At 34.7% G+C, this 137,828-nt stretch overlaps 5 protein-coding genes and 1 long non-coding RNA gene across 13 annotated transcripts; 2 read left to right on the plus strand and 4 right to left on the minus strand.

Annotated features, from left to right (window-relative positions):
• Positions 1-15,607: 15,607 nt before the first annotated feature.
• On the minus strand, positions 15,608-73,222 carry LOC105225382 (uncharacterized). 4 transcript variants are annotated; one of them, XM_049453797.1, is made up of 15 exons: positions 71,680-73,222; positions 55,191-57,419; positions 33,293-33,464; positions 32,848-33,086; positions 32,620-32,783; positions 28,190-28,326; positions 27,990-28,127; positions 25,217-25,312; positions 21,452-21,601; positions 21,270-21,346; positions 20,909-21,220; positions 19,127-19,221; positions 18,924-19,012; positions 17,182-17,498; positions 15,608-17,030 (listed from the first exon to the last, which is right to left on the minus strand). In XM_049453797.1, exons 1-15 carry the CDS (start codon positions 71,745-71,747, stop codon positions 16,895-16,897), a joined length of 4,419 nt encoding a protein of 1,472 aa, XP_049309754.1. In that variant the 5' UTR covers positions 71,748-73,222; the 3' UTR covers positions 15,608-16,894. The 4 variants fall into 4 exon arrangements, with proteins under 4 accessions (XP_049309754.1, XP_049309755.1, XP_049309756.1 ...); XM_049453798.1 differs by having other exon boundaries at positions 33,305-33,464; positions 71,680-73,220; XM_049453799.1 differs by lacking the exon at positions 25,217-25,312 and having other exon boundaries at positions 71,680-73,220.
• A 9,676-nt stretch (positions 73,223-82,898) lies between these two features.
• On the minus strand, positions 82,899-89,459 carry LOC105225383 (toll-like receptor 3). Its single transcript, XM_011203811.4, has 13 exons — positions 89,051-89,459; positions 88,828-88,988; positions 88,581-88,750; positions 88,371-88,523; positions 88,025-88,227; positions 87,860-87,961; positions 86,065-86,209; positions 85,747-86,001; positions 85,070-85,681; positions 84,823-84,917; positions 84,306-84,495; positions 83,536-84,233; positions 82,899-83,469 (listed from the first exon to the last, which is right to left on the minus strand). Exons 1-13 carry the CDS (start codon positions 89,149-89,151, stop codon positions 83,082-83,084), a joined length of 3,273 nt encoding a protein of 1,090 aa, XP_011202113.2. The 5' UTR covers positions 89,152-89,459; the 3' UTR covers positions 82,899-83,081.
• Positions 89,460-90,403: 944 nt separating this feature from the next.
• Positions 90,404-92,113, plus strand: LOC105225384 (inactive selenide, water dikinase-like protein). Its single transcript, XM_011203813.4, has one exon. The coding sequence runs from the start codon at positions 90,660-90,662 to the stop codon at positions 91,860-91,862; it is 1,203 nt and encodes a 400-aa protein (XP_011202115.1). The 5' UTR covers positions 90,404-90,659; the 3' UTR covers positions 91,863-92,113.
• A 9,457-nt stretch (positions 92,114-101,570) lies between these two features.
• LOC105225385 (uncharacterized) lies at positions 101,571-112,240 on the plus strand. Of its 2 annotated transcripts, none has more exons than XM_011203814.4 (8): positions 101,571-101,891; positions 107,562-107,638; positions 107,723-107,882; positions 107,944-107,977; positions 108,090-108,292; positions 108,351-109,372; positions 109,463-109,645; positions 111,148-112,240. In XM_011203814.4, exons 2-8 carry the CDS (start codon positions 107,564-107,566, stop codon positions 111,280-111,282), a joined length of 1,812 nt encoding a protein of 603 aa, XP_011202116.2. In that variant the 5' UTR covers positions 101,571-101,891; positions 107,562-107,563; the 3' UTR covers positions 111,283-112,240. The 2 variants fall into 2 exon arrangements, with proteins under 2 accessions (XP_011202116.2, XP_049306955.1); XM_049450998.1 differs by having other exon boundaries at positions 101,586-101,728; positions 107,560-107,638.
• Positions 112,241-112,248: 8 nt separating this feature from the next.
• Positions 112,249-117,202, minus strand: LOC125777092 (uncharacterized). The gene is made up of 4 exons (XR_007422098.1): positions 116,594-117,202; positions 116,042-116,527; positions 115,413-115,895; positions 112,249-115,349 (listed from the first exon to the last, which is right to left on the minus strand). It is a non-coding gene; the product is annotated as an uncharacterized LOC125777092 (long non-coding RNA).
• A 1,965-nt stretch (positions 117,203-119,167) lies between these two features.
• LOC105225386 (beta-1,4-N-acetylgalactosaminyltransferase bre-4) lies at positions 119,168-126,452 on the minus strand. 4 transcript variants are annotated; one of them, XM_049451001.1, is made up of 7 exons: positions 126,111-126,451; positions 125,757-126,037; positions 124,867-125,293; positions 124,682-124,804; positions 124,497-124,592; positions 123,852-123,913; positions 123,701-123,787 (listed from the first exon to the last, which is right to left on the minus strand). In XM_049451001.1, the coding sequence occupies exons 1-6, from the start codon at positions 126,239-126,241 to the stop codon at positions 123,892-123,894; spliced, it is 1,080 nt and encodes a 359-aa protein (XP_049306958.1). In that variant the 5' UTR covers positions 126,242-126,451; the 3' UTR covers positions 123,701-123,787; positions 123,852-123,891. The 4 variants fall into 4 exon arrangements, with proteins under 4 accessions (XP_011202118.2, XP_049306956.1, XP_049306958.1 ...); XM_011203816.3 differs by lacking the exons at positions 123,701-123,787; positions 123,852-123,913 and adding an exon at positions 119,168-119,478 and having other exon boundaries at positions 126,111-126,450; XM_049450999.1 differs by lacking the exons at positions 123,701-123,787; positions 123,852-123,913 and adding an exon at positions 121,879-122,139 and having other exon boundaries at positions 126,111-126,452.
• Between the last annotated feature and the right edge of the window lie 11,376 nt (positions 126,453-137,828).

A 137,828-nucleotide genomic window follows, 5' to 3' on the forward strand; every position in this document is an offset into this window, starting at 1 on the left:
TCGATATCATTGGACATAACAACTGCGACGTTAGTTTTGATTTCTCCAGGTTGAACAAAGAAGCGATGCAATTGACCCTATGAGGGATCGAGGGAAATATCTCCTGTTATTAAACGAACATTCTCAACTTGGCTTCCATGTCACCAGCATTAACACGAACAACAACGTCGGTCTCGGAAACCAACCCAGAATAACTCTTGCCAACAGGTGCTACTTCGGACTGAAAAAGACCAAATTCCACAAGTTACTCACCATTTCCGTCCTTCTATATGGTGCAGAGGCGTGGACGATAACAAAATCTGATGATCCGGCGTTACGAGTTTTCGGGAGAAAGGTTTCGCCGAAGATTTATGTCCTTTCCGCATTTGCAACGGCGAATACCGCAGTCGATGAAACGATGAGCGACGCCATTGACATAGTTCCGGGAATTAAAACACAGCGGCTACGCTGGCTAGATTATGTCGTCCGAACGGATGAAATCTAAAATTGGCACCAAACAGTGAAAAGGAAGACAACCGCGTAAGCTGCGTCTACGTCAATAAAGAAGAAGAAAAACAAGTTTTCACCTTATATTCAATTTGAGAGAAAGACGCACCGTCATTACAAAAACTGGCTCACGTAAACTTTGTAAGTGTGTTCAGTAAGGTTTGTCATTTGATCACGTTACTTTTTACTTTCGTGCAATGCTTAAAAAATGAGCAAGATTGTGAAGAGCTCTTCGCTCAAAATACGGTCTTCTACGATGAGGCCCTTTTCTGGCTTAATGTGTCTTCAACAAATAAAATGGTTTCTATTGGGGTGAGTCAAATCATAGTATTGCATCCCCAAAACTTTACCGTTTGGTGCGGTATGGGACAAAAATGGAGTACATATGTTAAATCAACCGGCAACGTTCGAGGAGCTTGAGAGTGGCATATGGAAACGGAGCCGTTGGTGCCATTTGGCTGGCTCTTTGTTCAAATCATAAATAGAATAAAATAATTTGCATAATAATTTAATACCACGTTGTTCCACATTTCATTTACGCTTTTAAACATTTAAAAAAAGGTTTACTTTTCTAAATATTCTGAATTTACTCTTCAATTAACTTTCCAATTATTTATGAAGAAGACGTCTCACTTCATTTAATTATGTAAAAATCATCCTATAATTAGCCTTCAGATATGTTACCCTCATGCTTCCTCAAAAATTGTGCCAAATATATCTACTTGCCTTTAATAATGATATTTAATTCCTTTCTTAAGCAATCTACATATTTTCTTTCAATATGGATACATTCATTTATAATCCCATTTACATAAAAGTGGATTTAGGCCATACATTAAAAAATATAGGGGTTTGCAAGGCTATCAGTTATATCAAACTTGTTAATGCTATCATCACTGATCAAATAACTTTTTCGATTTATCCGATAATTTCGATTGAATTGAAGTTAGAGCAATTCAACTTCAGGTTAACCCAACTGTTTTTTGGTATTACGATTTACAACTATTTTCAGTCAAAGTTTGATTGGTATTGCCAACCTAAAAAATTAAAATTTTCCAGATCATTAAACAGTTGAAAATTTTTAAACGAAAAACCAAAACAATTTAATTTAGTTAAAGTAGATAATTACTATACTAATATCCAATTGGAGCCACGTAGCGAATGTGATGCGCAAATTAATTCCCGCGACGAGGGAATTTTAAAAAATATATATATTTTACATCCGCGAAAGCGCGGATGAAATAAGAACACGGTTCTCGTGGATTGCCAGATACAAATCAAATCTTTATTTCCGAAATACTAATACTTATACATTTTGGTCTTATTTACTTAAAGTTAAAGCTAAAGCTGAAGTGTAAGCATCAGCTTCATTGATTCCACAACAAAGAAAGTGTTAATTACAATGTAGCTTATTCCTGCAGAACGTTAAGCGTTTTGTTTGCCTACTTGTGAGGGCGAGCGATATTGTTTTGATAAGAATGGATTATTGGATTCAGAAGGGAAAAAACATATCGAATTCTTAAATAATCAAAAACGTTAATTAAGATTTTTAATTTATGAGACAGTGTAATTGCAAAATGCAAAGATTCAATTTTATTTACAGCTATGGTAAAGTTGCTATGCGGAGGCTGTCTTTAACTCCCCCCTTCCTAAAATGAATCGTCCCCCATTCACTATTATTTTGAGTTAAGGAGTCCCGGTGGTCTAGAATAAAAAAAAAAATCGATTTTTTTTGATAGTTCGAAAGTATAGTCCTAACAATAAACTGTAAAATTTTTGGAAGGATATTCACATTATTTCAGCTTCTACAGCCGTTTTAGCAGGTAGCAGAATGGATATTTTAAACCCATTTATCTCAAAACTACTTTTTTCGGCGTGCCGTTGATGAAAAAAAACTATCCATCCGAATCACTTGAAATTTTAATATGGTGGGACTACGATCAAATTTTAATTTTAAGAACTTCGATTTTTTTCGATCTAAAACTGGTCCAAAAATAGCTGTTTTCAGAATCTGAACTTCAAAAGAGCGATTTTTTTAATTAAAAATTTTTTTTTTTTTGTTGTAGTCCCAGCGATAGCTGCACTCCTACTGATTAATAATTTATTTGGTTTTTATGATTTAGATGTTCAGAAGAGTCAAAATCAACAACGGCACCGGGAGTAATTTTTTAAGATAGCTTGTTTTGGACGCCATTTTTAATATTGTTAAACATTTTTATTTAAGAAAAAAATATTTTTGTACTTTTCATAAGTGTATAAATAAACTGTAAAAATTTTAAATTGATTGCTCTTTTTTTAAAACTTAAAAAAAAAATTCAGAAAACATTTATAATTTTAATTTATAATATATACATATTTGATCCAAAAGAGCATTATAAGTGATTTCTTGAAATTGCGAATTTTCGATTGGTTTGGGAATTTCTCGAGATTTTTTTAGTTTTAGTATTAAGTAAGTTATGAAAAGTATTCCCAAGATTAAAATTATACAAAAAAAAACAAGTAAGGAAGGGCTAAGTTCGGGTGTCACCGAACATTTTACACTCTCGCATGATAAAATGATAATCGAGATTTCATTATCCGTCATTTACATATTTTTTTATTTTGTCGTAAAATTAATTAGAATTAAATTCTGAGAGATTTACCGATATTTTCGGTGAAAAATTAGGTTAGGTTAGGTTAGGCACTGACTTCTTCGTGTTCGATATCAGGTTCCTTGAAAAGTTATAGTCCGCTCACGACAATTTTTCCACAAGGTATATATTATACAGAGAAGGCATCAGATGGAATTCAAAATAGAGTTATATTGGAAGAAGGCGTGGTTGTGAACCGATTTCACCCATATTCCGTACATGTCATCAGGGTGTTAAAAAAATATTATATACCGAATTTCATTGAAATCGGTCGAGTAGTTCCTGAGATATGGTTTTTGGTCCATAAGTGGGCGACGCCACGCCCATTTTCAATTCTTCAAAAAAGCCTGAGTGCAGCTTCCTTCTGCTATTTCTTCCGTAAAATTTAGTGTTTCTGACGTTTTTTGTTAGTCGGTTAATGCACTTTTAGTGATTTTCAACATAACCTTTGTATGGGAGGTGGGCGTGGTTTTTATCCGATTTCTTCCATTTTTGAACTGTATATGGAAATGCCTGAAGGAAACGACTCTATAGAGTTTGGTTGACATGGCTATAGTAGTTTCCGAGATATGTACAAAAAACTTAGTAGGGGGCGGGGCCACACTTTATAGGTTTTCGGTTTCCGCCATTTTGTGGGCGTGGCAGTGGGCCGATTTTGCCCATCTTCGAACTTAACCTTCTTATGGAGCCAAGAAATACGTGTACCAAGTGTCATCATGATATCTCAATTTTTACTCAAGTTACAGCTTGCACGGACGGACGGATAGACGGACGGACGGACAGATAGACATCCGGATTTCAACTCTACTCGTCACCCTGATCACTTTGGTATATATAACCCTATATCTGATTCTTTTAGTTTTAGGACTTACAAACAACCGTTATGTGAACAAAACTATAATACTCTCCTTAGCAACTTTGTTGCGAGAGTATAAAAATGAATGGACCGTGATGTTCTTGTTCCGTTCTGCTAAAATATTTATATTATCTAATTTTAACAGTTTATTAGTTGTTTCGATATTTTCTAAAATTTCAAAATTATTTATATGGTTTTTTTAAGATAATTCCAAATTTTTATTTCATTGTTTTCATAAGTTTGATTATTTATGACAGTATAATTTTCAAATGATACTAAATATGTACCATTCAATGTTTGATTGTCTACAATTTTTTTCCCCTGAAACTAATATCACTCCTGGTTTAATTTCTTCAATTTGCAAGTTTTTTTCTTTGAATTTTTGAAAAGTTTTTGAAATGTCTGTTTTACAATTTTGAATATTAAAAAATGTATTGTTACAATATGTTATGTTCTGGTCATAATAATAAGCTTACCATCTAATTGTCATATGTTTCTTATAGCATAGTATTACGTTGTTTTAAGATATTTTATATAAATTATAATTATGTCTTCTTTTTGGGGCATTCTAAATTTAGAAATATCCATTAAATCTGTTATGATTATTATACCGTGTTGGTAATATGTTATGTTTTTTAGTTTATCAAAATGAAAAATTGTTGGATTTAAAATTCCAATTTTACCAAAAGTTATTGCATTTATTAAATTTTGCAGTTCATATATAACATATTGATTTCGTTTTCTTTTAATTTTCCTGTTTGTGGTATCACCTTTATTGTTGTTTACTGTGTCAGGTAATTCAATTATTATTTTCAAAATTTCTGAATTTGTTGTGAATTGTTTAGTTCGTCCAATTTTTCATTAATTTTTACAAAGTTGTCATGGTCTGGTGTACCAACTATCCATTTGCTGCTGAGCTGATTAGTGTAGTCAAGATTAAAATGATCATATTGGAAACCTATAATAATTATGATTTTATATTATCTTTATGAGTAATTCTATTTCTATTATTAATTATTATTTTATGCTCTAAATTTTCCTTAACTTGTTTTTTTTTTTATATCTAGGTTGTAATTTATTTCTCTCTCCTATTATTTTCTCGTAAATGATTTGGCCGGGATGATATTGCTTATCTGATCTATGTTTATTATGATACGTTAGAATTTTCTCCTGTACTTGCTTTAAAGTTGTTGGCAAATTTTCGTGGTTTATTTTATTATAAAGTACTTCATTGTTGTATTGTATTTTTGCGCTGCTCTAAGTATTGTTTCTAAATTACTGACAATATTGTATTCTTCTCTTATACATCTGGCTATTTCAATTATTGTTGAATGGACTCTTTCAACTTGCTGTGAAATAAATTTCAATATTTAACCTATGCATTAAGGCCTTAAATGTTGGTGTTGTAAAGCGTGGTTCATTGTCTAAAGTAATTTGTTTTACATCTGTGAAACTTTGAAGCAATTCTAAAACCTTTTCTTCGATATTTGATTTATCTTCTATATGTTTTAATATTAAAAATTTTGAATAAGCGTCTACACATGTGATAAATTTTAGTTTCTGTGCGTAGAAAATGTCTAAATGAAGTTGTTCCCCTTCTTTTTCTGGAATTGGGGCTTTGCCTATTGGTATTTTCTTGGGATGGCGATCATATTTATTTTTATTGCATATCATACAATTTCGAACGTAGTCTTTCATTCTTTCCCTCATTTCTGGCCAGTAATATAATTTTTCTATTTGTTTAATATTTTCATTATAGCTTCGATGAGCTCTATTATGAGTTTGTTCGATTAATCCGGACTGATCTTCTTTATTAATAATATCCATTGAAAAAAGTTTTGTAAATACAAATTTGTTCTGAAAAGTTTTTTTGAGAGTTTCTTGGAGATTTGCATAAACTTCAACAGTGCAGTGAATCCCCGTCACTAGCTTTGGCTGAATATATTTTTTCAAAATTATTAATAAATTTTCTGCTGTATCAAATTCTATTAAATGCCTTTTATTCCCAAAGGTTTAACTCATGAACCGTGAATCTGTTCTTACACAATATTATTTGTCCTTTAAATTCATTTTTGGGTTTTTATGTTTCTTGTATTTGAACACTTTCACTACTCTGTGCTGAATGTTGGGATTCCTCATCGGAAATATTATACAATTAAAGACGCGACAATGCGTTAGCTACAATATTGGATTTACCGTGTTGGTATACAAATTTTGGAGAAAATTCTTCTATAATTGCGTGCCATCTTTTCATTTTTGGATTAGGTTTGCGGGGTGATAAAGCAAATGTTAATGGTTAGTGATCAATATGTATTTCCAAATTGGTTACACCATAGAGGTAATTTCGTAGATTTTTTAATGCCCAAACAATGGCATAAAGCTCTTTTTCATTAGTTGCATAATTTCTTCCTGTTTTGCTAAGAGTTTTTGAAAGAAAGGTAATTGGTTTACCCCCTTGCAATAGTACCGCACCCATTGCAAAGTTAGATGCATCGTTAGTATAAATCGTTAATACAAATGTTTTTCAGTAGTCAGGCTGTATCAATTCCATTTCCGAAGTAAATAGTTTTTTTTTTTTTTAATTTATTTAATGCAGATATTCCTTCCTTAACTAGAGTTATATCAAATTTTTTTGATTTATTTTTAGAAATCTTACCGTTTTCTCCTGATAGGTATTTTGTCAAAGGTTTGGCTATCGCAGCATAGTCTTTAACAAAGTTACGATAATATTCTGCAAGTCCCAAGAATCCTCTTGATGCTCGCAAACTTTTTGGTATTGGATAGTTTAAGATTAATTTTATTTTATTTGGGTTTGTTTTGATGACATTTTGAGCTACTTTATAACCCAAAAACTCTTTTTCTTCCGCGAAAAATTTTGATTTTTCTAATGAAATTTTCATATTAGCATTTTTCAATATTTTTGTAATTGTTTCCAAATCCTTTAAGTGTGGAGTTACATTTTTTCAAAAAAATAATTATATCATCCATTTAAACGTGACAAATTTTTCCTATATGTTATCGCAATATATCGTCCATTGCTCTCTGAAAAGTTCTAGGGGCTTTTTTTAACCCAAAAGGCATCCTCAAAAATTCATATTTCCCATTATTAACCGAAAAAAGCTGTTTTCTTAATATCATTTTCTGTCATTAAAATTTGATGAAATCCTGAAATCCTTTGTATCCGTAATCGGATAACGATCAGAAATTGTACGCTCATTTATTTTTTTGTAGTCAATTACCATGCTAAGTTTTTGTGGATAAGGATTTTGTCTGCTCCATATCGGATCCTCATTTTTCATTCTTATTTCCGCTTTTACATTTGTCATGAAGGGAAAGCTTGTATTGATATTTGAATGCATTTGAGCAATTTTTTCTTTTATTCATCGGCTGGCGGTGTAGAACTTTTTCGTTCCACAATATTTTTTTTATTATTTTTTTTTTTTCTTTATGCTGGTATAAATCTTCAGCTGGCATTTTAGAGCCTTTTTGTCCCAAAATAAATTTGTTTAATATAATATTACCGGTAAAATCTTCGGCTGGCGGTGTAGAACTTGTTTGTTCCACAATTTTAATATTTCTTTAATTTTTAATATTGCCGGTACTTTTCTCGGCTAGGTTTTTGGAAGCTTCTTGTTCCTTAGTTTTGTTTTCAAAATAAATGTTCATACTTCTGTTTTCGTTTTCCATGTTATTCTTTACCCTATAATTAATTTTCCAATTGGACACATCGTTAAGTGCCTCAATCTCTTTAAGGAAATTGTATCCCAACAGGAGATCCGATTCTAATCCCTCTATTTCATAGAAAATTTCTTCGACTCCAAATATGGTTATTATGTGGTAAAATTTGATAATGGAATAGCCATCGCGTAAAAACCGCGCTTATAAATGGCTAATTCGTTTTTATTATTGTAAGCCCAGGGTTAATGTAGCACGAGGTTGCTCCCGTAACGACTAGAGCTTTTAAGTTTTTATTTAATTTGACGTCAGGTAGTTTGAGATAGGGGAGTTCGTCCCCTCTTCGCCTAAAAAATGGCTCTCATACATATTCTTGCGGGCGAAAGCTTTGATTATAGCGTTGACAGACGAGTAAAATTAATGCGCCTTAAGCAACGTTAATGCGCATTGAAATTTTATGGTGACACACGGCAGGCTTGTGTATTTAGACAGCTGATAGTGAAATTTGTTTATTTACTAAAAAAAGTGAAATAAAAATGAATAAGAAAAATTATTAATAGAAATTTTGTTAATTTTGGAAAATATATATAAATTTAACGAAAAATTTCGTTTATTTTTATCTACGTTAAAAGATAATAGAGTGAAATTAATAGCAATAATTGATTGTAATGCGGAAAAAGTGTGCAAAAAAGTTAAGAATATTGGAAAAATGTATCGCAACAGTGCGACATCTGTCAAAAAATAGCAAAAATCGGTCATTTTTGAGCAGTGTTGCCTACTCAAATTTGGTAAATTCAACCAAATGCACGAAACTCTTGTGCATTACAAACTTGCTTTAACATTGGTCAAATGCGCAAATAAATGTAAATTAAGCCCGCTAATGCATATAAGCCCTGTCGTCTGTCAGGGCTACTACTTTCTTTGTGCTGCTTTACACCATGTAACATTTGTATTCGTTTAATTAAAATTGATATTGCCTTGTTGTCCCCTCACATTAAAATCTCTATTATAAAGTTTGGATACAGATGGATCTATATCCATAGGAGTTGGTTTGGGAAAATTATAACGTATATTATTATTTAAAGGGTGGTTTCTTTGAGGAAATCTTAAATTATTGTTTGTATAGATTGGCTTTGACTTGTTTCTATCATAAATGAAATTTTGTGCAAACCGGGCCCTTGGTTATTTGTTATTATAGTTTCTGAGCTTTTGCTAAAGCATCAGGTAAATCTTGTGGGTTTAGAGAAAGTATTCAGACTGAACTTGTTAATCTGGTAGTTCGTTAGTAGATATTTCGTTAAAACACTTAACTGTGAACAAACTTTTTGCTGTACATCAGTAGTGGCTGTAAATTTTGTTTCAAAACAGCTGATTCAGTTATATTAAATACTTACTTTTGAAAAATTTATCAGAAACTAATTTTTAGTAGACAGCAAATGTATTTTTTTGCAATGAATTAAGTTAACTATTGAGGCAAAAACGCAAACAAAACAGCTGAGTAATGTTACCAAGTAACGAAAAAACTATCATGCTTGCCAGTCTGGTGCTTCGTTACTCGGTAAAACGATAATCTGTTAATTTTACAAAAACAAAACCCACGTAAAAATTACCGAGTAATACTATGTTCAGACCGACACTTAATCACACGATTTCGGCTGTTGAATGGATTATCCCACTAATCTTAAAAATTTATCAAGATTTCGCCATACAAAAATGACAGTTCCAAATCACTTCATTAAAATGATTTGAAACTGATCCACGCTAAATCTGTCCGTGCGACTCTGATTTTGCGCAATCTACTTGTCAGCACTGGAAAAATACTAGTCAGCACTGGAAAACTGTTACATTATCACAGCTGATTTAGACACTACAAAGGGAAAAAATGTAAACAAACAAATTTTTTTTAAAGCAATGAATCTAATTTCACCTGAAAATCGACCAAGCAAATGAAAAAATGCATCCATTATTTCTATTATATGGAAAATATTAAAAAAAGACGGCTTTTATTTCAAAATACTATATGAAAATCTTTTCTTTTGGTAAATATTAAGCGATGTGAATTCATGAATGACAATAACAGCTGTTTTTTGATCTTTCTAACGGCAGTGAGAACACTGTTGGATTATGAAATGCTTAAATGTAATCTAATCTCTGAATTTTTCGGTCTGAACATAGTATAACGAATAACGTATTAACAAAGCTGGTCTGAATACCCCTTATGTCTCTTAGTGGGGTATTTAGTCTTATTATAAAAATTAGTAAGGCATGTTCCCTATTCTTTTTGTTTAATTCTTTTGTTAGGTCTGCGTTATTTTCGTGTGTAATAATTGTTTTATTTATGAATAGGGTAAATTTTTTGTTCACGAGGTTGTAATATTCAACAACCGACATTGCACCCTGCCTTAAGATTATTATTTTTCGTGATTCCTTCCTTAAGAAAGGAGGCTCTCTATTCTGGAGGGTCTGGAGTTCAGAATCGCAGAATTGAGCTTATATTATAGAATTTTTACTTTAATTTATTGGCTGTACAAGCCTTAATTTATGTATTACCGTCTTTTTGGTAAATTATTTTTATTTTATCCCTTTAAGAAGAGGTGCTTTTTTATTTTGGAGGGTCTGGAGTTTAGAATCGCAGAATTAAGCTTTTATTATAAACCGGAGGGTACTCCTTGCGGTGGTGAATCGCGGTTTCAATATATTTTTGTTATATGGCTGGTCGAGTCTTTAATTATTGTTTTATTCAAAAATTTTTTGGTTGGATTAATTTTTTATAATTCTCTGGAGGGTCCCTTGGGTGGTGAATCGCAGAGAATTTTATATTGTTGTAAGCTGGGGGGTCTCCCCGAGGGTGGTGAATCAGCTTTTGATTATATAATTTATTGGTTGTACAAACCATTAGTTATGTATATTCTTTATTTTTTTTTGTTTTTTAAGTTTAGGACATTCCCTGGTGTCATGAGCGCCCTTACAAAAGTCGCAATATGACAAATTCTTATATTTAATAGTTGGGCTATTTCCCATTTCTAATACAATAATAGTTAATTTTAAATTCAAATTACAAATATATTCTGTCGCTGTCTCTGTTATAATTTCCGCTGCCGCTGTTGCCACCTCCGCCGATGATGCAATTGTAGCCGATGCTGTTGTTACCGTTGTTGATGATGTGGTTTTATAAAATATTTGTAGTTTTGTGATTTAAGTGTGATCAAGTCAACTCCCTGTTTTTTTTTTAATTTTGTATTTTGTAGATTAATTATGTTTTACTTAATTATTTGAATTATTGATTTTTAAATCAATTATTTAAACACCATTTTTTTAATTTCTTGTTTTTATTATCCTGCGATTGTCACTTCGTTGCTTGTTCTCACTCACTTTATTTCAGTTTTTGTTTGGTTATTAACACACTTGCAGTTATTTTTTTATTTTCTTAGTGAAAAGTTACAACTCACTTACGCTTTTTTACATTAGTTAAAAAAGGCTTTTTTTCTTCTTATTATTATTATTTATTTATTTTTTACTTTAGTAATCACTTTCTACTATTTTTTTACTTTTCTTCACTTTAGTAGGCACTTTTTACTTCGTGCCCCACGTTGGGCGCCAATTAATTCACGCGACGAGGGAATTTAAAAAAAATATATATATTTTACATCCGCGAAAGCACGAATGAAATAAGAACACATGTGGTTCTCATGGATTGCCAGATACAAATCAAATCTTTATTTCCGAAATACTAATATTTATACTTTTTGGCCTTATTTATTTAAAGTTAAAGCTAAAGCTGAAATTTAAGCATCAGCTTGATTGAATCCGGAACAAAGAAAGAGTTAATTACAATATTAGCTGTTTCAGCATATTTTGGCAGAACGTTAAGCGTTCTGTTTACTTTACAATTGTTATTTTTATGCCTTCTTTTCAATTTCCAGCTGTTTAATTATCTATCAAATCTCCATTTAAGAGTGACAACATCAATGAAACTGACGAAATGTAGTCGAACATCTTAATGCCAAAAACGAGTTGGGTAGATCTAAAACTGAATAGCTTTAACTTCAGTTCAACTGAAAGGACATAGTTATTATGTTTAAGTGTAATTAATGACCTTAATAATTTTCAAAAGTTATACATTTTGTTAAGGCAAAGTAGGTTTAGAGGTTAGGTTTGCTTAGGACGGTAAATGTTTAACTACAATTGCTTGTTAATAATTAATAATTTTTCATACTCTAGTCAACTCCACTGACACAGACTTGAAAACCATAATACCAAAAAAAGTTGAAGTTTGACAACTCTTCAACCGATTTTTTTTGCGGGTTGGGTTGAAAACCACATTACAGAATTCCAAAATCCAACCAAAATGCAGTTGGATTGAAAACCGCGATAGGGGCCTTAATTTTAGTCTTTATAATGATACCTAGGTTTTGAAAGCAGAAGATGATTTACGTTCTGTAAAACGTTGGTCTAAAGTATTTTTACAACTTTGGTTAGGACTAAAATAGAATATGGTTCTTTATTTATAATATGGGGTCCTACTAACCAAATCCATTCTGACAAGTTTTTAATTTATCTGTCTAGCTTTTCAAATTTAAAAACACTATATTGCTTTCTCTTAATAAATAAAATCGTATCATTTTACAAAAATGTAATTTTAAATCTTAGCTGTTTAAATTTTTGTTTCTGTAGCTGTTATTATCATTATTTCTGCCAGAAAGATTTTTTTTGAATTTGATATTATGGATATAATCCATAAGTATTTCGTAAGAATTCCTTCTATAATTGAATAATGTTTTTTTCTTTCCTTCTTCGTTATTTAATTTTTTTTTTAGAGAAACTTCCGCATATTTCTTTTTCCTGATATTTTGCATATAGAGACTCTTGTCATACTTTGACAAAAAATAATGGAAAATACTTATGTCGATCAATATAATGTGATTCGTGAAATGAATTAAGTGGAATCAGTACTGACTCAAGCGTTTTTCGGCAGTTTGAATTTGGGGACTTGGTTTCAGTAACGTTTGGACTTGGCTGGTTGGTCAGGTTTCATATATGATTTTTTGTGTTATCGTTAATTTACTCACCACTCAAAATGTGATGCGAAAACCACATTTTTTTGTTCGAAAAACATATTTGAAGTGACAAAAAAATGTTGTTTACGCTTCAATTCAATGACATACGAGTATACTGAAAAACGCTTTCTAACGTATGTATGTTCGGAATATTAGAACAATGGAATAGTAATCAAGTTATGTCATCTCCAGTATGACATTCAACAGTCCCTATCGAGCATATTACTCAATAGTAATCTTCCGCCTTCGGTTTTTTTTGGCTATTCCCAGGTTACTGCCAATTATACTATTTTCACAAACTTGGTCTGTGTAATACAAAACACATACATAATACAGTGCTTCAGATAAGTCTTTGCAGAAGAGCATAATTAAAAAGATCTTGTTGTTCTTACTTACGGCATAATTCCTGGTAGAAAATTTATTTTTTCGAATAAATTTTGTGTTCTCGGAAGTTATCTTCCATCCGCATTTTAACGCCATGAGCTGTATGACACTGACATGTTCAAAGAAAAACACTTTTTTCGACATCCGTTTTCGCGCTGGAACTCAAATTGGATGGACAAATAAAGAAGTTTGTCCATTGGCCATCTGTTAGCAAAAGGTTTCTGGCCCACTGAGCTAACATAAAATCTCACACCATGACAGAACCCTCTTGTATCTAAATTTGGTTTGATGTTTTTAATTTGTAGTTTTTCAATTGGATCCTGCTGAACCATATACCGACTATATGATTTAAAAATTTTCACTTACCTTCATAACTGAATATTATAGTCTTACAAAATGGAAAAAAAACCTCTCGTTTTCTATGTATTGGCGAACCAAAATATGTTTATTTTTTACCAATTACAGTTGAAATAAGTTGTTTCTTGCGAACACCGTGACCATGTATAAATATACTATACATATTTGTGACCTTGCGCACTGTCTCATCAGACACTTGGGAGTAAATTTCTGTCATGATGTTAGCGTTAAATGTGCAGATGAAAGTGAAATTTCGACATTTTTGCTGGTGAATTCGATCGTAATAATTTTACCCACCTGTAAAATTTTTGCAACGTAAAAATACATATGAATAAAGATATGCGTTTGCGAATAAACTAATTTATGTTAATTGAACGGTCGCAAAGGCAGCAAAGAAGTATTGGAAATAAAAAAAAAATAAATAAATACGAAAAAATTATAATTAATGTGTAAAGTAATTTTATACATATGGAGTTGGTTAGGTAGATCTTGATGTTGTATATATGATTTTCTTTGAAGAAAGATATACACATTTTCATTGATGGATTGGATATGCAACAAATCTCAATAATAGAACTCGATCCACTAAACTTATATATTTTATTGACGTGTTGACAAGCAGTTGATGGTGATGGCCGTCTTGCACGTGGTTGGTGTGGTCAACGCGTTCTCGTCCCTCTTTGAATAATTTGTACCAATCAATAACACGCTACAAACAATTATCACCGAAAACCTTTTCCAACATTCTGAGCGTTTCGGCACCAGAAATTTGATACCGCATATAAAATTTAATGGAACCTCTTTGTTGAATAATTTCATTTATCGTAAAAACCGTCGAATGCACTTTATGTAATTCAGAAAAAAGGCGTATATTAATGATTATTTTGATGTGACACGGGCATACTAAAAAGTTATATAAGATTTTGCCCACAGTACAAACATGCGGTTACAATTGGAATATTTGAAAACATACTTACATCTGTCACCAGGCTAAAAGGCTTGTGAAGAGCGTTACCCGAAGAAGCAAGAGACTGGAATTATTTCTTTTACAAATATCGGGAATAAGTTATTCCCTATTCAAATTTACATAATTTGTATAAAGTGTTGCTGGAAGAACTCCTTCTGAATTTAATTTCCTCAGATGTTATTATCGAGTGATATGTATGAACAAGTACTTATATATGCATACATACATAGACTAGGTTATCAGTTAATAATAAATCTGTAAATGAATGCATATTTTTGAGTTGAATCTCTATTATTAAAATTTTATGTAAAATTGTTTACAGCATAATTCCATACCTTTTCAAAATCGAGAACAAAGTTACCGTTTGTCGAATACCCTGATAACTCTGCAAAGTCACCTATCATTGGTATATTACCTAATTCTATTCAGGTTTCTTAAGGTCTTACTGACAATTCTAGCCTAAACTTTTATGTACAATGACTGTGTTCACTCGGGGTCTCTTTCGTTGCTCAAACCGGATTTTTTGTAGATTGTAGATGTAGATGTAGGTTGTAGATAAGGGGATGACGAGGGGGCAACGAAGCAAGTCGATTGGAACATGCTGCTCGTCTCAGGTGGCACGCTTTGTTTCCTTGTTCGTAACAGATCGATGCTATGCATATCGTTTTCCTTTTTATGTTATTTCCATAGACGTAATTTCGCTCGGTTTCATACGCATATCTACAACATGTTCGAAAACAAAATATTTTTGGATATACTTGTACCTAACAGGCAAATATGTCTACAAATATCTATAATAAACTTAAATATTTTAGAAAATGATGCATAAGCGCAAAAATTCATAATGGAAAAATTACGTAAATGAAGTGTACAAGAATTTGAAAATATGCAGTGAAAGGGAATTCAAAAAATCGCCTGGCTTTAGTCGCCCATAAAGTATTCCGTAAAAGTGCGATTAAATCGTAAGTGCCAGGTGTTATGCAATACTTAAGTGAAGTACATACGTACATACATTTATATGTTTTATATGAAAATCCATCCAAGTCGCGATCAAATTTAAAGGTTTAAATTAATTCAAGTCTAATGCAGAAATCATACCTCATCCGATATGTTCTCAAGAAATTAAATATAATTTTCGTCCAATCTTTTCCTTACGAAGGGATGAAGTTTTTGGATATAAATAAATAAAATGTCATTCGTTTCAAGGCAAACGTTGTCCTTCTGGTTTTATTAGTTTACGTGTAATAAAATACTAAGATACTCATTAATTTGTCTCTTTGTGCTTTCATATGCCCAACATGTGTCCTTAACTTTTTGAGTTCAGTTGTTATGAGTACTTCGCTCTGATCTTAGTTAAAACAAATACAACTTGCAATATTACGATTTAACTAAAAAAATATAACAGCTTGCTATAAAAAGAAAACATTTCTCTACATTCAATGTACTGCTTCAATTTAAATGAATGCAATTTTTTTACATTTTATTTATCTCTTCTATTTGCTTCAGGTAAGTGTATATCTGTATACATACGAGTATGTATCAATGCTTATTAGTTGTTTTTTTTTTGTTTTTGGGGGTGGTTGGTTTGTATTGCTTGAATGCATGTTGGTAGGATGTATTGTTTTTGGTATGCAAGTATGTATGTCACTAGTTAATCACACTATTTCTAATTGTATTTATATACTTTCCTTGCTTGTTTTGGTCTTTTTGTTTCATTGCTCAGGCTGCGTTTTATCTACTATATATTTCAATGTCAATGTGTAAATTAATTTAACTTATAAGTTTTAATACGGCTTTAACAGTAATAATAATTGCAATGCAGCTTCTCTAGACATGCAACTTGCATTGTTTGCATGTTTTGGTAGGTAGGGTTGTTTAATGCCTTTTTGGTTTATGATTCTAATTTTTTTTGATTTTTTATTTTTTTTTCAAATTCATTTATAATTCTATAGTGTAGTTTGAAGTCTCTTCGAGTCGCCATCGTCGTCGTTTTTTTCTTAAATAACCTGTACACTAGCGAGTTATTTGTATTCTATAGATATACATAATTATATACTTATATATTTGGTTTTCATTAATTTACTACATTTTATTTAATTATAATTATCATGGGTTTTGTCGATTCTTTATATGTATTAAGTTATTTTCATGCATGCATGTATGTATGAATTTTGTATGTAGTAGAGTTAGTTCACCAGTTTTCAAATTTCGATTCTTATTATTAAAGTCATCACAGTTAGCGGAGCTGAAATTATGATTAATTGCTGAGGACATTAGTTGCATCATAACGACACATTAACAATATGTTCAAGTATTTCTCTTTGTGTGATCATCACGTAATAAGGTTGTGTGTATGTATGTACATCCTTCCGATGCTTTATCATATTGTTTCTCGTCGTAGTCGCCCTCGGTATTGCAAATGCAATAGTTGTTATTGCATTTCTTGTTCTTGCTATGTACCAATTCGCTCCAAGCTTCAGTGTCATGGGGTATTTCCCTCAAAGAGAGCACGAAACTCGCCGCTCCTGGGTCTCGGCAACCCTTCTCGTATCGTTTGTACTGGCCCCGTGAAACTTGATTCCGAGCCATGAAGCAAATTCTCCTTGATATCGATATCGCTGAAATTCCAATAGAAACATATTACACCATAATTGTAAACAAAATATTTTGTGATCGAAGCTCATTAGGGATATGTGGTCATAAATTTAAATTTTGTTTTTGGCACATTTCATTCCTCAAAAGTTATATTGGAATGTATAAAAAACTTACTCGTCCTTGCAGTCGTCCGCCTCGGCTGCTAACGCATTCACTACTGCGGTTATAGTGTTTGATTCCGGATTACTAATTTGCTCATCTTTTTGTTGCATAATATTTGGATTTTTTCCGATTTTGTTCAAGCGCTCTGCAGCAACGGTTTCCATAGTTTTGCGCATCAATGGATATTGATCCAAAACACAATTAAAGTGATCCACGCTTAAAGAAAATAAATTGCAATACGTTTCCGCGCGGACACTGGCTACTCTCCTTGCGTTCGTCAATAGACAGATTTCACCGAAATATGAGCCATCAGAAAGTGAAGTCGCAACCTAGGAAACCAAAAGCACTTATCATTTTGATATAATATACAGTAATACATATTTAAAATATGTATCTATATTCATATAAATTGGTTAGTTAAGAAAGAGAAATGTAGTATGTCAACTGCCATTATTTGATGCACTTGGAGCTGATCAACAACAACAAGTCACGGCTACCGAAACTCCACCCCCGTTAAAGTATTTTTATGAAAACATACACACGTGTGCAACCGTATATTGATTCTACCCAATCGGCATTTTGTGATTTGTAATCAAGTTCGTTCCCAAATAGAGTACTTTTGTTGAAATGTGAGTATTATTTACTAATAAATAGCCAAAATTCCATCTTTTCATTAATTTTTAGTTAATCTTTTTTCAGACCAAATCTGATGCAGTTCATAGAGGTAACGCTGCTTATTGTTAACATAATTTATTCTTCTCAGATATGCTGAAGTTTTCAAAGAATGATGGATATCCCTAACATAATATCTTCCAACATTGCTGGTATGGTGTATGGCAGTACGACTTGTTGACTGAAATATATTCAAAAGTTGCTTAGCCCCGACTCCTAAAGGATTTAATAATGCATATATGTTTCTTTCAAACCTCTAAAGCTAAATTAACCAAACTTTTTTAGCATCTCTTTATATGTTATGAAAATGGGTAAAATCAAATTATATTCACGCCTCCTCCGTATACAATATAACGGTTATGTTGAAAATTACTAAAAATGCGGTAAGTCACTTGATAAATGCGATACACCAATAGGACTTTATAGCAGCCTGTGTTAAAATTGGACAATGGGCGTGGCACTGCCCACCTTCAGGTGAAATCGCATATCTCAGGAACTACGGAACCAATTTCAACCATATTTGGTGTGTGAGGTTACCCAATAATTTTTATCATAGATTGTAAGAAAGTGTGAATTTCAATGACAACCACGCCTACTTTCTATATAACAAACTTTTAAAATCCGACAGATTCTTTCACTTTACAGTATGCAAATCAAACATGAATTAAGTTGTCACAGTGAAACTATATTTGTGTTGTGTGCGTCCTAAAGGTGTTTAAACTCATGCCCACAAAATGTCGAAATTGGACTATAAAATTTCAAGAGCCCAGACACCAAATATGGGGGAACCAGTACATATAGTTGATTGTTTACCGAACATATTGGTCAATCTGTGAGTTTTTGTATAGAATTTCGGGTAAAATATTTCTGTGATAACAGCATGCCTTTGCGCCAAAAAACAACAAATTGGTCAGATTGGACTACTATTGCATATAGCTGCCAATCAAACTGATCGAACAAAATCAAGATAAAGAGCTTTTTATACTCTTCACGTTACAAAAAATACATTTCTAAACCGAGGTTAACATTTTTTATTGTTTAAAAATTAAAATATAGAAGTTTCAAGTAGATTGTGGAAATACCTCTCCGTTCGCCATAACAATATCAACCACACCTTCCTGAATAAAATACATTTTGGTTCCAATTGTTCCTTCCTTTATAATAATATCACCTATAACAAAATATTAAAAGTTAAATCGCTTTACATTGCTTTTTTGAATGAACATTTTTGAGCATTTTGTTCATATATAATTAATGCATATGTACTTAAATTATCTCATCTTACCGGGTTGAAAAACTTCATATTTTAGTTTCGTTACGACATCAGAAACAAAGTTTGAATCAGCATTTGCAAAAAAAGGCACAGACGCAACGAGAGATCTGTAAATGAAAGGAATTCATAAATACACATATGTACATATATAGTATATTATATTTGGATGAATCACAACACCAAAATAAGTTTAATATAAATAAAAAGTGTTAGAATAAAAATATATTGTACACTAGTCTATGTACAGGGTGGCTGATGAAAGCCGCTACCAAAAAAAATTAAATAACTTTTTTTCTATTTAATGAATCTGGTTAATTTTTTTTTTATTTTGCAGATTGACTTTTACATTTAAGGGGTTACATGGGTTTCACAGTTTCAAAAAAAAATTTTTATCTTATTAAATTCTATAACATTTCTAGAATATTGTCCTAAATTTTCAAGTTGATCTGATCAATACTTTCGGAGATACAACCCTGAGAACTTGTGCGCTTGAGGCAATCCAGGCTAAGTGCGCCGTCTTTAAGCGCGTTTTTCTCGAAACTGTGTTTTCAAAGTCGCTTGTCAAGATTTCTCGCGAACTACTCAACCGATCTTGGTGAAATTTTACACAGGTCTTCGAGATATCACTTACAAGATCTTGAACGAAGGATTTTCTTTTTTTTAATTACAACTATTAAAAAAAAAATGTCGAGAAATTTTCATCGAAATTTGCATTTTTTTATAAAATGTCTGCTAAAAATCCAATTTTCATTTTTTTCTTTTATTTCTGATGATCCTGAAAGAAGTTCTGCTGACAACGCAGATGCACCTTTTTTCCGAGGGACTGCCGGAAATGGCGTCGTAATAACTGCCATTTTGCTATTTTTTTTTTGAAAATTTTATAAAATGTTTACTAAATATGAGTCTTTTAAATAAAAAAGAAATTCATTAAAATATTTTATTTTTTATATGTAAAAAAAAATTATTGAAAAAAGGCCGTTTTTTGCCCGAGGAAACCCATGTAACCCCTTAACAAAAATGGATAACTGGGACACTGAAACAAGAATTTGGATTGTCCGCCGCTATCACGCACTGGAGTCCGTAGTTTCGGTTCAAAGAGAGTATAGGCGCACGTTTGGCGGCAATCCTCCGAGCAGATGGACCATAATGAGACTTGTAAGCAATTTTGCCGAGCATGGGACAGTCAACAGAAGACCTTACCACGACGACTGCTTCTAACTTTGGTTGCTATTGATTAATGTACGCGGTTCAATTTCATTTAAGGCATTGCGTACTGTGAATGGTACGGTGTGTGCAACTTTTTGAGAAGCATGCCAGCAATTACAATTGCTGGAACATGATAATCACTAGAATCAAACAATGAACGATTCGATAGCTACTTCGCATGCCACTGAAGATCGCACACTTTTCGCGATGATGTAATGGAACCCGACTGATTGTGAAGCAGCTATCGAATACAAGGTGACAGAATGCTTGATTCTACGAATTCCTTTGAGTTCTAACGATTTGCCATTTTAGTTCAAACGTATTCAGTTTCCAGAGAAAATGCATTTGAGATGACAATCAACAGGACAAAAGGATAGTCGCTGGAAGTGTGTGGCATAAATCTGGATATGCCACGTTTTTCATACTGCGGGTTCTGCTAGTGTCTATATAAAAGATATTGGTTGGTGTACAATTGAACAAAGTACATACTACTGTCTTTAAAGAATTAGTAATTTCCTTCAGTATTGTATATAACTAAACTTGTTGTAAGGAATTTAACTTCATTCGTTTCAATTCCTGATCACTTACCTACAGTTGTAATTTATTACATCCTCTCGCAGTTTTTCACTCAGTTCCCCAAGTATACATTCTTCGTCGAAAAACTTTCCTTGATATCGATGCTCGAAATACTCAGTAATTCTTTGACGCATGTCACGTGGTAGCTTCCGATAGGCCATGTATTCCTCCACCTGTTTCACCTTTTCACGATATTGCCGCCTGCTAGAATCCAAGCTCTGTATTAAATTGGTCGCATGACCTAAGAAGAGTGCATAACATGTGGCTCCTGATATCATCGAAAGCATTGTCAGCCACATATCCGTCAATGATTGCGGTGGGAATCTACAAAAAAAGGTATATTCACAGTTTTTATGGATATATAGGGACAAACCTGCCATAGCCAATACACAGCATATGAGACATCGCCTTAAATAAAGCCCATGAATACTGCTCTAGCCAATACGACTCCTTAAAACAAATCACGACATCAAATTATATTTTCGTAACAACAAAAAAAAAGAGCAAAAAAGTGGGGGACAAATTAAACAAGCAAAATGTTCTTTGGGAAGTTACCTGCAACTCGTTAATCGATACCCATGAGTTCGATGGAAAACCTTGTAGCATTGGCACTAAAAACTGCAAACAGCCGCTCCAATGGCCGATAAGTAGCATCATACAAATCAGATTGAAGATCCTCATAAAAACAGATGCCATATTAAGGAACTGAAAAGATGTACATCAATCCAAAACCCTTCGTAAGCAAAAGAACTTATTCATAATTCTTTGTTGCACAACATTAAATACAAGTGAAAAATGTGAAAATACAAGAGTTAAACACAGTAATTACAACTGAACAAGAAAAACTAAATAAATAACATTCTAGAAATGCTATGCTCAAGTACTAATATTCTGCCTTCGCACATTTATTCCACAACAAAAAACACACATTTGCAACAATTAAGAAGTTTCTTTTAGCGAAAATATTTTTACCAATAACCAAAAATGTTTTAAATGCATAAATTTAGCATTTGAGCAAAACATCAGTAGTATCATCACAAACAATTTTGCCGTATACATACATATCTACTTATTAAATAGGTTGCTGTAATGGAACAACGAGCCTTATAAACAGTTGATTAATTCACATTGACCTTATCAATAATTTAAATATAAGTGACCCTTTTGGGAGCTAGAAAGCGCTATTGTCGAAACTCGTAACTATTGTCAAAATATATGTAAATACATATCTAACCCCAAAAATAAGTATTTGTTCAGTTAAAATAAGCCTCGAACAGTTCTTAACCATTAACATTATTCTTAAACGGTACGGGTACAAATTTACAAGTGTGCGGAGAACTATTTAGTTGTAAAGACATACTTATAAATAAATTATATGAGCACTTATTGTATCTACATATGTCACTGATGTCCTCTAAAACCAAATTTTTACACAGAGTTGACAGCTAATTGTTTGCATTGAAAGATTTAATAAACGCTTCAAATATGATAAATTTTAAATTAGTCCTTTCTGAATTCCTTAATTTCCTTATAACAGCAATCGTTCGTAAATGGTTAACTAAATTCCGTACAGGTCATATGAGCACCGAAGATGATGAACGGACGCTCAGAAGAAGTGGTTACGGAAGAAAGTGAAAAAGTCCTCAAACGATTTTTGAAGGAAAAAGTTTTCGAACACTTTGAAGACCACTATATTCGGTGTCACGGTTTCGATAGCAACCTTTTTGGTGTTGAATATAAATTTGACTAAAAATGCGTTTTTCCTTAAAATTAAATAATCTTCTCAGTCAATGAAACAAGACTGGAGTCAGGCGTCCTTTTTGTTGAAATACGTGGCAGGGTAAGACCTAGACCGATTTCATCCCTTATGCCTCCGAACCTCATTAAGCTTGAGACATAATTTTATTTAGATATCTCAGATATTAACCAATATACAAGGTGCGTTCCAATATAAAGAGAGTTTTTGAATCTAGCGATAGTGTGTTAGAATCTATCTTTTTCGATTGTCCAGTGAGAATTTCATGACATTTCATTGATTGGAAGTGAAGTTATTGCGTTTAAGTGCCAGTATGTTTGTGTTATCGGTGCGAAAATGAGCTTCGAACGAAGATAAAACATTAAATTTTGATTTAAAATTGGTAAAACTTTTACCGAAATGTTTCAATTGATGAAGCAAGTTTATAACGATGATTGCCTACCCCGTAGCAGAGTGCACGAGTGGTTTCAACGTTTTCAGACTGACGATCAACAATCAAAAATTAGCCGAAGTCATCATTGAAATTTATGGAAATTGAATTAAAAATCTCCAAACCATCGATTTATCGCATTTTGATCGCAAATTTGGGCTTACGAAAGGTGTGTGGACGGTTTGTTCCGCAAAAATTGAGTGACGACCAAAAATTGTTCAGAATCCAACATTCGAAGGACGATTATTTGACCAAAAATATGGCATTGTGCGACTTCTTTCTTTTTGGAAAAATGCATTTGCCCATGAAGGAAAGCGTTATGCAGACATAGAGGCCATTCAAAAGACTTTCACCGGCATACCAGCGGCCATACCGGCCAACGAGCTAAAACACTCGTTCGATATTCTTTTGGACCGTGCAAAAAGCTGTATTGAAGCAGAAGAAGACTATTTTGAATAAAATAAATTAAGTACACATTAGTTTATCTTAATTTTTCTTTTGAGATTTGAATACAGACATTACTCATTACGAATATATGGAAGATCAGTGACATACCTATAAGCTATTGTACGCGTATTTTGATTACAAAGAGAGCATAAGAAAAAAGTATGAAAACAAGGTTTGCAAATAAAGTACCTACCTATTTATTTTAACTAAAAACCTTAAAACGATCCCAAAATATTTACATATTACTGATAAGCATTTGTAGTACGATATTTGAAAAAAGGTAAAAAAATGTAAGCATTGTAAAAGCTACGTTAGGTGCGCTTTCGTAAGCTTAAAATAAATCTAATTTTTGAAATTTAACAGTTATATGTACATATGTATGTATGTATGTACAATGTCACTTAAATTAAGCTGCACAATAAAAGCTGGTGGATCACTGCGCTTCGCAATTACATGTAATAATTACAATACAATAAAATACATAAAAACGAGACTTATGCAATATTAATATGTACGTTCATTACATACGCTAATGCGTATGTAAGTACACATGGGAGCGAATTGTTTGATTATTAGCAAAAATCAACAAGAGCATTTTTGTAATGCGCGAAAGCGTAAATTTGGTAAACAGAAATATGAATGATTTAATAATATGTATGTATGTATGCACGTACACACGCATACAGCATATGTATGTATGTGGTGAAAGAAAATAAAAAGCGAACACGGATTCGCGGACTGATTCCCTTATTATGGGTAATTCAATAAAAGCATGTAAAGAACTCTAATGAATCGAAGGCGAACTGGATCGAACAGAAATGAACCGAACCCAATGAAAGCATAACGTAAAGCATTAAAAATCCTTTGCACATAAACGTAAATATGCATACGGCTGCGTAAAAGGTATTTTTGTATGTAAGTATGTGTGGAAATGTATGCTTTTGTACACATGTTTTATACAATAAATTAATTGTTTGGCGTTAAGTTACACAACTTACTTTCTTATTTTTTTGTTCAAACGCTAATTGTATATGTATGTGTAAGTACATGTATGTATGTACATATGTATGCACATACTTTGTGTGTATTTAAACGAAGCAAAAGCATTTATAAAGGCTGGTCATGGTCTTCAACGAACCAACAAATCCCCAAAAGTCGATGCCGCATTCCGATTCTACAATCACGGATTTTGGCAGTACATACATACATATGCGTTTGTTTGTATGTACTACTCAGCATATTAAATTATTAAGAATATATGTACATACATACATATGTATGTATCCATGTGTGTACGCTGTTCGAACTTTGAACACCGCCTTGGGGAATAGATGTTGTGTTTCATCGCCACGCCACTAATAATATACATTCTTAGAATAAGTACTGTGTGAGTAAGTAAGTGCGTTACAAGTAAAGAAGCAGTTGTAATTTTTATGCATCAAAATAGGTTTTCATCAATCTAAAAGGCAGACTTAGTAAATATTATGAAATCAAAAGGAAGCAATCATGTTAACTAACAAAATCAAATTCGATACTATTTAAAACAGAAATAGGGTAAACCATTCCTCGTTAGTGATTTAATAATATTTAACTATGTATAATAGCAATCAATTAATCAATCAATCATAATGAATTAATCAATCATGGGTTGCATTTAAAAGTTGTTGAATATTGTTGGTTGGGTTACCTTCAAAATGAGGTTGCTTTTAGTCAAGCCATCTTTGTCTTTTCTATGCATTCTCCCTCTTCGATCAGCACTTTTTTTTTGCAGATTCTGCAGAATCTAGAACCATACATACACATAATCCCCGATAAGCTAATTTTCTTGTTGCATATTTCTCGTTTATTAATTTAAATAGAATAATTAAATATTTATCATATTGGCATATATGTATGTATGTATGTATTATTTTCATTTGTTTCTGACAAAAGTGGTGTTGGTATCGCAATTCTCAATTGAACATAAGGCAATGCTACTTTAAGTGTTATCTTTCTTTAAGTGTTCAAACATACAAAGTGTGGTTTCGAATTGTTGTTGGCTGAGCATCTGACTGCTCTGCTCCGCTTTAAATACAAATTAATAACCGGTGACTTGTCTGTACTATAATACGTACATATATGTACATATGTGCAAATATTTTGAAATAATACATAAAATTGTGTTTTGTGTTGTATTGATATTCTTGTACACCCATTTCAAAAAATATCTGCGTAAATTTCTTGTATGTACATATGTAAACAAATACTTCTACTAAGTTTATTTGCTGTTTAAGTTCCCTTTTGAATATCTGTTGAGGACATAATTTCGCCTCAGGTTGAACCAACTATTCAACTACGGTAATAAGTATCTGCTAGTTCTTGGCATTTTGCATTATTTTTCTTGCGAAAATTACAAAGATGGGTTTATAAAGGCAGCATAAGATTTAGAACCCTTTTAAAATGTTTCGTACAAATGTCTCTAAACGATCACCCGGAGTGATGTTTGGCAATACTCATGAAGCACTTGTAGGAAACATTTTTTTCTTATAAGAGTATTTGAATAAGCAGATAAATCAGTTTTCACGTTCGAAATGAAAATAAGAAGGAAGAATATGGTATCAAAAATTAACATTTTGTTTTTTACATGTAAGTGTATTTATATATTTGCTTTTAGTTAATATTTGTGTAGTGATTAGTCACAGGAATCGGTACTGCCACGCCTCGATTAACTAGTTTCTTTATTATGTTTCGTTCCTGATAGGAAACTCAGGTATAACTCCTTTCATGACTTTTCGATATACTCTAAAAATTACATAAGGAATATATATTTAAAGCAACCTATTTTAAGAAAATATGTATGTATGTATGTATATGCTTGATAAAATAATATGAAACATTTGAAATACAATATTCTGATATATGTAAATGTAAGCTAAGACATGGTGAATATTAAAAATACTGATAATAAATAATTATCACTAACGATTATTTAGAAACACTCTTTTAAAAGTAATTCTTTAATCGCAGGCTACACATTACTATAACTATTACATTTTATGCGGTACAAGGGAGCCAATAATTTGATTATGTTAAATAGATTACACTACCCAACAAATCTCCAGGAAACATTTGCGAATGATATCCTAAGAGGTATGTACGGTATTTGAGGTGTCCTGATTACAGATTTGAGTTAAAAAATTTTCCATCACGTACAGCTGTTTTGGTCATTTTAGCAATTGGTGGTTGTTGGATCCTCACACCACTTGACTACAGCACAAGAAACCTTACGTGTTAGGAAATTTTTACTATAAATTTCGGTTTTAGCAACCCAAAATTAGCAAGAAATAACCTCTAACATCACAATCGCAAAATGAATGCAAAGTAGTGTAATTGTTCTCCGATCTGTTGGAAACAAAATTCAATTGTGCGAATATACTTAATTAAGAATATTAAGTTATTAAAAAAAAATAGAATACACATTTTTGTTCGAATTTAGGATGCTTGAAGAATAAAATGCTTAATATTTCAACAAGTTTTGACGCAGTTTTGCTAGTCGGAAAATGTCCCTTTATCACTAGAAAAATTATTTTCAACATATTTTCTACAACACCGAACGATAAAATAATGTCTAGGGATTACTTTTGTAACAATATGACAATTTTACTGTTACTGAGCGCAAACGCCAGTCAAAGCCTAGTAGGCAACTATGTTACTTAGCTTTATCTACGAGCACAGCATTTACAAGGAAACAACAATTAAATTTATATATATGTATGTACATATGTATATTACCCAATAATATATATGTATATGTATATATTACGATTTTAGAGAGACCTAATTTAGTAACCGAAACTTTCAACCGTCAGTTCAAGCTTTAAATGGTGTTATGAGATTTGAAGATGGAATTTTGGTAGTAATGTTATTTGGTTATCGTATAACTCACTCTAAAATACTTCTTTGAATTTTATATAAATACTAAAGTATTGAAAATGAAAACAAATATTAAATGGGGTATCAATTGTCGACGAACAAAAAACCATAATACAAAAGCAAACATCATTTATGGATGTAATTCAAATTTTTGTCGCTATGGAAAGTATATTGAGCACAATTACTATACTCTTCCACATTTTTACTGAACTCTACAACAAAATATAATTATTTAAAATTTCCTTTCTTCCTAATATATGTATTTCATTATGCGTTTTATACTGTAGTGCCTCCATGTTTAGTTTGAGGCGTGGCACTATGAGATGATAGCAAGTTGACTGGCATTCTCAATAATCCTAACACATAGGGTATGACTGTTTTGATATGCGCTTAAAAGTTGTGTATTAGTCCTATCCCAATCAATACATAAATATCTAATACGAAATGTATAATACATACATATTCAATATAGAACCATATGTGATTAGAACATTAGGAATGCTAACAAATTACAGTTTATAAATCGAAATCAAATTGTGAATACTTACATATACCTCCTCCCATTGTGAGACATATCGCACAAGCCTGGACAGACGTAGCAACCTAACCAAAGAAAGTAACTTAGCTAGACGAAGAATACGTAGAGCACGTCCGGCATGAAGTATTTGAAAAGAATCGGAGAAATCCTATAAAATTTAATATGTCGTTAAAACTTCCTTTCCATTAAAGAGAAAATATTTTCCTTTACTTGATTGAAAATCAAAAAAATGTAGTCAAGTGGAATTGACGATATTAGATCCAGAAAAAACCATGTTTTTAAATAATGCTTGGCTATAAGCTTAGGGTCCAGAATAACCTGTTCTGCATTGTCTTGCTGCATTATACCTGTGATGAAGATATATAATAAGTATTATATATACTGTACGTGCATTTGTGTACTTTACTTTTTAAGAAATATGTATTACTTCGTTTAAACTTACAGAATATTAAAATATTAATTTACGTCGCCTTAAACAATTAAGGTAAGAAACTTTACCAAATCGTCTTGATATAAGTAAAAATAAATTATTTTCATCAAATACTGTTGCAAATTAAACAGGTATATTTAGTCTGAAATTTAATTTGTTACTTTGGTAATGCTGAACCTGCAATATTTAACTATAAATACATACTATATAGGTCGGTTACTAATCATAAGGCGTTGTTTTCAGTTAAAACGAATATGTCAGTTTCAAAAATAAGTATAATTTTAAGTAAATTTTAGTTGTTTGAGGTTATAGGTTAGAGACTTTGTAAGTATTGGGGAACTTGAAATATTGAAGAACTTGTTATTGTTGTTGCTATTGGCACAAGGTCTTAGTTTCATAAAGATATCTTATTATCTTATTCCCAAAAACTGTACAATTCGGACTAAAACTATTAAAGCTTCATATTGAGAGAGCGTATTTTTCTAAAACAGTCGACGCTCACAAGTTAGAACCTTCCATTATTTGAATTTCCAGAAATTAGAATCAGAGTTTGTAATATATTAAATAAGAATCGAAAATTCGAAGCTGAAGGCATTTCCCTGGCTTTGATCTTGAGAAGTTGCAAGAGTATGAAATGTTCTGTTACATCCGAACTTATCTCTTCCTTACTTGTTCTGTTTACAACTGTATCAAGAGGAAGAACTGATTATTTTATTCAAATATGGTGGTCTTAGTCGTTTAATTTGTGGCAGAGCCGTTAGAGAGGTGAGCGTGTTGAGTTTTCCCGGTTTCATTTCTATTAAAATTATATATACATATATGTACGTACGCAGCATATAACGAATTATAACACATCACACGACCGTGATAAAATATATGTATTTAATTATGTAGCGATTGACGCTATGGGAGTGTGTTACCAAAGAACATTCGGCATCCTGGTATAACTTAATTACCATTTTTTATTGTCATTGGTAAATGAAAAAGTATAAGGTATATTTAACATAATCTTCGATGTACATTGTGACAAAAAAGCACACCCAATTATAACTTCAAATATTGCTTATGTTTCTAACCAAAATTTCGTGTGGGGAATCGTTACAAATGATGGAAAAGACTTGCGGTGATTCAGTTTTATCATTAACATAAGCTTACGAGTGGTATAAAGCCTTAAAAGACGGTCGATAGACCGTTGAAGACATGCCTTTTTCTGAACGGCCTTCGACTTCTTCAACTGGGAAGGTGCCGAAGCCCAGCTGGTTATTTTCCTCGTGAGAGTGAAGGCTGACATCACTGCCGTTCAAGAAATGCGATGGACGGGTTAAGGACTTGAGCGAGACTTGTGGCATTTACTACAGTGGCCATATAAAGGATCCCAAATTCGGTGTGTTATTAGTGGTGGGAGCGACTTCGTAGCCGAGTATCGTCTTTCACCCCGGTGCATCAACGTCTAGCTGATTTGCCCACGACTTGACGGAAGAGAAGGACGATGTGACCAAAGATGCTTTCTATGAGCGCTTGAAGAGAGAGTTGCCCCGCTACGATGTCAAAATCGCGCTTGGTGACATTAACGCCAGGATGGGCAAGGAAGGTATCTTTGGCGCAGTCGGTAAATTTAGCCCTTATGAGGAAACAGCCGCAAATGGGTTGAGACTGATCGACTTCGCCGGCGCCCAAATACATATGGTTAACTATAGTACTAGATTCAAGCATAGGAAAATTCATCAAGCTACCCGGCTGTTTTCGGATTGAAGAGCCACGAACCAGATCGATTATGTTGTGATAGACGGAAGACTCGTCTCCAGTGTTTTAGACGTTCGTACGCTCCGCGGTCCTAGCGTTGACTTGGACCACTATCTTATTGCAGCCAAGATACGCACCCGCCTCTGTACAGCCAAAAACGCACGTCAACAAACACAAGACGTCGACGTCGAGAAGCTGTAATCACAACAGACTGCCGAGCGATTTTCTAGTCGGCTTGCACTCCTGCGTTGTGAGAGCACTCATCAGCAACTTCGTATAAGGAAGCTGTGGGAAAGCATTTCACGCTCCTTATGTACAGCTGCAAATGAAACCATTGGTTTTCGGAAAAGGCAAAAAAAACAGGTGGTACGATGAGCAGTGCCGTGTCTCAGCGGAGAGAAAACAGATTGCCTACCTCGCAACGTTACGATTGACCACAACACGTGCCAACACGTGCGGGATGGAACAGATAACGAGTGTTGAAGAGGAAAGCGAGACGCATTTGCAGACAGAAAAAGAGAGAAGCCGAATTGCATGAGTATGAAGACTTTGACAAGCTGGCCGACAGGGGCGGCGAAGAGCTGATAAGGAACATGCATCAGCTTTTTTGTAAAATATGGTCGGACGAAGCATGCCCAACGATTGGGGGACCCTACAATCTGCGCCAACTAGCGTGGGATAAGTCTCCTCAACATCGCATATAAAGTGCTATCGAACGTATTCTGTGAAAGATTAAAGCTCACCATCAAAAAATTGATTGGACCTTATGAGTGTGGCTTTAGACTTGCGCTAAGTCTTGGAAAAGACCCCTGAGAAGAGAACCGACATACACCACTTTTTCGTCGATTTCAAAGCTGCTTTGGACAAAGGTAATTTTTTCCAATTTTATTATGGATGAATAAAAACAGATCACATCCGATTTGTTTGCATATATAATATATTAAGAGGTATTATTGAACTACAAAATAAATATTATTTTATGTCAAAAAAAATGGCGGAAATATCAACGATCCCGTTGATTGAAATTTTTTTCGGCCGTCAACTTCCTGGCTAGGCTTCTTATCCGAAACGAAAAAAGTAAATTTTTCGGGACTATATTTTTGAATAGTTTTTTAATTGATTAGAGCGAAATTTTTTTTTTATTTTTTGAAAATTCTAAAAGTAGGGAGATACCTTACCCTTAATCGAACAGGTACAATTTTTTATAAGAGTGTACAGCTGCTGACGTATGCAAATGATATTGATATCATTGGCCTCAATACCCGCTCCGTTAGCTCTGCTTTCTCCAGATTGGATAAGGAAGCAAAGCAAATTGGTCTGGTAGTGAACGAAGGCACTTCACTGTTGACAGTCTTCACTTCGAAGTTTTATATACTTATAATTTCGTTTATCTTGGAACCAACGTTAACAGCAACAACAATGGCAGCATCGACATACAACGCAGAACAACTCTTGCCAACAGGTACTACTTCGAACCGAGTAGGCAATTGAGAAGTAATGTCCTCTCTCGACGAACAACGACCGAACTCTATAAGTCACTTATTATTCCCGTATGCTGTATGAAATATATGTACATATGTGTGAGATTGACATTGTTCAGCGAATCAAGAGACAGCGGCAACGCTCCAGAAAACACTCCAGAACTGTAAGTTTTCTATGGAATACCCGCCGGGGGAAGCAGAGGAAGAAAAAGAACTCCAATCCGTTGGAAAGACCAGGTGGAGAAGGACCTGGCTTTGCTTGGAATTTTCGATTGGCGCCACCTCGGCTATAATCGCGTAAGCAGCGTCTACGCCCGTAAAGAAGAAGAAGAAGTGTTACAGAGATGACAAGAGAGCTCGACATCTCTCACGAGTCCGTTCGAACGATTTTGGTGGATATTTTGGGTATGAAACACGTTCTTCCCTGACTCGACAACTCGATAATGTTAAAATTGTTTTCAAAAAGAGTACCGTAAACAAGACTTTCTGTACATGCTTGATCGTGCGAATTCCGGATTTAATGGATTTTTCACGATGATAATGCACCATAGCATTGAGCCATGATTGTTACCGATTTTAAAGCCAAAAACACAATGATTACCATCGATCAACCACCGTCACCTCCGTATGACTTTTTCTTGTACCTCAAATTGAAATTGCCACTCCGTGGAACCTGTTTTCAGTCGACAGAAGAGATAAAACAAAATTCACTGAAGGAGCTAAAGGCCTTCCCAAAAAGTAATTACGAAAAGTTTTTCGACGACTGGAAAAATCGTTGGTATAAATGTATTACATCTGGTGGGTATATTGATGAATAATTATTTTTTTTATTTACATTTTCTGGTTACTTTTTTGTCACAATACTTGTATGTTTATTGAAATAAATTTTGAACGTAATGTACATACATATGTGATTATACTATACATATTGTATATAGATATAAGAACGCTTACTTTTGTATTTTAATGAGAGGGTCTTAACTCACCTGTTCTAAAATTGACTACAATATCTATTAAAAAAATTGTATCACTTAGGCAGTTGAAGGCAATCCATCTTGTGCTCAGATCATCGTTAAAGAATGATATTGCGACTGGCAGGATTATAAGATTTGCTACTAATAATAAAAGCATACAAAGGTCCCAATAAAATCTGAAATACAATATGGAGATATTAATAATGAATGATTTAAAGACATTTCTGTGTGAATACAAACCTGAATGAACTACAAGGATGAATTACCCAGTGTCCGGAAGTTTTTTGGCGAATTCTTTCTTTGACTAGCGCTTTCCGGCTGCCGAATAATTTCATAGCCAACCGATTGTCTGTCGGTTGAAACCATGATTGCAATTGACTTTTTAGGAAATTCGCAGAAACTTTTTCGGAAACGACGGGGATGGTAGGCATTGGCTCCTCTTTCGGAGTCCCGTATAACGACACGTCATCAAAGTGAACCTATTCATAATATGCAAATGCAATAACAATTATTAATTGATTCATGAAGAAATAGAGATTTACTTAATTATAACTTAAAATTATGTAGAATTTCGACAAAATAAAAGCAAATTTGTGATGTATGAGATTTTTAAAGACTTTTTAGATACGGCAATTGATTGTGGATGTGAAATGGATGGACCCTGCAAAATTAACGTAAAATAAACCTTTGTTCTTGCCATTTCGTTTCCTTGGTCGCATATTAATAAAGCCTCATCATCGAATGCAGTTACTAGAGAATCGGTGCAGGTATTTTCGAAAGATATACGTAAGTCGTTCTCATTCAAAACGGAGCAATATGAACAGCGTACAGATTCTTCACTGTCTCCATGAATTAATCTGAAATAAGCACATTGAGCCAATGAAATACAACAAATATAGAATTGAGAATGTGTTATGTGGTGTAATTATGCCAATTAAGACAATTTGTAGACCTTGCAGACGTGTGATGTACTTTTATGACTATTGTGCGACTTATGTGCAATATTCTGTTTATAATACTTTCAGATATGAACGTACAAAGAAATGTTTGTAGTGTGTAAAATATAATTTGTAGATATCTATTATATAGGGTGATTTTTTAAGAGCTTGATAACTTTTTTTTAAAAAAAAACGCATAAAATTTGCAAAATCTCATCGGTTCTTTATTTGAAACGTTAGATTGGTTCATGACCTTTACTTTTTGAAGATAATTTCATTTAAATGTTGACCGCGGCTGCGTCTTAGGTGGTCCATTCGGAAAGTCCAATTTTGGGCAACTTTTTCGAGCATTTCGGCCGGAATAGCCCGAATTTCTTCGGAAATGTTGTCTTCCAAAGCTGGAATAGTTGCTGGCTTATTTCTGTAGACTTCAGACTTGACGTAGCCCCACAAAAAATAGTCTAAAGGCGTTAAATCGCATGATCTTGGTGGCCAACTTACGGGTCCATTTCTTGAGATGAATTGTTGTCCGAAGTTTTCCCTCAAAATGGCCATAGAATCGCGAGCTGTGTGGCATGTAGCGCCATCTTGTTGAAACCACATGTCAACCAAGTTCAGTTCTTCCATTTTTGGCAACAAAAAGTTTGTTAGCATCGAACGATAGCGATCGCCATTCACCGTAACGTTGCGTCCAACAGCATCTTTGAAAAAATACGGTCCAATGATTCCACCAGCGTACAAACCACACCAAACAGTGCATTTTTCGGGATGCATGGGCAGTTCTTGAACGGCTTCTGGTTGCTCTTCACCCCAAATGCGGCAATTTTGCTTATTTACGTAGCCATTCAACCAGAAATGAGCCTCATCGCTGAACAAAATTTGTCGATAAAAAATTTTCGAACCGAACACTGATTTTGGTAATAAAATTCAATGATTTGCAAGCGTTGCTCGTTAGTAAGTCTATTCATGATGAAATGTCAAAGCATACTGAGCATCTTTCTCTTTGACACCATGTCTGAAATCCCACGTGATCTGTCAAATACTAATGCATGAAAATCCTAACCTCAAAAAAATCACCCTTTATATATTGGATTGCACATAATAATACACATGCGAAAAAAACTTCAATACATAAGAATTTTATTCAAACTATTCGCCCAAAAATATTGCCTCTAAGGGTTTGTTAAGCTCGTTGAAGAAGAAGGAACAAAAAGTATGGTTTTGAAATATCCTTTTATAAGTTCTGTTAAATAGAACAAATTAACACCATTTATACTCTCTTGAAATGAACAAAATCGCGGCAATAGGTACTTTCAGGTGTTGACAACACTTTATGTTATAAAAGAATTCGATATTCGTTATTCCACGAAATAATGAATAGGTAACAGTCATATGAGGTATCTGATAACCATGTACGGCATTTAATCACTTAATTTCATATCTGGTTTATTTATATAAAAATCAATTGAACTTACGGTTGAATCCACCTACATCACCCTACCGGTTGTTTGTATCTCTTAAAACCAATAGAGATAGATATAGAGTTATATATATGTATAAATGATCAGGATGACTGTCTCTTCGTGCGTTCAGGTTGGTATAGTAAATTGGCGGAATTGGAACCTTGTCACACTCACAATACGCAATTAATCGAAAAAATATAAAGTGCCATATCAGATCCACAATAAGATTAAAGACTTTTATTTGGTACGACAAATTTCATTAGGGGAGGTGGCTTAAACATTTTTGAAACAAAAGGCGTGGTCCTGTTCTCTAATTGGTTTAGTGTACATATCTCCTAAGCTACTATAGCCAATTCAACAAACAAAGCAATGCTCAGAAAAAAATGTTGTTATCCTCTCCTTTTGAAGTTATAGTCGGATATTAAAAACTATTAAAAGTGCGATAAGTCAATTAATAAAGAAAGCAGAGACATGAAGCCGGTGTCAAAATCGGATAATGGGCGTAGCACCGTCCACCCTTATGCGAAATCGCTTATCTTCAGATAAACTCGACCAATTTTAACCAAATTTGGTATACAGGATTATTTTTACCCATGTTACAGTGCAAAAATGGTCTCAATCGGATAAGAACCACGTATACCTCCAATATATCACAATTTTTAATTCCAGCAGATTCATTTACTTTCTAGTATAAAAAAGAACCGACAACGTTTTGCACGAATACTGGCTCTTGACTAAAAATTGTCCAAATTGAACTATAACTTTTTAAGAACCTAGATACCGGAATTGGATTATAATATTTCACGATTTCATCGAATAATGTATGTTTAAAAGCAACATATTTTTATTTCAATATAAAGTTTTGCTGCGAATATGAAATGTTCGGTTACACCCGAACTTAGCCCTTCCTTACTTGTTTTAATATTTTTTGAAATGTTCGGCTAGACTTAACTTAGAACTTAATCTTTCCTTCTTGTTTTAATATAAAGTTATACCATCATCTGTAGCTATTATGAAATGTAACCGAACTATCTTACTTGTTTATTTCTCGTTTAGGACCAAAAAAACCTTTGTTGTACGCGAAAAGATTTGGCATTTTTTATAGTATAAATGGTATAAAAAGATCTTTCTCTAGATTTTAAACAGTCAGTTAAAAGGCAGCAGAATACTATAGTACCCGCTGCTTTGAATAATAATTTATGTAAAAAATTGCGAAGATACCTTCAAACGTCAAATTAAACAAGTTTTCCATAAAAAAAGAGCAACTTCTTGGGTGGACACGGAGTGTACGAAATTTTAGACTGATATGACCAAGTTGTTCAGGAGTGCTCTCAGAGAGCAGGTGTGCAAGTCGAGTAGAAAATCGTTGGGCAGTCTGTTGTGATTGCAGCCTCTCGACGTCGAACCTTCATTGTGTTTGTTGACGTACGTTTTTTGCTGCACAGGGGCGGGTGCGAATTTTGGCTGCAACAAGATAGTGGTCCGAGTCGATGTTAGGACCTCAGAGTGCACGCACGTCTACACATGATCGATCTGGTTGGTGGTTTTTCGATCCGAGGGCAGCCAGGTGGCTTGATGCATTTTCTTATGCTGAAATCTAGTACCACAGATGACCATATTTCGGGCCCCGGCGAAGTCGATCAGCATCAACCCATTTGGGGATGTTTCAACGTGAAAACTGAATTTACCGACCGTTGTGCCAAAGATACCTTCTTTGCCCACACTGGCGTTAAGTACTCATTGAAGGCATCTTTAGACGTTCCTCCACCGGGGTGACTGACAGTACTCGGCGACAGAGTCTTTCTCCCACCACGAATCCCACATCAAATTTGCGCTCCTTTGTATGGCCACTGTAATAAATGTCCCAGTCCTTGTCTCGTCTATCGCATTTCTTGGATAGCGGTGATGTAAGCCTTCACTCTAACGAAGACATCAACTAGCTGGGCAGCGGTACTTTCCCAATTAAGGGACCGGACATTTCAGGTGCATGCCCTCAAATCGTAGTCCTTAATTCGTTTGTTTACGTGGCGGATCCCAAACCCAGCGCACAACCATATGTAAGGGATGTTTCGCCTTCTCACTTTAGCTCGACTTCAAACGGATGTTCTTAGGCTACCCAGAGGATACTTGATCAAAGACCGGAAGTCGTGAGCTGCTTGAGCCATATGTAAAAGAATCGTTTCTGGCCACTCCCAAGTGAATGGGAACTTTCCTCACTTGCGTGCACTTCTACAAATGAGTCCATCCTCCCATAATGTGACATAGAAAATAATTCTTCATACTAAATTTTGTGGAAATCGGTCAGTCAGGACTCGGAATATGGAATTTCACCCATAAAGCTCTCTAATACCATCCTGGAGGTAAAATTTAATGTAAAATGTTATATGGGGAGTGAGCAGAATTTTCAACCGATTTTGTCCATTTTCACACCATAGGTAGGAGTTTTTGTAATATTTGCGTTGATCGATCGAATGAAGGAGTGATCGCCATAACTGAGGCCTATTTTGAAGCAAAGGACAAATCGTACTACAAAATTGGTATCGAATAATTGGAAGGTCGCCATAATCAGTGTATCACGATGAAGGGATCTCTGTTGAATAAAAAACGAATATTGCCAAAAAAAATGTGCTTTCGTCGACTTTTAAATTTACCTGTTATAATAATTTTTGTGATTAAATATACTATTACATTTTGACATTGTATTAATTTCATTACTTGTTTCTTAATGTTTCATGTTTCATAAAATCTTTCCCCTATACTTTTAATTGATATAAAGGTATTTTTAGGAAATGCTGTTTCAAAAAGAAATAATATGAAAATAATTTAATGTTGTGTTCAACAATTTAGCTCTATTATACAAATAAGATGTCGTTATTATGTTATAAGAATGATTTCGGACAAGTCGCCGTCGCAGCTGGCTCGAATAAATTGCAGCCGTGAGGGTCATTTTTCGACCACTTTTTGTAGCAATTGAGGCTGTATGCCAGTAATAACGTGCCGAATACTCTGTCAAGACTTCAATTGATTCAGGTTTATATCCATAGACCAGCAACTTCACATAATTTCACAAAAAGGCGCTCTCAATAAGTTTTCTTCAAAAATTGATTTCTTTGGTTGTATTTCGTACCAAAGATTGGCTTTTTGTAACAGCGTTTCAACAATAGCTTGTGGATTATCATCGCTTCAAATGCGACAATTTTATTTTTTAACGTACCCATCCAACCAGAGCTGCATCGCTGAAGAAAATTTTCTTGTGAAAATCATGATTGGTGGCCATCTGGTTTTAGTAATACATTTGTCCGATTTGCAATGTTGTTTCGGAGTAAGTCTGTTCATTATAAAATGGCAAACCAAACTGAATATAAATATTGTCAAAAAGACCTCCTTCGAAAATAGTGTTGTCTCATTGAAACCCACACGTCTAAAAAAAGAACCGTTATTTTACTTATATCATTTGTAATGATCAAAAGGCTGTGTATACTGTCTACCGAAAACTTTCTCCGTTAAAATGCGCTGTTCAAAACTCACCAAATACTTTTAAACATTAAATGATTGTAAGCTTATAGTTGAATTGAAGATATATTTTTTTATTTAAGAAAGAATATAACGCCTTTCCCTCACGATCCTGTCTGTTTAAGTATTAATTTGAATAAAAAAATTAGATATCTGAAGGAAACGGTATTATTAGAAAATAAAATCATGTTCACAAACGACCCAAAGAAACTCGATTTCAATATTTTTTCTTTCTGACTGGTCTTACGAATAATTTTTTTTTAATTTTAACATGTACATATGTATACATATGTATGTACATGTTCCTTCATTATGATTTATTTGAATACTTTGAAAACTACTTTTGAATTTCTGTAAAAAAATGAATTTATCCATGATATCCTAAACCCAAGTTTCATAATAATTCTTACTCGTTATGAGTTTATTCCAATATATCCATATTTAGTATAACTGTTAAAAATCGTCGAAGTCTCATATACTAAAAGATATTCAAAATACTCTTATACATATGTATGTACATATTGTATGTATGTATACAGATATACTTTTGTGGGCCACTGTTGCATATACACAAATATTTTGGCTCTCTGTCGTTCCCCATCTTATGTAAACATAAGGAGTGTTTAATAGAAAAATATACAGAAACATACATCTATATAATATAATATTTACAGGCAAATACATATGTACATACAATAATTATCTATATCTTATACATACATTAATACAATATATGGATACGTGTGTGAATGTGAACTTGAAAGTTTAATTGTATGTACATATGTATGTATGTATGTATGTAAGTACCCAGAGATAGATTTTAAATAGACATAAACCGAAGAAATCTGAAAACTTTAATTGTTAATACATATTATATGTATATCTATACATAAGTATATATATATATCTTGTATGCATATGAACTCATACATATATTGTGTTTACATACACACATATACATACATACATATGTATATATGTATGCCAGTTTGGAAAAAAAGAAGAAATGTGCACACATGCAAATGAGGAATTTGTCTATGTGCACTCTATTTTCCTTCCTCATATTAAACATATGTATGCACATGTATTCTTATAGTCAGTTGTATAACATGTGTGTATGTACATACTTTTTCAAATAAGTATAGAATCAACAAGTTATCAAATAATTTAATAAGATCTCTTTAATGTGTGTCCAAAAAATATTTGCTTGGCTTCGTAAATATGTTCCGAGTACTGCAGTGCAAATTTGTCCAGATCTGTGTATGATCTAATATTTTCTTTTAATACTTTGCTTTACATATGTACATATGTACATGTATCTAAGCCGAAGCACTGCACTTGCATTAATGGAAGCCCGTACAGTTAGGCACACACACCCATACATACTATATGTATTAAGGTAAGGAAAATAATATGTGAGTAACTTATCAGTGATCTGAAATGTTTTTAAACATTTCAAATTTGTTTGAATAATTCATAAAGCAATCATCTGACATTAAAAACACAACAGGGAAATTTTTAAATGTAAATGAATTTATAAATAATTATCACTTCATAGAATTCGAACATGTTTACAATATATTTGTAGATAATACTGAAATGCATCACAGTTCATTTTAATTAGGGCTTTCGGTATTAATTTAAAATTATAAACAATTGTTTATTATGATTGTGCTGCCTGAGCAGTCCTCGTATTTTCGTGGCTCTGCTATGTATGTACATGCTACATGCATGCATATGTATGGTATGTACGAGAGTATTAATTTGAATAGCTTATCATTTGCTTGATCACTTAAAGACGCGCTGAGATAGTAAATTTCTAAATATATAAGTATGTATGTGCATATGTCAGAAAGTTTATTTTGTTAATTATTGCCAATAAGTATTTTTAATTACACCAATTTAACTAATTAATATATTGCGACAACGATTAATCAGATCATTTGTGAAATGCCTGAACACTTGCATTCTGCAAAATGCATTGATATTTTATTTATTTATTTTTTTGATTGCATCAGTTTCGCAACAAAAATGCCAGTGCGGGCGGTAAATATCCAGAATTTAAGGAACTTGCTTAAATTTTCTCTTAATAGTTTTTCTAGGGCACATTTAGCCCAATAAAGAAGATGAGAGAAGACCCTCATCATAGCATAGAAATCTGTATTTGTGACAGCCCAGGAAAGGAAATTGTACGCAAAGCTTTGAGTATTTCCAACAACTGTGGTTGTGTCGATTGTTTACTAGATTATTTCATTTTATTTTTCACTTTTTGGAGTTTTTGGCATTTTTTGAACGTTTTCTTGTTAAAATCCATAATCTAAGTAATAAACGTGTCGAATGCATACACATCGACTAATTTCTTTAAATTTGTTTGTATTTTTTTTAAATATTTATATGTATGGAAATTGCGAAAATGAGCTTTAGGCACGCCTAGAAAGCGTAAAACTGTACTTGGGAATATTTGCATGTCATTATTTATATTTAAAACACCCGTAAAAACAACTCGGTAATACGTTAACACCTTCATATGTATGAATGTGTATATTTTTATTTGCCACTTTGAAAAATTGTTTGGTAACTAAAGTCGCACTGTATTTTTAAGTTAACTTATAGTTGACTAATTGAATTTATTTTATATAGGAAGATACTTTGGTGTTTGGCTTTTTTACATACCGACCGGAGATCAGAATTTTTAAGGGCACCTCTTCCATATTACGTTTAATTAAATACTGGTACGAACCAGTTATACAATAAGTTTTAGCGGTCTTCGAAATCAGACTTTATCAGAATCGTAAGCCACTTTGTCACATAATTCAATATGTAGAAATATACTTACTACGATTATGTGTTTGTACGTTTATTGAAAATATAATGTAGGTATGTTTGTTTGTGTGGCCTCTTTCAAAAGCACTGTCCACGCTTAATTTTTCTATTTGAATGCACACGATCAAGTGGAATTATGTATTTTGGACACACTGTGAACACACCATGAGCACATATTCAAAATACAATAAACACAAACGCACAATTACTATACACGTGTATGTAACTATGCGCCTGTGTTGTCGCTGAATTCAAATTTAAGTTAATAATGTTCTGTTAGATGAAAGATTGCGCTCATGCCGATTCTACTTTTTTGATTTTTGATAATAATTTAACACAATTTTCAGTTTCAATAAAAAGTAACTGTAATTGACTTACTAGTAAATGTTATTCTTTAGTAGTTTGGAAAAGTTCGCATTTGCACAGGTGCCTTTTAGAGGTTTTCATTTTACACACAGGAATGTGAACGAGTATTTCCTGAACTTGAACGCGATTCAAGATTCGCAGTGCGAGTTTCGGTTTTCGCAACGAGCGATTTGCGGAACAAGTTGTTGTACATAGACTCAGCGCGACACGTCTATGACGAGCATAGCATGGTGATTACTGCTTAGGTCTTTCAACCGGCAACGAACCGGCGTTCCCTCTCACTTCCCAAGCTTGCTTAACCATTGCTTCTGTCTGCCTTTCGTTTATACGGTATTTTGTGGTGTTTTCCCCTCCTCACAGTACTTGTTATCAACAAGACCCACGCAAAACAACAGAAAAAAAACTTTCTCAAATTTCAAGTCGAAATATATCAGCAATTAACTTACTCAACTCGGTCTTAAAAGCGAGCGACAGAATTAAACAGAATAAGAGAACCTGTTTGAGCGTAGTTGCCTCACGTCATTTATTCCTGGGTATATATGTTTATGCATATTATATATACACATGAATACATGTTTATTTATGGTAAATACCCTGCCGGAATAAGCCCCTACGAATTTACGATAGAATCTTTAATCACCAATTTATATACAGTATAAACTCGATAGTTGGTATTAACGGTTGGAGATGTACATTTGTTCTTACAAGACTTGATGTTATGGCAATGAAATGAAAATAACGCTTATCAAAATTCATATAATTGTCACCGGCTCTTTTGCTTTGTTTTTAATAAAAATCTTGATCTTGTTCTAGAACCCTACCTTTAAGATGTGTCGGAATGTCTAATTAATTTAATTTTACCATCTGATTCTCTGATGATGATTAGTATAGTATTTAGCACCTGATTAGATAACCAGTAAATTAACAGGCTTTCCTATATCTTTTTTAGGCTTATTCAGCAAAAGGTGCATTTCGTTGACTTATGGACAATATTAAAATATTTTCCTTCATATATTCAACATTTACATTCGGAACTTAGAGTGTGCTTCGAAATTAATTCACATCAATTTTTTCATTGTAGAATTTACCAAACAGATCTCAGTTGTTACCCTCCGGTCCTAAAAATAATTATTCCGAAATCGTTAACCTTTGTGTAAAATAAGTATTCGTAATAATTCAGTACATAATTGGGAAACATACAAGTAATATAATAAGTGTATTTCATAATTGATACTTTTACTGATAAATTTTTTACTCTGTATTTCTGTCGACTCTTGGGGCATTAAAACTCTTTTCCAATCTTGTTTTTATAGAATTGTTTGTTTTCTGATGTAATGTACCTTATGCATTCATGGTATATTAATGTTGAAGCTGGCAGTCAAAGTTTCTTGTTTTCAGTTGCCAGTTAAATCGAGCCGCAAAGGGGATTCCGATATAATTTTATACATATTATTAATTCGAGGAAGTTTTGTGAGTTCTGTGCGAATCCATTTTGTCAGTGAAGAACTTATCTAGCATATTGTCTAATGAAACACAAACGAAACCACTGTATATGTATACATATGTATATCTAGTTCTTGGAAGAGATAACTTTTTGGTTTTTATAAATATCGTATATCAACTATATAGTGAAAGGGAATAGTTATGTAAAAATGTATTTTTCATATCATGAAGACATCTAAATATTCACAAAATTAGTGAATTACCGTTTATAGTTATTAGTAACAGTAAAACTAATAAATATCCCAGACGAATCAGCAAACTCGTTTTGTGATTATAATTGCATGCAAAAAATTGTATGTACGTATTTTTATGCTAATCCATTTATTCACGGCCACCGGCACCGGCTTCAACTTGTTACCGCTAATTTTACACGTCACCTTCATTTGCAATGTAACTTGTCGCTTGCGAATACAATTGTACTAGAACTTCGGAGCTCTGATGAAGGGGGGGAGGGGGTTTCTCGAAATTGTTAATAACAAAACTAATGACCATAAATTAGATAAATAGTATTTACTCTTTTCTTTTTACTAATTGTTTAATATTAGCTTCTCTTAGAGATGTTTCGAACTTGCAATGTCATCACTGGTTCCCTTTAATGATTAACAATATCTTCCCAACCATATCCAATTATTCAACATCTAACTCTACAGTTATAAAAAATCGAATCGATTCCTGGTATTATTATAATTTCACATACATACAATATGAATCGCAAACATATGCACTTATTTGCATATTTTTGCCCGTTTGAAAATTTATACCCCAAAAACCGACTCAATAAGCTGGTAAAGAATCGGTTCAAATTCTGATACCTGTGCATGTATGTAAGAATGTATATTCTGAATTAAACCCATTATAGGATTCTAAAATAGTTCAAACCCATCCTTAGATTTTCTTATATATCCGATAAAAGAACTAAATGTATCTAATATCTTAATGAATGTTAAGAGAACTACATTGACTATAAGTGGTTGACAATGATTCGAACTTTTGTTTCATGCATCCGTGCCTTCTGCAAGGCAATGTCCGGCATTTATTAGATATATTTCAATTAATGTGGGTAAGCTAACCACTTTTAACCTTTAAAGATATTGAACCAAATGGTCATATCTTTTCCTTTCCTCCATGTACATATACATGGAAATAAGTGTTTGGAATTCTTTGCTGTTTGAGTTATTTTATGGCCTTCCCCAACTGATTTAATTATTTCTTAAGAAAAGGAAAGTGAGTAGTTATTTGTACTGCTAAGATAGACATGTGCATCGTTCATTGTAATAGTGAACTAGTATCGACATCTATGATGCTGTAGTTGTACCAGTAAAGTTGCTTCACTTTTATATTGAAAGATATGATAAATTCAGAGCCCACTACGGAAAAGAAATCAAATTTTTATATTATGGAGTTACACCACTTTTACAATGATCGATACATAATAAACGTGTATTGGAGTGGGAAAGGAAAATATTTTTTTGCATCGTAGTCTGAAGAATTTGTTGATAAACACTTCTATGAAGGACTCTCCAAATATTAGTATTTTTCTTATTATCAGATAGAAAAACATGTGCCTCGCTTCAAACAACTTGAAAAAAATATTTTGTTTTGACGAATTGAATGCTCTTCAAAAGAGGTCTACATCAATTTTTTTGTAAACCTAACCGTTTAAAATATATTAACGGTTTCAATTTCATTACTTTAAAAAAAGTTTTGCTTTGCTCTTGTAAGCATTTAAATTAATCGAAAAATTAAATACACCAGCAGAAAGTTTCCTACAAAAGAAGAAGTTGTCCGATTTACAATATTCATAATAAAATGAAATTCAGAAGAAGTATCTTCTTCTTAATTGGCGTAGACACCGCTTACGCGATTATAGCCGAAGTTTTCATTGGGTGTTTTTTTTTTACGTGGCGGGTCCCAAACCTAGCGCACAACCCTATGTAGGAGATGTTTCGCCTTCTCACTTTAGCTCGCCTTAAAACGGATGTTCTTAGGCTACCCAGAGGATACTTGGCCAAAGACCGGAAGTCGTGAGCTGCTTGAGCCATATGTAAAAGAATCGTTTCTGGCCACTCCCAAGTGAATGGCGATCAGAGAACTTTCCTCACTAGCGTGAATAGGGATGGAAAAGTCGACTCTGACTTTACTCGAAAATCGATCTTTTATTAGAAATAATTGACTTTTTAGGATCGATTCAAGCCTGTCTTGAATCGATTAAAATCGACTTTTACTCGATGACTTTGACAGTTAACGAATTAAGATAATCACTATAAGATTACTTTTAAAAGCACAATATAAAGTACCAATCGAAGTGTTTCCTTATAAATAGCCTCTTTCTGATTGGTCTATAACAATATAATGTTTATATTGCCGCCGGTAATTGATGTAATTAACTTTTTAATATACGGTACATAGTATTTGTTTAATCCAAACAAATACTCCTCTGCATTACTCCCACAAGTTACAAAAAGTAATAGAGGCGTAATGTAGAGGAGTATCAACAGCCAACTTCACGCAACAGGCGAAAAAGGAGAAACGAAGAAAACGAACGATGACAATGATGATTTATGGTCTTATTTTGATAACACTGTGAGTTGTAGTTCCAATCTTGCAGATTCTGATGAGGCTGGAGGATTACCAATACAATTACGACAATATTTGACACGCCCGGCTGTCAATCGGAAACAAAATCCTAATCCGTTCACTGTGTGGGAAAGTATGAAATATGAATATCCGTATCTATGGAATGTAGCTAAAAAGTACTTGCCAATAGTTGCAACGTCTGTACCCTGTGAGCGATTATTTTCACATGCAGGACTTATCGCAAATCAGTTGAGGAGTCGCTTATCACCTCAGCACATTAATGAGCTAATATTTTTAAGATAAATCGGCGAAGAAATGTGGTTTTCGTAGTTATTTATTTTTAAATTTTTTGTTTTTTAATTAAAAAAAGCAATTTTATTATCCAATACCAAAATGTATGCAATGAAATCATAAAATACTTTTTATAATATGTTAAAAACTAAAAAAATATTTAATAAAATATTGATATATCTAACGAATTTCGTGTACGAGTTGCTTAATTTATAAAAAGTCAAATTAAGTCATAAAAGTCGACTGTCGGGGTTGATTAATTGACTTCCAGAATCGAAAAACTAGAAGTCAATTCCAAAGTCAAAAATCGATTCCGCTCGCGCTCTTTCCATTCTTAAGCGTGAACTTCTACACATGACCCCATCCTCCCTTTCAGCTTTGCAATTTAAAAGAATTTTTTTTTATTCATAAGAACACAAATTATTTCCATAAAATTATCAAGAGGTGTCTATCAACCAATTTTTTAGAGTACGAAGCAAAAAAATAACAATTTCTTTTTTACCCACCCTATCGGGTAGTACTATTTTATTGCAGCATTATCAATGGGCATATCGATTTAAGAATTATTCGAAGTATGCTTTAAATCATATCGCTTGATATTCATAATTAACATGTCGGTGTCGTTTTGGAACGCGGAAAATGATCAAGTCGTCATCGAAAGTCAACTAAGAAAACAGATAACTTACTGCGGGGGCAACTTAAGCGGTTACTTTAAAAGTGGACTTTCTATAAGGGCGGAGATGCAAAACCTTCACTAAGTAGATTTAAGTATCGATTCCATACGTCGATGGCTTAAAGATTTGGCGCTGCAGAAAAGCCATTATTAACATAAAAAGGAAGTTTGCACGACTTTCTTGGGATAATGTGAAGTAATGAAAATGATTTAGTCGCTTTAAGTTAACTTCTCATTATTTTCTTTTACTTAATGATGAATATCATGGAATATACATTTTTGTTAATTATTGCTTTTAAACTATTTTTGAGAAAAAATTTCGTCGATAACTAATTTACACTATGTAAATAAACAAATAAAACATTCTACATTTATAGAGATTATTGGTGTCCCTATTTCGCTGCTTGACTTCCTTTTTATCCAAACTATAAAGTTGGCTGGGCAGGATAAAAATTATATTCGGACTTATGATAAACGCTCTCTGCCGCGCTCATATGAAATAATGTATACTATATTTTATGATGGATATTTGAAAGGAGAGGGATTCAAGGCCCCGAGTAAAGAAAGAGAAGGAGAGTGTAATAATTCTTTAAAAAATTGAACAAGGAAATATATGAGATGCTACAAGTATTGTATAATAAAGTAAGCCGCATTGAATCTATTCTATATAAATCTATTTTGGTACATTTGATAATTAAAATTCATGGTTAAACAGTATGCAAGCGTTTAAATATAAAATATTCATAAATGTTTTGAATTAATTATATAGTAACAAGTAAGGAAGGACTAAGTTCGGGTATAAGCGAACATTTCATACTCCTGCAACTTTCTAGGATTAAAGCAGGGGTAATACCTTCATTTACAAAAGGCGTGCAGGGGTATATGGCAAGTTTTCCCCGATTTAATTAATTTATTTTATTTTAGAAAAACATGTTCTCTTAATTTTAATAAGATAACTCACATATTGACCAATACATGTGGAATAAAGTCACCCGTAAGTTCGAAAATTTTTATATGAACCCATTTGTAGCACACAAACATACTACTATAAGGAAAGGAATCTCTCTGAATTTCAATTATATGCATATCTCACACATTGGCCGATATTTTCGGTCAAATGTCAACTATAGATACTGAAGTTCACATTTCCGGTATTTGGGATCTTGAATAGTGTTGGTTGGATTTAGACAGTTTTGGTCATAACGGTAGAATATCTTAAAGGAATAATTAGCAAAGTTTTATACCGTTTTATCAAATTATTCTTCATTTGTGTCCTGGAAAGTGAAAAAATCAAGTGGAACTTAAAATTTTACTACATATGTATATGAGAAGTAATTTTACGACTCTGGCGTGTTTAGATTCTCACTTAACGTGTTTTTATCATATATTTTAACAGTACCGTTATATGGGAAGTGAGCGGGATTATCATTTAATTTATAATATTTCGGTTTGGTGAAATTGTTGCCCTCTGATGCTTCTTGCTACTGCGATCCCCTGTGCCTACTTAGAGTTTTGTATCTTAATTTAGTGCTTAGTTATAGTACTTTATACGTTTTCGGATAAAGGCGTATTGTGGGTCCGATTACACCCATCTAAACTCCTACTTTTTTTTATCCAAGAGACGCGTTAACAAGTTTCATTAAGATATGTCAAGTTTTACTCAAGTTACAGCTTGCACAGACGGACAGGTAGACAGTCAACCGGATTTAAACTTTTCTCGTCATCCTGATCATTTATATAATATATAACCCTATATCTATTTCGCTCAGTTTTAAGTAATTGATTGATTGATTGAAAAATGAGGAATGCACCGCGACCTTTGGTCTATTGTGTCTTCTCCTGACTCACATTGACTTACTTAGCCCCAGCGCATTAATGAAATTCAATACCTTACCGGGTGCTAGTGAGGCAATGCGATTCCTATCCGGAAATATCGATCCAATGGCCTTAATCCTTCGTCTACAGACTGCTGTGCAGTCGATGAGCAGGTGCTCCGGACTCCGTGTAGTTAGTTTAGGTGATACGTACAACCGTTAGATGAACAAAACTATAGCAACAGGTTGCAAGAGTGTAAAAATTGAATATACAGTGCACTCGCGGAAACTCGAACATACGATAACTCGAACGTTCGAAAACTTCAACATTTTTTATTCTTCATTGGCTACTTTAAAACTCGAACAAAAATTTTGCATTATTTTATACATGAAAATATATCATATACGACATACATACATACATATTCAAACTGTTGCTTGTGAACATGTTCAGATAGAAGTTGTGCAACGGCCGATGCGTGCACTGTTGTTGTTAGATGCGTATTTTTTGATTAAAAGGCGAATTATTAGCGACTAGTAACGGTATTTTTCTTTTGAATTCGCTATACTGGGGACTGTTTTCTTACGTTTGCATCGCTGTTAATTGATATTCTTCATTAGCACACAGAGCCGTGCGCTGTTAAGGCTAAGTGTATTTTATTGCGTAATGGTACGAAAATAAAATGTTTAAAGCTTAGCAAAAAAGGCTGAAATAATTAGTGCAGTCAAAAATGGTGAAAGTGTTACAGCTCTATCCAAGAAATTCAATATTGCCAAGTCCACAATTTGAGGAATCGTAAAAAAAGAGAAACTAATTTTAGAATCTGTTAACAATGCGCTATCGGGCCTTAGAAAACATGAAACGCTCCGTGTTTCAGAACTTCTGAAAATGAAAATGGCCTTTACAATAGGTTTTTATTACAACATAGAAACGCAAGAATTGCCCGATCAACGGATTGATTTTAAAAGAAAAAGCTAAAGCATTTCATGCCAAGTTAAGCAAGGATAGCACAAGGTTTTTTACCAGTAATGGATGGCTTTAAAATTAAAAAAAACGTCATTGAATACGCCTTTTTTCAATCTCAGGAAAAAACTAATTTTGCGGCGGGAACTAGTAGAGCCGTTCAAAACTAAGCTACAAGCAAAAAATCAGGAAATTGGACTATGTCCAGAACAAATTTACAACGCAGCTGAATCCGGGTTATATTGCAAGCTTCTTTGGAATGGAGAAACAGGCACCGGCAAATAAATCTGAAAAACAGCGTTTTTGGCATGTGTCAATGCTACTGGAAAACAAAAGGTTAAATTGCTTGTAATTGAAAGAGCGAAAAATCCTAATCTTAAATAAAACATTTTAACTGCCCAGTGGAGTACAAAAGTACAAAGTCAGCCTGGAAGACATCAACTGTGTCCAAAAATTGGTTTCACTTTTCTTTTGTACCACAGGCAACTACACAGCGCTACAAACTGAATACCCTCTAACAATTATATTCTTTAACTAGGTGAAATCAGATTTGAAAAAATAAAAATAAAAATGTTTGAATAAACTAGTCATGAATCATTAAACAGTAAACCACAGAATTCTAATATTTTATATAATGAGAGAAGAATAGAATGTTGTAAGAATAAAAACTAATAAAGGAATACATAAATCATTCGAAGACTCGAACACGCATGGTTTTCATTAGTTCGAATTTTCGCGAGGACACTGTACTAAGTACTGCTTAATTGAAATTAAGTAGATTTTTTAAAAATTATGTGGTTTAACAGTGAATATGACTCGAATTGATTAGGGTAAAAAATTTGAAAAATTTTGAATAAGTTTAGTGTACATATGGATCTCCTAAACCACTAAAGCTACAGCAACCAATTTTAGCCAGCTCAAATATTATAAGAACTTCTACCGACAGTGTGATGAAATCGGATTATAACCCCGCTCACTCCCCATATAACGGTACTGTTAAAAACTACTAAAAGTGCGATAAGTGAATGTACTTAGATGTTCAGTCAGAGACGTTAAAATTTACTTCAGAGTTGGTATAAAAAGCGTTATGGAAGCCGCGGTAAAAATTTATCGATGGGTGTGGCACTTCCCACTTTTTGGTATTTCGAGACTCGAACGAACGAATTATCCTATGGCACAGTGGAAAATGGGAGAAATCGAACTACAACCACGCCTACTTTTCATATAACACACTTTTAAATTCCATCTGATTCTTTCACTTTGCAGTGCACAAACCAAGAAGTATTAAATGTAACGGGATACAAATTTGTACTAAAAATTCTTTTAAAATATGCCACCTTATGATCAAAAATTTACCAAATAAATAACAAAACTGGATGGAATGGGGTCAATACTTCCCTGATGCCCCATATACCTAATATAAAGATTTTTGAAACTTCCGGGTGACTTTGTACTGCATATATCGGCCAATATTTGAGTTATCTCAATGAAAATGACAAGGCGTGTTTTACTCATAACAGTGAGTATTTGCGCCTAAAATAAATCAAATTGGGATAAAACTTGACCTAGCCCCCATATAACTAATATTAGGATTTTCAAACATCCTGCTGGCTTTACTCCACTTGATTGGTAATTGTATGTATGATACTTAAATCGAAGGGAACATTTTTTAGTATGTGGCATGTTAATAGTTAATAAGTAAAATCGGGTCGATACTACCCCAACTTCCATATACTCTATATTAATTTTCGTTTGGGTTCCGATCCTCTGGTTGACATTTTACATCTTAAAGAATTTCTCTGACTTTGATTATTGCAAGTTGCAATAGTATAAAATGTTCGGTTACATCCAAACTTAGTCTTTCCCTACTTAACCTGTCTTGACATATTGCGTTAAGTACCCATTAAAAATACACCGGAGTTGGATAAAAAATTTGAACAGGTGTTGTATTTTGCTACAAAAGCAAGAGAAGTAAAACAAATGTGAAATGAAAACATTTACTAGAATTATGAACACAAAGATGTACATACATATGTATATTGAATGATTTACATAAAAACCAATACCAATACATTTGAAATGATTCGCTACTCTACCTCTTTCGATCGTGTTTTCGAAGTTATTAATCACTATTTTGACAAAAATAAATTAGCAAGTCCAGACCAGGAAAATTCAAAATCTGTGTAGAGAATAATATTATGTACATATTTATATACTGCTCATTTTTTGCCCCTTTGCTTTTGTGCAGAAAATTCAAATTAGGCGAATTGATTCGAAAGATATATGTATGTATATGTAAGTATTTTCCAATATAAATAACTATACTATATTTTGTTAATAACGTAAATGGGTTTTTCAAAAGTATAAGCCATTCTCGTTATTTATTTATATATACTTATATATATGTATATTTTATCTACATACAGAAATTTGCTATTGAGCTGTTTTTACTGCTCATGTAAAACATTGAAACAAAATAATATTTGTTCAATAGCATTTAAAATCAGAAAATTTCAATTACAACTAAACCCCTTTAACGTGGAAGATTTGTTCCAGAAAAACTTTGTAATTAAAGTATAAATAAATCATAGTCATTCCTCCAAATTTGTGATTATGATCGTACTAAATGGAATATAAAAATGGAAAGTAAAAATTGTTTCAAATCAAAATAGTGAAAAAACAGAATTAGGAGTATTAGAGACTTGCAAGATATTATGGTTATGTTTTGGAGATTGAGCATCGAAATCGAACACATAAAAAGCTAAGAAATATAAAAAAAATTAAATTAATACTTGAAGGATAGCCTTAAAAATACTTCAAAAATTTACATCAAAACTTATTTAATTAGTTCATTTTAAACTGTGAATCGTTAAATATATGAATATTTTTTCGCATATTTTAGATTTTTGTGATTGGCCTTAATAAGGGATTGCAGACTGTTTGTCATTGAATCAACCCGCTTCAATGTGATTTCAGGAATAGTTTCGTCTTCTTCAAGTCATCTTTCTTGGAAACTGTGAGTGGCAGATGTTTGTCTCCAGCAAAGCCTACTTGTATAAATTTTCTCGGATGCTCATTTCAGGCGACTTCGGTGGTGTTGTGGGAATATATGGAAATAATACATACTTAATATGCTGAGTGCTTTGAAGTAAATTGTTTTCGAGTACGTTTCTTAAAGACACTTCACTACCACAATAACATTTGACTGTCTCTCTTAGGTTTTCTTTCTTAGCTCAGTTTTTGGTTTTCTCTAGATATGATAAATTTGAACCAGTCTGACTATATTGGTTGTCAAAAAGTCTTGCGGTATTTTCAATAGTTGGCGCTGAAAGCGCGTAGTTCTAGTTTTATTCATCGCATCGGGTCATGCTATACCTTTTTGGAAAGCTCATTTCACGCGCTAACACGTGTTTGATTGATTGTCGTTTCTTTTAAGTCGTTCGTGAGATATAGCGTCGCAAACATGGAGCAAAATAAAGAGAAAATACGGCATATTTTAAGGTACTACTACGATAAAGGCAAAAATGCATCTCAAGCCGCCAATAAAATTTGTGCAGTTTATGGACCCGATACAGTTTCCATTTCCACCGCACAACGATGGTTTCAACGTTTTCGTTCTGGTGTAGAGGTGGTCGAAGATGCGCCACGCTCCGGAAGGCCTGCCGTCGAAAATTGCGATAAAATCGCTGAATTGGTCGAAAAAGACCGGCATAGTAGCAGCCGTAGCATCGGTCAAGAGCTGTGCATGAGTCATCAAAAACTCATTTCAATTTCAATAAAAAAAAAAACCAATAAAAATACCGCAAGACTTTTTTGACAACCCAATATTACAGAAGTCAGATTTCTTGCTGACATTTGCTTTGGTGAAAGCAAGTGTTTTTGAATGGCTTCTTACGATGTACTCGACCATCTGCTCCGTAATTCATGTTGTACCTCAACAGCCATTTTGGAGCGGATATCTTCGGCTTTCTTTAATTTTTCGCGAAATATATTTGCCATTACTAGCGTTGACAATTTCTTTTTGGTTTATCTGTCCGTATATATCACGTAATTTTCGCGATTTGAGTTTCGTTTTCAAAGCTGATAATCGTCACAGGGGCGGATCTACGGGATGGAGCAGCGGAGAGTACCCTTCCCAAAAGTTAAAATTTATACACTATTTCCATCATAAGTGACACTCCGCGAAGAAAAGAGCTTTGAGTCGATAGTACAAAATTATGCATAAGGTCTCAGTCCAAAATTCTTCTATGGATTCGCCCCTGAATCGTCACCAAAAACGACTGAATTCGAAGTTTTCGAAGTTATCGCGACGAACAATTTAAGTATTAAAATTCAACAAATATAGACCACTTCTTTCTTTTTCACCAATTTTTTGTAGAGAATCGGAGCACTGGTCGTACTCGTCGTCGTATGTACAAGTATATAATCTTAAGGAAATCACGCTAAAAACTACAAAATTTTAATTTTTAATTTTATTCATTTTTATTTATTTAATTCGATATTTTCCTTTCTTTTTTAAGGCTGCAAATCGATTTCTATTCTATATTTAATTTCCGTAAATCCAAATCCATACATGATACATGCATCATATACGCATACATACTTATGTATGTACATATGTACATATGTATGTATATTAGACATACATTCTTTTCAGAAGTATTCGCACAGAATCTTTGCAAAATTCGTTTAATCACAACGAAACAAACCATTTTATATTATTATTCACTTTATGAATTTTCGAAATAGGAATTTGTTTGCTTTAAATATTAACTTTTGGCATTTTTACACTATGGAGTACATACGAGTACTTATGTATGTTGTATGTCTGTATATGAAACCACAAAAAGTTCTGCTTAAATAGTTGGTGGGTCAAGTGCCAAACATTTGCAGCTTTTAAAAGTGAAAGGGATACTAACGATGAAATTTCGTTCCAACAGTCTTTTGTTTACAGCAGGCACTGGACTACTGGCTACCCTCAGGCGGTCACACGTGCTACGAAAGGCACCAAATGATATCTAGGGGTCAGAGCTGTTAGCCGATGTTTGTAAAGTTTCTTTTCATTTTGTTTACATGCCGTGTTTATGAATGTATGCATGTACATACATATCTACGTATGTACATATGTTATAGATACGAATGTGGAAGTACATATGCAATATAATAATTGCGAGTACAAGTTCGAGTACGAGTACGGGTACGTGCTATGTATGTATGCACGTACCCGTACTCGTAAACTCTACATAAATTTAACAGAAGCGGAGAAAAATCCACCCATATGTATATACATATGTACATACATACATACATACATATGTTCACATTTATCCAATCACTGATTCATACCCATAGGTACCTACAAACACATGTGTATAAATAAGTTTTCAAGAGTTTACTGGAATTTACATAGGTTGATCTACATATATAATGTATGATGTATGTGTGTATGTAAGCATTCAAAAACACATACTCAACCATAGGCATATGAAAAGAATAGTTTATAAAACCCATTTGACTTTTCGGTGTGGGAGTGTGTAAATATATAAGCATATAAGTACATATACATATATAATATTGTATATGTATGTATGCAAATATGTGTGTAAAGATGTAGTACGAGTATATTAATATGTTTCGTGTATACACATCCGTACATACCTCTCATTTAATTTGTTATTCTTTTGGCGCTTAATGTGTCTTCGATTGAAACTGTTCGTGCACGAATTGGACGTGGATGTTGGTTTTATTAATACGGAATTCTGTAGCGATGCGGACGTCCTCGCTGTCGCTGAGCCCACGCCTGCACTGGCTACGGTCGATGTCGACTCGCAGGCGGCCTCGGTAGCAGAATGTGAGCCGCTGTTGCCGTTACCGTTATTGGAAGAATGCGTATAATCAGTTGGGGCGCTAAGTTGTCGATTAAACGCCGCCTTTCGTCGCCGACTTATGTCCGTCAAACAATATTTGTTCAGATGTCCATTACTCGATAGCGAACTTTTGGGCGAAGTGGCATAAGGATGTGTACCCGCAGCGGCCACGTGCAGTTTGTTGCACGAATTCGTGCTAACACTTAGCTTGTTTCCGTTGTTGTTCAGATTGCAGCTTTTATGGTTGTTGGAGGCGGCCTTTGGATTCCTATGTGTCGATGGCGTTGGTGTGAGTGTTGCGCTATAATCTTTCGAAGCGCGTTTAATTGAAGACTGATGTCGATATGTGGGATGCGTTCGAACCGAACCGTTAACGAGGCACTGTTGCTGTTGCAGATTTCTGCTAAGCGCTGCAACTACTGGCTGCTGATCTGGGAGTTGTTGCTGTTGCTGTTGCTGTCGACTAGTTCCAATCGGCCGCGAATCCGTTCCGCTACCAGTCGTTTCTAATTGCCCTGGTTGCGTTTGTTGTTGCTGCTGCTGTTGATATTGATATTGCTGCAAGTATTGTTGGGAGTTTTTCTTCTCGACTAGATATAAATTGAGGTATTTGTCTCCTGGATGAAGGGAATTATCAGAAACCGCGTTCGATTTACTTATAATTTGCCCTTTCTTCTTAGCCGTTCGATTTTTTAGCGACAAGTTGCGTAGTTTCTTCGATTGTTCCTTGATCTTGTTGGATCTGAGGAATGAGGGGCTATTAGCGAGACACTTGAAGATATATGTCTTATTAACTAACTGCTGCTTATCACCGTGCTGCGCGTGTTGATCAAAATCACTTTTTAAATTCGAAAAATATTCAGCTTGCTGTTTCGCATATATATTACAATCGCTGTAATGTGGTTTCAGGGGCGAACAGTGAGTATCTGAAGTATCGTTGATGCTAGCGGCACCGTCACCGCCGCCACTTTCTCCGCTTAGGGTGTTATAACGTGTTATTGGATCGGAATTGCTGAAATTATGAACGACTACATGCTTGAAGTCGTCGTTGAAGTCGTTGCCATAACTTGTGCTATTGCTATTGGTGATCGCGTAATGAGTGTAATTCTTGTATGCGTCACCTACAGTGGACAGACCACCGTCTCCTTCCCTGACAACGTCACTTCCACCACCACCACCACCACTTCCACCCCCTCCGGCTCCGGTTCCCGCACTGATATTACTTTGATTGCTGTAATTACTGTTAGTGCAACTGATCGGACTGTTTGGCACTCGTGTCGAATTGGCAATACAGTCCAATTGTTGTTGTTGTTGCTGTTGTTCAGTGTCACTACTACGCTCCCTGGCGGTTAAGGTCAGACCATGCAGTTGCCCGCTACAACTACTGTCGTACGAATGCTGTTTGGAAACGCCACTAATACGACTTGACAGATATTCGCACTGCAACGAACGCTGATCATCACCACCCCCACCACTAATGCTGCTGCTGATGCAACCCGCACTGTGTCCAGTGTGGCCAGTACTCAAGTAAGCAACGTTGTAATCGGTATAATCGGCGTTTTGACTATCAAGCAATGATTCACTATCGGGATCGCCAGATCGCTTTTTCGTTGACTTTGCTGCAACAGCTGATGCGGCACATTTCAGTGATTCGCAACTGCAGGAAATGAATTTGTGTAATGTGCTGGTGTTGGCGTTGGTATTAGTGGTCTTGATATTGGTATTAGAATTGCTTTTGGCGTTGGTGTTGGTGTTGGGGTAGTTAAGGGACGACGACGATGGCGCGACTGCACCGCTTCTGTTACTTGTTATATTCTGTTCCGATGCGTTCGAAACACCGATATTATTTGAGATGTTGTGCGCGCTCGTGAGGTTGATCAGAGACTGTCGCAATAAATGCGGATGTGAATGTTGTTGCTGTCGATATTGCTGTTGCTGTTGCTGATACAGACGCTGCTGATGTTGTTGATACGGTAAATGTGGCTGTTGTTGATCGCTGTTCAAGTTTTCTCTGCTATCGCTGGAAAATATACAGAAATGGAAAGCAGCATTGGTGCAAGTACGAACCCAATTAAATCATACAACTAATACATACATTCTTACATATGTATATATATGTATATATATGAATAGCCAAGTTATTTATAAAATGTGTATGTGATTACATTTGCATGTGCATTTAATGCCTGTATGAGAACATTATATGAATATACAAATGTGCATACATACATATGTATATACATACATACATACATAGCTTTGTGTAATAAAAGTGGAAATCAAAGCATTGGCATTCTACATTTAAAGCAATTATCCGGAATAAGCAATGAACAAAATACTCTATGCTAAATAGATTTTTAAAGCGCTTTCATTAGTAATAGCTTTGTGGACTGTATCTATAGAACTGTAGAGTTTCAATATGTATGTATTAGTTCATGTGGCAAATGTATTGTAAATATGTAGTTCTACATCGCTGTTATTGTGCAAAATACGATCGTTTTGCTCCAATTGTGCGTTCATTGGAGAAGCTGCAGAGAGGAGTTTTTCAGTTGCATAGCTGCAGGTTTGAACAATCATTGGCTCCCGAACGAATACTGCCCATAAAAAATATTTAAAAAATCTGCTTTGTAAATGCCGGTTCACAAACGAAATCTTTTGTCTCTCAAATCTGTTTTTGTAGACAGGAAGTAGAAAGGTACCGTGTTGCTCGTACATTTGACGACTCGCGTTGTGTTCTTGTTCGTAACAGTTCACTGCTACGCAATTCGGAATTCCTTACCTTTTAGGAATTCCGTTCATGGTTGCAGTTCAAATGAATATCTACATTGTGTTCAGAAGTTTAAATTTTATTTTTTATTTATGTATGTAATCTGTTCATAGAATAATATAACTGTTTTAAAAAAGGTGTTTAAAGATAAAAATTAGGTAATCAAAAGCGTACAGTAGCGTACAGGAATTTAAGAATGTGATGAAAACGCAGAAAATTGTTCGACTCCAGTTATGGGACACGTGCCGCTCTTATCAACGCAATGAGAGACACCAGAATGCCGATAATGAACAACAGAAGTTTACATGTGCGACGCAGTCTAACTAAGCAAAGCTTATATGTGTTCATATTGGAGTATATATGAATGTATATATACAGTTGCGAGCATTGAAATAGTAGTGCCTATTGGCCAAGAGAGTTTTGCTTTAAATTTTGTTTATTTTATGATATTGCCTTCGATCATTATTTTAGTTATATTCTCTGAAGTATAACGGTCCTGTTATTCACAACAATAATAGAGGGATTCTGTAACCAGTCTCTAGTCTCTATTTAAGACATTTTGAGGTAAAATCTCAATTTGTGACTAGTTACTATTCACTAAATAATCTCTAGCGTTAGTCTCAAAATATTGAGTCCTGGTAGTTAGCCGGTCACAAAACTAAAAAGAGCTCTTGTCTGCCATTTTGAATATACTGAATAGAGATCATCATAGATATTAATCGATTGTCGTATTTTTATATTTTGTAAGCAACTCAAATACGAAAAAGTTAAAAATAAATCAATTTTACATAAATTTCGTAAATATTATGAAACAAAGTCAACATATATTTTCATTTTTATTGATAACTATGTTTTTTGGCGATGTTATAGAAAATTTAATATTTGTTATCGACATATTTATTTCCATTCAAGTGTAAAAACATCTCTGAATGATGAAATGTAATAGATTTTGTGACTGTCACTTACAGAATAGCAAAATCGTCTCAAGTCTCAAAAATTGTCTCTAACTTAAAATCTCAAATTTAGAGACTTGAGACTGTAAGTGTGCAACACTTACTAGATTACTGGCATAATATCCGATACACATAGTGGATATAATGCAGCATATTATGATACTATTTGCTGAAGAAGACATGCCGCTGAAAAGGATATTTCAGCAGGATAATGGTCCGAAGCACACCAGTAGGGTGGCAAAATAGTGGTTTCGGGTCAATGGAGTTGAGGTCATGGATAGGCCAGCTCAATTCCCTGGTCTCAATCCTATTGAAAACCGTTGGGCAGATGTCAAGAAAGCCGTGTGGAAGGATAAACACAAAAACAACAACGAATTGTGGACTGTAGTGCAGCAATCATGGTAGAGCATACCACTGAAAAGATGCCACTGTCTCGTAGATTCTCTGAAGAAGCGATGTATTGCTGTTATCAAAAATCATGGCCATGCTACCAAGTACTAAGATCTCCAATAGACGAAACTTGCAAAAATCCTTCAGTATTTTTTTTTAATTTTTTAGTACTTTACTACTATTTTACTGCTCCCCAAAATTTTCATACATAAATACATCTTTGTAAATAAACATATCTTGTACGAGTACATATTCAAATCTAAATATTTTTAGTGGTAAACATAGCCTGGTAAATATGATCCACTTTCGCATTTCAATGGATGTTAAAATTGTTTGGCATGTTACATAACTCACAGATATGTAAAGCTCTAACACCCACTACTATTTCAATGCTCGCAGCTGTATATATGTATATATGAACACATGGTTTGATAGGCGAAAACGTCGTGAGAGAAATGAGCGAGCTATTAAGAGAGTGTAGGTATGATACACACAAATGTTCTAATTAGTATTGCCACTTGAGAAAACTTGTGAGTACCAGAATGCCTACCAAATCTGTTGCAAACTACCAAATTTTCTTAGAATCAAAACAGCACATTTGGTAAAATATGTACATATACACAAATAAACCCTAGAGTTTAATTAAATTTAGGTAGTTGCACACTCTTCCTCTTCTTCAAGCCAATCGAATGCTTTTAACCACACCCCATGGAATTTTCGCTTTGAAAGTCGTTCATCACTGTGAGGTTGTCGATAACTATCTGAGTGGTCGACACTCATCCGTACTCTTTCGAGGTAAAAATTCTAATTTAATGCCAAAGTACAGCGCATTAACAAAATCCTCAAGTCCCGAGCTAACGACTTCTGGGAAAAGGACAAAAAAACGTTTTTGGCAACATACAAAGTAATCGGCCAGGCGGTCATGAACTATGCTGTACCGGTATTGTCACCTGGATGTAGTGAAACACAGATGCAGAAGCTTTAATCGAATCAGAATACTGCATTCGGTACTATTACATGAATGTATAACTATGCACGAATATATCAAATTTACTTCAGAATTTCAATTATGCTTAGATCGCACATTATCACACATTGAGCAGGTTCCCACTACTCCTTATTGTTATACTCTTGCAACCAGTTGCTACAGAGTGTTGTATTAGGTTGACCGAAAAGAAACCGGTGGTTTTTTTTAAAAAAAAGTAAAAACATTTTTTTGAGTTTTAGTTTTTTTACCATCCCAAAACGTCGTATATGATCATGTATGGTTGATTGTGGTATATTTAACTTCTCTCCAATCTCACGCTCAGTTACATGACGATCCGATTCGATTAAAGCCTTGATGACGTCATCATCAACTGCACTTGGCCGACCTGAACGGAATTTGACAGACCAACTTTGACACTGTGTTTCTTTTAAGGCTTTGTCACCATACACATCACGTAACTTTTTGGCGAAAATGCACCTTTGTGGGCTCCATATTAAAATTGCCGCCAAACAAACAAATATAAATAAAATTACGCGCGATTTTTTTCTAAGGCAAGGTAAAAATGCCAGCTGATATTTGACAAAAGCAAAAATGCAATAACAGAGTCATAAGCCGTTCAAAAAATTGTGAACGCCGTTTGTATGCAAAATCACCGGTTTCTTTTCGGTCAACCTAATAGTTTTGTTCACCTAACGGTTGACTGTCTGTCTGTCTGTCCGTCCGTCCGTGCAGGCTGTAACTTGAGTAAAAATAGAGATATCTCTATGAAACTTGGTATGTAGAATCCTTAGTACAAAAAAAATACGAGTTCGTAGATCGGACTACTGTCACGCCCACAAATCGCCATTATTCGAAAACATATAAAGTGCCATAACTAAGCATTAAATTAAGATATAAAATTCTAATTTGGTACTTGTGGGCAAATTTTTTTTAAAAAGTGAGCGTGGCCCCGCCCTCTAACAAGTTTAATGTATACTACTGTGATCAAATTGAAAGGTGAATTTTGTCCATTTCATCTCCTTCAAAATAATCCTCTCTCGCTGCAATACAGTTATACAAACGAATTTTCCAGTCAACATAGCAATTGGAAAAATCCTCCGTCGTGCTGTCCATCAGAGCATTCTTCATACCATTCACCTTTCATATCCTTAATTGAGTCAAAACGGTGTCTTCGGAGTGGTCATGTGAATTTGCCGAAAAGCCAGAAGTTACACGAAGGATCAGGCGAATCTGGTGGTTGCGGCAAGATTTTAGTTGAAAATGTGGCGAAATTATCATGAATAACCGATGAAGTATGAGTGGTGCATTATCGCATTTCTTTGTTCAATAAATTCAAACATAGTAAAAATCGAGGAACTCTCTTTTAGAGCCTCACAAAACGACGCGTATCTCAAATACTAATGAATATTTTGACGTGAAATTTAGCACAGATATCACTAACAGTACTACCAGAAAAGAAATTTACCGATTCGAAAAACACGCGATATACTTCGTCTTTCAATTTGATCACAGTATTATATCTCCTAAACCACTTAAGAGAGCGTGTTTTACTCACAACTGTGTATCTTTCTGCCAAAAATAGATAAAAAATCCTCACTTGTTTTTTAGTTACTATGACTTTCAAACAAGAATATTTGAAATTTTAAGCGAACAAATTTTAAGGTTAACTTTCATGTACATCAAAAACATAGGAAACTACCAATTTTGGCTCGATTGGACCAAACCGGCAACGCTAGTTTCGCTGTCGTATATACGAGGTAAGGTAGAGAAGCTGGCGTCTAAATATTTACCACAAAACGTAAGCCATAAATTAATATTTGTTGAAAACAGATGAGTAAGCAACACACGTTCGTATGTAAGTCTCGCGACCGATCGTTGCTCTCTCTGTCATCTTTGCGCTATTCAAAACACAAATTTGCTTTATTACCAGAGCTTTTTCGCTGTGGCTGCTCTTTGCATCTTATCAATTGATCAACGAAATGCTTTAGCAAGAGCAAATAAAATTTAAAAGAAATTTATATCCAGGAATGCTCTACTACTTATAAAGTATTGAAATATCTTTGCAGTTGTATTCAATAAAATAAAATATTATTATTTCCAATATTATCATTTGCGCCGACTTCTTAAAATAAATTCTTCTTTCTACAAGTATTCCATTCCTTCATTTTTTTCATAAAATTGTGATATCACATAGCAACAAAGCTTGTCGAAAATTACCTGTATATCAAAAGGATCATCAAATAAGATATGTATATATATATGATGTAAACTCAACCAAAAAGCCTAATTTTATTACCTACTACATATGTACATACTTATGTATATATGTATGTACATACATATTAAGTTGATGTGGGAAATATAAACCAGAGGTGTGCACCAAGGTCTAGACCATTTCATTCATACGAGTGCTGCTATATATATTTCTGGCCTAGGCAACACTAAGTGTTGCCAGGTGCAATCTGACATTTCCATTGGAAAGTTTAACATTTTTTAGCATAACATCACTCAGAACGTTTTGTCATTTAATCGTGAATTGTTTTATTTATAGGGAATTAAAAAATTCATCTCGGCCAAAAAATGGAATTAACTCGTGAACATTTTCGTGCGATCATTTTTCACAACTTTCGACGTGGATTATCACGACAAGAGTGCATCGATGAACTAAAATCTTTGTAATGGCTGTGAAAAACTGTTACAACAAATTCAATTGTGGCCGATGCTCGCTCAAAGACGAATTCCGTGAAGGTCGTCCAAAAACAGCCGTTGTGCCAGAAAACATCGATGCCGTACGTGAACTGATAATGCAAGAGCGTTATGTAACATACCTTTAGATAGAGGCATGCCTATGCATTTCTCCCACCAGCATACATTCGATATTGCATGAACACCTGGCCGTAAAAAAGGTTTGTTCTCGTTGGATCCCGCACAATTTGACAATCGCTCAAAAAAAGGCTCGTGTGGATTGGTGTAAAGAAATGCTGAAAAAATACGATCGCGGTGCGGTCAAAAGACGTTTATAAGATCGTCACAGGTGACGAGTCATGGATCTATGCGTATGAGCCCAAAACAAAACAGCAATCGACCGTGTGGGTCTTCCAAGACGAGCCAAATCCAACGAAAGTTGTTCGTGGAAGAAGCACTTCGAAGCAAATGGTCGCCTGTTTCTTCGGCAAAACTGGTCATGTGGCGACTGTTCCGCTTGAGCAACGTAGGACGGTCAATTGTGAGTGGTACACCACCATTTGTTTGCCTGAAGTCTTCGGAGAAATTCGAAAAACGAACAAGAGAAGACGAATCATTGTGCACCATGACAATACGAGCTCTCACACATCGGCTCAAACCAGCGCCTTTTTGACCGGCCAAAACGTCGAATTGATGGGTCATCCGCCGTACAGCCTTGACTTGGCACCCAATGACTTCTTTTTATTCCCACACATCAAGAAAATAATGCGTGGTCAACGATTTTCGTCGCCAGAAGATGCTGTTGAAGCATTCAAAAACCATGTTTTGGAGGTGTCTCAATCGGAGTGGAAAAAGTGCTTCGAAAATTGGTTTGAGGGCATGCAAAAGTGTATAAATCTTGATGGAGAATATTTTGAAGAACAATAAAACCATATTTTGAAAAGAGCTTGTCAACTTACTAATTTCATGAACACATCACACATTTTGATCAACCTTAAAGGTTTAATGTCAAGAGAAAGGTCGGATATCGCTATTAAGGATATCTTGGGGACAAAGAAACGTTGAGAATTGTGGCATTCATTTTTGACATTGCTCAGGTATACTCGAAAATTATCAAGCAATTTTTTAAATATTTAACCTGACTAACATATTCTGCAAAAGGTTTGTTAACATAAAATATAATAAAATCATTATACATATGTGGTATATGAAGTTGGAATCATTTGTCAACTATTTTTACATATTTTGGGCTTATGCCTTACATATTGACCTCTATAAACGGTACAAAAACCAGAGGTTTGAGAATGTTACAATAAGTATATGGAAGATAGGGTACCATTGACCCGATTTGTATCTATTTTTTCATTAGTAATAGTATTATTAGCAGAAAAATATGCTTTCTGAGTCTCATTAATAATATGGTAATGCATACCATAACCAATATCTCAAATTTTAGATACAAAAATGGAGCGCTTTCTCAATGTCATTAAGATAACTCAAATAATTGGTGCTAACTATGTGTGTTAACAGGAAGTTTGAAAATATTTTCTATTAGGCATTGTTCAGATTCAATAAATTCTTGACATACAGACTTACTATTATCGGAAAAGAATTCTAAACTTCAAAAATATATCTCTCACATTGACCGATATTTTCGGTAAAGAGTCAATCATAGAAACGGAGTCTGCATCCTCGCTATCTTGGGCGTGAACAGTTATGGTCCGATTTTGTCAATTTGTAGACTTAAGATGACATTTATCATCACCTCATTTGTGAAATTTATTTCTTCTGACAAATTTACTTAGTGCGGTGGCGACTTTTTAGTTGTTTTCAAGATAACCGTGGTTATAATCCAGAAAAACTTTTGCCCAGGCTTTTGCGCAATTTTGATTGAAATAGTTATGATGATTTGTGAGACACAGATGTACATTAAATCCATTAGAGGCTCACTTTTTAAAAAATTTCAGTTTACAGGTGCCATCACTACTACGATCTCCTGTATCATATAATAGTTCTATTTCTAAATTAGGAGCTTAGTTAATGACAAGTTAATGCAATTTCAAAGTTGCCCGAACAGGCAGACGGGCGAACAGACAGTCAGAACTTAACTCGTCTTGTCATCCTGATAATTTATATATAACTACATATCTATCTATCTTGACTATTTTTAGATAATACAATATATTGCAGGAGTATATAAAATACAATCAATTGATGTATACTTATACTTCTACTTTAATCGCGTTGAATAAGATTCCATGGTATTCCCAATTGAAATTGAGAGATACAAATAATAATATGTGCCTCCAAAATAGTACTTTTATATTGCATATCTATGACTGCTTCCATAAGAGATATAAAATATATGAAAGATGTTATTATATACGTACATATGTATATCCCTATAATGAGACATTGTTCATTTTATAAAAAGTTCATAAAGTGGGCGATCTCAATCATTTAATTTTTATAAAAAAAAAAAATATTTTAAAGGCATGAACTCTTTTCAACGTAAGCTCTGAACCACTCAGGCAGCTTGACGAAGCGTACTATTCCCAAATATTTATTATTGAATACAATAGATAGATGGTTTAGGAAACACAAAATTTCAAAAGTAATTGATATTCATTATACGCTGATTATGGTATATGAATTTTGTCCCAACTGTTTATAACTGACAGAAGTAAACGTCGTGTGTATATACGAACTAGTCGCTCAGTTTTTGAGATATCAATTTAAAATTTTGCACTTTAGCCCATAACTGTCATACAAACTGAATGATCGAAATCAAGTTCTTATTTTGACAACTTTTTTAGTTGATGAGATATCTTCGCGAAATTTACTGGGGATTATTGTCCAAGGCAACGATAAAATATCACAAGAAATTTTCCAGATCGGATCACGTGCTATATATAGCAGCCAAACAAACCGAATGATCAAAATTTATTTCTTGTATGAAAACTTTCTTATTCTAACTTCGGTGCAACCGTAGTTAACGGTTTCTCTTTTTGTATTGTTTACACAGCAGTTTCAGAATCGATGCAGACTTTTCAACGAGCCATTGTTTAATTTAAATTTTTATCTATTTCCAATGCGTAAATAAACGTGACCCTTATAACAAGTTTACTGACTTGATTGTTTAATACAGGTGAGTATTTCGGATATTAAAGCAGTGAACTGTCCCGCTGAAATTTTTACGTGATGGTGAGCTCAATTTTTATTGCAAATCAAGATACTTTACACTTCAATATTAAATAACATCGTATTTACATACAATATAAGAGAGTTAAAGAAAATGATTAAATTAAAAGTAAAATAATGTCGTATCATGCTATATAAAAATGCCTATTGTATAAAGTATGAGTGTGAGTGGAAATATTTTAATGCGCGACTAATTGGGAGCATAATTGCAATTTGTTTATTCAATGCCGTTACTAAACGAATTATAAGGATATTTGATATCTCCAATTCCATCCGAAAGAAGTCACAGAATACATATTACTTTAATTGTATCTATCTTGGCTATAGGCTCAACTTTTATTAAAAATTATACTTTTAAGATATTTATTGTCATTATATTTTTGTGACACCAAAACGAGTTTTATTTACAATTTTTTATTTTAAAAATGCTAATAGTGCAATTATTTGTAGATTTAGATATCTCGGACGAGTTTAATGCGAGAAACTGTTTGGGTAAAAAGAAAGGTGCTAGGTTAAAAAAATTAAGTGAATTGGACAAGATTTGTTCGAAATTAGTTATATCTAATACCGAGGAAAAATAAATAAAACGATAGATCATGCCAAAAGTAAAAAAAAATGCTGAATTTTTTCGTTTGGAAGTTTACACAATGTATAATTATACTACTGAAAAAATTTTTCCAAAATGCTTATCAATATTAGAAAGTGGTTAAACGTGCTAAGGAACTTCGTGCTTAAAGGACGAAGGTTTGAGGGAATTGAGATATTAAAAATCACATACTCTCGAATAAAGATTTTATAAAATTTATTACGTATATGGTAGAGTGAATATGATTACCCTGTACATAGTAATACTACTATATTTGCATAAGTTCGATCCGTGTACATGTTAAAATTTAGGTACGAGTTAATAATAACGGTACACATGCTATTTCTTATATTTATCGTAATATTCTTGCCTTACGACCTTGTATTTAATTACATACCGTAAATATTAGTTAACGACTTTACTCGCTCAATAAATGTATGTATTTTATTGCTTTTTATGTCTTCACGATGAACGATGAAGGAACCTTACTTCTGCAAACTCTATAATATAAAAATTTAAGAAAAAATTAAACTATTTTTCTAACGCAACTTTGTTCGAACTAAGCATTAAGAGCTATCTGATTGAGATATTTGAGTAAAGGAATGTGTCGTCTAACCTTCTGTTAATTAAAGTAAGGAATTATAGTCAATTTTATTTACATATTTTATATAAGGGTTAAAGAAATCGGGTTTATCTCTTCAAAAAAAAAAAACGAAATATTAAATAAGATTATTTAGTGCAATTTATGTGCATATTGGACTCTAAAATTAATTTATGCTAATGTAATGATTTTTTAAATGCAAGAGAGGCTAAAATAAAGATACCCTTGGACAAACTTTTGCAATGACAAGATTTGAAAAAATATGCTATGTTATGCAGTTACTGCATTACAGGTGTGTATAAAAGCAATTTTGTGTGTATGAAAGTAGTTATTATGTCAAATGGAAGGAAATTTATCTATTACCGTTAAATTATGCAGTTTTTAGAATTAGAAATTGGTTATGGTATAAATATACATACTATTATTAGAATACGAGTATATCAGAAATTGCTAAGGTACATACATAGATTTACGTATGTATGGTTGTTTTAAGATAGGATTTGAAAAATAGCAATAGTGATGGAATATGCAAAGTACGGAAGCCAACTAAATCATATTAAAGCTTTCAATATGGGATTTAGAGGAAGCATAAAAAGATTTTATATTGAAAATATTTAAAATAATCTGTCAATTTGTACCTTAATTGTTCTCCTTATACCAATCCTGAAAACATGGTAAGACACAAAATTATTTATTTTAGATATTTTTCCTCAATAAACTTTACTTATGTAAGTGCGATGGTCTGTGAATATGTGTATATGTATTTAATTCAAAAAGCAAAATCATATTATTACTTACTATTTAATAAGTTAATTAAGAATAGGCAGCTATCAATGAGTTATTGTAGGCAACATTCTCTTAAGCAATATGGATAGGGACTTAACTAAAAGTGCGGATTTATGTATACCTTTTGTATAAAGTTATGTTCACTTAAAGGTTGTTGGTAACACCTACAATTATTATTATTATATATGTTAATATCGAGATTTATATTAGTTAGAATGATTTTAATATAAATATATTGGGCTAAGTATTTACCTATATGATAATACCAACATAGCTTAAGTTAGATACCAAATAAGATTATGGTACATTTACAATTTCATCGAACAACGAATATCGAATTCTTTCGTTACGTTTTTTAATATAAAATTTTGAAATGAGAAATGAAAATCATCTTAACTGCGATAAAGATTTTGTCGAAAATGCTTTAAAATCTCCCCACATCTTTCAAAGACAACCATATATATCTCTTGGCATAAAATAAATCTAAAGTGAGCAAGGAATTTTAGCTCTCCTCTGCGGATAGACTTGTCTTTCATGACATTTTCTCCAAAACTCGTATACTTCAATTACGCGGTACAGAAACAAAAATATTTTTCATTAAATACTATACATATACATACATACTATTTTTTGTTGTATGCATATTTATTCATGTATTTGCATTTACATACAGAAAGTATATAATATTGGAAAGTCGAAAAAGTTTTTTCGTATTTTGTCAATAGATGTCGTTGCAGTCATATACTATATCTCCATCGCTATCAATCATATTGTGTCATATCATACATAGTGTTGGAATGGTGAAATTTTAAGCTTCATTTAGCCAAATACAAATTAAATTTGGAGAATTTAAAAAAACTTAAAGCTGTTCAAAAATCAGTAAAAATACCACTAATGAAATTTGTGAAGTTTACGGAGACGATGCTCGGTTCCGTTCAGGAAATTTTAAAATTTCGATTTACACTGTTGGAATAATGTTTCTAGCGGAAAAATGGCAAAAAGTGGTCGACCAAAATGGTACATATTTGTTTATTTATTTATTAGTATAAATATAAAAAAAAATAAGTTGAGGTTTGATTAGAAATACGAAAAACCTTTTTAGACTACCCAATAAATTACTTTTCCCAACAAATTTTCATTTGAAATTTTACGCAACCTTTGATAGGATTTCAAACTGAAAAGTAATGCCGAATTACAGATCAGCGAACTGTTACGAACAAAATCACAAAGCGAGATCACAAGTATTACCCGCACACGTGCAACTTAGTGCCACTCCCCTTTCCTCATCGCCCTTCTCTCCCACAAAGAACGAGTTACCGCAACAAAAGTGGCTTCGCGTATTTCATACCCTGAACAGGGTATATTAAGTCCCCGATGTTTAAAGAATCTAGAAGGAAACGTGGGAGATCCTATAAAGTGACATTTTCACGAAATTTTGCATAAATTACTAACAGAAGCCATGATCAGATATGATCAACAAAATATATAGCTACGAAAAGTTGTCTACATATCTTCGGTGCAACCAAAGATCATGTTTTTTCTTATTTCAGTAACAAAAAAATACGAGTATAGATAAATAGAAATCGTCCATTTTTGGCCAATACTTTTTATTGATTTCTTAAAATGTCTACAATACGGTAGAAAGGCGATTTTTTTATTCGAAATAATTTTGAACAGCAGTTGGAAGAAGGAGCTGTGCGGAGCGCCGAGTGGCGGACTTGAAACTTTAAACGAGGTTTTCTGAAAACTGTTTTTTTTTTAAACTGTCCTCGATCGTATCTCATACACGGACGGAATGACTTGAAATTTTAAGGGTACACTCAGCAAAAAAAACGCATGGATTGAACTTTTCTAAAATTTCGAATTTTTTATAAAGAAAAAAGTGAACGTGTACCGAAAGTCAAATTTTTGGTATATTCATTTGATAATGTCCATTTCGTGCATTTTTGCTCACAGATGAAAACTCCGCTAATTATTTCTGTTTCAAATAAGCCAATCAGTCGCAAGCGTGAAGAAAGTGTGAGCCAATTTTTTCATGGCACTGTAACTCATGTTGTATACAATGTTTTTGCTGAAAATATATTTATACTGCCGAAACATAAGTTAATAAATGTTAATAAACTTACAGCTCTATTTGTTTACTTGTCGTAGAGAAAAACTCATAAAAGTACAGGCCATCACATGCGATGAACTTATTAGAGTGTAAACTATGTAATTTGCTTGAAGAAAATCGAATAAGGTTCGACTATTAAAATCAAACAAATGTCCAGAAGCTGCTACTATGAGTGCAACCAGGAAATGTATTATAATTTCCACTAAAATATTTATTTCTTATTAAATAAGAAAAATACTATGGAGCGAAGTATTGTAATGGAAAGAATTTTCAATAAATATTTATTTATGTGCGTCTGCATTTTTTGATGTTATTTTTGTATCCTTTTCTTTTCTTATACTAGTTACTAAATACATTTAAAAATAATATTGTGATAGTTTTTTTTAAAAATTGGCATCGGCATCGGCCAAAAATTGTGCATCTGTCGGACACTAATTTGTACAGTCTTCCGAAATAAATGGAATGACATTCTCATACTACTACTCGTATAATAAAATGTTTGCAGAATAAACTATGTGTTAAAAAATATTAATCACATAGAAGTGATATTACACTATATTCTTATCTTTGATTTATGTATGTATATACAAACACACTTCGTTTTTCGCTTATATGTATATGTATTATTATCTGTGTGACTGTATACCATATCTGCGATAGGCCTTCAGACCCTAATGAAACAACGATTCGCTGATTATTTAAAAATTTTGTGACACGCAATTGAAAGTATTTTGTGAAAATATCCTCTAATTTCTTAATGGATCAATCAGATAAGTTAAATGACTGCTTGCCGTTATCACTATAATGAAAATGAAGAAGCAACTTGCATTAAAATTTTAAGGTGGTTTTGTTATATGGAGACCTGTATTGCTCCATACGACCATATGTATGCATGTGTTGCACAATTATTTGCATTGCAAATCATTAAAATAATACAACGAACCATTCACTAACGAGTCAATGAAGCGAAAACTGAAAAATTCTATTAAGCAACAACAATATCATTTATATCTACTTATTGCAATGTTTATGGTTGATCCGTTATATTCGAATGTGTGAATTTTAGCGAAGATATAAGGTAATTATTTCATATATGAATGCATGTAATTATGAATGTATGTATGTGAAATAAAAAGGATTTGTTAATGAAAATATATGTATATGAGTATAGCATCAGTAGAATAAACACACACAATAATGGATATCCTACCATTGATTGTTGGATGTTCCAAATGCTCCAGGTCCACTAACTCTGCGCTGAGTGTGTTTAACGTGCATTTTATCTCCAGAAGAAACTCAGCGTGATCTTTCGGTATGCGGGACACTGCTCACACTGCAAGCGCAGTTAAATGTCACCATACCTTTCACTACCTTAATTCGGATCGTTTACTTTTATACTTGAGTTGGCGAAAATTTCACGGTTTTATCGCTAAACGTACGTGTTTCTACGAATATCAGTGATATATGTATGTACATACGTCTACAGCAACATTTATGCACATACGTACTGCATATGGATTATACATGTACATGCGGAAACAAATATGTTGTCGTACATTTTGAAGTAGTTATACTTTGTACGAGCTCTGAGGCAGGACTTCACTTCATTTAGCTCTCCTCTGTTGAACGGTAGTGGAGTAGTGGTGGGTAGGTGTCTGATTGGGTGGTGTCGCAGATGCACCTGATTTCATTCAACTTTGCACTTTCACTTTGTAATTGTGCTTTGCTTTTCCGTAGTCCTTTGGCGCGTCCTGTGTATTGTGGTATAAGGGGTTTTCGTTGTCGTTGTAGATTCTATTGTGGTTTTGGTGGGTACAGTACGAAAAACGAATATAAACTATGCGTACTCGTGTAAATTTGTTACTTTACTATATATAGATATAGTATATATATAAAGGTATGTATATACATATGTATTACTGTAGAGGTGTAGGTACAATAGCACTTGAATTTCTAATGGGAACTGCTAAGCACATATGTTTTTACAATTATTAAATAGGCAGGGAATAGTATCGATGTTGCTAGTTACTACTGTAATTGTTATGTTTATATGTACGTAATCGGTTAAGAATATTGGCATAAACGCTAGTTATGTATATTAATGACATACAAAATAAGTATTTGAGCGTTAAAGGTAATTGTGTGTTGTTTCTTCAATTGTGACATTAAATTTATCTATTTATTTCATTGGTTAAATACCTTATTCGTTTACATTAATTTAAGTGTTTTGCCAAAAGCAGTTACAATTCGTGCACTGAACGTACATTTCGTGTTGTAACAAAGCTGTGGTATAATCGGCACTGTAATAATTATATAACTTATATTGTTGGCATGCTTCCTATTTCGAACTTCCGAAGCAGCGTAACATTTTCACTCTTTTCTCGCTGCACTGCATTTTCGATTTCTTCGGGTTAAATAACTGCTTTCTTTAAATTGTGAAAAACTGACGCGTTTCGTAGAACTAGATTTGTAAGTTTCAATATTTGGGATTAGTAAATGCTACGGTGGCGATTTATATTTTTTAATTTATTTTTTGTTTTTCACTTTTTATTTTTTTTTTTTACTTTTTAACGCTTTGAATTTCAAACAGGTACGTGGTTTTACTTTAATTTTTAACTATTTGTGAAACTGAGCTTTTGTTGAATGAAGAATTTTATTTGATTATGTAATTGTTTTCATTTTCATTGAATATGAGTGATGCACATTCACTTTCTTCGTCATCGCGAACAGCACTGCACATACTGTGATCTATACATATCTACGTAAGCATATCGGTATGCATATATGTATATGTACATATATATTTATGAATTATATACATACGCACACACATATACACACTTGTATCGAGCACGGAACATACCGAAAAAAAGCACTTAACACATCCTTCAGTTTCCCATTGTACCTAAAATTCCGATACTCAAAGTGACTTATGCATTGTACTCGTATACATGTACATTCATACGGCTAAATATACATATGTACGCATACGGGAACTATGACTTTAGGTTTCAGGAGCACCTCTGTGCAGGTGTGCAATGGTTCACCAAGTCGGAATCCTTTGCACTTTACATTTTGCAAATTTCATTTAAACAATTACATTTTATTAAAGACAATATTCACTTTTGTAACTTCGATTTCGCAGCTTTTGGCAAACAATATTAAGGGAGATGGCAAATTAAATAACATATATTTTATAAAATCAATGGTTCTCCTTTGACCTCTATTTCTTCATTCGGCTAGGATACATTTTTCGCAAAATCTAAAAATGTGTGTGTTCAACTTAGTGCAACAATACTTTAACAATTAGCTCATTTCCTCAAGCTGTTACGCAATAAATAATATTTATCTAAGTCCGCTATAATTTTTCTAAATATTTTTTATGTAACACTTAAACAGCTTTAAGGGATTATTCAATAAACCTTTGATTTGATTAGTCTTTTACTTTCACTTTGACCTGAACTATTCAATACGGACTCCCCACTGTAAGTAAAGCTGTCTTATTCACGGGCGCATTGCTTTGACTTGTTATTCAACTTATCCATATGAAAATCAATAAAGAATGAGCATGTCCTGTCGTCCGAAAGTTCAGTTGTCTTCCCTATGGCACTCAGCGAGAGAGAGAAAGGTCCTCTCAGGAGCACAATGTGGAGCTTTTCTCATTGCAACCGTGTTTTCTTTCATTCATAAAAACGAACGCACCCAACACAAAATCTGACTGTCGAGCCAAATTGGCAAATCGAAGACGAAGGCGTTTGTGAGTATGTGCATTTGGTTCGAAGTAATATAAATAAATTTCGAAAAAAATATTATATACACATATATGTATGTACATGCCTGTACATACGATATGTATATGACATAATGTCCTCACAAGTGCGCTCTATTGTGCGATGTGATTTCAGCCTTATTTGAAATTACTGTTCATCATAAAATAGGTGAAATTATATTTACTCAATGTACTTACATATGTATCTTCGTTTCTATACATTACATATCTACATACATGTACATATGTATAAATAAAAATTAATCGCCAAAATGTATGTACGCTCATAACTTTCATACGACTGAACCAAATTTGAAAATTATTTTTTTAAAATGTTCGTTGAGGTTCAGAGATGGTTTCTGCGGAGAAAAAAATTCGAATAATTGCCGGAAAACCCCTAAAAACAGCCCTTTTATTTTTCTCATACAAACGAATGAATATTTGTTTTTTAGTAACGCTAAGAGAACGGCTGAACCAATATTGATGAAATTTTCAAGAGAATGTTCTGTGTGAATCGGGGAAGGTTTAGAAATAAAAAACCTGTATGTCTTTCATGAGGAAAAGTCGGAAAATTGAAAAATTCCAAAAAGTTAATTTTTTCCATACAAATTTTTTCATTAAACTTTTTTGTTTTGTTTTTCAATTATTTAAATCGTTCAAATTTGGCGTTTGCTTCAAAAATTTTTGAAAATTATTCAGTGAAAATGTTATGTGTGTTGCAAACAAAGTGATCAATTACAGATTGAAATTTGTTACGATGCCATGAAGAGGTCGCGCTAATATCGGTCGGCGTTCTTTTTGGCATCAACATACATTAGCAGCTCAAGGCACATCACCGAGTACTCCCAGGATGCGATGACATACGTGTGGTATTATGGATCGCGGTCAATCAGCAAGCGATCGTCACGATGTCACAGCAAGACTTTTCCAGCAACAGCTTCGATGGACTTTATCTTGAAGCAACATTCATATATATGGTGCTGTTAGATGCTAAATGTACTCTGTTGAGTGGCAAAAGAAAGGTTTGCGCACGCACACATTCTTCTTTGGATTGTGGATGGTGGTTACATCAGATCAAATTGATGAAATCATTCCAGCGGAAATTCCTGATGCAAAGAAAGATACAGTATTATACGAAGTGATGAAAACCAATATGGTTCATGGACCTTGCGGACACTACAATCCCACTTCGGATTGTATGTCTGACAATAAATGCACGAAACAGTATCCACATGCTTTTCTTTCGAAAACACAAACTAGAAATGATGGATGTCCACTCTATCGGCGTCGCCCACCAGACGACAATGGCAGGACATTCAGCATTCAATTTGGAAGAGTGAATATCGAAGTTGACAACACATGGATCGTACTATATTCACCTTTATTGTCTAACTCACATTCAAAACTCATATCAATGTTGAGTATTGCAGTTTGGTGAAATCGATAAAATTCGTTTGTAAGTACGTCAACAAAAGAAGCAACATTGCAGTTATTGGTCTTGAACGATACGGTCGATACGTGAACTAAAGCGCTTTGTAGGATATTTACTTTTGCCTTTTCCGACTGCTGTGCGTCGCGCAGTTAATTTGGAGAAGGCCAAAGTGTGTACTTCGACCCAGAGAATACAGTACAGCCAGTGGAAACACCGCCAGCAACAAAATTAACATTTACGAGTTTTTGCTCAACTTTTGTCAGAGATCCGTTTGCGAGGACATTCGGAAATACCTTGATATTATACATGGAATGCATCGTTCAAGAAATTATTGCTCAGAAGGCAAGGCCAGCCAGTAGATTGACATCCAGGTGTGTTATCAACTAATGCATTGGGACGAATTTACGTCGAATTTACGTAATCCACCCGAAAAACGACGATTGTTTCTATCTTCGGTTGCTATTGATAAATGTTCGCAGTTCAACTTCATTTGAGTTATTGCGTACTGTGTGTGCAACTTTTTGAGAAGCAAGCCAGAAATTACAATTGCTGGAAAATGATAATCATTGGAATGCAAATGAATTTCGCACACTTTTCGCGATAATCATTTCGCCATATCAGCCTTCAAATCCATGTCTATTTTGCGATACAAACAAAAATGAAATTGCCGAAGACATTTTACATCGTCTTCGCTAAAAATTGGAAATGGATCAATTCCGGTTGATACTTCCGGTGATTTGATATCAATTCCATTTACCAATTATCAACTCATCACGAATCGGGCATTGCCCAAATTATCGATTCCTACGATTCCTTAAGTGTGGGCGCAATGTTAGCTGTCAAAAATACCGATATTGTTGACTTAAACTGGAAGATTCAAAGTCAAATTCCGGGAGACTTGCGCTCATACAAATCGATGGTTCATCTTGACAATGAAGACGATGTCGTGAATTATTCAGTGGAATTTCTAAATTCTTTGGAGAGGTTTGGTATGCCACCGCATCATTAGCGTGTCAATGTGGATCTGTCGTCATTATGTTTCGCAATCTGCATGCGCCGAAACTGTGTAATGGAACCTGACTGATTGTAACGCACCTATCGAATACAAGGGGCAGAATGCTTGATTCTACGGCACCTTTAAGTTCTATCGATTTGCCATTTCAGTTCAAACGTATTCCGTTTCCAGTGAAAATTGCATTTGAGATGACAGGACCCAAGGATATTCGCATAGTGTGTGGCATAAATTTGGAAATGCTATGTTTTTCACACGGCCAGATATACGTGGCGTGCTCACAAGTTGAAAAACCATCTTTTCTGTACACCGGAACAGAAACCAAAAAAATGTTGTTGTTGCATTGAAAAAAAAATGAAATGATAAATTTAACTTTCTTTTCATTTCAAAACACATATTTTCACGCAGGACAACGGCTGCGGGGTCAGCTGGTTTATAGATAGAATCCTTTGATTACCATTAAAAAAAATAAATTGATATTAAACAATTATGATTATTTTATTAAGAAAGGAAAATAACTATTTTTGGGTAATACAAGTGACCAAAATGTAACTGCAGCGAGACAAAAAGTTCTATTCTTTTTATTTTATCTTTTTATATACTTACTTACTTTTGTATTTACTAAACTATGTATATATTATTATATTCTTGAAATATAATATAAACACAGTATGAAAAAAGTAATTAAGGCTAAGTTTGGATGCAACCGAACATTTCATACTCTTGCAACTTGCAAGGATCAAAACTGGTTTACCAGAGTAACGAAAGTCAATACATGTCTTCCTCTTTTTTATTGGCGTAGACATCCCTTACGCGGGTATAACCGAGTTTACAACAGCGCCGTAGTCGTTCTTCCTTTTCTCTGTTTGGCGCCAATTGGGGATTCCAGGTGCAGCCAAGTCGTATATCTCGTACAGCTCATCGTTCCATCGATTGCGGTATTGCCAAATCTTCCGCCGAAACTTTCTCTCGAAAATTCGTAACGCCGACTCATCAGATGTTGTCATCGACCATGCCTCTGCACCATATAGCAGGACGGGATTGATACATAAGTGATGTCTAGAACTTGGCCTTTGTTCGTCGAGAGCGGGCTTTAGTTCTCAATTGCCTGTTCAGTCCAGTAGCACCTGTTGGCAAGAGTTACTCTGCGTTGGATTTCGAGGCTAACGTTGTTGTTGGTGTTAATGCTGGTTAGAAGATAGACGACAGTATCTACGACTTCGAAGTTATGACTGTCAACAGTGCAGTGGGAGCCAAGTCGCGAATGCTGTTTGCTCGATGACAACTGTTTGCTTGATGACAGAAGATATTTTGACCTGCCTTCGATCACTATCAGACCCATTTGCTTCGATTCTATATCCATTGTACCTTCTCCATTGAGATTTGCAGCTCTAATTATTTTTTATAGGATTGGATTGAAGAAATCACACTCTAGGGAGTGTTTGAAACCTCATTTGGTTTCGAATAGTATTAAATCGAATCGAATTAGTTTTGTGGAGATACCAATTTCAGACATAGCGCTATAAAGGCAGCTTCTTTTCGTGTTTTTAAAAGCATTTTTGAAATCGACGAAGAGTTGGTGTATGTCGATCCTCTTTTCATGGGTCTTTTCCAAAATTTGGCGCATGGTGAATGTCTGGTCATTTGTTGATTTTCCAGGCCTGGAGTCACACTGGTAAGATCCGATTAGTTGGTTGACTGTGGGCTTTAATCTTTCACACAGTACGCTCGATAGAACCTTATACTGTGTATATGCGATGTTGAGGCGACTTGTGGATTGGGAAGAGGACATTTAATTCCAATCGTCAGGCATGCTTTCAGCCGACCATATTTTACAAAGAAGCTGATGCATGCCATATTTAAGAAATATGCAGTCTCTCCACGGCACTTTAACCTCTTCCGCAAACCAATTGGTTTCGTTTGCAGCTGCACATAAAGAGCTTGAAATGCCGTTCCACAGTTCCCTTATACCGAGTTCCTGATGAGTGCTCTCAGAGGGCAAGTCTAGTAAAAAATCGTTCGGTTGTCTGTTCTGATTCCATCTTCTCGACGTCGAACCTTCCTTGTCTCGCTGCAATAAGATAGTGGTCCGAGACAATGGTAGGGTCTCGGAGCGTACATACATCTAAAACACTAGAGTCGTGCCTTCCGTCTATCACAACATGATCGATCTGCTTGGTGGCTTTTCGATCCAGAGACAGCCAGGTAGCTTGATGAATTTTTCTGTGCTGGAATCTCGTACTACAAATAACCATATTTTGGGCCCCAGTGAAGTCGATCAGATTCAACCCATTCGAGGATGTTTTATTTACCGACCGTTGCGCCGAAGATACCTTCCTTGCCCACCCTTGCAAAGCACGATTTTGACATATTGGCTGGACAGCCCTCATAGGTGCGCTATAAGCGCTCATGGGAGACATCTTTGGTCACATCGTCCTTCTCTTCCGTAGAGACGTGAACGCAAATCAGCGCTTTGTTGAAGAACTTCACTTTTATGCTGGTTGTAGCTAGTTCCTTCCCTCATCCACCGGGGTGAATGTCCGGACAGGTTGATGGAGCCTCTCCCCCACCACGAATCCCACACCAAATTTGCGCTTTTTTATATGGCCGCTGTAGAAAATGCCACAAGGACCTATTCGTGTCAGTCCTTGTCGCGCCCATCGAACTTCGTGGACGGCAGTGATGTCAGCCCGCTGCGCTGTTTTTTCTCTTCATTGGGAATGTTTTTTTTTACGTGGCGGGTCCCAAATTCAGCGCACAACCTTGTGGAGGGAATATTTCGCCTTTTCACTTTAGCTTGCCTTCAAACGAATGTTCTTTGGCTACCCAGAGGATACTTGGTCTAGGACCGGAAGTCGTGAGCTGCTTGAGCCATATGTAAAGGCGCTCAGAGAACTTGTCTCACTTGCGTGAACTTCTACAAATGGCTCCATCCTCCAGTCATTATATGCAGTATTATATAATGTAATTTTAAATATTTTCAGTATTAAATTAATTATAGTATACCTAGTATGTCAAAAAAGTCTTGCGGTATTTTTATTGAATTTTTTTTTTTATTGAAATTGAAATGAATTTTTGATGACTCATGCCCAGCTCTTGACCGATGCTACGGCTACTACTATTCAATTTTAATTATTATCACCAGCGTAATAATAACACTAGCTTCTATCTTATCAAAAAATCCCTAACAGATCGTGAAAAATGCTCTCCAGTTGAATGTGGATTTGATCCTAAATCTTCTTCACGACTACCTTTCTCCCTTCGTTTTTTTCTAATTACAGTAATTTTTTTATTTTTTTATGTAGAAATTGCTCTTATTTTACCTAGAATCTTAATTATTTCAATTTCTAATATTGTTATATGAGCCACAACAAGAATTGTATTCATTATCATCCTAATTATTGGATTATATCATGAATGAAATCAAGGAACAGTAAATTGATCAAATTAGAGTTTGTAGTTAATTATAATATTTGATTTGCATTCAAAAGGTATTGAAGTAATATGAAGCGATTTATTGCAATTAGTTTCGACCTAATCTTAGGTATTTTATACCCTTATTCTTATAAATTTAAATATTAATTGAAGACAAAAAGAGGCCGACGATCAAGATAAAGCTGCTAACTTTTATATTTTAATAATTAAACTCCATGAGTGCTTTTATTTAAAAAGTTTAATGAAAACATTACATTTTCATTGTAAAAATAAAATTTTCTATTTTGATAAATTACTAAGTACATGCAATATGAACATTACATCCAAGATTTATAAATTTACCCCAACATCTTCAGTGTCATGCTCTATCTTAAGCTACTTGAATAAAAATGAAAACAAGAAAATAATTCATAAAAAAATAACAAAAGATAAATCTTTAAATTATTATTATGTTTAACAGATACATACTGAGAATACTCAACTAATTCATGGTATAAATTTTGACCTCCTAAAAATTCTGAACAATTATATAATATTTCACATTTTGAGAACAAAACTCTTAAGAATAATATTATAGCATTATAGACATTAGAAATATTAAAACTAATATAATAAAACGGTTAATATTTATATCCCCTCTCATATACTCCTTTCTATAATAAATAACCAAAGAAGCATATAACAAAACACAAGATATAAATAATAATCTCATTCAGTCAAACAAAAAAGTTTTTACAATCCTTGTCGAGTTTAAACTAACAACTTCTCTAAAATTAAAAATCGAATTCTACAAATTGATAAATATTTCACGATCTAAAATGATCAAACTCATTGACACCACAAAGCAATATTTTAAATAAACTATTAGATTTAAAAACAAAATAAACAGATATCTCTCTTTAAAATTAATAAATTTAAAGGGAAATATAAAAAAAATCAAAAATGTAACCAGATATAAATTTATAAACTCCTGAAAAATTCTTACCATGCTGACTATAAGCATGTAAAAAAGATAATAAAGATAAAGAAATCATAGTATCTAAAGATCAGCTCACAATTCTATTTAATAAAGAAATTTCACCTAATAAATTTAAACAGGGAGGATCAGCCATATTACAATCTCTTAATAAAAATCATCACAGAATTATTGAGGGCATAAAATTTAAAAAACCCGTTATTGATTAATAAACTTCGATCTTCCTAATCGTTCATAAGTGATATAAGTCAAACAAAATAACCGAGATTAACACAATCCATGAGCAATTATTAAAGTCTAAGAACCACAAAGACCTCAATAAGTTAAAGTTATCAAGCCCCCTAAAACAAATATGGAATTAAAGCCTTTAAATCAGTTTGACGTAAACTAATCAAAACTCCTCCCGCTAATCTAATACTAACTCATACATAATTTTAATTAACCGCTCTAACTCCTCATCGTTGCAAAAAAGAAGAACCCGCAATAATCCATACCCTCCTAACTTTAATATAATTCCAGCTAAAATTATTGAACCTGAAACAGGTGCTTCAACATGGGCCTTATGAAGCCACCATATTTTTTTCAATATTTCCTAATTTATTGGATCTGCTTGTTAAAGCCTAACAATAAGTATTGAAATCTTAAATCTATTTAAAACTAAAGAAGCTCAAGAATGTGGTTGAGCTTTTTTTGTAGAACGTTGTTCTCTAGTAGGCTGGTAGATCACTTCTTTTTAAACACCAAGTTTAAAGTTTAAGTTCGCGAAGTTGAGAAATATATCTCATTCTGCAAAAAATTGCAACCAGTATAGGTAAGGTAACCAACAAAGTATAAAATAATAAATGAACTCCTGCTTAAAGGCGTTCTGATTAATACCGTCAGCCGAAAATTAAAAACAAATAAAACAAAATAAATAAAACATAAATAAATTCATTCTTCTAAAAGTCAATACTAAAAATTGGAAATTAAAACATTAAATAAATTTATATAATTTTTATTTTTATAAACAGATTCTAGCACTAATTATAAAAGTAGAAATCTAAAATCTCAACAAAATAAGCCCATAAGAAATAACATCAAATCCTAAAATAAGAAATATTAACAAAATAGTACAATAGTTTAAAACAATAAAAACAAAAGCTACAATAAATATAATATTTATAGAATATAAAAAGGATCAGTATAGAAATATTTCAACGTTTTGCTGTATACACAATCCAAATTTATTTACTTGATCCAAAATAAGGTAGATTATCTTAGATATATTAAACAAAATCAATTAGATCACCACCAATTAAATTGCTTGGTATGAAAAACTATTCGCTCAAGATCTACGGTATGGTATAATATGTTTATCTAAAGAAGCACTTGAATCCGATCGTTCAGTTCATATGGTAGCTATACTACATATATGCTGTAGTTGTCATATATCGGCGGTTCCGGTAAAGGAGCAGCGTCTTGGTGAGAAAAGAACGCATTTCTGATCGATAACTTAAAAACTGAGGGACTATAAATAGTCGAACATTGCTCAAATCGCCACGTTTCCTTTTTGGTGTTACAAACTTCGTGGCAACCTAATATCACGGTATAAGAACCTGGTCTGATAAAATTGGGGCTGCGAAAACTGGATTTTATTAAAAGTTCATATGCTTCTGTCTGAAAAAAATCCGCCAAAGAAATCTAAGTTTAGATTCTCAACAGTCATAAATTGTATCCAATATTAAAATGTATCAAAATTTGTACAATAATTCTCTATCTGCAATATCATAATTTAATGAAGAATTAGAATAGATTCAAAGCGTTCGTCTGGTTTCCAAAAATATTATTGTATGATAGATATCATGCAAAGCCTTAACAAAATCAACTTTATTAAAAAACTCTTTTAAACAACAATATCACAAAATGAATGATTATTTGCTATAAAAAATATACATACATATGTTGGTATGAATAAAACTAGTTTGGCAGTGATGCACTAATTTGGGCTGTTAGCACAGAGTATTTGTTAAAAATATTAATAATGATATGATTGTCGACATCATAGTATTCGGAGTTTTATAATTGGCGGAACTAAATGCAGTAAACGTGAATATGCCTTTACGTTTTTGTTTTAAATCGGGCAGATTTGTACACTGTGCACTAAACCAACGACCCGTTATGCCATTACTATTTTTCGATATTATGCATATCTCCGCTTTTTGTCCTTTAATCTTGTCCCGAATAGTTTCGATGGGTATCTCATGCGTTCGCTCATTATACGCTGCCTCTCCCTGATATAAAACATCGTTTTCGTTGTTTCGAATATAAATTACAAAGTCGGCTATATCTCTCGCAGCCGTGACGAAGAAGCGTACCGTAAGATTCCCATAATCAGCGCTAGATAATAAGGGAAAAAAACATTAGTTGAAAGTATGTATAACAAATAGGCCGCATATTACTTACATTTTAATATCTCGGAACTGTACATCTGAAAGCTCTTTAAAAGCTACACCATTGTATCGATCTCTATCCTCTAATAAACATTGCAAATTCTCATCCGGCACTTCCGCCAGCCTTTGGTCTTTATGAAACGACGGGGTACCACACTCAATATTTTCTAAGTCATAATCTAATTTTGATTTTTCCATCATGAAATGCTTAAGTGGGCGAGCAGCGCAACTGCAATCCAAAGGATTTCCGGCAAAATACACATTGGTACCGTTACGAAGCATAAGCACTAATAGTTGCGGAAAATCCGTCAATTTATTGTTTCGCAGGTCAATGTTTTCGAATTGCAAATCCTTTTTAAAATTTGGAATTGGTATTTTATATATCTGATTGTTTCTCAAATTGATGTTGATAAGATTCTTTGGTAGGTCGAATACATGTGCTTCGGATGCCAAATTACTTAGTTCATTATTGGATAAATCCAGTGATTGGAGTTCGGTAAAATTTGCTAGAACACCTCTTCGGATTTCATTTATATTATTATTAGATATATTTAAGCTCAGCAATTTTTTAGTGCCGAAAGTGATATCGTATGTCAACACAGGCATTTGATTGAAGCTTAGGTCCAAACGCTTCAAGTTATAAGGTATATATTGATTGGATGGAAAAGTCTTTTTGGTGACAAAACTTATTTTGTTATGACTCAAATTCAACTAAAATTAATCAGTTATGATTATGCATATATTATGTAATCATTTTGTAAATATTAACATTTGTATTCATACCTCTTCCAAACTAAGCAAATCGTCAAGTACCCCATTTGTTTTATTATCCAGCTTTGATATTTGGTTGAACGATAAATCCAACTTCCTCAGAGAAGGTAAGCCAATAAATGCGTCCGTTGGGATACTTTTAATGGCATTGGAGGACAGATTCAGCGTAAGTAATTGCAACAGGCCTTCGAAGGAACGCTTGCTTAAAGTTTAAATATATATTTATGCTTAGTAAAGTTACGATGTAGAAATTAACAAAGGAGCAAGTCTACATCCTAGCTAATAGAGATTTAAATGCTTAGATGCTTAGACTGCAGTGGAGTTTCACGAGTATTGACTCCTCTAAATATTTCAAAACGCCATCGATCGAAATGAGCATATCGAAAATCAAATAAATTTTAATATTATGTGAAATGATAATAAGTTAACATTGAAACCTAGATAGTTGGATATTGCCACTAAATTTAACGTCCCCGAACTGAAGGAAGATTGACGCCTTGTTCAAAAACATTAGTAGAGTAATACTAACCTGATTTCTTGAACCTCGTTCGCTTGCAAATTAAGTTCAAACAGGACTGGCAATTTTCCGAAAGCACTCTTATCCAACGTTGTTATGTTGTTTTGCTAATAAATAAGTGAGTTATAAATATATTAATTATTATTTCCATTGTAACTAATTTAAACGCAATGAATAAATAAATATTTAAACCGTATGACATTATTTGTTTGGCAATTTATATTTTGATGCCAACTTTCTTGTAGCAAGTTGAACTTACCTCTAAGTGTAAATACTGAAGTGTTGACATGCCTGCCAAACACTCAAGTGGTGGCACGGTTATGCCATTTCTATTTAGGAGTAATCTTTGTAATACAAGCAGACCCGTGAAACTTTGGGCTGATAATGAATCTCCGATTTGATTGTCATTTAAGTTCAAAAATAGCAACGAATTCATAACCGGCCAAGTGCCTGCTGGTATGCCAGTTAGGAGGTTGCTTTCCAAATTGAGCTCATTCAGAGAAATTGGAATTTGAAACAGCTTTTCGAGCTTATTATGGCTGAGGTCCAAAAAACGCAAACTTGTAAGCTTGGCCAGTGCCCCACGAACAATCGAAATTAATTTATTGTGACTGAGATTCATGTCCAGCAATGTGGGAAGCGTTCCAAAAACTGAAGACTTAATCTCCGTGAGGCTATTGTGGCTAAGATTTAGGAAGCGTAGTGAGAAAAGTGTCTGAAAGACACCGTTAGCAATCAATGAAATGTTGTTGTATGAAATGTCTATAGTGTGCAGCTCATATAGCTTTGGAAAACAGTTTTTCGGCACTTCTGCTATATAATTATGTGATGCATTTATAACTTTGATTCCGGTCATATTTTGGAAAGGCACCTGCATCAAAAATAAATATTTCAATTGGCCTCTCATAAAATGTGTTAAACTTATTGTATGATCACCTGTGCTAAATTTGTGAGAAAGTTATAGCTCACTTGGAACTCTGTTGCAAAAGTAGTGAGATCAAACGCATTTCGTGAGAAATTTGTCAGCCTATTAAAAGACAAGTCCAAAATTGTAATGTTTACACAATTCTCAAAAGCTAGTGATTCTATTTTTTCCAAGGCGTTATGTGAAATATTTATTGTTGATTGGTATATATCTTTGAAAGAGTGCTTTTCCACGATCGTTATATTATTTTCAGCCAAATCAATCACCTGAAATACAAAATTTAATTAATAAATATAATAGCTTAAATAGCATAAATTGATTATATTCACCTCAACGTAATTCAGTTGGGAAAACATTTGAAATTCAACTTTTTTCAAAAAATTTCTGGCCAAATCAATAGTGCCGATTTTCCCGATGGAGCCGAAAGTGCCTCGTCCAACATCATTTATTTTATTATCGCTCAAAAACAGACGTCTATTAAATAAACACAATAAAAATATTAAAAAAAAAAATGAATTAAAAGTTTTCTAAATCAAATTCGCATCCGTCATGAAGCTTAGTAAATAAGTGCGAAAGTTCGTGCGCACTAAATATGCACGAGAACTGGAAAAAATTATATAAGAAACAAGTAAGGAAGGATTGTAACTGAATATTTCGCGATTCGTCGCTGAAATACTTTCAGATACTGCAAAGCTTTATATTAAACAGTAAAAAACGTTAAATTCAGCTGTACCGAAGCTATAACTAAATCTAAAACCATAATCGGTAAACGGCTTGCATCTACTAAAAACATGTTTTGCTAGTTCTTTCTAGCCACAACGTCTTAAGGTTACTTAATAACGAAAAGGTATAATTGAGTTTAATGGCAGCCATATGTCCGATCCCAATAATTTGTTCGGAGGTTATAACGTTATCTTGAACAATAATCTAGGACAAATTTCAAGAAATTATCTTTTCAAATACAAAAGTGTTTCATGCAAGAACCTGACTTTGATTAGTCAATCTGAATAATGGTGTATGCTAAAATGTTCCGATATTGGCCGTTCCCATACATGATCTGGTTCTTTAGTTGAAAAAGTCGTATTTTAAATCATTATATCAAAACCTTATTTGGGTATATATGTACAATTGGAGACACAATCGAACATGGCTAAATCGACTCAGCTCATCAAGCTGACAATTTAAATATATTTACATTTGTATTTTATGGGGTGTGCGACATCTCTTTCAGGGTATCACAAACTGTGGGGCAAGCTTAATATATTCCGATCAGGGATAAAGATGTTGTTAGAAGAAATATTTACCCGAGTTTTCCTCTGAATTTCATTAAAATAACTCATATATTTACCGAAAGAACTATTTTAAGTCAAGCGGTTCGGAAACCTCTATATTAGGTTTATGGGGGCTAGATTATTTAGTATTGAACCGATTTCACCAATTTAGTCCACAAGCGCAGATTTTTATCAGAAAGGATTCTATCGGGATTTCAATAAAATTTACATATTTTTCGGTAAAAAGTCAGCTTAAAACGCTGGGGTCTACATATCCAGTAGTTCCGATTTCTACAAACTTTAGAAGCTAGATCGCATACATTAAAGGTAAATTAGAGGGAAATTTTATTTCAACAACGTAAAGGCTTCCAATTTATATAATATAAGGTGAAAGAATCAGATGGATTCAAAATTGTGATATATGGGAAGTAACTAAACTATTAAAGTATCAGTATGTTACAAGAGAATAAAAAATGAACTGAATATCCGTTTTAGACGAAGTTAATAACCGATTTCAATCCAATAACCTGTCAATTGTTGTTATTTCGATAATCTAACCTTTTTTGGATTGGTAGGTAATCGATTTCAAGGACATCAAATACTAAACTACTAAGGTTACTACATTTAATTCCAAGACAACCGGACAAAGGAAAATGGGCTTGCTTAAACCAAATTTTCCCATTTATACATATATACATATGTACATACATGTGTACAATGATATGTATAATAGATTGCCAAATGTTCTTTTTAATACAAAATTTAACAAGAAGTATGAGCACAAAAACCCGTTATGTGAATTAAATTTCCTACACTCTGTGTTGCGAAAGTGTGAAAATGATTTTACATTTACCTTAAAAACCGCATTCCTCGGAAACTGTTCGCATCCAAGCGACTGATGTTGTTGTGCGACAAATTCAATAATTTCAAAACGGAGTTGCGAGCAAAGGTACCTCTAAGTATTTAATAAAAATTATTTATTTAATAAAAAATAATATTGCAAGTGAATGGTAACTACCTCGAAATTTCCGTTAAGGCATTGTTTGATGCATTGCACCAACCCAACTTGGTTAAGTCCGATATGTGTTGTGCTTCAAGTTTTTTAAGATTATTGAAACTAATGTCTAAGACCTCCACAGATCTTAGATTTTTAAATTGATTCTTTTTAAGATTCTCTAATTGGTTGCCATGTAAATCAAGAACCCTAAGTTTTCGAAGAGGCTGAGTTTTTGTAAATCATAATTAATAAACACAATAAATATTTTCATTGCCTTTATACCTAATGCACAAGTTCAGGCTTATTTTAAGCTTTTGCTTTAAAATATTTTAAGATTTTAATTATATGCCAAATATATGGTACATACCTGAAAAGTTTCAATTGGAACCTCGTTTAAAGGTCCGTTGATAATTCTTAATATTTCTAGCTTATTTCCAATGTTTTGACCATCGAAAGCATTCTTACTGATACTTTGCATCGAATGGCCGTCAATTACTAGTTCTTTCGCATTTCCTAATATCTATAAATAAACAATTACTTGGCTTGAAAATGCAATAAGAATTAATTAAAAAATTACCCCAAACGATAGTGGAGTAAACGATGTTAAATTGGTGTGAAGTATGCGCAGCTCCTCTATAGTTTTATTTACACCGAAGAATGGGTAATCCTCAATGGTAACTATAGGCGTATCAGATATTGTAAGCAATCTAGTTTTAACGGTCGAGAACACTGGCCCATATAAACGAACTGTAAAAGATAAATAGATGTATAAGCAATCATACATACATAAATCCCATCCAAGATTAATTTAGAATTAGTTTTACCAAAATGACCCTTTAAAATTTCTAACTGCTCTACAGGCGTTCCCAGTGCTCCGAGATTTTCAAGAGCAATTGAAAGCGTTGCTAAGTTCGTGTTTTCACATCGCACATAGACGCCAACATCGGAGTTCTTCCAACAGGTACATGGATATATAAGTTTCGGCCTTAACAAGCATTATATTAATACCAATATCTACATACATGTATTAAAGAAATCCGCACTTACTTTGCTGGACACTTATATTTTGGCTCATTGAATGCATATTCTGACTTCACTGTTGCACATAAACACAAAATGAAAGTGCACCTAAGTAGCAGCTTAATCATATTTCTATTTAAACAGGTTTGTTGAAGAGAAAATTTGACATTGACATGAAGACTGATATAGTTCGTCGCTTAAGTCTTTCGTTTATGAGTAACAGAAACCCATGTCAATTTCATCAATTTTTACTGAAACACATCATTCTGCTGAGAAAATATATTTAATTTATTCAATGTATTATAAACTGTTTAGCTATTTATAAGGCTTCTTGCGGGTTCTTATTCACTTCACTAAATTAAATGACCAAAAATTAAACAAACATATTTTACTCATGTGGATGGTAGACAGATCAGATCTATACATTGCATTGGACCCTACGTCATGACATTTTCTAACTAACTTACTGCCTTCATTAGCATTTACTTTTAGCGGGAGATCGACAAAAAGTATTGCTGGCGAAATAAGTAGTTATAGCCGAACAATTTTAATGTTTCATTAAAGCTAAGACTGTGGGATATTAATTTTAATTTTTTCGTATTACAATTAGATTTTGGTCCAATGTACACCTAATAGGAAGATGAATTTCTGATCGAATAATTCATCTTGGAATTGAATTGTTTTTATCGCATTTCAATTTAATTTAATCGCGAACCAAACTATTTGCTCGATATTAATTATATCGAAAAATTTTAAAACAAAACCTAAAACAAAAAATAGTATGAACACCATTATTTTAGCTGTTTTCGAATACATGTTATGAATAATAATATCATTAAAATAATTGCATCAGAATCTAATTTTATATAAAAAGGTAGAATTAACATGTTTATATACTAAGTCAATGAATGCTATGATTTGTATTGTGTGTTTTTAAAAGAGCTTACATATTTATATAGTAAACGATTTTAAAAGGTTTGGAAGATATTTCAAATAAATGCAATATTTAATTTTTTTATCATGTAGCGATATTTTTTATTAACCCTATCTGACTGAAGCTGGGCAGAGGAGTCTTTTGATTTAGAAATATTTACACAATCCAGCACTTTGTCTCGTTTGTTAAATATTAAAAAACATACTATTTTTTTAAATAGTTTCTTTGTAACAAAGGTGAATAAAAATCCTTAAAACCAACTATTACAAGGTACCTACTTAATTCTTGCAGATTTTAAAACTGCAAACCTTGGTAACCCTGCTTTGTAGCAAAAATTGACAGCAATACGTTTGTTGAAATGCCATGAACACTGCCAGAAAACACTCAATCGCCTACTATGACCGACGGGAGAAATACTGACTTCGCCCGATTCATACCGCCATTGCTAAATCAGCCAATAAATGCAACGAATACTCATACTAACGCAGCTTCGGGTTAAAATTTTGTATACATGCATTGCCACCGACAATAGTGTGTGTGCCGAGGGAGAATGTGAGTTATTTGTCGAAGCGAGCGCTAAAAGGTAGCCATTAATACTTAACCTTTCTATCAAAACGCATATTGGTTCGCAGTTGTGGTGTTTGATTTTAAACAACTTTGCACAAAGATAGTTTTTATAAATTGAAATAAAAAGAATTTACAATGAGTTACCAAGTAGAAGCATTGAATTCTGCGCATCTTGAATTGCAAGGAAGTGGTAGTGGTGCCGAACTCCGACGACCATTTGATCCAACAGCTCATGATTTGGAACCCTCTTTTAGATTGACTAGGTTCGCTGATTTAAAGGGACGTGGTTGTAAAGTGCCACAAGAAGTTCTTGGTAAACTTGTTTCGGCATTGCAGCAGGATTATTCTAATGCCTCGGATCAAGATGCTCAATTTATGAATATGGCTATTCCACGCATTGGGATCGGTTTGGATTGCTCAGTTATCCCCTTACGTCACGGCGGTCTCTGTTTAGTTCAAACAACAGATTTCTTTTATCCCATTGTTGATGATCCTTATATGATGGGAAAAATAGCTTGTGCCAATGTTTTAAGTGACTTGTATGCAATGGGTGTAACAGATTGCGATAACATGTTGATGCTGCTTGCTGTAAGCACCAAAATGACCGAAAAAGAGCGTGATGTTGTCGTTCCACTAATAATGCGCGGTTTTAAAGATTCAGCCTTGGAAGCGGGAACCACTGTTACTGGTGGGCAAAGTGTAGTGAATCCTTGGTGTACCATTGGTGGAGTGGCTTCAACCATATGTCAACCTAATGAGTATATAGTCCCGGATAATGCTGTTGTAGGTGATGTGTTGGTACTAACTAAACCGCTCGGAACTCAAGTAGCTGTGAACGCTCACCAGTGGTTAGATCAACCAGAGCGGTGGAATCGCATTAAACTTGTGGTTTCCGAAGAGGATGTCCGCAAAGCATACCATCGAGCAATGAGTTCAATGGCCCGTTTGAACCGAACAGCCGCTCGCCTAATGCACAAATACAACGCCCATGGATCTACTGACATTACTGGATTTGGATTATTAGGACACGCGCAAACTCTTGCTTCGCATCAGAAAAAAGATGTATCATTCGTTATACATAATCTGCCTGTAATTGCTAAGATGGCTGCAGTTGCAAAAGCCTGTGGAAACATGTTTCAATTGTTACAAGGACATTCAGCTGAAACATCTGGGGGTCTTCTTATCTGTTTACCAAGAGAACAAGCTGCTGCTTATTGCAAAGATATAGAGAAGCAAGAGGGATATCAGGCTTGGATAATTGGTATAGTTGAAAAGGGCAATAAAACCGCTCGTATTATTGATAAGCCCCGAGTTATTGAAGTGCCAGCTAAAGATTAATTTCATACATTTATATTAAGAATTTATTATATCAAAATTCGTTTTATAGACATTAAATATTTTGCATACTTTGAAATCTTTGATTATCGATTTGGTTTTTACACAGCATTATATTTAAAAATATATTTAATTCCGTATATATAAGTTTGCACTATATATCTAATGATACCCTAAGGCTTACTATGTAATTGATACTACATTTTTTCAAGAATAAAGAAAATGTATAAAGATTGATCATACAATTAAAATTACCTTATTATTTGAACCTTGAGGACCCGTCCGCGCTTCACTGTGACTGATACATAGATAATACTACTACTACCATCTATATGATTTCTATTAGTTGGATTATAACTATTAGTTAATGAGATATAATATTTTGCGAAGCAAGTTTTGTTAGTTTACAAAAAAAAAATGGATCATAAAGCATTTCGTGTGTCAATAAGGCATTGCTTTTTTGGGGAAAATACTGTTGAATTTAGGCTCAGGGAAATCCACCGTTGAGTTGCAAAGTAGGTGCTCGCAAGTTCATAATCCAACAAAAACAACTAATTCTGAGAATAAAGCCGAATTTTTGCGTCGGTGATATATGTAAATATAGCATCATTTTTATTTACATATGTATGTATGTATGTATATACAAAATAAAACGTTTGTATGGGAAAAATAAAAGGACTGGCGTTTTCCGGCAACTTTCGTAATTTTTTTTACATAAGAACTTTCTCCTAATAATAATAAATATTTACAACGACAAAAGAATTAGTGAAATCGGTCCAGCCATTCACGCCTAAAACTTTAGGTTTTTAAACACAGTTCGATAGCTTGTTTTTTCTTATTGAATTTCTTTGTTATAAATTATAATTATAAATACAAATCTTTTGACGAAGAAATAATCACCCTTGTCCTATGTAATCGAGATAGATAAAGAAATAAGCTATAACTTGATTAAAAAAATCTTTAAGTCAATGTTTAATCCCTTTGTGTAGAAGTCTATTTTCGAAAAAAGTAATTCATTACAATAGCAAAAACCACGTATCATGAGGTAAAAGGTACCTGTAAGACCTTATACGGATTTTTTTTATTTTAGTATTTCGATGGTGCACCTTGGACATACACTGCTTGTGGGGGCATTGAATTGAATACATAGGTATCAAAAATAGTACCTTATGGATATGCAATTTCGACCAAGTGTCGAAATCGAAGAATAACTTTTCAATCCCCCGGATACCGAATAACTAGATCACAGGGCCTATGGCTTTACTATATATACTTGTTATTTAAATTCAAAGATAATCTATTTCCAATAATAATGTGCCCTTGTCGCAAAAATCTTTAAAATCGGGTCAATAGTTTCCGTTTGCTCCCGTGTGCTTAACATAAAAATTTTCAAACTTTGTCTTGTGACGAAAATTTTTATAATCGGATAAAGAGTAGTCAGTCTTATAAGTCGATTTTAATGATTCTATACTTGTCATTCTTAATTAAAGATATTATTTTTTTGGGTAATTTGATCGAAATTGGCTGAACAAAATGGCAATCCATGCGGAACTAACCAAACAAAAAATATATATGTATGTACATAATTTTTTATTTTAGTTATTGCTTTGCTGAAGATGAAATAAAAAATTGTTCATTTAATATTTGTGATGGTTTATCCTAACTTTCGTCATAAATTTTATTTTCTTTCATCCAAGCATTTTGGAGAAATGTAAGCACAATATTAACTTTTTCAAAATGTCTGTTCGATTCAAAACATGCAGAAAATTAAATTCATTACATAAAGCTATGATTTTAATCATAACAGGGGTCTAAAAAGGTTTTATTGTCTTAGATATACGATCTATCTTGGATATAATAAGGCTCCCAATTCATGACTCTATCAATGATTTTGTAATATTTTTCAATTTCGTTTTTAAATCCTTATTTACATTTACATTACAAACATCACAAAACATGATGCATGATAGCATATTTATGTATGGTGCTAGTTTTACTTTGAAATTAAGAAAACATTGAAGTAAACAGCGAAAAATGTCGATAACATATTTTACATTTCAAAAAATGATTTCCAGTTGACAATCTCTTTTTAAAGACTAGCAGTAATCTGCCACCAAGTGACGATCCCAATAACCTTGATACTTTTCTTCCATTGCTTTTACAACCTGGTAAAACTGCTACAATTTTCGAAATTTTGTCCAGATGATTGCGGAGGAGGATGGAGTCATGTGTAGAAGTTCACGCAAGTGAGGAAAGTTCTCTGATCGCCATTCACTTGGGAGTGGCCAGAAACGATTCTTTTACATATGACTCAAGCAGCTCACGACTTCCGGTCTTTGACCAAGTATCCTCTGGGTAGCCTGAGAACATCCGTTTGAAGGCGAGCTAAAGTGAGAAGGCGAAATATCCCCTACTTAGGGTTGTGCGCTGGGTTTGGGACCCGCCACGTAAAAAAACACCCCCAATGAAAAAGCAAGCACAGCCTCGGATGAGAGACCCCCCTTTTGATGACGACCATGGCAAACGAAATAAGGACTATGATTTGAGGGCATGCACCTGGAATGTCCGGTCCCTTAATTGGGAAGGTGCCACTGCCCAGCTGGTAGATGTCCTCGTAAAGATAAAGGCTGACATCACCGCCGTCCAAGAAATGCGATGGACGGGACAAGGACAGAGACGAGTAGGTCCTTGTGACATTTACTACAGTGGCCATATAAAGGAGCGCAAGTTTGGTGTTGGATTCGTGGTGGGAGAGAGACTCCGTCGCCGAGTACTATCATTCACTCCGGAGAATGAACGTCTAGCCACAATCCGCATCAAAGCGAGGTTCTTCAACATATCGCTTATTTGCGCCCACGCCCCGACGGAAGAGAAGGACGATGTGACCAAAGATGCTTTTTATGAGTGCTTGGAGCGCACTTATGAGAGATGCCCCCGCCACGATGTCAAAATCGTGCTTGACGACTTCAACGCCAGGGTGGGCAAAGAAGGTATCTTTGGCACTACGGTCGGTAAATTCAGCCTCCACGACGAAACATCCCCAAATGGGTTGAGGCTGATCGACTTCGCCGGGGCCCGAAATATGGTTATCTGTAGTACTAGATTCCAGCATAAGAAGATACATCAAGCTACCTGGCTGTCTCCGGATCGAAAAACCACCAACCAGATCGATCATGTTGTGATAGACGGAAGACACGTCTCCAGTGTTTTAGATGTGCGTGCGCTCCGAGGTCCTAACATCGACTCGGACCACTATCTTGTTGCAGCCAAGATTCGCACCCGCCTCTGTGCAGCAAAAAACGCACGCCAACAAATACAAGGAAGGTTCGACGTCGAGAAGCTGCAATCACAACAGACAGCCGAACGATTTTCTACTCGGCTTGCACTCCTGCTCTCTGAGAGCACTCGTCAACAACTCGGTATAAGGGAACTGTGGGACGGCATTTCAAACTCCTTACGTACAGCTGCAACCGAAACCATTGGTTTTCGTAAAGTGCAAAAGAACAGCTGGTACGGCGAGGAGTGCCGTGTCGCAGCGGAGAGAAAACAGGCTGCCTACCTCGCAACGTTACGATCGACCACAACACGTGCGGGATGGGATAGATACCGAGAGTTGAAGAGGGAAGCGAGACGCATTTGCAGACAGAAGAAGAAAGAAGCCGAAATGCGTGAGTACGAACAGCTTGATAAGCTGGCCGACAGGGGTAATGCTCGAAAATTCTACGAAAAAATGCGGCGACTTACAGAAGGTTTCAAGACCGGAGCATACTCCTGTAGAACCCCCAAAGGTGATCTAGCCACCGATGCCCAGAGCATACTTAGATTATGGAGGGAACACTTCTCCAGCCTGCTGAATGGCAGTGAACACATAGCACCAGGAGAAGGCGAACCCGATTCCCCAATCGATGACGATGGAGCAGAAGTTCCATTGCCCGGCCATGACGAAGTTCGAATAGCAGTTGCCCGCCTGAAGAACAACAAAGCGGCAGGGGCCGACGGATTGCCGGCCGAGCTATTCAAACACGGCGGCGAAGAACTGATAAGGAGCATGCATCAGCTTCTTTGCAAAATATGGTCGGATGAGAGCATGCCCAACGATTGGAATTTAAGTGTGCTATGCCCAATCCATAAAAAAAGGAGACCCCACAATCTGCGCCAACTACCGTGGGATTAGCCTCCTCAACATCGCATATAAGGTTCTGTCGAGCGTATTGTGTGAAAGATTAAAGCCCACTGTCAACAAGCTGATTGGACCTTATCAGTGTGGCTTCAGACCTGGTAAATCAACAACCGACCAGATATTCACCATGCGCCAAATCTTGGAAAAGACCCGTGAAAGGAGAATCGACACTCACCACCTATTCGTCGATTTCAAAGCTGCTTTCGACAGCACGAAAAGGAGCTGCCTTTATGCCGCGATGTCTGAATTTGGTATCCCCGCAAAACTGATACGGCTGTGTAAACTGACGTTGAGCGGCACCAAAAGCTCCGTCAGGATCGGGAAGAACCTCTCCGAGCCGTTCGATACCAAACGAGGTTTCAGACAAGTCGACTCCCTATCGTGCGACTTTTTCAATCTGCTGCTGGAGAAAATAGTTCGAGCTGCAGAACTTAATCGAGCAGGTACAATCTTCTATAAGAGTGTACAGCTGCTGGCGTATGCCGATGATATTGATATCATCGGTCTCAACACCCGCGCCGTTAGTTCTGCTTTCTCCAGACTGAACAAGGAAGCAACGCAAATGGGTCTGGCAGTGAACGAGGGCAAGACGAAATATCTCCTGTCATCAAACAAACAGTCGTCGCACTCGCGACTTGGCACTCACGTCACTGTTGACAGTCATAACTTTGAAGTTGTAGATAATTTCGCCTATCTTGGAACCAGCGTAAACACCACCAACAATGTCAGCCTAGAAATCCAACGCAGGATAACTCTTGCCAACAGGTGCTACTTCGGACTGAGTAGGCAATTGAGAAGCAAAGTGCTCTCTCGACAGACAAAAACCAAACTCTATAAGTCACTCATAATTCCCGTCCTGCTATATGGTGCAGAGGCTTGGACGATGACAACAACTGATGAGTCGACGTTGCGAGTTTTCGAGAGAAAAGTTCTGCGGAAGATTTATGGTCCTTTGCGCGTTGGCCACGGCGAATACCGCATCCGATGGAACGATGAGCTGTACGAGATATACGACGACATTGACATAGTCCAGCGAATAAAAAGACAGCGGCTACGCTGGCTAGGTCATGTTGTCCGGATGGATGAAAACACTCCAGCTCTGAAAGTATTCGACGCAGTACCCGCCGCGGGAAGCAGAGGAAGAGGAAGACCTCCACTCCGGTGGAAGGACCAAGTGGAGAAGGACCTGGCCTCGCTTGGAATATCCAATTGGCGCCACGTAGCGAAGAGAAGAAACGATTGGCGCGCTGTTGTTGACTCGGCTATAATCGCGTAAGCGGTGTCTACGCCAGTGAAGAAGAAGATTGCGGAGATAGTCTGACTAGATACTCATATATTTTGATCGTTTGTCTGCTACCCTTTTTTTCAAAAATGTTTTGTAATTTGGTACTTTGTGGTTGCATAGCACTTTCGCCAAAAAGCATCAAATAAAATTTGTATTTCATTAATTGCCGTATTTGAATAATCAAACCATCAGCACCTTAAAACCTCTCCATACTGAGACCAATACTTCGGACATTTTCTACCAAAATTTAATTTTTAATTAAAGCTTAAAACCTTCCATTCAATTACGTGATGTAGACTGGAAAAATAAGTCGTACTATAACTTAAAAGCCGATAATTGATTAAATTTATGATGTGCAATTATCGTAGACATAAGACTGGCGTAGACACCGCTTACGCGATTATAGCCGAGTTAACAACAGCGCGCCAGTCGTTTCTTCTTTTCGCTACGTTGCACCAATTGAATATTCCAAGCGAAGCCAGGTCCTTCTCTACTTCGTCCTTGCAACGGAGTGGAGGTCTTCCTCTTCATCTGCTTCTCCCGGCGGGTACTGCGTCGAATACTTTCAGAGCTGGGGCACACTCAAAAAAAAAATCCCTAATATATCCAGGGCATATGATTTTTGGTTTTTGTAGAACTGTGTAATTATAGATTCATACTCGTACTTATAGTATGAGGACGGAGTCATGTGTTGAAGATCACGCAAGTGAGGAAAGTTCTCTGATCGCCATTCACTTGGGAGTGGCCAGAAACGATTTTTTTACACATGACTCAAGCAGCTCACGACTTCCGGTCTTTGACCAAGTATCCTCTAGGTAGCCAAAGAACGTTTGAAGGCGGCTAAAGTGAGAAGGCGAAACATCCCATACATAGGGTTGAGCGCTGGGTTGGGACCCGCCACGTAAAAAACACTACCAATGAGAAATTATCAACAGCCTCGGAAGAGAAACCCCCCTTTTGATGACGACCATGGCAAACGAAATAAAGACTACGAATTGAGGGCATGCACCTGGAATCTCCGGTCCCTTAATAGGGAAGGTGCCCCTGCCCAGCTGGTTGATGTCCTCGTGAAAATAAAGGCTGACATCACCGCCGTCCAAGAAATGCGATGGACGGGATAGGGACAGAGATGAGTAGGTCCTTGTGGCATTTACTGCAGTGGCGATATAAAGGAGCGCAAGTTTTGTGTGGGATTCGTGGTGGGAGAGAGACTCCGTCGCCGAGTACTATCATTCACTCCGTGCCACAACGGCATCAAAGTGAGGTTCTTCAACATATCGCTGATTTGCGTCCACGCCCCGACGTAAGAGAAGAACGATGTGACCAAGGATGCCTTCTAGGAGTGCTTGGAGCGCACTTACGATATAGAAATCGTGGTTAGCGACTTTAACGCCAGGGTGGGCAAAGAAGGTATCTTTGGCACTACGGTCGGTAAATTTAGCCTCCACGATGAAACATACCCAAATGGGTTGAGACTGATCGACTTCGCCGGGGCCCGCAATAAGCATATCTGTAGTACTTGCTTCCAGCATAAGAAAATTCATCAAGCCACTTGGCTGTGATAGACGGATGACACGTCTCCAGTGTTCTAGACGTGCCTACGCTTCGAGGTCCTAACATCGACTCGAACCACTATCTTGTTGCAGCCAAGATTCGCACCCGCCTCTGTGCAGCAAAAAACGTACGTCAACAAATACAAGGAAGGTTCGACGTCGAGAAGCGGCAATCACAACAGACAGCCGAACGATTTTCTACTCGGCTTGCACTTCTGCTCTCTGAGAGCACTCGTCAACAACTCGCTATAAGGGAACTGTGGTACGGCATTTCAAAATCCTTACGTACGGCTGCAACCGAAACCATTGGTTTTCGGTAAATGCAAAAGAACAGCTGGAAGACGAGGAGTGCCGTGTCGTAGCGGAGAGAAAACAGGCGGCCTAGCTCTCAACGTTACGATCGACCACAACACGTGCGGGATGGGATAGATACCGAGAGTTGAAGAGGGAAGCGAGACGCATTTGCAAACAGAAGAAGAAAGAGGCCGAAATGCGTGAGTACGAAGAGCTTGATAAGCCGGCCGACAAGGCTAATGCTCGAAAATTCTACGAAAAAATGCGGCTGTTTACACAAGGTTTAAAGACCGGAGCATACTCCTGTAGAACCCCCAAAGGTGATCTAGTTACCGATGCCCAGAGCATACTTAAATTATGGAGGGAACACTTCTCCAGCCTGCTGAATGACAGTGAACGTACAACGCCAGGAGAAGGCGAACCCGATTCCCAATCGATGACGATGGAGCAGACGTTCCATTGCCCGACCATGAAGAAGTTTGAATACCAATACCCGCCTGAAGAACAACAAAGCGGCGGGGGCCGATGGATTGCCGGCCGAGCTATTCAAACACGGCGGCGAAGAAATGATAAGGAGCTTGCATCAGCTTCTTTGTAAAATATGGTCAGACGAAAGCATGCTCAACGATTAGAATTTGAGCGTGCTCTGCCCAATCCACAAAAACGGAGACCCCACAATCTGCGCCAACTACCGTGGGATAAGCCTCCTCAACATCGCGTATAAGGTTCTATCGAGCGTATTGTGTGAAAGATTAAAGCCCACCGTCAACAAACTGATTGGACCTTATCAGTGTGGCTTTAGACCTGGAAAATCAACAACTGACCAGATATTCACCATGCGCCAAATCTTGTAAAAGACTCGTGAAAGGAGAATCGACACACACCACCTCTTCGTCGATTTCAAAGCTGCTTTCGACAGCACGAAAAGGAGCTGCCTTTATGCCACGATGTTTGAATTTGGTATCCCCGCAAAACTAATACGGCTGTGTTAACTGACGTTGAGCAACACCAAAAGTTGCGTCAGGATCTTGAAGGACCTCTCCGATCGGTTCGACACCAAACCAGGTTTCAGACAAGGCGACTCCCTATCGTGCGACTTCTTCAATCTGCTGCTGGAGAAAATAATTCGAGCTGCAGAACTTAATCGAGTAGGTACAATCTTTTATAAGAGTGTACAGCTGCTGGCGTATGCCGATGATATTGATATCATCGGCCTCAACACCTGGGCCGTTAGTTCTGCTTTCTCCAGACTGGACAAGGAAGCAAGGCAAATGGGTCTGGCAGTGAACGAGGGCAAGACGAAATATCTCCTGTCATCAAACAAACAGTCGTCGCACTCGCGACTAGGCTCTCACGTCACTGTTGACAGTCATAACTTTGAAGTTGTAAATAGTTTCGTATATTTGGGAACCAGCATAAACACCACCTGCAATGTCAGCCTGGAAATCCAACGCAGGATAACTCTTGCCAACAGGTGCTACTTCGGACTGAGTAGGCAATTGGAAAGTAAAGTCCTCTCTCGACGAACGAACGCCAAACCCTATAACTCGTTCATAATTCCCGTCCTGCTATATGGTGCAGAGGCTTGGACGATGACATCAACTGATAAGTCGACGTTGAGAGTTTTCGAGAGAAAAGTTCTGCGAAAGATTTATGGTTCTTTGCGCATTGGCCAAGGCGAATATCACATTCGATGGAAAGATGAGCTGCACGAGATATACGACGACATTTACATAGCTCAGCGAATTAAAAGACAGCCGGGGGAAGCAGAGGAAAAGGAAGACCTCCACTCCGTTGGAAGGACGAAGTAGAGAAGGACCTGGCTTCGCTTGGAATATCCAATTAGTGCCACGTAGCGAAAAGAAGAAAAAAAAAGAAGAAAGAAAAGACTTATAGTACTTGTATTATTTAATATTATTTTTGTTTTCAAAAGCTAAATTTTTTCTCAAAATAATCGCAGTAAATGGGCGATTTGAATATCGTTGATAGGTCTAAATCCGGAATTCATAACACAGTGGAACCAATGAGTCCACAAGAATATTACCTTTAGACGCTTCACTTTTCAACTTGAGGAAAGTATAAAGCCAAACTCTGAGATCAATAGGTGTAACAAGCAACATCAATAAGTGATTGAGTGACTTAATACACACAAGAGTTATTTTTTTAAAAGCATGTTATTTATACAGATTCAAATATGTGCATGAATTTCTGATCATTGTATTGATTATAAGATAAGAGCGCATCTCCCAACAAGTGTGTTAAGAGAGTAGATATCTAGCAAGAAACCGCTCAAGTGCTAACCCATGCGTCCGAGGAGAAGGTGGAATATTTGCATGATAGCTCTTTCAGCTTTTCGTGCAAACAATTTGAGCTTCTTGAGAGCAGGTCGCTGGCGCCAGTGCCAGTACACAATAGATTGCCGACGCGAACGCGTGTAGTGCTCGCAACGAAACTGGTCGCTCATTACCAAACACATACTCCCGCCACTGACGCCACACCGCCGCATTTATAGCACACCATCATCTCGTTGGGGATCTTCATAGTTGTCAGTGCTCAAAGGAAAGCAAACTTAAAAACGAAATAACAAGAAAGCTATACCGATACATGCTGCATCGGTATATTTTAGTCATTTAGTTGAGTAGTAAGACTAGAAACTGAACTCAAAAATAATTGAAGATCGGTGAAGAGCTAAGTGTTGTTGGTGGCACGAAAAATAGAAAGTATGTGAAATATTAGTGACAATTTTGCAAAGCCAACCTAACCGTTTATTCATGCTTATGTGGTGCTTTAACTGTAATGAAATATATGTATGAATGAACGAACCCATTACCTTTGTAAAGCTGTTCATTATATACATTTAAATACATATATGTTTGCATGTGTGTACTAATGTATTAATGTGCATACATATGTACTTACAACAGTGTTATTTATACGTAGGTGTAGGCAATAGTAAGGCAGGTTTCCAGAAAATGTCTATGTCCACACTTCGTACAATCATAATACACAATATAAACATACTATACTATCTATGTTTATACATACATACGTAGTTATACAGTGGTACAAGCATATATCTACATAGATACATATGTATGTACATACATACATGTAACAATTCATAGGTTGTATTAGGAAGTGGGCTGTGAAAACCAGTTGCAAGTAATTTTCGATGGCAATTAGCCAAATTTCATAGCAAATGTGAGCAAAATTATACACCTGTGTACATGTGTACTCCCAGCGAAAAATTAAAACCAATGGTACCGTCCAAATGGTTATAACGGGTGTGACTAAGAAAGTGCGAAATCGCGTTCAAAGGAAGAAATTAAATAAATAAAAATGCATGCATACATAAGTAGATATCGCCGACAGATGTGAAAAGCAGCGATTTCATTGTCTCAAAACATGCTCAGTGACAGTGAACTAATTTTAGATTTTTTTTTCGTTTTTGAATATATCGTTTTTTAAGTTTATGAACAAGCAAGCTTTTTAATTTATATGCATGTGCGTACATGTGTGTATTTCGTTACTCATACATCGGTAATTGCAGACAGGCACCTACTCACTAATACTCAATGAATAGACGCGGAGCTCATCACCAACAGCAAAGATGCTAATAGAACCCGAACTGAGAACAATGAGAAAATTAATCAGCAATGACGTTAGAGTCGAAAAATATACATACACCTACATATGTAAATATGTATGTAGGCACATATGGATGCTCAAGGCGATTTCAAGTTGTTAAGCCTTATAACTTTTATACCCGAATTAAGCTATAGGACATACATACTTACATAAATGTAGAATTCATTCGAAATATGTTGGGTGCAAGCTGACCACAATATTTTCGCCCAAATTAGAAATTAGAACTTATACAATATTTTTTTTTTAGCAAAAAACCGATTTGCGGATACTTGTCCGCACTACTTGTCATTGAAGTAAGTATTTCTCACAAAGTCCCCTTAGCCGGTTTTGGTAGAGTCCTTCGTCAACACATTTTGTTTTCACGCCAGAAAAAAAAGGCTCAATTCATTTCATCGTTCGGGAAGAGAGTTAAAATAATTTCCAAAAACCAAAAAATTTAAATTGTATGTATGCACATATATATTTACGGAGGCGGTATATGCATATATGAGTGTGTGTATGACAAACTGGAATATATCGTAAGAAACTTAATGATGTGAGCGATGAAGAATTGTTTTTTTTTTACATACGTAAGTATGTATGTATGTACATATGTATGTGCACATGTTTTGTAGAGAATACCTAAAAGATACTCAAATCAAAATGAGTATTTTACTTACAATTCGGCACATACATAAATATTTTCAGTTGTACGCAATCGGTGGTATTTTGTTTTAAATGAGCATTCGCAGGAAGCCCAAAATGAAAAAAAGATAATTCATTTTATTCAGGTGCAGGAACCTACAAGGTCGGAAGGCCACGGTCGATTATGTTTTATAATTAATACATATTTACATGCACATGTGTATGTATTTATATTACGCGAAATTACTAGAGTAAACATAAATACATATGTATGTACATACATACATATGTATATCAAATGTGTGAAATGTAAAAGTGTACTTGAGCTAAGCATCATTTTCAAATATACCCATATATTATTCATAATAATATAGATTTATATAAACATATTTACGTATGTATGTCAGTAAAATGTCCATACAAATAATTGTGGCGAATACTGTCATACATACATACATATGTATATACGACCAGTTCTGTATTCTGTTGATTTTTCAAAATCACCTTCGGACATTCCGTTTTTGTTTTCTACGTTTATTTTGGCATAACCGAGACTATATGAGATCATTCTATTTGAATTTATGCAAACATACACTCTGTATAAGCGTGAGTATACGTATTCACAAACATTTATTCAGCGTGCGATCACTGCTGTTGCCTGACGGGTTGTGCTCTAGAATCTAGCCTTTTAATTTCAAGTCAATTGATATACATATATGTATGTATATGTAGGAGTGTATACTTTTTATATTATATTTTAATAATTTATATTTAAGCCAATACATCTACATACGTACATATATTGCATACCTTAGTATGTACGTATGTATATGTTAGACATTTCGATACAATTGCGCGAGTAGATGCAAATACAAATATGTACATACATATGTGCACATGTGTGCATAAGTAATTTAACTTTCCTTGAAATTGTATAACGTTGCGTTTTGGCGTACATATTGGCAATTGTATTTGCCATTCATCGAAAACACATATAGTTTATTTGAATTGCTTCTTTTCAAACTCTACGCTTTTCTTTAGTATTTTTCATCCTATATATTCTTACGAGCTCAATGTCTCATGAATAATATAATTTAATGTTTTTGCCAGGGAGCAACAAATTATTCAAAAATCTACTAAAGTGGCCTTGCATGTAGGCACAAATATACATACATAAATGTTTTTAATTTTTGTTGTTTGTTTATTGACGAAATGAGCAGATATATTATATACAAACTCGTATACATATATACATACATATATGTATATGTATATTCATATATAAGTATTTTTAAGTATTTAGATTTATTTTCACTGTGTCAAGAGATATGAAAACAGATTTTTCATTGTGATTTCAATTAAGTCTAATAACCGTATTTTGGCGCTTCTCCACCCAGTCATGCATGTATACATTTTTTATAGTACGAGTATATGTATGTATATACATACATATGTATGAATGTACATACCTTTTTATGTGTGTAAACCACTTACGGGATTCAAATGCGTGTGCATGTACACACAACGTTGCACACGCTATATTATTAGCTAAGGTTACGTTTATGTACATATGTACTTTGATTCGCCCAAAGTTCATTAATAAGCATCTCATCATAATACGATTTCAAATACGATGACATACTATATATGTATGTATGTAAATATTCCAATTAACATAAAATATTACACCTACAAATATGGTTCTTGACCAAATAAAGCCTTTATTTTGGTTTTTATTAAGAACTTTCAAGGCGGCTTTTTTAAATAGCATATAATATAATAGCTATACAAATTGTAGTGTATAATCATCACTTCTTCTATTGAGCTAGTAAAAATATTCAAGTTTTCTATCAGCAAATTCTTGAACAGTTTCGAAAAATTTTCCTACATATACATACATATCTGTCGATATTTAAGTATATATAAACCAGATCCTCTGGGAAATTATCTCTAAAAGCTGATTTTATAGTCTGTATAGCTGTGTTCTCATATAAAAACATATAATGGGTTTTATAATTTTTCCAATAAAAATTAGTTCATATCTAAAAGCCCAAGTAATTTTTTGTCATCGCATTTATTTTGGGATATTTACGTTGGGTGGGTAGTATCGACTATGAATTATTATTTAGAATTAAGCTATAATATTGACCAAAATCATGGGCTTCGATATCGAAATATTACCTCTCACAAAAATTAACTTCGGAAAACCTATGATATGTATCATTAAATGTAAGACTGTTAGGGCAATTATATCCAAAAAGCCTTCGAGAAGTTCGTTCGTTTCATAACTCTAAGATCTAATACAGTTATGTTCAAAATGCACCAACGCTAAGCCAAATTGTTTTCTTTTATCTCATACGATTGGCAGGTTACAAATAAGAGAAGAAATTTGAATAAACATATACTGAAATATTAAAGCTTTTTGAAATGTAATCCTCGCAAATGATGTTCATGTTTTTGTGGGCGTTTCGGTGTGTGTCATACTTCAACAAATACTTACCTGCGCATCATTTAGACGCCTACGTGAAATAATTTCTTGAATGAAAATGTGAATTATACAATTAAGTGAAGCATAAGTGTCGTCATAAGCAAACGCAAGCTTATACGATGTAGTATTGGCAATTATTAATTCTTCATTATAATTAACTGTATACTTATGTATGGTGTATGGGATGCGTGTATCCACAGGTTGAATCAAATTCTGCACAAAAACAAAAAAGTTGTAACAAAATAAAGCGATTATAAAGGGTGATTTTTTAAGAGCTTGATAACTTTTTTAAAAAAAAAAACGCATAAAATTTGCAAAATCTCATCGGTTCTTTATTTGAAACGTTAGATTGGTTCATGACATTTACTTTTTGAAGATAATTTCATTTAAATGTTGACCGCGGCTGCGTCTTAGGTGGTCCATTCGGAAAGTCCAATTTTGGGCAACTTTTTCGAGCATTTCGGCCGGAATAGCCCGAATTTCTTCGGAAATGTTGTCTTCCAAAGCTGGAATAGTTGCTGGCTTATTTCTGTAGACTTTAGACTTGACGTAGCCCCACAAAAAATAGTCTAAAGGCGTTAAATCGCATGATCTTGGTGGCCAACTTACGGGTCCATTTCTTGAGATGAATTGTTGTCCGAAGTTTTCCCTCAAAATGGCCATAGAATCGCGAGCTGTGTGGCATGTAGCGCCATCTTGTTGAAACCACATGTCAACCAAGTTCAGTTCTTCCATTTTGGCAACAAAAAGTTTGTTAGCATCGAACGATAGCGATCGCCATTCACCGTAACGTTGCGTCCAACAGCATCTTTGAAAAAATACGGTCCAATGATTCCACCAGCGTACAAACCACACCAAACAGTGCATTTTTCGGGATGCATGGGCAGTTCTTGAACGGCTTCTGGTTGCTCTTCACCCCAAATGCGGCAATTTTGCTTATTTACGTAGCCATTCAACCAGAAATGAGCCTCATCGCTGAACAAAATTTGTCGATAAACACATTTCGAACCGAACACTGATTTTGGTAATAAAATTCAATGATTTGCAAGCGTTGCTCGTTAGTAAGTCTATTCATGATGAAATGTCAAAGCATACTGAGCATCTTTCTCTTTGACACCATGTCTGAAATCCCACGTGATCTGTCAAATACTAATGCATGAAAATCCTAACCTCAAAAAAATCACCCGTTATGTTATTTCATACGAATTTAATTTTTTTCTTTTGTAACAATTTAAAAATGGCTTAATTTAAAAGTAAACTTAATTTAAGTGTAAAAAACTTGATTATATATATTTATTTTACGTTTGTATTTGCCTAAGAAGAAATAAACTAAATTCATTTCATTGGATTTTAATAGAACTACGTTATTTGAAGTAGTTCAATTCAATAACTCAAAACTGTATTAATTACTTTAAATCGGAAATCGGCAAAAATGGTTTAACAGTAGCTCATATGTATGTACTTCCCACAAACTTCCAATAAGTCATGGTAATTTTATTATACCGAGTGATAGCTGAATCTTTATCTAATACATATATATATATGTATATACATTCACTGTTAAACCTACTTTTTATCTCTTGATCGCCCCAAATGAACGTTAGTAAAATCATTTCACTCGTTTTTTTAGGAATGCAGTACACGACGAGCTCAGAAAATTACTCCTCATCAATAAGAGGCGAATCGCCCACAAAATGGGGAAACAAGGTAATTAAAACATTACAAATTCAGTTTTTAAAACTATCAAAATGAGAAAAAATAAGAACATCTCCGAAATCTTGATCTCGATAGGAAGATAAAGGTTATGTGTACAAGAAGTCATCCTATCAATATTCCAATTCAGGCAATAGCAACATAGCAAGCATGAATAAATCACTGGATACAAATATTGATCAATTGGATGCTTTATTGGAAGACTTGAAACACGAACGTCAAATCACAAAAGATAAAGGTAATGAAGGAGCCGAAGTTTTACATCAATCGCAACTTACATGACCAAATTTCTCTTTTAGATATTTTATCAACTTCCGCAAATTATAGGACAATGTGAGTACAAATAATTGTCGCATAGAATGCTACCACAATACGGAATCGTTTAACAAAATCCCTTTTCATTAAAATAAATTTTAATCTAAAGTTCGTAAATGTATAATTTTAGGGAACGGGACAGAGAACACGTTGAACCTAGTGGTACTGTTACGAAAACCATGCGTGTTATGAAAACATCACAGCGATCAGTTCCACAACCTTTGCAGGACGAAATCGATAGCTTTTCAACATCAGAATACAGTACTCTGAAGTCGAATGGTTATCCCAGCATACAACGTGACTATCACTCAAATGAAAAGCTCTACGGATCTAGTAAGTCATATAATTACATTTTTATACAAAATCTTAACAAGCCGATGTTTTATTACAGCTAACGTCTATGAAAGTAAGAACAAATTATACGAAAGCAATCGCATTATTGACAGTACGGACTTGATTCCTTCCGGAACCACAACTACAACAACAACATCTCAACTAGAGAAAGATCTTCAGAATTTGCCGTTGTCTGAAGATATATTGCCATTACCCGGTACCAAAGTTACCACTACAGTTCGTACCTATACTTACGAAGTACCAGCCACCGGCACACTTAGCCGAGGTACTCCGTTAACTTCAAGCACTCGCTACAACACAATTCAACGTAATGAAATTAACAGCTCCACACTACAGTCTAGTCCTATCGCAACTCAAGTACCCCCAGTAGTACCACAAACTGTTGTTTATAATACAGAAAGCTATTCTACAACTAATAGGACCAATGAGCGCCCCATAACTTCAAATCACTTATATGAAGTGCGAGAGCAACGTGAAACAAACACTCTTCAAAAGAATTTACCATTACAACAACCGCGTAGCCCTCAACAAAGTGGCACCAACAAAACTATTATTTATAAAATGAACACAACTGAAAATGTTCATACTGGACCAGAATTCAGAAGCTATCCTCAACGGTCTCCAGAGTATCCCATAAATCAAGAACCACCACAAAATGGACCATATGGCCAACCTCATGATACTTATCCCCCTGGACCCACAACCACCAAATATATTTATAAAGAATCTTCAAATGTTGTGAACACTATTCACGGATCACCAGTTGGTCCATCAGATGCGCAGCCCAGATATTTACCACCAGCACATCCTCAACACAAATCACCGCCAGCAGGATATTTACCGAGTGGTAATGGCTATCCCCCACACGGGCCCTCAAACACTTCTCAAGTAACATATAAATATTCATCTTCATCTACAACAAACAATCGCCAAGACAGTCCATATGGTAAACCATCACCAACCACTCAACCAGCACCATTCCCCGTTGATGGAGTCGAGTATCCAGCAAATTCCAGTCCTCCGCAGAAAGTTGACGAACTCATGCAATCCTTTGGACAAGTAAGTATAAATCAACAAAAATATGAACTATATGTATGTGCAGACATAAAATTCCATTTTAATTTGTCCTAATTTTCTGATTTGTTCCAGATTGATTCTGTAGACCGAGCTGACCTTTCTACTCCACGCAAACGCGAAATAGAAACCGCTGTGGCAACTCCAAGTCAACATGTTCCTACAATAAATAAGGCGGGAAAGGAAGTTTATTACCCACCTGGACATGAGATGATGTTAACAAAACGTGAAGAAATGGCTGCAGGGTCAGCGGCTGGGGTAAGATTCTGAAGAAGTATTTACAACTATGGTAGAAAAAGATAGCCGATAAATGAACGAATGAGTTATTACTTAGATGTATTTAAAATTCGCGTTTACTTCCCCAAATTACGGCATTGAATTTTTAAAAAGTCGCCAATTAAGTAGTTTAAATAGTTAGTCGTTCTAAAGCAGGTTACAATGTGTAACCCCAATTCGGTGCATCAATTAAAAAATTCTCAAGTTCCTAAATAATAATGGAATACAAAATTACGACAATAACTTGCCGTTACTTTTTTCGATTTAGGCTGTTATAAAAACAAATTGCACTTTGCCGTGATGTTGTGATGTAATTCTTTTAAGTTGAGAAGAAGTAGCAGAGAACATCATCTAAATTGCAAAGAAGACGTAAACACTTTTGTTAATTCTTGAAATCAACTTAATTTATTAGTTTTTGGAGATTGTGAAGGTTGTATTTATTTGAATTAATATGTATACTGTATATGTATATCGACAGGTACAATAAACTATTGCTGGATACATCGCAATCACAATCATTCCATTTCCAACAACATTATTCTATTAATTTCATTAAAAATTTTCTCATTATAAACTAATAAATTGAGTTCACACGAGGAATCTTTTTGTCGCCCAAACCGATTTTTGTAAGCGAGAAGACGACGATCAAATACTAAGAGAGCCGATTGTATTCGTGTGGTACGCTTTGTGTACTGGTTCATATCAGTTCGCTGTCACGTTATTTCTTATTCCTTTTCATTTTAAAACACTTTGCAAGTTGCAATGGCGATCTATTTCACATAAGTATTGACAAGAATTTTATTATATATTTTTAATGTAATATGCAAATATGCATGTGGGACTCCATATTACTTATTGAATTCAATATATGGCATACTAATAATACAAAATAATAAGTACAGTTCTAAATAATTTTCATTTTCTAAATAATTTAATATGTTTTTCCAAAAACTTAATATTTAGTCCAATATTGTTAATTTGCAGACAAATTATACGAAATGGATTGACAATAAGCGAAGTCTTAAAGCAAGCATAAATCAAAATAGCATTGCTCATGTTAAATGTATTAATTTAAATGATACATATAAACGATGCTACAATTATTATAGTCTGAAAATAAGATTTGTTGTTTCAAGAAATACATTTGTAGAAAAATGTACTTGTATATTTCTAAATTTTTTTTTATTTTCCGCATACATTTTTTCCATCCGTATAAAAATTGAAATTGTTCAAGAGCTCAAAACATGTGCTATATCAGCTCGAACCTACCTACCCGACGTCATTTCACAAATAATTATGTTATGAAAACAAATCCCCACATACAGATTTGGCAACGACAATGGCAATAGATTTGAAAGTTAGTATGCCATAAACTTTAACCTGTGGGGATGCGGGGTAAATGTTCACTTTTTGCCTAATATATGTATAAGAATGTATTTATATGTATGTATATACTATTAATTTTTATATTTTATTTATTTTAGGGACGTTGGGCTAAAGGCTCTGGAATGTATGAGTACGAGTCCGGATATAAATCTAAAACTAAAACTAAACAAGGCGGTGCAGTGGTTCCTATTTGTTTACCACTTTGTTGTGCTATGCCATGCTCCATAATGTAAATCGAAATCAAATTAATTTATTGAAATAAAGTCTCGAATGTAAATATAGATATATGTATGTACCACTAATATTAAATAATACTCCATACACTCTCTACACAAATTTAGTAAACATTGGAAAATTTACTTGTACAATGCAATAAACAAATCCACAAACCAATTTTGGAAGCGATGATAAAGATTACAAAATTGTTAATAAATTATTTAAACTTAAAAATCGAGAAATGAAAATAAATTCATTATTATAAAAAAATAATAATATAAACGTTATTAATAATTATTTATATTTATTTACGTATGTATATACGTGAGGATGAATATTCTATTTGCCAATGTGTAATCTTTTTTTAATGGAAATAATACTATTAATATTAATGTATAATGTATAATTAAAACTCACACATAAGAACGAAAAAACATGCTGTCATGAAAATAAGACAATACTATCCTTATGGTTAATATTCACAACATACTGGATCGCAAAGAAGTTTGTTGAGAGTGCTAATACAGTGAAAGTTCTATTAAACGGACACTCTAAACAAATAACAAAACAAAAACGGTTAAATGGTTAAACCTGAAGACTCTGAATTTTAGAGTTCTTAAATTTAAAAAATATACATAAAATATACCCATATATAGTATATTTCTCAATAAATGTATGTATATACTTTTACACTTGCCGAGGGACGACCATTAAAGAAACAATTTGTGTCAAATAACTTTATTATCAGATTATACGCGGAAATATCGTGCCTTGAAGGTATAATAAAAATGTGGATATGTATGCACATATATGTATGTATGTTTTATGATTGTGTCATAAACATGCAAGCTTATTTTCAAGATTAGCTTTACTGTAAAATTAACATAAAAAATTAATGTTTGTAACCGAATTTGTCAACATCAAAATATGTGCTAATTAACTAAAACTGCGTTTAATAAAGATACTCTAACGGTACACTGTTGTTTTATTGTAAACAATTTATAATATAATATTAAACTGCAAATCAAACAATAAAGAGAAAATGTTAGCGACAAAAAACTTTCAACAGTATTTAATTCTAATGTGAATAACATTTTAGAAGGATAAGGATAGATATTAGAATAGTATATAAAATTCAGCTTTCGAAATAAATAACTTGAGGAGCCTGATAAAAGCAGTGTAAAAACTCAAACTTTTTTACTAGCTAAGCCTCAACAACTGAGCCAGATTACTAACTTATAACCGTTACATACTAAACAAGTACATACATACGTATAAAGAAGAGCTACAGAAGTATGTTCGGGTAACGGAATCAAGTGGTTGCACTTGGAAAATTTGGAAAATGTCTTAGACAATAATACAATCTCCGAAAGAAGTGTTGAGACCGGATCACTATAGCATATAGCTGCCATACAAATTGAACAATCGGAATCAAGTTCTTGTAAGGAATTTTTTGTATCTGCGAGGGATGCAACCAAAGTTTACATTTTCTTTTATAGTAGCACTTAATGGTTATTGTTGTACGTTTGCAATTGCGAGTATTTCGTTGATTTGCACATAAAATACCACATATTTATGTATACACTTTGCCCTTTCGATCAGAAATGGTCCCAGTTGCCTTGAGGAAACAGAAAAGACAGTTCAATTCTGAGAAGGTAGACAAATTTCAACTACTACCAAGCAGTTGTATTTGACGGTTACTGCGTTCATTATTCTTTGCGGCAAGAATTGCTCGTTGACTTAACCAAACATAATTCTGATAATTCTCACTAATGTTTGGGAAAACATTTGCAATAAGAGCTAATTGAGAATTTACAAATCGACAAAAGTCGTTGTACGTTATTCCATAAAGGTGATGCCTTCAGGCAAGCGTTCAATTCATCCGCAGGCGTCTGCCTGAAATCGCCTGTCAACAATATCATCAAGCCGCCAAAGATTGTATGTTGGAGTATCAATTGTGTTTAAATTGAGTGGCAGCTTAAGCGCAGAATGTGCAGTACGACCGCCATCTAGAAGAGTCGCCGCAATTCCAGATGATGCTAAGGCCTAAGCTATATCACATCTTGATCGAATAGTGGCCAAAATCAAAGAAATGACAAATTTTTTCCCTGCTCCTCCAGGTGCGTCCAGGATGAATAGACCACCGGTGTTATTGTCCACCGCTTGCATTAATTTCTTGTATACTTGTTTTTGCTGTTCATTCAGCAACGGCAGATTATTTCGAACGAATTCCTGCAATGTATCAACATTGTATTGCAGCTCTCGATTTAATTTAATTCTTGGTTGAATGCATCGTGCATCGATCGATTTGGCGCAATCATTCCTACTTCAATCAGTAGCTCTTTTGCAATAGTCAAGCATTGATACTCAATCAGAATCAATCCTTCATTGTAGATTTTATCGGTTATTTGGATGTCAGGATTATTCGTTTGATTGCGCAAGCGATATCTCCATATACACGTATGTCGTCATTGTGTTTGTTCCATAACTGAATTGGTTGTGAAGGAAAACATGTGGTGATGATAATTGCGAACAGCGTTCGTATTTGGTACGCATTTGATGAAACAACTGAATCCGCAAGTGTTAAATCCTAATGAGAATCGTTCTCCAGCAAACCCAATAGTTGACATGCTTCTCGCTATGTTTGGCATTGGTGGCCATTCACAGTTTTCAAATCCGCAAATGATTTTGGTCCACGTACATTTACCAACAGCAGTCGCAAATAAAAACATTCATCATTTCTAAGATGAACAGTGTACATGCGGCCTAGTGCATCAGCGGAAAACACCTGTGGCCAATCTGGAACTGGGGTTTCTTGTTTGTGACGTTGTAATTTCTTTCTTGATTGATTCCAAGTGTAATACTTGGGCATTTCAATGTACATCAGCGTCACACATTGCAAAGAAGCTAGTCATTAGCCTCAGTGAAGTAAACTCTTTGGCCATTTTCCAAATGCACTGCTAAACGTACAATATCTTTCATGAATTTGATCGAATAGTGGCATGACAATAATCGCCACAGTACTGACGTATCTGCCCATTTGGAAGTTGCTGATTTCGTCATTCGCATTTTCCGACGCAATACTAAACACATCCATGTCGCTGCCTTTTGTGACGTACTTGCTCAAATATTTGATTGATTTGGTCGAATGACAACTCTGAACGTTTGCCAGTGTTTCGAATATTCGTGATAGCAGCGGGCAATATGGTACAATGAATTCATTTCCGTTTTCAATCTCTTGATTTTGAACTTTAACTTTGATAGTTCGACCATTATCTTCTTTTGGACGCCGACGATAAACTGGATATCCATCGTTCCCTGGGACTGTTTCAGCAACTAACGGTCGCGGATATCGTGTTGGACACTTTAAATCAGCAATGCAAGGCGATAATGGATTTAATACATCATCTGTGTCGTCACAATGTCGTAGAGATGGGAATCAATGACTGGATAAGGTTGATATGATGTCATGCACTTCATTTGAATGTAATTTGTTCAGCAACCAAATTAGAATGAGATTGCGGTAGTCCACGCTTCTGCCATTCCACCGAGTACATATATCTAACAACGTGTGTCACCAAAAACTCGATACTTAGTAAGCACATCCATCATAACCTTGAGCTTTTGCTGAAAGACTCTAGTGATTATGTCATGGCGATCTTACAGTTTTTGGCCCGGTTCCAACTCACGTTCAATTTCCGTCCACTTCGGATTGCATGTGAACGTAATAAATAAATCCGGAGTTCCATAATTTCGCACGTACGTCACAGCGTCTTGAGCGTATTCGTGCATGTGGCGTGGGCTTCCGATATAAGATGATGGGAGAATCGTCAGACGTCCAATATTCTGAACATTACCATCTGAATGAATAGCACACGCAAGTGTATATAGTCCTCAGATCGTAGCTTTGCCTGATTGAATCGGATGAACGTTAAACGTTTGGTCTCGACTTTGACATAGATGTTGACAGCGAATTGCTGGAATAGCCGACGGCACTTCAGAATGACATTCTCCTCATGTGTACGAATCATCACACGATACGCACAGTAATTCATTGCGCTTAGATTTTTATTCGTTGATACGCCTGAAAATGCAAAATTAAATGAATTGTTAATGGAAACCAATAATTAGTGTGTGAATATTGTACCTGTAATTGGATCGACCATCTTCAACGTGATGTCGTATCCCTCTTACCCTTGCCAATAAATTATTGGATAAAGTAACGCATCGTACAAACGATGTGTCTCGTGCTTCTTCGCTGAACGACAATGTCTCGCGATTTAGTTGAATCGCCAACAATAATTGCAGCAACATCATTAATGATGGGTGCATTGAATCTTCGCACATGTTCAGCTGTTGGGGTACAATCCGCTCGTATGACAAATTTGTGCGTATCCGATGGCATTCGTTGAAATGCTGTTTTTAACATATTAACCACAGCATTATTAGCGTGAAAAATTGCTTGCAACTGTTCAATAATTCGTCTCTTTAACTGTTGTGATCCCTGTATATTGCACCGCACTTTCAGCTGATCCACCATCGACGAAATGAAATATATTTGCAGAAATTGATGCAGTTCAACTGGTGTTGGCACCTTTGAACCATACAAATTTTATATTTGTCCTTGTATCTGTAATTGCAAGCAATCATTTGTTGAAGAATACGGTGTAACTTCTGATCGTGTGATGGTGTAGTGTGTGGTGTATATGTAGTTGTTATGTGTTGCAATTCATTGTGTTGGTGTGAGTGATTGGTTATGTGTGTTGTATCTTTTACCTTGCAAGTCGGCATGAAGCCGCCTTCTCGAATGATATTAGCTCCAAAGGAAGTCATGCGAAAGCAGTTATTGTATTCAAGGATGTGTTGAAGGAAATGGCTGGAATCGGGATCACTTCCATCGAACAATGGTTTCAGTGGCTGTGGTGGTGCAAGTAATGGATCCAGTTTGACTTTTCCCCTTGCGCAGCACAATCCAGCCGTTTCTCTTTTGAACTTTAACGCATTGCAATATCGGCATATAGTCGTCATTGGTCCAATATCTAAATTTTCATCATCACTGTAGGTCGCAGTAGGATCATATTGGAATGCCAAGCGATTGTATGATGCCAATGATCTTCGTGTCCTCACGCGTTGTCTCAATCGGGCATTTTCTCTTATTATATTTTGTCTTTCTTCTCTTAAGTTCTGTGAATACACTTGTTGCTGGCTTGCATGTCTTGTGCGGCGGCCGATGTTCGCACGTCGTCCTTTAGGCATTTTGAACTATGGACAGAGTGGTGAATTTAACCTCAAATGCACGATCCACATAATTTACACAGTTCAACTTACCACTTTAAAGACAAATGCCTGCTTTTGAAATTGAATACAAATTTGCACAATACACGTGATTGATTTGATGGGTTCCAATTGAAATGTTAGGAAACGAATACTTATTTTTTTTTTTATTTTTTTTTCACAATTTCACAGTGAACACAATATCGGTTTATCACATGAAATTAACTGAGCAGAGAACAATGAGTAGCTGTCAAACAATGTATCACGCACCGGCGCCATCTACTTAAAATATTGGTTTGTAGTACATGCTATGTATCAGAGATGGCGCTGTATGTAAAAAAAGATTTTCCCGCTTTTCTGTTGAAATTTTTCCTAAATCTTCTTTGCTATAAACCTCACGGAGCCAGAGACCTTTCCAACGAATGCAAAACCGTGGAAATCGATTCGTGCGTTCTGGAGTTATAGCGTCAGGGAGGAAAACACGACTTATTTTTATATATTAGATAATTTGCATAGGATATGACTATTTATGAAATAACACATCAAGCAAGTGGCCTCCACCGCTTTTCGTACACATACGGAATCCTTTATTTTCCGAGACAATTCCGTATAAATGTGACGGAATTTCATTGATCCAACGTTGAATTTCCGCCTATAAAGCACGCATTGTAATGGGTTTCTGCAACAGACCCCATAAAAAGAAAACAAGAGAATACACAACCTCTCAAAGTCAGCGTCTTGTTAAAACAACATAGTGGCCAGTGGCCACATCAATATCACCCAATTTCAACAAAAAGAACTGTGTTTTTAGATAATCATATGTGCTTATTAACCATCCCATCAAAGTGAAAATAGGGCTTAGGGCGGTTTTGCTAAAAATTTTTTTTTTTTTTTGAATATCGTTCGGGTGCTTTATTTATACACTGTAAAGTGAAAATTATATGAAATTTAAAATTTCAAACACGTTTGCCAAGTTTTGTCAAAAAACTCAACTTTTACTCTATATAGGTATCGCTTGCATGGCGGACAGACAGACTCGAAACTCAACAACCGATATGTTAGAGTATAACTAGATCTTATCGCAAAATGACAATGTTCATCCAAGCAAATTTCTGGTTCATTCGAGTCTATTTTATGTTATGAGTAACAAATTGTTTTTGATAGGTCTGGAGCTCTGGAGGTCTGAGGTTTACCAAATACTAAAAATGTGGTAGTTTTTTTCGGAGCACTGGCACATGCTATAAATGTTAATTTTTTTTTGTTGTTTTTTCTTCCTCATGCAAATACTTATTCAGGGATAACGTTTGTTTTTTCAGGAAACTTTTTCCAATAAGTTGTTTTGTAATCTGCATTCTTATTTTTACTATATCCTATATCTTCTTTATAAATGGTTTAACTCCATCTACATTAGATTGAAGCTTTTCACAATATTCTTTACGACGACATATTCGAAAGCATTTTTTGTATCTAGTTTCTCACCATCACTGTTTAAATAATTTCCCTTGTAAAACTTAGAAGAAAACTTCTCCGCCATTGTCGTTAAAACGCTCAACTAGGGAAATAGTTCCACCCTTAAATTATAAACCATTTGTTAAGGGCCTGCATCATTCTATGAAATTCGCTTAGTTTAAGGGTTTCATTCAATTTGGATGTATTCCTTCATTTTAAAATTTAAATTTTTGTAGCACAAACCAAACATTTCCGAACTCCATACATTTACTTCATCGATATGGCCTTTATTGAAAGTCCCTTTGATAAACAGGAGAATCAAAACAAGCTATATAAGTATATGCCACTTGTATGCATGCATGTCAGGAAGCGCATCTTGCATTGAATTTGTGCCTCGTGTCGAACGAATAAGCTTACCCGCTAGCTTTGATAGGCTATATCAGCTGCGCCAAGTGAAAGATCGTTTTGGACTCTTTGCAAAAATTGACTAATTCTTCTTATTATCCATAGAGATATTGCTGTTTCGGGCAAATAAATTTTGAACATCAGAAGAACGGACATCATTTTATAAGCACTATTCGCATTTGGGAATAATTTTTTCCGGTTGAAAAGTAAAAAATGTATTGTGTAATTTAATGAATAATTGACGTAGTGCTATAAAAAGCTGTATATCGGCTAGTTACTATTTTTATCTTTTTAATCCCTCTTTTCAACAAGATGCAAAATTTGAACAAGCAGCCGCCCCTGGAATATGTTCCACGAACGTTGACGAACTGGCGATAAACACTTTCGTTTTGGCATGACATTATAATCTTTCTAATCAAACGACAATAAACCATCCTCACCTAAAGAGACTTTGAACTGCCTGACGTTTAACTAATTCAAAGTCAATAAAAACTATAAAAAAAAAGATGTATATTTTCTGCAGATATTTCACAACAGTTAAAGTACCGTTGGATTAATGAAATTTTTGTTTTTGCGTTCAGCGTTCGTAATTTCGAATAGTTAAAATTGTTTGCGTTCGTCCTATACAAACATTAATAAGGTAATTATGGTTGAACCGAAAGACAGACACGGCATATTCCGCGCTTGTTAATACAGACATTCCCAATCAAAATCATTCACTTCGTATTCACTTGCACCCTCTTTAAATGAGACAAAAGAACAACAACCAAAACCTTACAAAATCGTATATATTCATTTTATTTGTGTGTATTAATAATAATTGTAATAAATGAGTTTTAAATATGAGTAGAGCAAAAAGAATAAACAAGTGTATTTGTTAAATTTTTTAAAACTAAATAAATAATCAAGGAATCACTATTTTCTTAATCTATTACCATAAGTATTAACTTGTTTGATCGAAGATTTTTAATTCTGCTAGATACCAAGTAAAAGTTGGAAATTCTCTTATGCTATAGATTTCATATTTTATGGAATTTATACCGTCCATTTCCATCTTGCTGATTCCATTTACGAGATTCTCATATCTGTAGGTAATGAGCAAAATAATGAATAACATTTAATACTATTAGTGATACAAAATAATGCAAAATTTCATCATTATCTGAAAGAATTGAATAAAGATATGTCTTCCGCTCCAAACGACTTTTAGTTATTCCTCTATTAGTGTTTTCAACTCCACTGAGTTGAAATTGGCTTGCAGTTGAAGCAATTCAACTTTAGATCAACCTTACTGATATTGCGATCTTCAACTATTTTCAGTAGAAGATTCATTGATTTCGCCAACCCAAAAATTAGGCAGATAATTAAACAACTTAAATTTTTTTAAAGAAAAATCAAAACAATTCATTTAGATATTGCTCACAAAAAGGTGAGTTTAATTTAATGTTTCCAAATTGTAGTTTGTTTCGTCACCTTTCTATGGATTTATACTTAGTAACTGATTAACATAGTTTGAAATTATAAATAGTTCTTTTTATCCATTTCCCATTTTCTTTCAATATTTTTTCTAAATAAATTCATTAATGTTTTACTACATCTCCTTGTTAGCAGTTGAAAATGTTTGATACTCGACAGGTAGTCAGCCCCATTGGCACGGAGTTCAAAAACTTGAATTAAAATGCAGTTGGATTGAAAACCATAATGGGGGCCTTTAGGTGGACGCTCAAAGTCGGGCCAAAGGTAAATTCGCGTGTTGCAAATGGGAAAACACCGTATTTGTGTGCATTAGATATAACACAAATGGCCAAAAGAAGCGAAACATTTCAAAAAGGGAATCGAAGATTAAACTGATTCTTTATGTCCGAAATACTTCCCACGGCACATTAATTTTATTTTTACTGTTGCCATTTGATGTTTGATTGTAGTTTGCCTCGTCCAGCACCGGGATTTTGTTCCCGAGGCTCAAGAAATGTTTCGCCTTTCTATAAATTTGTACAAAATAAATGATTCAAATTCCTTAAAAATATAAATACAGTATTTCCTCACCTTTTTCATTTTTCCAATTGAAGTTTTATTCTTTTGATACTCTGGTAAACCCCACAGGCAGAGTTGAAAATCGTAATACCACAAAAAAGTTAAATTTTGACAACACTTCAACGAAATATTTTTTGGCAGGTTGAATTGATATCAATAATACCGAATTTAATAATTTCAAACAAAAGTTAATTGCAAACCGCAATAGGGGCCTTAATTACAATTTGTAGAATATCTAACACGCTCAGAAGAAGGATAATTATGTTTACGGTGTGTTATCGATGTGTTATTTATTCCACAAACACATTAAATTTAGCGATACGGAATTTAAATGTGCAACACATTTTAACATTTTTTCAAACATTGTTAATGGCAAATTACGGTGACTCTTGTCCAATGTGGACCACGAGCCTGATTAAAATCCCGTTATGAGGCGTCCACATTTTCGCTTGACAATTTTGTCAAATAAAGCTTATCTCACTCATCCGTAATATTATTATACCCTGAGCAGGATGTGTTAGGTTTGCAGCGAAGTTTGTAACACCCAGAAGAAAACGATATACCCTAATGAGTTAATATATGTATAGTATGATCAGCGTGACCTTAGGGACAAGAGTGTTAGAGGGTTTGCTGGGCATGCAAAAAGATGGTTAGACGTGCGGGGTCTTTAGTTTAAACTGTCAGTATCTAAAACGAAGTTGCGCAAGGGTCACTGAGAGGGAGCCGGTGAATGTGTTAAGGTTAATAACTCCCCTGTGAACTGCAGTCAGTGCGTGATGTCGTCGAAGTAGCCAAGATTGGCCCTCTTTTTTTCTTAGGACGCGGCTACGCTTCAATCAAACGATTGCAAAGGTGGTTTCTTCGGGAACATCCCAGCAGAAAATGCTTGGAGAGAATTTCATTGTCCTTAAAACGAAGCATACGGGCCGTGCAGTGTAGGTGTTCGACCGTAGACATCAAGAGGCATTAGGTTATAGTCCAGAGTTCAGTGTTTTGACCCGACTGAAGTTTTTTCGGCTACATCCAGGTACAGTGTATTAAGACCGGTCTGCCGATTGCCTTGTATGTTACCAACGACGTTTCATTGTCTTTTCATCATGAGGTACCGGCTTGTAGGTTTTGGTTGCGGTTCTGTCTCCTTGCAATTATCACGGTCGTGTGAGTAGTGAAGGACTACTGGCTGTCCAATGTTACACCTAAAATCTTAGCATTAATCACCGTCGGAGGTTCAGTCTGTACTCCTTCGTCTAGTTCGTGCATATGATTGCTGTCAGTTTAGTGGTGAATAGTGTTGCAAAGAAGAAGCTTAACACTAGATTCCCTAAGGAAGTCATTTTGACTGCTTTCGAATTTCAATTAAAAAAATAGTGCTTTAAATATTGACATACATAACTTCTAATAATTTTGTGTATTTTCTACATATGTACATATGTATATGTAAATGGATTAATTCATCATTGCTTTTGCCCCCTCCTTCACTTTCAATATATATACATATACATATGTGTTATACCTACATTACCGAAAGGCAGTATAAACCAACCTTCCGTCTTTCTAGTGTTAAAAGGTCGGAGAGATAGCAGTTTACTTTTGAGCACATGCCAGCATTCCAATGCCCATTCTCCAAACAGTGCATTTATTAGCGTACGTTTTGATGGAAATTCTTTTTGGTCGTTGAGTGGGTATTGAGATATTCAGGGGTGTTGTAGAATCTGTTAGTTGTTGGTTCAAAAATGAAACCGATAAAAAAAAGGAAGATGTCACGAATTCAGATATTACTGGTTTGATGTTTGAAACAGAAAAACTATTGCTTTTGAGTGTCTCGGTTACCGATTTTATGAGGTTTGTTGTCAGAAACAAATTGAAACAGGTTAAATATTATTGTAAAATAAGTAATTTGTTTTTTTTTTTTTTATTAACTTATCTTTATGGGGGAAAATAAAATACATAATACTATAATTATCGAGCTTCTGGAAAAATGCTGTTAGTTTAAGAGGATTTACGACAGCTAATAATAATAATCTACAACAAATGCGTTTTTAATCAGTCGGTGATATAAGGGGTTACATGGGTTTCAAAATTTCAAAAAATCTATTTTTTTTTTCGTTTTATTTAATAGTATAATATGTGTAGAATATTTTCCCAAAATTTTAAAATTATCCGATCAAAATTCTAAGAGCTAGACCCTTCGACAGTTCCGCCCATCAGACTATGTCAGTCTGGCCTTGAACCTTTAATCGCATTTTTCTCAAAACTCGATTTTTGAAGTCGGTGGACACGATTTCTCGAAAAGTTATGAACCGATCTTCTTAAAATTTTGCACACTTCTTCAAAATAATATTATCTCATAATTGAACGAAGGATTTTTTTTATTTATTACAAGTTATTATACGAGGCAACATATGCCTAAAATTTTACCAAAAAGTGTAGTTCTGTGTTAACAACTCCGCCAAAAACTCAAATTTCAATTTTTTTTTCCTTCGTTCAAGTACGAGTTTTATTCATGTACTAACTAAAAATATTTGGTTTTTTTAATTTTAGATGAACCAGTCGTGAGTTATCCTGTCCACGGCGAGAGCACTTTTTTTTAAGAGGGCGAGGGACATGAGCTCTGAAGTGCTGAATATTCAATATTTTTGTGTAAAAATTTCACAAAGTATTTATTAAATATGTATCATTAATATGCCAAACTGTTAAATAAATAATTTCATTACAAATATTATTAAAAAATTGAAAAAAATACCCATTTTTTGAGCCTTTGAAACCCATGTAACCCCATAAGTCTGCAATGTAAGCATGTAAACACATACAAGCAAAGTAGTAAATACAAGTTATATTTCTCATACCATTCCCTTCGGACATCAAGTGAATCACCGTGATTGCTTTAAATGTTTCTTTTAATTTGTTCGTTACTTTATTCCTCCAACAAAATAAAAGGTTCGAGAACCGGCCACGAACTATCTGGGAGTTTATAACGCTAAGTGCTTTGGTGGTGACTCGGATGTTGAATAAACGTCGGGAGCAGCAAGACCTGAAGTGTTTTTACTACTTTGGAAAAAACAGTTATCGGACGATAATACTCTCCTTTGATGACAAGGTTTCAATAGTGGAACCACGCTTCCGACTTTACACACATCGAGTATTTGAAGATTGGCCAGCGACAGGTTAGAGACCTTGTTTAAGAAACCTACTCCTGTTGAGTCTATGTGCTTTAGCATCTGGCAAGACTTCAGGTTCTCTGCCCAGGGACGTTTTTTTTATTACTGGGATCCATATATTAAATCTTTCAAGCTGGGCATCGCCTGTCTGGATAGCTAATAGTAGTTGAGGAAGGGTTAGATCGCCGAAATACACATGCTCCTTGGCAAAAAAAAAGTAAGTTTGGCACACTTCCTTATTAACGATAATGTTAAAAACTATTTACTGCGATAATGCAACCACCCCACTTCCCATATAACACAGTTTTAAATTCCGTCTGACTCATTCCTTTGCAGTGAACAAAACAACAACCAAATTAATATAACAGGATAAAACTTTGCAAGAATAATAGGCCATCTTATGACAATTTCTGAGATACTGATAACAGCGTATTTTTTTGCCTATAATGGATAAAATTGGACCAAAACTTGACCTAGCCCCCATATAACATCCGAGTGACTTTACACCATATTATTGATAATGGCATGTGAGGTACCTTAATGAATCTCAGGGAACATTTTATTAGTCCGTGGCATATCTATGGTCTGTAGTATTTGAAAAATAGATAAAATTCGGTCGATACTACTATTTCGCTGGTTTTGATTTTTGTAAATTGCAATCGAACTTAACCCTTTCTTACTTTATTTTATATTAATGATCGATCAAAATCAAGATAAAGGTCTAGTTACACCCTTTTATGCAATAAAAAAACACCTGTGAAGGGTATTATAGCTTACACCTGAACATTTTAGAACCCGTCTAAATCTTACAAATTTCATCTACATCAGAATTGAACTCCTTGTTGCTTATTTCAAATTCAATTCCAGAGCTAAATATAATATATATACATACATATATGCATAATATTCACCTTTTTGGATTGGCCTTTTCTTTTGGATGTTTTAGCATCATATAACGTGCTATATTAACAGGATATCTTGATATGAACAAATTGGCATGCTTTAATCTGAATTAAATAATAAAATTCATTAGCAAATTCTAAAATATTATAACTCGTCACAATTTTGTTTGCTATAAGTATGGAAAATATCTTACCTATTCGACATATCGTCATCTTCACCACCCCACCCAAAATACGAATTCGAAAAGCCATTCACTAGCTGAAAGTGTTCACGAGTCATAGCGGATACTCCTCCAAAAATTGAACGATAAGGCAACCTATTGTTAAAAACAACAAAATCACTTAGTTGAATTTGATAAAAATATATGAGAGTTATTACTTGAAGTTTAAAGTATCTATAGAGACTGACATGTGGCGCGGTTGCCGCGGACATGTATACAAGTTTCGATTATCCAGAGGTAACAAGTCAACATCATGGAATATAAAACAGTCCCATGGAAATATTTTTAACGCTTCTAAGAAGCCTATATTCATTAACGCAGCTCGATTAAATGCTTTCCCATTGGTTTGTTCGATGAGAAATATTCTGTAGGTAATATGCTGTTTCATTAAGAATGGATGAATGTTTCTCAGAAACACGGTTAAATGGGCGTAACGATCACGAAATGGTACGACTATTGCGACGTGTTCCTTTGGAATACAATCATGTGGTTGAAATACTCCTCCCGATTTTAATAGAGGGGCTAGTTCAGCTTCCACAATGTCCAATGATTCAAGAGTCGTATTTGGGGTTATTGGACCTTCATCTGAAAATAAAAAAGTACGTTAAAAAGGGTGTTTTTTTATTTATAGGGACAATTTAATTGACAATAATAAGTAAAAATTGGAAAAATTCGTAGAAATCATTATCCCATAATGTCGGAATTATGTATCAATTTTTATACCAATCCATGTTACAAATTAAAAAACAAAAAAAAATTATTTATGATATCGAGACGACTATTTATGAAATTACAACTCAATAAAATTTCAATGATAATCGTTAATGTGAAATAAAACTGTTTTTCTCAAGTCCTTCTTTCAACATTTTGATGATTTTGGCCCTTTTACAAAATTTTTATATTCAGTTATAACTCAAAATATGCCTTTATATATTATATTTGGAAAATAAAAAGTTGGTTGCCTTATATTAATTTGCGTATAATAGACTAAGCATATAAAATGAATTAAGCTATGTGCATTTTCCAGAATATCTAAAATAAAACTCACTTTCATCATATTGTGGTTCCTTACATCTTACTCTCACTGTAGCTCCGTTTTCTCTGTTAATAGATTGCAATGGTCTCAGCAACCTGTTATTATTCGTTTGGTTATGCTCGTTGGAAACAGTTTGTGAGTACAATAATATAATAGGCTTCTGCGCCTCGGAATCAATAGGAAGTACTGTTTGGTTAGTCGTATTTAAAGTATCATGTTCTTTAGAGTTGTTACCACTTAAAGACTTATTGACAATTGTAATACCCCTTGCAAAGTTATGCATATGCCGAATGCTGAAGGTATATAGAAGAAAACATCTTAATCTATACAAAAATGTACATAAGTATATTAGCGAAACAAAGTTACCTTAGTCTACTAAACGTAGAGTAACTTGCAGATTTATTATCTACATAACTCAGAAACGCGCTAAACAACACCCATATCCCGACCAGACACAGCATAGCTCTCACACCATTAGCTTTGGTGAAAAGCGCCATTGCCGCTGGTCGTGATTACAATTATGCGGCTGTCCAGATCTTTTGTAGAAGACAGATTTCATTGAACAATAATACAAAATTAGAAATCTCCATTAGAGCATCCAGTGCAATTTAAATAAATCGTAACTTAAGTTTATTTTACTAACACTAAATGTATTTATTTGTGCAATTTTACAGCAATGCAAATAATTAGAGATGCCACATTATCTAACTAATAGTAGAAACACGTCTACAGAGTGACACAATAAAAATACTTTAGTATTCTGAGTTGTTATGAGAAGCAACAACTGTCGTTATGTAGAGTTTTGAGTGGTTTTCGTCAATTTTCTTCGGTAATTCCAATTTTTATTTCAAATATTTAAGAAGCAAAGAAAGATAACAAAAAAGTTAACAATGGGATTAAATTAACATTTTCTTAAATGAAAACGCAAAAATTTCGCAAATCCAATTAATTTACTCAGCACAGTATTATTTATAATACTTACTAATTTAGTCCAGCTATGCCCAAATAAATGCGAAAATAGTTTTAGAATGTAAACAGAGGAACCCTCGTGAGTTAGTTTTTTTTTTAATAAATTTAATTTAAAACATAGCTTAACAAAGAAAGTCTGTCGGGGGGACAGGGACAACACTGTCCACAGAAAAATTATGAAATCAATGACCAATGAAGTTAACAGGGCTAAAACACTCAAATATGCAAAATCTTGCATTGGCCCCATAGAGGAATTACCAAACGCGTAAATTTCACAAAGAAATACAAAGTTATCTTCAGTTGAATGAAGTAACTTCACACTCAAACTACTACTTAGGGGTAGCACTGTCCAGTGGTAAATTGACGGCGTTTTGAATGTATTTTGTTATTATACGTTTGTAATAAGTTGGTGTTGTGTCTAAGTAAAAATAAACCTCCATCACAACTATCGCAATCACTATTGACGAAAAAGTGAATAGAACAACTGAACAGCTTATCAGTCTGCAACCGAGTTCACCTTATCTGATTGCCAGGAAACAAGTTGTTAACCGGAAATCAACTAGTTGACGAACTTGCCCGCTCTGCAGGAAATTCTTAATAGCACCGGAACCCAGTATCGGAGTGGGCCCTACATAAACGAGCTGTTGAGGATGAGAAAATAAATCATGAAAGATATCGGCAGCAATCTGTAGGTCTGCCTTCCAAACTGTCGATTCTGCGACACGAAGCCGAAAACCTCGCAGCTATTTAATCAATTGCGCCTAGCAAGAGTTTTGAGCCCATGTAAGTGAAAGAGAGGAGGACAAAACAGACTCCAGGTCACATAAAATTTACTTCTATTTATAAAATATTTCTATTCTTTTTTGTGGTGGATTCTAAATATGTCGATTGGTTAAGAAAGTGCCATGTCGAATCAAAAGCGGTTTTCATTGAAAAATAAGCAAAGTTTTTGGAAATTACTACCAATTGAAATCGCAAGTTTGTACTGTCGAAATCAGAATTTAAACCACTTAAACAAAGTGAATTTCCTAAAAGAATTAGATATTCAATAAATCGTTTACAACTTTACGTCGAAGCAATATCCCTATTAGAGACAATTGCGAAGAAATTTCATTGTAATTTTCAGAAGAACATTTTTTTACCACTGATGTTTGGATGACTAAATTAAAAGTTTCGGAATTCGTCTTCTTAAAGAAGGTGATGAAAATTTGTTATCTTATATATGTATATAAATAGTTTGAAACCATTTATAAAGAAGATAGAGGACTTAATAAAAATAACAACAACCACAATCGTTTTTTAACGCACATGGAAGAAAAAAGCAGGGAAATATTATCACTTCTAGCATAAACTAATACTCTGGGAAACAAGTTACTACCACTTTTATACAATCTTAGAAATCAAAATCTTTCCACACCAAATTGTTACCAATAACATATATCTAGCTTTCGGCGCTACTTCGCTCGCATTTAATCCCTTGAATAAATACCAAAGATTTTTTAGCATAATATGTGTATTAAAACTATTCCGCAATGACCATCCTTGTGGTGGTGGTGGTAACCCAATTTTTGTCTGATTAACGCTTTTGATGCATTTTTGTTTAATTGCTTAATTGATGGAGATTTTGCAAAATAGATCTCCGTTAGGAACTTCTGCAGGATAAAACCAATAACTGTACGAATGTTCACCTCTTTCCGTGCTGTGGTTCGGGCGTTCTGCGTGTACATAACCAAATAGCGCTTCCATTTTATATATAACGTATAGTATATGAACTCGAAGTCTGCTTGTTTTGAGGTGGCTGCGAATTCGTTAAGGCTATCGATGGCGAATTTTGATGAAATCACATATTTCCGGACCTCGACCAGTTTGAACTAAATTCTTTGTGTAACATTATACTGATATTCCTACAAGGTGCGTTCCAAAGTAAACAGGAATTTTAGAATCTAGCGCCATTTATATGTCGACTGGTGCGTTAGGTAAAACTTGTATTGTTAAAACTTTTTAAACGTAGCAGAGTGGACGAGGGGTTTCAACGTTTTCAAAGTGGTCGTGAGGACATAAATGTCAATCAACATGTGGGCCAATCAAAATCCGTGATCACCGGAAATTCCATTGAAACTGTGCGTGAATTCATCAAAAATCAGTCGAAATCATCATTGAAATTCATGGAAATGGAGTTGAACATCTCCAAAACATCGATTTATCGATTCACCTTATCGAATTTTGACCGAACATTTGGACTTACGAAAGGTGTGTGCACGGTTTGTTCCGCACAAATTGACCGACGACCAAAAATTGCTTAGAATCCAACATTCGAAGGACGATTATTTGACCAAAAATCACATTTTAACCATTAACCACTCCCCGTGTTCGCCTGATATGGCACCGTACGACTTCTTCCTTTTCGAAAAAATGCATTTGCCCATGAAAGGAAAGACTTATGCAGACGTAGAGGTCATTCAAAAGACTTGCACCGGCATAGGCGGGCATACCGGCCAACGAGTTAAAACACTCGTTCGACATGCTTTTGGACCATGAAAAAAGCTGTATTGAATCAGAAGGAAACTATTTTGAATAAAATAAATTGATTTTGCCGAAAAAACTATTTGCTCTGTTTTTTTTTTTTTAGTTCTGTTTACTTTGGAACGCACCTTTATGAATTTATCTTTAAAAACATATTTCATTAAGTATGATACAATGAATTTAAAATTTTTTTCTTCACTACATTAATTAAAATATTTTTTACCATAAATAATGCACAAAAGAAACAAAACCACAAAAATTCAAAGAACGATAAATAGTGTATTGCCAATTATTTGTTTGCAATAAGCAAACTTAAAAAAATAACTGGTATGATTACCATAGCGTCTATAAATGCTCGCAGACGACGTGACATGAACTTAATAAGGTTTTTCATATCATAAATCCCCAGAATTTTTCGCCATTCTTCTTATATTGATTTGATAATAGCAGTTTTATTGGTTGGACACCATTTACCAACTCTCTTCTCTAAAAAAAGGCCCACAAATTGTCTATTGGGTTTAAGTCAGAACCCTGGGCAGATGTATCAATAACTTTTCTGCAATTGTATAACAGCCAAATCCTACACAGAAACGTTTTGTGTTTTGAATTGTTGCCTTTGTACAGCATGTACTTTACTTTATTAGGTCTTTGTGAGTCCACAAATCCATATTTCATCGCACTTTCTCCTCATCACTTAAGTGAAAATCCGCAGTACTCCAACCACTTTCGATGAAATAAAGCCCCACACCATTACAGAAATCTTGCAAAACTTTACTGTTGGTATGATATTCTTCCTTTGGCTTTATTCAAACTTTATTGGATTCATCATGAAAATACAGGTAAAACATTATCTTCGTCTCGTCGCAAAAGAATCCGTCATCCCAGTACTCAGCGGGCATGCAATGTTAACAATAGCTGAGTCAAGTCGCTTTTCAATACTAACGGCAGACAGTAACAGTTTTTTTTGGCTTCCTGCGATGAGTATTTGTGATCGTTTAATGCCGTCTCGTGAGTTACTGACTTATAGCAATCGTTTTTAAACCAACTGCCTTAAGCTTGCTTGCGGATTGTTAGTTATTTCCTTTAAAATTTGGATACTTCGCACCTACTGAGCTTTAGTGGTCTGCCTCCGGAGTGTTTAAATTCCAACCTATTTTCTTTTCTGTTAATTTCTTAGCATTTTTTTCTTTGTGATAATGGAAATAAACTAATTAAATAAGATTTTCACCAGTGCGTTTACCAGACATTCTTTAAAGATCCAAGTTAAATAAAATGTGCACAGTCAAAAGCGAGTAACATGAATAATAATGAATTCATAGCAATGTTACATACATATGTAGACATATTCAAATTTGATGTACAGGGTTTGTCCGGAAAGTAATAGGACTGAGACGTTTAAAAAAATTATTTAACCAATCGTTACATTTCTTTAAAAACCTTCAAAATATGCTCCTCCTGCGGCAATGTAGCACAGCCAGCGCGATTTCCAATCATTGAAGGCATTCTCCCGTCATTTCAAAATGCTTGGCTTTCGCCGGACTTTTCAGACAAGGAAACAAAAAAGTTCTTGGGCCACATCTGTGCTGTAGGGCGGCTGCAGAAGCGTTGGGATGCCGGCCTTGGTTTGGTAGCTGTTCACAAGAAAGGCGGAGTGTTGTCGTGGTGCAACTTCCAATGTTCAAGTGCTCCGTCACAATGTCTTGAACCAAAGATTTTGATAAATTTAGCATCTGGACAATTAAATGAATACTTAGTCGACGGTCTGAGTCACATTCTCGGTGTTTGCCGCAGTCACACCACTTCTCGGCCCTCCAAAAAGGCCTAATGCCATCGAAACTCACCATTTCGTGCAAAAGCCACGTCTGGGTAAGCCTGCTTGATCATATCAAACGTCTCTGTCGCAAACCACACCACTCACAGAAACATGTTGCGCGAAAATGTTTGTCCTGACTCTCCAGGTGCTTGGAGACAGCTGACCAGTCGCTCGTTCGTTAGCCCTCTACCGAATCCAGAAGTACAGGCATGGCGGAAGAAAATCAGTCCTATTACTTTCCGGACAAATCCCGCACCTTTTTAGGTTGCTTAGGTTTTCTTCGAATTGTGTTTGCATTTTGCAAAGAATTAATTGATAGCGTAATATGTACCGAATTTTATTTTAGTTGCTTCTATACTATAATTTTTGGAATTATAGTTATGTACATAATGCCAAAAATTAAAAAAGGTTTCAGTTTGTGAAATATTAATTTTAAATGAATTTTAAACTTTCTTCATTTTGCAAACAATTAATTAACTTTGATACATTTCACAATAGAAATGTAAAATGTTAATTACTCATGCTTTAAGAAAAATCGTGTGTATATATTTTAGTATAATCAGAGTCCGGTTGTTAAAGGTTTCACTGTATATCTGTTAGAATTTCCTAAATACAAATGTTTTGTAAAACATACAACTTAAAGAAATTAAACTTTTTTTCTGTGAGCTTAAGAATACATTTTAAAGACAAGTTTTTACCACACCCCTAAGTGTGGGCAACTCATATAGCCGGATAAAAAAACTGCAAAGGTGGGTGTCCGGTTATGAGGAATTGGACTGTACATCCATTTTTGGCACAAGGGTATAATATTATAAGAAAAATATTATCTCTGAATTTCAGACTTTGACCTACATTTTGGGTAAAAAGTCAACTCTAGGCACTGGGGTCCACATCTTCGGTGTATGGATTTCGAAAATTTTTAGACTTAAGATAGTATTCCTAAAAATCACTATTTGTGCAAAGTTTTATCCCGATATATTCATTGGTGCTTTATTGGAATACTGTAAAGTTAAACAATCATATGGAATTTAAAATTTCGTTATATGGAACGCGAAAACAGTGGTTGTTTTAGTTGGATTTCGCACATTTAAAACAGGACTTAAAAAACAGAACAAATGGTTTTTTCCGGTAAAATCAGTTTATTTTATTCAAAATAGTATCCCTCTGCTTCAATACAGCTTTTTGAATGGCGTCTGCATAACGCTTTCCTTTCATGGGCAAATGCATTTTTCTGAAGAGGAAGAAGTCGCATGGTGCCATATCAGGCGAATACGGGAAGTGGTTAATGGTTAAAATGTGATTTTTTGGTCAAATAATCGTCCTTAGAATGTTCGATTCTAAGCAATTTTTGGTCGTCGGTCAATTTGTGCGTAACAAACCGTGCACACACCTTTCGTAAGTCCAAATGTTCGGTCAAAATTCGATAAGGTGAATCGATAAATCGATGTTTTGGAGATGTTCAACTCCATTTCCATGAATTTCAATGATGATTTCGACTGATTTTTGATGAATTCACGCACAGTTTCAATGGAATTTCCGGTGATCACGGATTTTGATTGGCCCACATGTTGATTGACATTTATGTCCTCACGACCACTTTGAAAACGTTGAAACCACTCGTCCACTCTGCTACGGGATAGGCAGTCATCGCCATAAACTTGTTTTATCAATTGAAACGTTTCGATAAAAATTTTACCAATTTTAAAACAAAATTTAATGTTGGCTCTTTGTTCGAAGCTCATTTTCGCACCAATAACAAAAACATACTGACTTTTAAAACGCAATAGCTTCACTACCAATCGATGAAATGTCATGAAATTCTCACTGGACAAGATAGCAGATTCTAACGGACCAGTCGACATATAGATGGCGCCACCAGGGGGCGCTTGATTCAGAAACACCTGTATACTTGGGAATGCACCTTGTATATGTATACTTTTTTTCATTTTGCAAACAATTAATTGAAAAAGTGTATTTATTTATGCTTGTGTTTTCAAAACTTCTTTGACCTTAGTTTGTCGCAACTTTTCTTTATTCTGTTTTATTAAAGGGCGAAGTTGCTCTAGTATTTAAAAATATAATTTAATTTTGTCTGCATTCTGGGCACATATGTACTTCATTTAGGTCTTCGGTTTTCCTATCGGATAATTTCTCTGTAACATTCTCGTTAATGTCAATAATATTGCCTTTTCTGTATTAAGATTTTCGTCTATTAACAAAAAGTCGTCCGAATTCTGACTTTGCTGACTTTTATTTAAAAGCTTTATCAAAACGGATAGCGTCGCTATGAGAATATCGTCGTCATTCGTTAGTCATTCGCAGTCTTAATAAAATAAACGGCGTCCAAAGCAAATATTTTTGAAAGCTTGTTCATTGAAATGTTTTCCACCATTGTCAAAAACCTATGTTTGATTATATTGCATATGTAATGAAATTCTGTATAATACACTCATCAACGGACTGACAGACGGAACTTTATATTTTTAGCTTTTTGCAAAGGTCTTGCACAATTTATAATTGTTTTTTTTTATGCTAAAAGCTACAAAGTTTGTTCTCACATTTTTACAAGTGGTGTTTTTACTCATATTACTCGTATATAGTTTTCAGCTGCCCGGTTTAGTTATTCTAAAGCATTCTTCAATTATTGATCTTCATTGTACCCAAATAAAAGTTTCGCGCCCGCTCATTTGTAAAAAAATGGCTGTCACCTTGCCGTATTCGGCCCCGGCCAACCTTGCGACAACCAAGATCTGCCGCCTTCTAATCCACGGTGTTATGCGACTCCCGTGCCCATTGGATGATGTGCAGCCAGGAGGTAAATTCGGCTGTATTCTAATGGAGCCTTCCCCGCACTGGGCCGCCTTGGGAAGTAACGGTGGCCTTACCGCGTCCAGGGGCTCTGGGGGTGGACCCTCGTGTTCCCCAGGAAAAGTATAGAAACAGTATTAACAATTCACCTAAAACAGCAACTAAAACCACAAAAACAACAACTGGCTGGAACATACAAACCAGCACTGTTTTGTACCAACGCACGACTGAACTCTAGAATTGGCCTCCCTTGACATCGAAGGTGCTTTTTATAATGCGTCCCACACAAGTGTGATCAAGGCACTGGAGAAAAGGAATGCAGATGCATAGAGGCTTTACTGTGTACTAGGTTAGCTAAAACAGCTGTGGGAGAGAGCAAGATTCGTCTTGGCACCACGAGGGGATGCCCACAGGGTGGAATACTATCCCCCTTGATATGGAGCCTAGTAGTAGATGAGATTCTTGAGTTGCTCACTAGCAATGAGACTCGTTGCCAGGGGTACGCCGATGACATCGACATAATGGCGCGAGGCAAATTTGAGAACATTCTCTGCGACATATCAAAGGGGCTTAAGTCTATCAAAGGGATAGTGCAACACGGTAGGGCCAAATATCAACCCGGCAAAAACCACTGTGGACCCTTTTACTAAACGAAGATCTCTTCCGGACTTGAGGCCCCTAACACTCCGTGGCCACGGACTCACATTAGACTCAACCTCCTGGTGGATTAAGCATGAGGATCTAACGCTATCCAAAGCCACAAAGGCGCTCATGGCAGATCCTGGGGATTCGTGGCAGTTATCATAAGTTGGCTGTATATCATGTTGTAAGGCCTATTGTCACCTATGGAGCTGTTGATGGGTTTCCAAGGCAACGCAGTCTTCGGTAGGCCTTCACGCACTTCAGGGGCAATGTGCACTTGCCCCACTGCAGCATTTGAAGTCGTGCTGGAGCTCACACCGCTGCGTCTAGTGATAAATCAAGTAGCGAAACATACCATGCTACTAATGGCGACAGAGGGTCTGGGCGGCACTAAAAAGGATATCAACGTAAATCGCTTCTAGTAGAGGAGTGTATAGGAAGGCTGAACCCACTATCAATGTGCAACTGATACACCTAATCTGGGTGCCGCGGCATAAAAGCTAGCCGACGAACTAGCCCACTCTGCGACAGCGTCCAATATAACGGGTCCAGAACTATGTATCGCAGTAGGGTTCCACACTCTTAAGGAGGAGAGAGTGGGGAGAGAGCAGCACTGACAGCAGGATTGCGCACTGGCAAGCTACTTCTAGGAGGGTACAACTTCGCAAGGTTTAAAGAAATAATCATCCTCCCTCGAGACAAATTCCGGTTCCGTATCACGTTCTACACAGGAAACTGCACTTTCTATATGAAAGTGTATTATATCCATATACATATGTAGATACATATGTACTTATCTATTTACATATATAAAAGAAAGTTGATGTTAGTTACACCATTTATAACTCAAGAACGGCTTAACCGATTTGGCTGAAAATTGGTCGAGAGGTAGCTTAAAACCAGGGTAAGGACATACGATACCTTTTATCTCTTTATGTCAAAATTTAATACAACTCATAAATACAAAAATTATATTTTAAACCATAAGCATTTGTTCAAAATTCATGTTTGTAGGAATCATTTGAATATATCCGTACAATTTTAAACAGAGTATTCTCAAAAATAATACAATTGCTAAATATTTGGAATAGAAGAAAAGAACTGCAATCAAATACGCAGTGAAATAGATTATAACTGGCTCAGTAATCAGTCGTTGAGTATGTATTATAGCACGAGCATCTTTTTCGTTTTTCCACGCCTGAGAACCGGTTCATCATGTGCAGTCCACTACAATGACTGTCGATTGGACTCCAGTGGGAAATGATGGAGCTATGTTTCTATCACTGACGAAAAATTTTGGCTTTATTCCGATTAGAGAGCACTTAAACACTTCTCAGAATCAGTTATTCGTTGTTTTTGTTGGATTATGAACTTGCGAGGCACCTACTTTGCTCATTTCGCCTGTTTCCAGGTTAGCAAATATCTTTTCAACGGTGGATTTCCCTGAGCCCAAATTCAACAGTATTTTCCCCAAAAAGCCAAATGCTTTGTTAACACACGAAATGCTTTATGATCCATTTTTTTGTAAACTAACAAAAGTTGCTTCGCAAATTATTATATCTCATTAACTAATAGTTATAATCCAACTAATAGAAATCATATAGATGGTAGTAGTATTATCTATGTATCAGCCACAGTGAAGCGTGGACGGGTCCTCTAGTACTCGTATACTTAAGTCGAATAAATATCCAAGAAACGATTTACCGAAATAACAAATAACTCAACTCTTTTAAATAGAGATGATCAAAAATTTTAGAACCGTAGCCAAATTTTCATACAATTTCTGAAAGGGAGAAATGAAAGTCACAATCACTCCTCTTATAAAAGTATTGTTGAAAACTATTACAATGGTGAAAACACAGAAAAGAAATGCATCAGAGACATTACATACTCGTATTACACTCAGCGCCCCTTATGAGCCAGTATTGGAATCGGACAATGGGCGGTGTCACCCCACCTCCAAGTGAAATTATACATATTCGAAATTAGTCAAGTAAATTTCAACCATATTTGGTCCATGACATTATTCTAACGTTCGTATGTTATGCGAAATTCTACAACAATCACGCCTACTTAAATGTTTGATTAACGCGAAAACACACAGATTATTAAAGCCCCTTTGCGATGTTACGAACTATGTACACACAATATTCCTTTAGTCGAATCTTCACTGGTGTTGCCAACACAAAATAGTGAAATCTGTTCAATTCAGTTATAGCTCACGAAATGGTAAATTAAGATTAAGATGAATATTAATTTTGATTTATATTACAACTACGCAAATACTGAGTCCATAACTGATGTTCCGCGCATTCAAAAAAACTTCACGATCACTCATTTCGATTGGAACTTCTTTGCTCTAAATAAGTCAATGTTTTTTAATTAATGTTTGTTCATAAATTATTATTGTTTAACACATCCTGACCTGAGTACTAGTTTGGGTCGCGTGTCCATATATCCACACGCAACCTTAATGTCTTTAAACGTGAATGTGGCATAGGGCACACGATTTACATTGGGTTTATATACCAGGAATGAATCTGTGGACACAGGAGAAAGTGAAATTTTGCTTAGCCTCAGCAGTTTGCATACCCATAATGCGTCAGGGACGGACAAAATATAGGGCTATTTGGTTCAATTAGAACAGGTGTATGGTGTAGGTTTGTAATAGCATTTTTTTCTTTTATATTGAAATAAACAATTTTTTATCATACAAAAACAATGATAACATTCAAATCTGACTCTTCATCACAACTACTACAAAGAATTAATTCTTGTCTCTATCAACATCATCATCGTCCTCTGAGTGACAAAACTCTGACTGATCGGAGAGATAAGCATTCAAAGTTTCATTTATCTCTTTATCACTAATTTGTTTCCTTGACATCGTTTATTTATTTATTTTTTCAAATAAGCTGAATTAATTCGTCTAAAACAATCTTGTTGTATATAAAAATAAATCGCAAAATTTGCGCATAAGTCAAAAACGCCTGGACCAATTTGACCAATTATTTTTTTTAAATGTTGGTTAAATATGAAAGATGGTTTTTACGGCGAGAAAAATTCGAATAATTGCCGGAAAACCCCTAAAAACAACCCTTTTCTTTATCTCATACAAACGTTATATAAAAATGAATGTTTGTTTGTTAGTCACGCTAAGAAAACGGCTGAACTAATCTTGATGAATGGATGGATGATGGTTGTTTGTTGCGGATCGGGGAAGGTTTAGAAATAAAATATTATACCTTATAATTTTCATGAGGATAAGTCGGAAAATTGGACAATTACAAAAAGTAACTTTTTTCCATACACATTTTTTTCACTTTTTG

The sequence above is a fragment of the Bactrocera dorsalis genome, chromosome 3 (genome assembly GCF_023373825.1).
Source record: "Bactrocera dorsalis isolate Fly_Bdor chromosome 3, ASM2337382v1, whole genome shotgun sequence".
NCBI lineage: Eukaryota > Metazoa > Arthropoda > Insecta > Diptera > Tephritidae > Bactrocera > Bactrocera dorsalis.

Bases quoted from the DNA above. Each gene is read 5' to 3' on its own strand.
- LOC105225382 (XM_049453797.1), bottom strand. From the start codon at position 71,747: ATGCACGTTAAACACACTCAGCGCAGAGTTAGTGGACCTGGAGCATTT. The intron at 33,465-55,190 runs GTATGTACGGAT...TGCTTATTTCAG, and splicing joins AATAACAAATTAAATGAGAG to ATTAATTCATGGAGACAGTG. The intron at 21,602-25,216 runs GTAACCCAACCA...ACATCTTTTCAG, and splicing joins AAAGCAACCTCATTTTGAAG to TTCCTTAATATGGCATCTGT.
- LOC105225383 (XM_011203811.4), bottom strand. From the start codon at position 89,151: ATGATTAAGCTGCTACTTAGGTGCACTTTCATTTTGTGTTTATGTGCA. The intron at 88,989-89,050 runs GTAAGTGCGGAT...ATGCTTGTTAAG, and splicing joins AAATATAAGTGTCCAGCAAA to GCCGAAACTTATATATCCAT. The intron at 88,524-88,580 runs GTAATTTTTTAA...GTTTATTTATAG, and splicing joins TTACTCCACTATCGTTTGGG to ATATTAGGAAATGCGAAAGA.
- LOC105225384 (XM_011203813.4), top strand. From the start codon at position 90,660: ATGAGTTACCAAGTAGAAGCATTGAATTCTGCGCATCTTGAATTGCAA.
- LOC105225385 (XM_011203814.4), top strand. From the start codon at position 107,564: ATGCAGTACACGACGAGCTCAGAAAATTACTCCTCATCAATAAGAGGC. The intron at 107,639-107,722 runs GTAATTAAAACA...TGATCTCGATAG, and splicing joins CCACAAAATGGGGAAACAAG to GAAGATAAAGGTTATGTGTA. The intron at 107,978-108,089 runs GTGAGTACAAAT...GTATAATTTTAG, and splicing joins TCCGCAAATTATAGGACAAT to GGAACGGGACAGAGAACACG.
- LOC105225386 (XM_011203816.3), bottom strand. From the start codon at position 126,241: ATGGCGCTTTTCACCAAAGCTAATGGTGTGAGAGCTATGCTGTGTCTG. The intron at 126,038-126,110 runs GTAACTTTGTTT...ATATACCTTCAG, and splicing joins TCTACGTTTAGTAGACTAAG to CATTCGGCATATGCATAACT. The intron at 125,294-125,756 runs GTGAGTTTTATT...TTTTATTTTCAG, and splicing joins GGAACCACAATATGATGAAA to ATGAAGGTCCAATAACCCCA.